Source organism: Marmota monax, unplaced genomic scaffold (assembly GCF_021218885.2).
Source record: "Marmota monax isolate L192 unplaced genomic scaffold, Marmota_monax_Labrador192_F-V1.1 WCK01_AAM20220418_F8-fsc00021, whole genome shotgun sequence".
Classification (NCBI taxonomy): domain Eukaryota; kingdom Metazoa; phylum Chordata; class Mammalia; order Rodentia; family Sciuridae; genus Marmota; species Marmota monax.
The window spans coordinates 24,196,145-24,303,067 of record NW_026695228.1 but is presented as its reverse complement, the minus strand read 5'-3'; the positions used below and the strand labels follow the sequence as shown (position 1 = coordinate 24,303,067).

The 106,923-nt window shown below is 47.0% G+C and overlaps 4 protein-coding genes across 21 annotated transcripts; 1 reads left to right on the top strand and 3 right to left on the bottom strand.

The window, feature by feature from the left end:
* Positions 1-804: 804 nt before the first annotated feature.
* Positions 805-19,425, top strand: Znf333 (zinc finger protein 333). 7 transcript variants are annotated; one of them, XM_046437402.1, is made up of 10 exons: positions 805-920; positions 3,251-3,294; positions 4,634-4,757; positions 8,331-8,413; positions 11,870-11,957; positions 15,203-15,282; positions 16,057-16,183; positions 16,584-16,679; positions 17,226-17,302; positions 17,857-19,425. In XM_046437402.1, exons 2-10 carry the CDS (start codon positions 3,292-3,294, stop codon positions 18,967-18,969), a joined length of 1,791 nt encoding a protein of 596 aa, XP_046293358.1. In that variant the 5' UTR covers positions 805-920; positions 3,251-3,291; the 3' UTR covers positions 18,970-19,425. The 7 variants fall into 7 exon arrangements, with proteins under 7 accessions (XP_046293358.1, XP_046293359.1, XP_046293356.1 ...); XM_046437403.1 differs by having other exon boundaries at positions 16,581-16,679; positions 17,938-19,425; XM_046437400.1 differs by having other exon boundaries at positions 16,581-16,679.
* Positions 19,426-21,736: 2,311 nt separating this feature from the next.
* On the bottom strand, positions 21,737-46,734 carry LOC124088053 (adhesion G protein-coupled receptor E2). 5 transcript variants are annotated; one of them, XM_046437385.2, is made up of 20 exons: positions 46,636-46,734; positions 45,104-45,157; positions 44,810-44,929; positions 44,133-44,288; positions 36,767-36,898; positions 36,138-36,284; positions 35,579-35,725; positions 35,400-35,446; positions 35,209-35,286; positions 34,623-34,800; positions 28,951-29,058; positions 28,403-28,626; positions 28,030-28,206; positions 26,704-26,901; positions 25,099-25,334; positions 24,800-24,866; positions 24,144-24,235; positions 22,950-23,118; positions 22,756-22,866; positions 21,737-22,185 (listed from the first exon to the last, which is right to left on the bottom strand). In XM_046437385.2, exons 1-19 carry the CDS (start codon positions 46,664-46,666, stop codon positions 22,765-22,767), a joined length of 2,463 nt encoding a protein of 820 aa, XP_046293341.1. In that variant the 5' UTR covers positions 46,667-46,734; the 3' UTR covers positions 21,737-22,185; positions 22,756-22,764. The 5 variants fall into 5 exon arrangements, 4 of the variants coding, with proteins under 4 accessions (XP_046293341.1, XP_046293340.1, XP_058432766.1 ...); XM_046437384.2 differs by having other exon boundaries at positions 35,400-35,725; XR_006850256.2 differs by lacking the exons at positions 21,737-22,185; positions 22,756-22,866 and adding an exon at positions 23,682-23,743 and having other exon boundaries at positions 23,011-23,118; positions 35,400-35,725.
* A 19,416-nt stretch (positions 46,735-66,150) lies between these two features.
* LOC124088059 (olfactory receptor 7A17-like) lies at positions 66,151-67,190 on the bottom strand. Its single transcript, XM_046437408.2, has one exon. It carries the CDS (start codon positions 66,830-66,832, stop codon positions 66,458-66,460), a length of 375 nt encoding a protein of 124 aa, XP_046293364.1. The 5' UTR covers positions 66,833-67,190; the 3' UTR covers positions 66,151-66,457.
* Positions 67,191-67,289: 99 nt separating this feature from the next.
* On the bottom strand, positions 67,290-88,720 carry LOC124088054 (adhesion G protein-coupled receptor E2). Of its 8 annotated transcripts, none has more exons than XM_046437387.2 (20): positions 88,598-88,719; positions 87,082-87,135; positions 86,786-86,905; positions 86,114-86,269; positions 83,777-83,950; positions 83,132-83,278; positions 82,541-82,687; positions 82,362-82,408; positions 82,174-82,251; positions 81,592-81,769; positions 78,208-78,315; positions 77,654-77,877; positions 77,286-77,465; positions 73,999-74,196; positions 72,477-72,730; positions 72,178-72,244; positions 71,538-71,629; positions 70,403-70,559; positions 70,209-70,319; positions 67,290-68,423 (listed from the first exon to the last, which is right to left on the bottom strand). In XM_046437387.2, exons 1-19 carry the CDS (start codon positions 88,626-88,628, stop codon positions 70,218-70,220), a joined length of 2,514 nt encoding a protein of 837 aa, XP_046293343.1. In that variant the 5' UTR covers positions 88,629-88,719; the 3' UTR covers positions 67,290-68,423; positions 70,209-70,217. The 8 variants fall into 8 exon arrangements, 7 of the variants coding, with proteins under 7 accessions (XP_046293343.1, XP_046293344.1, XP_046293345.1 ...); XM_046437388.2 differs by having other exon boundaries at positions 67,290-68,355; XM_046437389.2 differs by having other exon boundaries at positions 83,777-83,908.
* Positions 88,721-106,923: the final 18,203 nt, after the last annotated feature.

Sequence of the window (106,923 nt, the reverse complement as noted above, 5' to 3'; positions counted from 1 at the left end):
CTCCCCTCCACTCCTCATTTTGGAGCACGTTTGTACAAAGCAACATCTCACCTTTGTAACCCTGGCACCCAGCATAAAGCAATGAACTGATGCTCTAGAGGTTATTTATTGAAAGAACACACCTATAAACTTCATATATAAAAAATATTAGGGAACTGGTTTTCCGAGGAGGAATGGAGTTAGACACCCTATTGAAACTTTTCCTTCATAGCTACAAAACAAACATATTACCTTTTGTTATATATATATATTTACATAACAAATATGTAATTTTTAAAAACAAGAGCCAGATCTCCCATGTATTGTCTTAGATCACATCTTTTACTAGTGAGAAAAGCAAGATGTAGAAGCAATTAAACATATACTCCTACTTTTAATACAAATTAGAAAATTTTTGTTAGAAACAAAAACTTAGGTACGGGTATGTTTTTGTGGGGCGCCTGATTTAGCCAAAGGAGCAAAGCATTAGGTTAGGAGATAGAAACTTAAGTACTAAACATTCCTGACTTGTCAGCGAGCCCCGCCCCTATCCCCGCCCACCAGTCAAGCCCCGCCCCCACGCCGCTCCTCAAGAGCAGACCCCGCCCTATCCCGGGCAGCCGGGCCTAAGCCCCGCCCAAGCTCCATCCCTCGGATGTAGGCCCGCCCCCAGCCCCACCCTCCCGGCCGTGTCGGACCCTACTCCAGAGTTCTAACGTGGAAGGGAGTTGGAATTTATCCTCCTCTGAGGAGACTGAGGAAGGCGTCAGCCTTTCCGCGGCCTCCTAAAGCGCCTCCGATTTCGAGAGCCGAAGTCCTGAGCACTTCCGTTCCCGGCTGCCCCGAGACCGGAAGCGGAACTGCGCGGCGGCGGCGGGCGGCTGCGGCCGTGCGGGACTGCGCGGCGCGCGGCGGTGGGAGTGTCTCCGGCTGGTCTGCAGGTGCGGCCCGGCCCCTCGGGAGGGCGGGGCGGGAGGGGACTGTTTGGCTGACGTTGGGAGGGGCCGGAGGGCCAAGGACAGCCCCAGACCTGGCTGGAGGCGCTTTGCTCCGCGAGGGCCTGGGAGAGGCCCGCACTGCTCGGGCCTCGCCGCCCCTCGCCCCGTAGCTCGCCCTGGTCTGCTCACGGTCTGGGCAGACAGGGTTGTCATTCTGTCCAAAAGGAATCCCATAGTGCAGTCCAGGTCTGGCAGCTCAGGAATGTGGTGACATCGGCCCTCTCCCTCTCCTGCCCTCTCTGATTTATAGGAAAAGTGCATTAAGAAGACCCTTCTCTGCCTCCCTTATGCAAGATAACTGTATATTGGTAATTCAGGTTTTATCTTATAAGACATTTAATCTGTCTAGCTTTGCAACTACAATGTTAGGTCTGGTGTACGTGTGCAAATTGGTTTGAGCGACTTTATTTAAAAATTGAAGAGATGAACTAGATGACAAGGGATTTATTTTGGTGACTGTCAATTTGTGGTCCCTTAGCTTAATATGTGTTAGCTTCACTTCTCTTGTTTCTTCTTTTCTGTTCTTTTCAAGCGGGCTACAGTCCTTACCCCAAACTTGTGAACTACAAATCTTCCAAACATATTGGACTCCGGAAACAAGATAAATTCTGTTAGTACCAGAAACTGAAACTGAGTTGGGATGTCTTTCTTGATAATGGAATTAAAACTAACTTCTACTGAGACATGAGGAAAGATTAACTCTAGAGGAAAATTAAAGATCAGATTTCAGTTTTATCAATGAAGTATTTGCCAAGGAAATAAATGCCTCTCCTTACCTTTTTAGAAAGAATCATTGTTTCTTAAAGATGCTTGAAATTTAGTGTTGTGATTTATTTTATATTTTAAACAGGCATTTAAAGTCATTCTCCTGTTTGGTTTTTAATATCTTGTTTTATGTGTTTGCGAGCATGTGTGGGCATAAGGCTTGTCAGACTTACTGTACTGAATCATTCTTGAGTAGTGTTGATTTTGGAGCACATTTTCATTGGGGTTCCCTCAATGAATTGGCCCTGTAAAGAGGGAAACAATGTTGTGGTAATACATACAGCGCTTGTTCCCCTGAAGGTTTTATCCTAGACAGGGCAGTTCCCTGAAGGTAATAGTAAATTTTGCACTGTGTTATAAGTCATAGGGAAGCCCCTGAATTCAATTTTTCTTTATTATTATTTTTTTTAACCAGGGATTCAACCCAGGGCCACTTAACCACTGAGCCACATCACCAGCCCTTTTTATATTTTATTTAGAGACAGGGTCTTGTTGAATTGCGAAGTGCCTCGCTAATCTCCTGAGGCTGGCTTTGAACTAGCAATCTTCCTGCCTTAGTCTTCTGAGCCACTGGGATTACAAGCCTGCTCCACCTTGCCTGGCTGAATCCAAGTTTTAAGGAGGGGAGTGACATAATTATGTTTGTGATTTAAACAAAACATTGGCTCCTGGATTGAGTATGGAGTTTGAGATGAACAAGAATGAATACAGTTTATCTAGGAGCCTCAGTAATTTCAGAAGTTACAGGATGATAGAAAGGAGTTGATGACTGTAAAATCAGAAAGGTTGAGATATGTGTAGAAAGTGGGATTGAGAGAATTTGATAGATGATGTTTTTTTTTTGTGTGTGTGTCGCATGATCAGCAATCTATGGCCCATACATAGGTCAAATATGGTCCACTGCTGGCTTATACAAATAAAGTTTTATTGGAACCCATTTGTTGATGTGTTGTCCATGGCTCTTTTTGTGCTACAAGCATATAGTTAAGTAGATATGACAGAGATTACATAGCTCATAATTCCTAAGACAGTTGGTGCGTAGTCCTTTGCAAAAGTTTGCAAACCCATGAACAGTACTTGGTACACATCATGCTCTGTGCTGGTGGCTGGGTGTGGAGTTTTGAAAAGAGTGGGCACAGGTCTATCTAGGCTTATTAGGTTTACATCACAGTTGGAGAGAGACAGGCAAAATCACCTAAAGAAATAAATTTAAAACCACAACTTGAAAAGAGCAGTGAAGGAAAAGTAGAGGCTGTTAGAGGTAACTAGAGAGGAAACATGATTCCTTCATGAGATGAGAGGGCCAGGAGGAATCACCAGGGACTGTTGTCTGGAAGGTGGTCTAGGGCCCTACTCTTGTTATCGTGATAAATTCCCTGTAATGATTCTCAGCTTGGCTGCCTTGCTGGAGGCAAGTGGGATCCCCTGGCTCAAGCCCTGCTTGGTGTTCTGCCTCTGCCACCCTCACACCCCACTTTTTTTTCACCTTAGTATCTCTTTTATTGCAGGGAGGACATCTACTGAGATCTTGAACCTCACTGCTGATGTCATGGTGAGGAGATTGGGGGAATCTGGATGCTTGAGGTGGGGCTGATAACCATGTACTCTGGGCTCTATTTTCTCCCCATCCCAACTGAGGGAGAAAGGGGAGAGGGAGTGTGGAGCACCCTCATTCCTGCCCCAGAGGACCTGGGGACATTTTTTAATGCATGACTTCTAGAGGGAACTGTTATGGGAGGAGGGTCCCTCAACACACCCCAAGGCACTGTTTGCAGCATAGGGACTCCTCTAGGGCCATCTCTGTCATCCTTTGTGAGAATTACTGAGAATACATGTGGCTGTATAAGTTTAACTTGAAGTTAGTTAAGATTCAGTAAAAGTAAAGACCCAGTTTCTTAGTCACCGCAATGATATTCCTCAAGTGCGCTGCAGCTTCACACGCCATCTTGGACACTGCAGGCAGGCGTCCCATGATCACAGAGGGCCCTGATGGACAGCACAGCTCTAGGGAATTTGGAGATCAAGGGGCCATGATGTTTCTCAGATGCAATAGAAGCCTATTTTAACAAGTATAAAGGACTATTAAATCTTACAGTATACCCTTGTATCTGTAGACCCCCTTCAGATACAGGGGGTCTACAGGTCTGTATTTGTGGTTTCAGTTTCACTCATCAACAGGAGGAAGGGTGATTACAGTACATCAAGGTATTTGGGGAGGGGGTGGAAATAGTCACATTTACATAACTTTTGAGGTATAGTGTAATGCCATGCTTGTTCTGTTATTGTTATTGTTGATCTTTCACTGTCCCTAATTTATAAATTAAGCTGTATCAGGGGTATATACGCAAAAGAAAGAACATGTTTTATAGAGGTTTGGTGCTGTCTGTGGTGTTAGTTCTCCATTGGGGGTCTTGGGGTGAATCCCCTGTACATTAAAGGGGTACTATACTCTAAGTATTGGGGGGCATCCTAGGACTTCACCCAAATTAAGAGGTCAAACCCAAATTTGTGATTCCATAAATAAGAAGGTTCAGGAAAAGCCCACAAAGCTGAGATGAACAGGTCCTGCCATCGCCAGTCAGCTGGGTTACCGAGAGAGCAGATTTACACTTGAGGGTTTGTGTAAATGTGAAAGGAAAGTAACCATCTCACCTTGGTGGGCCCTCAGTTCTGCCCCAGCAGCATGGAAGCTGTTGTAGGTATGTCACAGAGGGTGTGTCTGTGTGCCCAAACAGTGCCCTCCTCTGCCACCCAGAGTGATGGGAGGCCATCTTTTCTGCTCCCAGGTGTAGAGAGAGCTCCCTGTTGCATGTCCTTGCATGGGGGTCTCACTTCCTCATCCTTCAGTGGTGGATGGTCTTTGCTGAACCAGAATGTGTGTACTTTTTAAGGAGTCTGTCACCTTTGAGGATGTGGCCGTGGGGCTCTCCCAGGAGTGGGCATTGCTGGACGACGTGCGGAGGGACCTGTGCAGATATGTGTTACTGGACAACTACCAGACCCTGGCCTGCAGAGGTGAGGCTGGCATCGCGCCGTTTCTTGCTGCATATGTGTGCCGGATACTTCCTCAGTGTCTGCCCTGTGGACGAGCATGTGGGTTAGGCTTGTGGGGTTTATTGTCCACTGGAGTCCCGAGATCGACAAAGCCCCATTTATTGCATTGACCTAGTGAGGATGTCTGTGGGCCTCACTGAACTTGGCCCTGGACAAGGGTTAGGGAGCCTCTGCCTCTTAGGCCAGAGAAGAGGGGATTGTGATTTGGGTTACTATTAGGGCATTTTCTGTGCTGTCACAAAACATTGAAGCCTGGCTACTTTGTAAAGAAGAGCGTGTATTTAGCTTACACTTTTGGAGACGGAAAGTTCAAGATCTGGTGGCCCCATTGATTCAGCCTCTGATAGACGGCATCACTGTGGTGGAAGTGCCTGCAGATGCAATCACATGGGGAGACAGGAAGCCAGCGAGATTCAGGGCCAGGCTTGCTCTTTTTATAACCACCCCCTCTTATGGGATGGGAACTAATGGGCATCCTGTGAGAACTATTCACCTTCTCTAAGAGACCCAGCGACCTACCTGCCTTTCACTGGGCTCCAATTTGTATGGTTCCCTGTCCTCCCAACAGCGCCACAGTGAAGATTGAGTGCAGCACATGAACCCTGCGCAGGCACCCACAGACCATGTCCAACCCGCTGCAGGGTGCTGAGGAAAGAGCTCTGCTGAGGGCACTAACAGCTGGGAATAGTCACTCTGTTGCCCATCGTACTTGTCAGCCTCCCCACCTGAAGCCCATGTTGAAGCTGAGCCTGGGTGAATTTATTGCCCTGTGCAAGCTGCCAGCCCTTAGCCATGCGCCTCTCTCTAGGCACAGGGACTCCACTGTGCAGGTCCCACCTGGCCTCCTTGGTGGGGACAGGAGCAGAGCCAAGGCAGTAGAATGAGGGGCTTTCCAGACCTCAGGTGGGGGTCAGTACCAGGCTTCAGAGCTGACCCACCTGGCTAGGGTGAGTGCCCTGGGGAGTGTTAGTCTGAGGGCAATTTTGAAGGCCCTTTATTCCAAGGAGAATTGTGAGAGGTTTTTCAAGTTCATTTAGCTTCTCTTTTGTTTTTACTTTCGAGCCCTTCTCTAATACTTTCCTTAGGTCTCAGAAAAGTATGTCCCAATTTCTCTTTCTTAAAAAATTGAGATAACTTCACATACAATAAAATTTTTTAAAATACATAATTCATTGACTTTTACTGTATTCATAAACTATCTAATTCTAGAACATTTTCATCACCCTAAAAAGAAACTTTGTCTCCATTAGCAATTACCACCCCCCCAGCCCCTGGCAACCATTATCTGCTTTCTATCTCTATGGATGTTCCTATTTTGGACATTTCATATAAATGAAATGATGTAATTCTGTATGTAGCGTTTGTTATCTGTCTTCTTTCATTTAGCATAGATTTAAAGATTCATCCATAATGTAGCAAGAATCAGAACTTTATTCCTTTTTAAGGCAGAATAATATTCCATTGTACAGATATGTTTGTTTTGTTTGTTCATGAATCAGTTGATGGGTACTTTCCTTTTTTTGGCTTGGCCTCGTCCATTTAATTTTGCTGTGACAAAATACTTGATGCTGGGTAATATAAAAAGAAAAGAGGTTTATTTGGCTCACAGTCCCAGTGGCAGGGAAGTACAAAGATGATGGAAGTACAAAGAGCTGTATCCCCAGCACTATGTGTCCTGGTGAGGGCCTCCTTAGCCACATCACAACATGGCAAAGTAGGAAGGGAAACTGCTGTGTGCAGAAGGGACAGGCATATAAGGTGGCCTTGCTTTATAACCATCTGCTCTGGAGAGACCCAGTCTACTCCATAAGACCAGCAATAATATATTCATGAGGATGTGCCGCAGTCCAGCTGCAGCCAAATAACGGGGGGGGGTGGGGGGGGGTGGGGGGGTGACGAACAACTTGTGTAGATTGATACAGCAGGAGTGGGAGCCATTTATTGTAGGACAGGAGCGGTATTTATACATTCCACACAGCTTATCTTAATTAGCATAAACTAGATACATCAGTCAACCAATAAGAAATCTCCACACTTAATGACTTGCTGGTGTTACTTCACAAACCACTCCCTCTGGCATTTTGCCAGGCGCCATCCAGACTTGTTTACAGACTCTAACATTTCTCTGGCAAAATGCCAGGCGCCATCCCTGACTTGTTTAGAGACTCTAACAAGGATGGAGCCTCTATGACCTAAATATCTTCCTCTAGACCCCACCTCTTAAGGTTCTGCCCCCTCAACGTTGCCACACAAGTGACCAGATTGCAAGACCTGAACCCTGGGGACATTCAGAGCACATTCAAACTATGGCATGACTGTTATGCAAAATGCTGTGGTGAGCGTTTCTGCCCCAGATGTTTGTTGTCTTGGGTCTGCACTCAGGAGTGGAATTGCTGGGTCATCTGGGAGGCCCACTTTGGGTGTTTGGAGGAGCTGTCCCACTGCTCTGCTTTCCCACTGTGGTCATGGTGGTTCTGATGTCTCCCGTTCTTAGCCACCACTTTAAACTTAACACTTCCAAGTGTGTCCTTTTTTCTTCAAAACTGGAGATGAACCCAGGACCTTGTGTGTGCCAGGCAAGTGCTCTGCCACTGAGCTGTGCGCCCAGCACAGTGTGTGTTTTTGACTAGTTGCTTCTTACTTGGTTTTCTAGTAACACCCTTCTTTGGAAATATGTCTCAATCCTCATAGAATCTTCAACTGGGGAATCACCCTTCATTTCCCCCTCAGTCCGTTGACTGCTTAAGTTCCTCACATGGCCCTACTTGTGGATGCCTTTTTCTCTTTCAGTATCCTCCCAAGTTTAGGCTCAACATGAAAATAAAAAAACCCCTACAAATATATACATATATATTCTCTCTCTCTCTCTAGCCCTCTTTATCCAAGGATTCTGCATCTGTAAATTTAACGAAACATAAACACAAAATATTTGGAAAAAATTGCATCTGTACTTTGTACACTCATACCTACAGTATATACAGATGTACGTGCAGACTTGTTTCTTGTCATTACTCTCTAGAGGAGAACAACTATTTATGTAGCATGTACATTCTATTGGGTGTTATTATTATTATATTTGGTACCAGGGATTGAGCCCAGGGGCACTCAACCACTGAACCACATCCCTAGGCTTTTTTGTATTTTATTTAGAGACAGGGTCTCACTGAATTGCTTACTTAGGGCCTTGATAAGTTGCTGAGGCTTTGAACTTGTGATTCTTTTGCCTCAGCCTCCTGAACTGCTGGGATTACAGAAGCCCCTTTGTGTGGGGAAGCCCTCAGTTAGTGCACCACCATGTCCGGCCCTATTGGGTATTATAAATTTTCTACACAAATAGTGCACCATTTTGTATAAGGGATTTGATTAACTTTAGATCTTGGTATCTAAGGGTAGACCTGGATACCAACCCTGTATAGATATGGTGTGTGTGTGTGTGTGTGTGTGTGTATGCATAGGTATATATAGGGTTGACTATATTTTTCCATTTATATCACCACTTCTTTCTTAAAGTATTTTTTTCCCAATTCATTTTAGACTGGGGGTCTCAATGCAAATCTAAAGAGTCAGCGTCTCTGCAGGGTATTTTGGAAGACATATCACCCAGTGACACACAGATGGTAAGATTCCTGGATTATCTCTAGCTCCCTTTTACAGCAAAGTTGAGGAATCTATGAACTGGAAAAACAGCACCAGAACCAGGGAGACATTTGAGGCAGGGGCATCTCCTCAAAGGGAAGCAGCATCAGAGGGGAGATATGACTTTTGAATTTGGGCAAATCCCTGCTGTCATTCAATGTTCTTTCTAGAAGTTTCTCTCAAGTGCACATTTCCATCAGTGAGTCAGACATTGAGTGTATAAGATGTGATTACTTCTCTCTTTTTAAAAAAATTTCATTCTTTTTGGTAATACATGACAGGAGAATGTGTTTTGACATTATACATATTATACATGGTATGATCTACTTCTCAACAATGATCAGGAAAATGTGGCCAGGTGTAGAAGCCCCCTAAAAACCATGAGCAGGAGAGAGCCCTTCGGTGGAGCAGACAAGATACTTGGTTGAAAGAACTCAAGCCCTCTGAACCAGGCATGTCTCGAAAATGCTGAAAATGTGCTCCCTACTGGGAGGATCCCCGGTTCTGTCTGGGGTGCTGGCAAACTCTTTGCTGTCACTCACCTCTTGCTGGGAGCAGCCTCCACCTAGAGAGAAGGGACCAGTGAGTTTAACCAGTGCAGGAGGGGGTTCTGGGGGACATGTAACCGGGATTTGATGAGAGACCTGGCGAAGGAGAGGCCACTTTGATTTTAAAGAATGTTGGAAAGTCGTCAGGATCCTTTGGAATCCTTCCTGGAAGGTGCCCCTTTGTGTGGGGAAGCCCTCAGAACTGGCCTACACATTACTGTGCATAGGAAATGCAGAGAGTCCGCTTGTTCCCCACTTGGGCTCTGAGTTCCTCCTTCCTCACACGACAGGCCTCCCCACCCCAAAGCCTGGGTTCCCAGTCTTGGGAGTTGGCAAGAGTTGGGGTTGGGTTGGGGTAGAGTGGAGCCCAGAGCCTGGCCTCGCACCTCAGTATTGTGCACTGCCTGTAGGATGGAAGGGGCTTCTGCTGCGTCAGAGCCCCAACCCAGCTGGGCCTGCTTGTCCCAGAGACAGTGAGGTACCCAGAATCCCTCAATCTGCACCCCGTCTCTTTGCCATGGGTTAGTGTCTGCATCAGGGTCAGAGATGTCCATCCCCATGGACAGGGTGGGATGGCCTGGGTTGTAGAGAACCATGCTCTCTTCCTTTGATGGGGAACCTTCTGGAGCACAGAGAATCCTCCATCCTGGGCAGCCTGGTGTGGGCTGCCGAGCAGCTGAAACCCTTGCTCTGCCTGGCTGTGACAGGTCCCGGTAGTCGACACCTTTCCCTCCCTGCACCCTCTTTGTCCCTGGTTTCTACTTATTTTGGTTGAGAACATCTTCCAGCGGCTGCCTGGGACAGGTACATAGTTTTTGAAAACTTGAGACCCCAAAATGCCTTATTTGAGCTGCTGGATTGAAGGGACCTCTCTGGCTGTGTCATTGCAGTAAGCCCCATTACAGAGGCTTCTGCATGTCATCAGAGTCCCCATTCGTGCTTGTTGCATGAAGAAATGAGTGGACAGGTGCTAGGGAAAAACGGCCTGGGCTCCATCACCACCTTGTCTGTGGTCAGTGGATGGAGCTTGAGAGTGAAGGAGGGAGAGGGAACCCTGACAGCTGGGGGCTCCTCTCTAGGTTCTGTGGATTTTGTCCTTTGAGTACAGAGTTCTAACATCTCCCATGGATCTTTCTGCTTGGCCCAGCCCCACAAGATCCCCAGTATTGAGGGATGGGAGGGGCTTCTGCTGCATCAGAATCCCAGGAAATAGGCGGTTTCAGGATGCTCTGAGAGGGCAGCGGAGGTCCACCCAGGGACACTGAGCAGTGCATCCCTGGAGGTATGCAGCCCATAGGTGGCAGAGTGGCTTTGGAGCTGGGAGTCAAGCCCAGGCCTAACAGCAGGACCGCAGCCTTCTTCACAGCCTGAGGCCACACAACTGCCACTGGCTGATGGTTCTGACCCTTTGACTGGTTCTTCTTGTCTCTTCTGGGCACCACCCAGCCTTCTCCCAGTCATCTGGCAGCTCTGTGGCCATGTCTCCTGGGGAAAAGTGATTCTATCCCTCCTGGGCAGGGATAGAATCCTGGGGGAGGGAAGAGCAGCTGGACCCTGGGCCCTGTCTTGTCTGCTCTAGCCTTTCTTCCTGTGGCCTTTCCTTCCACCCCATCCCCTACCCCTTCCAAGACCTGGTACCTGTAGGAATGTGTGGGTTCCATGGTCTGAGGTTGGTGAAGAGTGCTTGGCTCAGGTCCCTGCGTTTCCTTACTGAAGCAGAGTGAGCAGAGGAGAGGGACACGGTAAGCCACATCCTGAGCACTGCCCCGAGCAAAGGTCTTACTCCCACTTGCCCCTGCCTCACCACCTCTCTTCAGGTCTGTGCTACAAGGGCTTCCCACCTCCCAGCTGCCACCTCATCCTGCCTGCTTTACTGACACAGTATAACCCACCTCCAGTGCTTCACTGCTGTCACCCTGCCTAGGGCCACCATCAGTTCTCCACTGAGGGACCACTCCCAACAGGCTCCTAGACCCTCCCTTGGACACTGAGACCAGAGGGGTCTCTTAGAAATGCAAGTTAGACGGGACATCTTTCTTGCTCCCCTTGAGGGAGCAACTGCCAGTAAAGAAGAGTTCAAATCCTTTCTCCCACACATTCTGTTTCGCCATAACCAAATACTAGGCACTGGGTACTTTGTTAAAAAAAAAGTTTTTTATAGCTTACAGTTGAAGTGGCTGAAAGTCCAAAATTGGGTGGTCCCATCTGTTTGGCCTCTGGGGAGGGTCTTGTGGTAGATGGTGTCAAGGGGGAGATGTGTGCAAGTCGGGGAGATCACATGATGAAACAGACAACCAGAGAGAGATTCAGGGTACACTCTTGCTCTTTTATGATGGTCCATTCTCTTGGGAACTAGCTGGGGACCCGTGAGAACTACATTAATCCCTTCCAGAGGCATCACCCCAGCAACCTAATTACCTTGCACTAAGCCCTACCTCTTAGAGGTCCCAACATCACCACACCGAGGACTGAGCGCCCACCCAGGAAGCCTTGGGGGACAAACTGCATCCAACCACAACACATGTCAGGTCTTCCTTCCAGGAATAACTGCTAACTGCCCTCAGGTCCCCTGCTCTCTGCCCCTCAACCTGTTGGCTGTTCACTGGAGCATTCGCTAGAGCCCCTTCTGTTCTAGTGTTTTCCTCCCTGCAGGAGGCTGCTTCCCTGAGGGGGGTAGCTCTCTCCATATCATTTTGGCATGACATGTTATCACAGTGATTAGCTTTGTATTCAGAGTTAGGTGTATCTTGACAAGGTAAAGGGGTGTCTACCTCTCTTGTCACACATTCCCTGGGGCAGGGCCAACCACACAAGCTCAGTTAGGGTGAATGGGTGTGAGCAGTTCCCCCTGGCTGTGTGACTAATCTCTGACCCTGTCCCTCTGTCCAGGGACTGCAGGTGGCCTTGCAGATTCAGAGGGTGGTGACGCCGGTGCCCACGCTGGGTCTCCCCAACCCATGGGTGGCCAGGGCTTCTGGTGAGTGAGTGATGTATGGTACATGTAGCTGCAGGGCCTCAGTGTTCTGTTTTGTCCAGGAGCTTGTGACCCATTTCACCTCCATTTCTTTTTTTTTTAAAAGAGAGAGAGAGAGAGAGAGAGACAGAGAGAGAGAGAGAGAAATTTTAATATTTATTTTTCAGTTTTCGGCAGACACAACGTCTTTGTTTGTATGTGGTGCTGAGGATCGAACCCGGGCCGCATGCATGCCAGGCGAGCGCGCTACCGCTTGAGCCACATCCCCAGCCCTCCACCTCCATTTCTTGAGTGTAGGCACTGCCATGGTCAGAGGAGAGACCGTGAAGCTGTCTCATTATCTGAGTGTTCCAGGGGGAGTTACTTGCTAAGATTGTGGGCTGGGACCCTTTGTTTTTTTTTCTGTAATGAGATAGCAGGAGCATAATTATGTGAGGCCAAGCATATATTAATCATGTTGATTTAGCCATTCCACAATGTATGCATGTTTCCAAACATCATTACACCATAAACACATATGATTCCTATTTCTCAGTTAAACAACACAACAACAAGAGCAATAACAATAATAACAAAAACAATTTAAAATAAAAGAGAGGGCCCAGATCTGGGAAGCATAAAATTATTCTCCTTGTAACATAAAAAGTAATATTTCTGTATAAGCAATTTATCAAGAGTAGTTTGAACACCATAAATTCTTGACTATACAATTTATGCTAATTTTGAAAATTATGATTGAATTTACTAGAAATGATCTATATTTTATTGATCTGAGCTTTTAAAAAAGAGATTAAAAACCGCATCTTCTGAGAAATGAATAAAGTATATTAATTCAAGTAGACAAATAACATCTTAGCATTAATAGAAAGATATTGGTTTCTTTTTGTCTGCCTACTAGTAAGAAAAATGAAGTTTGTTTCTTACCAATATCATCCCATCTTGTGTTTGGACAGGGTGTAATTCTGTGTTGCTCTTCAGTTTATCTGTGGTTAAGTCTTTTGGGCTGGGCTCTACCTCCTCCCCTCCCTCTCCGGCCCTCTCTCCTCCTCTCCCTTCCTTCATGGTTCTGGGATGGACCCGGGATTTCAAAACACTCTACTACTGAAGGACACCCCAGCCCTCCTTGTTAATTCTTTAAGGGGTATGACTTGGTCCTGTGGTGAGGTGGGAGTCAGGAAATAACTACAAAGAAACATTGACCCTTCACTCCATGGAGCTCACAGCCTAGATGGCTGTAGGGTTTTTTTAAATGAATATCAGAACACAATGGAAGCACAATGCAAGGACTTCATCTTGGGGTGCAGGGAGGAATTCTGGGAAAAGACAGATGTTCAAACTTAAACCAGGGCTGGAGGTGGTGTGTGCACCTGTGGTTGCAGCTCCTGGGGAAGGGGTTTAGGGGAGGTAGGAGCATTGGTTGAGTCTAGGAGTTCAAGATCTGAGAAACATAGTGAGGCCCCATCCCCTTCCAGAATAATATAAAATAAAAATAATAAATCACATAAATAGAATCTTAGAATAGGGCTTCTCAACCACAGTCCTCCTAAGTTTGATGCTTTCAGTCATACATTCAGGTTACCTCCACATGATCCCATCATCCTGAGTTTTAACCAATTCCAACAAGAACCTGAGTGTGAAATCTCATCCAAGTATCACTCAAAAGAGTCCACATCTCATCAGGTACATGCTGTAAGTCAGCTATGAATGGGACTCGAGGTGTGGTTCCTCCATCTGTGACTGTGAAACCAGAAAACAGGTTGCATGCTCCCAAAATATAGAGATGGGCCAGGCACAAGTGACATTCCTATCTCAAAGGTGGGAAACTGGAGGGAACAAAGAGGTCATAGGTCAAGGCCAAATTCAAAGCCCAGCCAGGCAATTCTGGGATTTCCAGGCCTGATGATAGTTGCTCTGGCTTGAGGCCTGTCCTCTGGCCCTCGGTTTGAATGTTTCACTGGAGTTTCCTCAGATAAGTGAGAAGGGTTGAGCTGCTGGCTGGGCGCATAGCCTGGGTAATAGTGAACCTGGTGATGGGATCAACATCCAGAGGATGGGTGAGGCTGCCCCCTGAGCAAAGCTCTGAGGGAGTTGAGAAGAAGGTCTTTAACCTGTGGAAGCCTCCAGCCTGATACAGGAGATCAAGGAGTAAGCTGGGCTGTGGTCACCAGAGCCCTGGAGGGTGGCAGCAAGACAGGGATTGGGTGAGTCCACATGTTAACTGGATCCCCACTGTGTGGAGGCCACCTGTAATTCCTGCTCAGTTAGTCCCTGGTGTGGTGGGAAGTAAACAGGAGGTGAAGAAATGGGTGCAGAAGTGCGATAGCCTATCATGGAGAGTAAAAATTAAAAAGTAGCCAGGGGGAAAAGCGGGGTGTTATGGCTCAATTGTGTCCCCAAAAGAAGATCCATTGAAGTCATAACCTCTAGCACCTGGGCATGTGACCTTACTTGTAAACAGGACCTCTGCAGATGTATTTAAGAGAAGATGAGGTCATGAGGGTGGACCCTGATGCAGTGTGACCAGTGTCCTTGTAAGGAGAGAGAGATGCCAGGTGAAGGCACAGGAGAAGGCTATGTGAGGATGAGGTGGACACTGGAGGGCGCTTGTGTACGCCGGGGAACACCAAGGTGCACAGCTGCCACCAGAGGAGGAAGAGGCAAACATTTCAGGGGGTGTGGCCCTGCTGCGTCCTGGATTTGGACTTTAGCTTCCACAACTGTGAGAGAAGACATTTTGGTGTATTTTTTAGAAAATATTTTTTTAGTTATTCTGGCCACAATATCTTTATTTTGCTTATTTTTATGTGGTGCTAAGGATGGAACCCAGTGTGCCTCACATGTGCGAGGCAAGTGCTCTGCCATTGAGCCACTACCCCAGCCTCATTTTGGTAGCTGTAAGCCACTCAACTTGTGGTATTTTGTTACTGTGATGACACTAATACAGGGATTGGCCATGGCACAGGTTTACACAGTGAGGGGGAAGGTCCCATCAGGAGGGACAGGTGGGGGTGCAGGAGACGAGGGCTGCCTGGAGCTGTCTGCTCATCGTTTGCAGGCCAGAGGGAGGGCTGGTGTCCATGTGAAGGTGGGTGGAAGGGCGCGCCCTCCTCAGCCAGAGTTACAGGGTGGTGGTGGTTTATCATTCCCCTTCCTGGGCTGTCTGGGGGCAGGATTAGCCCCTCAGAGCAGAGGATGGCATAGGGACATGGCCAGGCCCTGACCCTCATGCCTTGGCTATTCTCCCCCAGCTCTGCCTGCTCAGGATCCTGCCTGGCTCCAGGAAGAGGAAGATGCTATGGCTCCTGGGTGGCTGACCACCTATTCCCAGGTGAGTAAGAAAGTCTTTCTTCAAACGAACACTGTGGTGCTGGAGAAGGACTTGCCCCCTTCATGGACCTCCTGGGCCTTCTCCACCCCACAGCCACCGGGAGCCAGGCCTTTGCCCTGGGTAGGGGGCAGCCCAGGAAACAGTTCCACACCCTCATTTAGACCCTCCACAGGCTGCTGAGCACCAGGAGGGAAAAGCCAGAGCTGTCCTTGCTTCACGGCCTTTGTGGTCTCAGTGGACATAGGGTTTAGTCATTTATAAGATATTTCTCTCTGGCCTGCAACATGCTCAGGTCTGCTGGGCCCTGGAGCTGGGAGAGGGTAAATCTGCAAGGCTTCTTGGCTGGTCATGGAGAGAGGCATCCTTTCATGAAGTAGAGGTCTTTGACAAGGGGCATAACCTCATGCTGCTGTTAGTTATGGAGTGGCGAGTAGTTACACAAGAGTTTTAAGTCTCTCTGTGTCTTTCTCTTTCTATCTCTGTCCCTCCCTCCCTCTCTCTTACTCTCTTATTTTTGCTTTTGGGGCTGAGGCTGGAACCCAGGGCCTTGTGCATGCTAAATACATGATGTGCCCCTAAGCTGTACTCTACCCCCTCAGAGTTCTAATTTTGAGGCCTGAGCTGAGGGGCAGATACTGGAGACCTCAGAGCCCGATCTGAAGACCCTATGGTTGTTGTCTCCCATTCCCAGGCCTACCAGCCCCACCATCCTGTTGAGACTGGGTGGGAGAGAGGGATTATTCCTGGCTGAGCTAGAATGGGTGTGTGTTTTAGGAACCAGTGACTTTTGCGGATGTGGCGGTTGTGTTCACAGCAGAAGAGTGGGTTTTCCTGGACTCTTCTCAGAGAAGCTTGTACAGAGATGTGATGCTGGAAAACTATAGGAACCTGGCCTTCTTGGGTAAGTCTGGCTTTGTTGCCTCCTCATGCAGCCACCATGGGTTCTAGAAACAGTGTTTGGGAGATCAGGAGGCAAATAGGCCAGGCCATCCTCATGATGCTTCCAGTGGCCTCCCCATGGAAGAGAATGTCTGTTCTCTTCTTGTCTCTCCATGATCAAAAGATTCCAGGATTTTTAAATATCTCTGAGCCAGGCCCTGGGTTGTGTGGACCAGGGAGCTCTGGTGTCCTCTATGTCCCAGTGTGGAGGGTTAAATTTAACTCCTTAGTGGAAGAACTTTGCTGTGTCCCTCAGGATTCAGGCATGAATCTCTAGAACATTAAGGACTTTGGGATGTCAGTCCTGGGGTCACAGCAGGGCATGGTCATCCCTTACTGGGCATCTTCTTTCCCGCAAGCAGGAGATGAACTAGGAAAACCCAGTATGTTGTCCCCCTGGGAGCAAAGAGAGGAGCTGTGGAGCCCTGAGAGAGGAGTCTTCCCAGAGACCTGTTTAGGTGAGTTCAGGCAGACCTGGTGAGCACCAGCTCTAGGAGGCAAAAGGGGCATAAGAGTTGGAAATTGCCAACAGGCGACATTCTCAGTGCCTTGAATGAGAGGGATGTTAGGTTGAGCTCCTTTAGAAAATCAACCTTTCCTCTTTATCTTTAATACTTTACTCTGATTTGATAGAAATATTTGTCCCTCCTCCTCTTCATATTTACTATTTTTATGCATGTATTTTATCCATACCTCCCCACTGTACATTCTTGCTAATATTTCCCTTCAATGTCAGTCCCAGTCTTCATGGAATCTTTTCTCAGCAAATTGTCTATGATTCTTATCCCTTGTTCTGTGATTACATAACTCTGCACATAGTCAAATGACTTCAGTAATTTTTCTTGGCTCTCTGATACATTCTTCCTCTTTGCAATAGTCTTCCTATGTGTGGGATCAGTATTGAAAAAAAAAACATAACTAGACTTGTTATGCTTTTTGGTTATCTTGATCCCAGAGTTTCTTTCCCTGTGCCTTTAATTTCTTTATTACCTAATTCATTTCAGAACCTCAACTTCAACCCCAAGAATCAATTCCTAGCCAAGATATTTTTGTGGGGATTCCATCCGTTGGCACAAAACAGGTAAGATTCACAAGGGATTACTCTTAGACCTCTATAGAAGGACAAGTCTGTGGTTGTTGCAGTAGGGTAGAAAAGCAGTGGAAGAGCCCAGAGAGATTGGTGGCAAAGGGCACTTTCCCAGGATGTAGTAGTTTTTTTTTTTTTGAGACAGTGAATGTCATGAATTGGGGTAAAACTCTAAATGTATAGTAAAACTTGTGTCTTGGGGCTGGGGTTAGCTCAATGGTAGAACATGGGCTTAGCATTCGAGAGGCCCTGGTTTCCATCTCCAGTACTGTAAAAAACCCTTATATCTTTCCATCAGTAATCATTTTCACAGATTGAATGCAGGTATTGAGTGTTTAAAACTTAATTTTGCTTAAGTAATTCAGAAAACCTCTGATCTAAGAAGCCCCAGGAAAGTAATGAAAAGAGCTCTGGTGGAGAGTGTCCACCCTGTGCCTCTTGAGGGAACTCTGAGTAGATGTAGGACTTTCTCCTGAATTCAGCTTACATGGGGAAGACAATCTCTGAGTGTGATAAAGCTTTGTTTTCACGTTTTCCTTAACCGACAGGAGCAACCACAGCCTGGAGAAGATCTCTATGAATATAATGAGCCAGGGAAACCCTTTAATACTATTGAACCAATATTTCAGGCAATTTCTGCTGGAGAGGCCCCCCATGAATGTCTAGAGAGCAGGAAGTCCTTCTTCCAGAACACTCACCTAATCACACCTGAAAAAATCCGCAGCATGGATAAGACTTATGCATGTGACCAGTGTGAAAAGTCCTTCCGCTACAGCTCTGACCTTCTCAGGCACGAGAAGACTCATACTGCAGAGAAATTCTTCCAGTGCCAAGAATGTGGACAGGCCTTCAAGTATTCCTCGAATCTGCGGAGACACCTGAGAACTCACACTGGAGAGAAGCCCTTTGAATGCAATCAGTGTGGGAAAACCTTCACCAGGAACTTCAACCTGATTCTGCACCAGAGAAACCACACAGGAGAGAAGCCCTATGCATGCAAGGACTGTGGGAAAGCCTTCAACCAGCCCTCATCTCTCCGGAGCCACGTGAGAACTCACACTGGAGAGAAGCCCTTCGCATGCAGCCAGTGTGGGAAAGCCTTCAGGGAACATTCGTCATTGAAGACGCACCTGCGGACCCACACCAGAGAGAAACCCTATGAGTGCACTCAGTGTGGGAAGCCCTTCAGGACCAGCACACACCTGAACGTGCACAAGAGAATCCACACGGGGGAGAAGCTGTATGAGTGTGCAACCTGTGGTCAGGTCTTGAGTCGTCTGTCCACCCTTAAGAGTCACATGCGGACTCACACTGGAGAGAAGCCCTACCAGTGCCAGGAGTGTGGACGAGCCTTTAGTGAGCCCTCGTCCCTCAGGAAACATGCAAGGACTCATAGCGGCAAGAAGCCCTATGCGTGCCAGGAGTGTGGGCGAGCCTTCGGCCAGTCTTCACACCTCATTGTGCATGTGAGAACCCACACCTCGGGGAGACCCTACCAATGCAATCAGTGTGAGAAATCCTTCAGGCACAGCTCCTCACTTGCTGTACACAAAAGGACCCACAGTGGCAGAGAGAACATCAGGAAAGGTGGCTTGCCTTTGTCAGCATCTCACTCCTACAGTGGCCCCTCGTCAGTTAGCTGTGGGTTTGTAGAAGTGTAAACATTTGGGCTGCCATTGTTCTTAGAATACTTGTTAGCATGTATCTCATGTTTTCACGTCCAGCAGATGAAAACAGCCCTGGCCTGTTTATTTCTTCTTACATGAAAAGAATGCTTTCTTACTAACACAAGAAATTGTTTTTGAGGAAAGAATAGGAGTGAATGGGGGTGTGTATGTTTATTTCACCACAATCCCTAACTGACGCATTTAGCATGTCCGTTTATATAAACACTTTGTGGGTGGTTGAAATTAATGTATTAAGTTCTACATTAGCCCACTGGATCAAGCATATTATTTGTGTAAACACACACTTATAAATATTGATTTCTGATTGGTCATTTACTGAGAGAGGTATGTTATACTCCCCACCATGGTGATGGAGAACTGAATAATTCCATCAGTTTTTAAGTGCATGTGTATATTTTGAAGCAATGGAATTAAAGAAATCTTTTCACATTTTGTGCATTTCCTGTGAATCGTTACTTTTATAAACTGGCCCTTTTTCCCTAGTGATGGCTGTTCAGCCCTGTGCCCCGCGAGAGCCACTCACCCTTAGAGCTTGCTGTTAATAGACTGCAGCCTCTGCCGGAGGTGCTGCAGCTCTTGGTCTCCTCAGTGATGCCTTGAGGTGGGTCCTGTGTTCACCCCCATCAAACGTGGAAGCTGGGGCTCAGCAAGTTGAGGGGAGTACTCGAGGCCACCAGGTGAGGGACAGGGAGTGACTTTCTCATGGTGCTCTGATTAGCCTGGCTTTCATTTATACTGTGTTCTTTTATGTTTTAAAATACTCTTATTTGAGGGATGATTTACACCAAAGTTCATAAATCTTAGTGTGAACCTTGATGAGTTTTATGTGTGTCTACACTGACTACTACCCCATCAAAAGTAAATACTTCATCACTGCAGAAGTCTCCCTTGGACACCACCCCAGTCTGTAAGCCCTGTCCCCAGAGGTCACCACTGCTCTGACTTCTACCACCATAAGTTTTCACTTCCTGTTCATGGAAATTGAACCATACAGAGCCCTCTTCAGTTGTTTTTTCCACTGTATGTATCCCATATTCATGTGGCACCCCTCAATAACATGTCAGTGAGGGTGATCCACGTTGCGTGGTAACAGTGGCTGGTGCTGCCTTTTAGGGGCTTGAGCTCCTCTGTCAACAGCGCTTCTCCTGGGCCTGTGCAGCTGTGAACTGCCTCAGCGTCTCTGCCTCCATATCGTGTCCACCCCCTTTGCTGCCCCGACCACTGATGAGACTGTTTCTGCTCCACTCTGCATGTAGGTGAGTCCATCTTTTGAGGAATGTTTCCCCCAAACTAGCAGCACAAATCTTATTTGTCTGAACCCTCCCTAATCTCTCTTCCCCCTTCAAGGCTGATGATACCAAGATAAGCATAACTAAGACATTTTCAGGATTTACAGGAGATCCATGATCAACAGGTGGCCAGCGTGGGGCCATTGGAGAGATGTCTAGAAGTCTGGTCACCTGTCATTTCCTAACCTAACTCCCCTTCTTTCCCCCTTGCCTGAAGATTGAAAGGAGCTCAAGTGTCTGCTGAGTTAAGGCAGTCTTTCAGGTTGCTAGTCCACCATCAGCTCAGTTTTGTTGACTTAGCAAATAAATGATTTTTCCTCACCCCAACAACTGCCCTTGATTCATTGGACCCTTTTCAAGCAGGGGAGTAAACAGACTTGGGTTTGGTGGGAGATGTAAAATTTCCATATTTTATGTCCTTTTCACTGATTACTGTAGCAGTATGATTAAAGAGTTCCAAAGAAACAACTGTAACATTGTATTTATGCCTAACCTGCCTGTGTAATTCCTAACCTTTTTCTTACCCAGTGCTTTGTGATGTTGTGGTGAACAGAGGCATTGATGATCCTTGAGACAGCATTGGATATTTCCTATTGCAAAAGTGATCTATCCCATTGCCTAAAGACTTAAAAAATGTCAAAAGCAAAAATGCAGAAAGCAAAGCTTGTTTGAAAACTTACTATGCAGAGATAAACATGTAGCATATGCAAAAATATGTATTTGCACTTTATTTAGAAAATTTGGAGTATGCAGATATTTAGTGGGTTTTATTTAAGGTAAAAATTCTGATTTAGATTATTTTCATAATGAAAACATGATTATTAATGTAGCACAGAGTGTGGGGTTGGGTTCCTTCTCTCATGAACTTAAAGAATAAAGTCCCTGGACACAAGAATGATAGCAAAGTAATAGGATTTACTAGAGTAATAAGAAGAAAACAGAGCTCCCCAAGAGGAAGGGGTCTCAGAGAGGGACAACAAAGTGTGGCTGTTGTCTAGGGGTTTATCTAGATCTAGAGGTTTAAGGAAGTCAACCCCTGCCCACTCCTGATTGTACTAAAGGCATGCAGTGTCCAAGGAGTGTCCATGCAGCCTTTAGTACAGTCAAAATGTCCATCAGGCCTTTTTCCTGCCTTGGAGGGGCATGGACCAGAGTCACATAGGTCCTGACTTAAAAATAGCCTTTTTGTAAGTTTCTTAGCAAATATCTGCAGGTGCTGTTTGTACTCACTGCCCAGGAAGTGACCCAGGCCCATCTCCCTGTCTTCCCAGTTTCTCTCCTACTCTTTACTTCTTACTTACTAACATGTCTGTCAGGAAATTATCTGGGGATCAAATTTCTTGGCAATTTGGCCACTACTTCATGACTATGAAGATCTTGAGTGGAATATGACATTCTGGGGAATCCTTCCACATCCTCAGAAGCCCAAGTCCCACATAGAGCGTGCCGTCTTCCTTGTAGACACCACAATATTTTATTTCCATGAAATTTTTTTTGTTGTTGTCAAGAAGTTTAAGGCGAGTTCTATTCCTTTTGAATGCTGTGGATGTGAGCATCCTGGGAGGCTGGTTTTCTTGCTTCTAGAATTTTTGCATGGAAGAGGCCTCAAAGGAAGGGAGGGCAGTAGAAGAACGTTTAACAGAGAAACTGAGGAATTGGGCGGCAGATGGCATCTGGATGTTGACTTTGCTCAGCACCATGTCGGGCATGGACAGATTTCAGGTTCTGCAGGAGTTGAATGTCAGTCATGTCCTCCAAGAATCCCTTCACATGGCCAACACCATGGATTTCTTGAAACACACAGCACAGAGTCTTTGTCCTGTCCTAATGGTTCAAAAAATGACTTTTCAGATTTTCCATGGGGAAGGAGGATGTAGCTCCGATGATCTTTCTAATTATTCTGGAATGATTATTGAAAAATTACATTAGATTATTGAAAATAACTCAAGTTCCATTTAAAAAAGGAAAGAAAAGATTTGTTAGATAAAGAGATTTTAGCTGTACAAACAAGAATATGAGATGATAGGTAAGTTAATTTCCTTTATTACAGTAACCATTTTATTTTCTGTATATTCATGTGGCATACCCCAAATATATACAACGAGTTTTTAAATTATAGCTGTTAAGCCATTGTGCCTGGTGGATGACCACTGGAGGGACTTAGCAACCATCTTGCTCCCTAATTTTTAAAATTTTCAATTGACAAATAATTGTCCAGGTGAGCCTAAGGTCATCGTCAGGGTCTTTAGGAGAGTAAGAGGGGCTAGGAGACTCAGGGGTGGGGACACAATGATAATAAGAGGGAAGGAGGTGGGTGGGAGGGAGGGAGGGAGAATAATGTAAGGTCAGTGGACAGGCAGGCATGATGGTGGAGTCCAGGAGGGCAGGGGAAGCATGGTCTGTGGACAGGAGGAGAGAAATCCTGCCAATACCAGGGAACATGAGCTCTGGGAGCAGGGAGTGACCCTACCGGGCTGGGTCAGGAGGTGTTGGACACAGCCTTGCTAGACAGAGTGTAGGCCTCGGGTTCAGTTGTCCATTTCCAGATCTTCTTGAGCCATGTCCTGTACTGCTCCCGGACCTGCAGAGGCAACCCACACTGTGGATCAGCTCACAGAGAGGGGTGCGGGTGGGGAGGCATGGGTGGGAGCTGGGCAGGGGTACCTGTTGGCTGAGGAGGCAGTACACCAGGAAGATGAAGACGCCCTGCAGGCTGTTGACAATGGTGAAGAGGTAGGCTATGATGGGGGCCATGGGGCCCACCTGCAGGACACCCAGACACCAGGTGCAGCCCAAGATGAAGAGATGAGCCATTGCTTTAAATGTCAGCATCCTAGGTTGGGGAAGAATGGAGGCTTATAGTGCACCCTCAACAAAATCAGGGTATTCACTTCTCCACCCTTGGATGCACCTACTCTTCCCTGTAATCGATTTCTTGGACTGAGCTCTGATCTTTACTCTTAATGATACCTCACAATAGAAATGCCATTTTGGGTCCAGGATAGCTTTTTGACTTGGATCCAGGACAGTGATCAATTCATAAGCTTACTTCAAAAAATTTTATGATGTTCCATGAGGATCCCTAATTTCATTAGCCCAGCATTACTGAGGATGCCCTGTGCTAGGGCTTGGACATAAAAAAAACACAAAGAGAATCTGGGGGCAGGGGTGCACACCTGTAGCCCCAGCTACTCAGGAGGCTGAGGCAAGAGGATCACTTGAGCTCAGGGATTGGAGGCCAGCCAGGGAAACACTATCTTAGAAAACAAACACAGGACAAAATTTCTGTTTTCATTAATCATATGCTTTGTTCAAGTGGTAATACAACTAAATAATGATATGCAAAAATTTGAAAGGTTAATCAGAGGAACCCAGAAGAAAGAGTATGAATTTTACACCAGATGCTGAGTGAAGGAACAACCACGCCCCCTGGAGGACTGAACTGGAGTAGCGTTTATCTACAGGGAGGAACAGTTAGTTACAGGGTGGGAAGGATTCTGAGCTGAGGGTGGGGCAGTAAGTGCAGCCTGAGATGTGGCGACTGTCAGGAGAAGAACAATGCTCTTGGCACTTTTGCTGTAGAAGAGCTGAAAAAGAGTCCAAGCATTGCTGATCAGCCAACGCCAATTCCTCCTGAGGCTGAGGGAGTCCCAAGCTGGGATCAGAGATGGAGGCATTTTGGGACATCAGCAGCAGAGCCCTGAGTCTGAGATGGCAGCCGTAGAAGGGCAGCCACATTTGTTAATTCTGGGCCACTCAGAAGCCCCCAAGGAGGGACACGAGGGGCTGCCCAGGCACATGGCTTTGCTCTTGGGCATCATCCACCTGTGTGGGGTTGTGTCCCCTGCTCCATCTCACCTCGTGTTCTGGAGGGTGGACACATCTCTGTTGATGGAGGACAGCTTGGTCTTCACAATCCAGAGGGTCATCAGGAAGAAAACCAAATTGACCTTCAAGAAACCACAAAGGAAAGACAGCAGCATGAATCTGACATAATTTTCCTGTGTACATATATGACAGCATCACAGTGAATCCCACCATCATGTACATTCACGAGAATGGGCTCCTAACTAGATAAGGTATATTCCATGCTTGTGTAATTGTATCAGAATGGATTCTACCGTCACGTATAACTAAAAACGAACCCCCCAAAAGAAACCACAGGAGGTTTATAAATATCTTCTTTTCTCTTTTGCAGTTCTGGGGAGGGAACCCAGACCCTAGTGCATGCCAGGCAAGCTCTCTGCCCTTAAGCTATATCCCCATCAGGGAAAGTTTTATTGAATAAAAATTTAAATCTGTTATCTTTGCATTCTAGCCCTTGCAGCATCATTTACACCAAAGTGGCTTTTAGTATTTGACAATAGCGTTAGAATTTGTAGATGCAGAAGTCTTGGAAAACCCAACCCAACCCATAACAATCCAGGATAGTCCTGTTCTCATCACCATCCTTATAATCCTGCTCTCTAGTGACCCTCATGTGGACAGCAAGGAACTCTGATGACATCACTCACACAAGAGATGGCATAGGCGGGTCCAAGGAAGCCCCACACAAACCCCTGTTCTGGATTGAGCCAGCACCTGAGCAAGAGAGAGAACAACATCACTTTGCTGTGTTCATGTAGGACTCCATGTCCAGAGTCACTCCACACCACACACAACCACAAGGACAGGAAGCCAGACTCCCTGTATGTGTGATATGTCACAGTACACTCTACTGCTTAAGCTCTGAAATACTCAAAATGCTACTTTGGTTCAAGTGATGGCTGTGGACATGCTCGAGAGGAGAAGGACAAATGGGGTCCGCATTTACCGAGCAGGGGTGCCATACAGGTGAGGTCTGGCTGCTGCAGACACGGCCACGATGGCGGCCGGGACTCCGTAGCCCACAGGGAACATGAGCCTCCTCATGAGCCTGTTTCTGCTGGAGGAACTGAGCACAGTCAGGTTCCGTGCCGTGAGGAAGAGGAACAGCCCCTCCAGCAGCATCCAGGTGAAGGAGGCCAGGTAGAGGTAGTGCAGGGCGCCCGCGGTGACCGCGCACAGCACCTGGGGAGGAGAGAGACCCCGGGGCAGTGTCAGGGTCTGGGCTTGGCCCGGGATGCCCCCTGCGCCCTGTGGCGGGGGATTCTGCTGTGCACCAGGCGCTGCACTGTGGTGCTTCAGCCACGGACTGCGTGTGTGCTCCCATAGATCACAGCAGAGCTGGAGAGGGCCTGCTGCCCAGTGATGTCACAGCCTCCCAGTGCTGCCCTGTGATGTCACAGCCTCCCAGTGCTGCCCTGCGGGGTTCTTCATGCAGTAGTGTTGATGTCACAGCCTCCCAATGGTGCCCTGAGGTGTTCCTCATGCACTAGTGGTGACTTCACAGCCTCCCAGCGCTGCCCTGCAGCGTTCCTCATGCAGTAGTGGGGATGCTCTTGTGCACAAACCCGCTGTGCTGCTGGTTACCGAACAGCAGGGCCACACAAGGTTGGGCAGGACCTAATACTTACTAATGGCATCCAATGATCATGTGGCAGCTTATGCACTTACTACACTATGCTTTTCACATTATTTTAGAAGTGACTGTAGTTCACAGGGTTTCGTATCTTCTCTCCAAATGGTGCTGATCCTGGGAACAGCTGAGGACGCACACTGAATGACAGTATCAGTAGCTGGATATTCACCCATCCCTGGGCTCTTAAGAGACAGAAGCTCATTAAGTAATTCCTTGAATCAAAGCAGAGAAGATAATCAACCCAGAAGGTGGGAAGACCTACAAGCAGCAGGAAAGAGCAAGGGAGCAAACCACACAGCCCACAGCACTCCAACAACTGACTCTGTAGGCACAACAGCAGAGGAAATGTTGGAGAAGAATTTAGAAAGCTCCTAGTTAAAATGTTGGAAGAGCTAAAAAAGATGTAAGGAATGAACCTGGAGAAGTTACAGGAAGTGGAGGATGATTTCAATAAAGCCAGATTCTAAAAATGAACGAAATAGGAATTTTGAAAATGAAGGACTTGATAAACCAAATTAAAAATTCAGTAGAACCTCCTGTTTCTCCTCGTAAAAAATGTCTGCTGTAAAACGGGGTGCCCTGTGACGCCAGCCAGTCACCTCCATCTTGTCTCCTGATTGAATCAGGAGGCCACGTCCCGTGATTGACGGATGCCATCTAGTATTTGCGTCAGGGTTCACCCTACCTGGTCCCCTAATGAAGGGATTTCCCCAGGATGCAAGCCCTGTTGCTAAGCAACAAGAGATGTAGGTGATGGAGTTGTAAAGAGGGTTTGTTTTCTCATTGAATCCGTCAACGTGAAATGGGCATCGACCTCCTCTGGATTTCCCCGGGTCCAGGCTGTTTGATTAGGAGCGGGGCAGCCTGGCTCCTGAGTTCAAGCACCCCTGGGCGGGCGGGGCAGGGACACCTGGGTACCTTGGGCTGGGTTCTGTCGATGGCCGTGAGGAACAGCAGGTGGGCCAGCAGGAGGCAGAGCGAGAGCTGCAGGTGCAGGGAGGTGCTGGTGTTCTGGATGGCTCTGCACAGGAGGAAGGTGAGGGCCGCCAGGACCAGGCACAGCAGCGACACGCCCAGCCCCAAGCACGTGATGAAGTCCAGCACAGGGTCGTCGTCCTGGGGCAGAGGGAGGAGCCTTCACAGCCAAGTGCCCTGCTGTGGGGTAGGGACCTTCTGCTATCTGAGTCATTTGGTGCAGCAGATTCAGGAATGGAGGGACCGGGTCCATGTGTGAAGCTGATAGGGGAAGGGCTCCAGGTTCAGAAGGTTGGACTGTAAGGTTTTCTGAAGGGAGCAGGTAAACAGAAGTTGTTTGTGTGGATTTTGTTTTTGCAACATATCTGTAAATTTGAAATTGTTTCCCAAGAAAATGTATATATATATATATATATATATATATATATATATATATATATATATACACACACACACACACACACACACACACACACACACACACACACAAACATACAAAACAGATGTTCGGTTGATATGCCTGAATCAGCCATAGGAGAGTGCAGCCCCTGGTCCCTCATCCCTTGTCCTGACACCCCTTGCCCTCTGTGACCTCCTTATAACCAGATCTTTCTTTTTGCAAACCACTAACCATGACCACTCTAGTCTTACAGATCCTGGTAGTGAACAGAATTCTAATTTATCTTTACATCTCCACTCCTTGCTGTGACACAAACCTTTTTCTAGTTATTCAGTCCTGTGATAAGCTAGGTGTTGGGATTTTGCAGGTGGAATTTAGATTATTGACTTTTAGATTAGGGAGTTTATTCTCCTGGGTCTGGTGTAATCAGGTGATTGCTTTAAAGACCTGGACTCTTCCTGTGAAAACACATTCAAAACTTGAGAGGGATTCCACAAGAGGGACATTTTCATGCTGGTTTTTAGATGGGAACACTGGTTGTTTGTGAGAAGGCCAACAAGAGAGCCATATGAGAAGAAATGTGGGTGGCTCTTAGGAACTGAGTGTGGTCCCCCCTGACAGCTGCTAAGAGAAGGGAACTGGACTCTGCATGCAACCAGGGAGCTGGAGGAGGGCTGCAAGACCCAGGAGAGACTGTGGCCCTGAATGATATGATCTTGTCAGTGTTTTAGAATCTGTACAAGGAACTCATCCCCCTGTGCTGGGTTGCTGACCCACAGAAACTGCAAGGGAACAAATTTGTTTTACTTCAGCAGCGACATTTGCATAAGTGTGTTTTGCAGCAATCAATGCTGAAGGCAGCCTCTCACCTGCACATGGTAGTGGACCATGAGGATGGCAAAGCTGCTGAGGTGGGTACAGTGGCAGGTGGTGCTGCCACCTCCAGTGCCCACTGTTCTGCAGCCTGCAGTGGTCCAGTGACTCCCATTCTGGCTGTGGTCCCAGGAGACACAGAGCACCTCATGCCTTGGTGCAGGTGTCACCAGCTGTAGTAACAGGACAGGGGTGTGAGCTGGTCTTCCTGCGCTCAGAGATGCTCACCCAGGAAGGGCTGGCTTTCCTGTGTGGGGTGCACCTGTGGGGAGTCCTGCTGAACCTCAAGGTTAAGAAGACAACAAGGGTGTGCCTGGGCCTGGGGCTTTTCCCACACTGTGGTCCCCCCCCCCCCACACACACACTCACAGGATGGGAGAAGGTGAAGGTAACTGGCGAGCTGAGGTTCTGGGTGTCCTTTCTGCTCAAAAAGGCTGAGATGATATCCGAGAGCAGAACAGGTGAGATTCTCTGCAGCAAATCCTCGTGTGTCCCATGGGGAGCCACCTGCTTTTCAGGCTCCAGGACCAGGGGAGCCTCGGCCAGCAGCTTGGCCATCCCTGGGGTGGAGACCAAGCCCACCACAGAAGGGCCTGCAGGACGAGGCCATGGGTGAGTCTCAGGGTCTCCGCCAGGGCCTCCTCCTTAGATGGCCTCTGCTCCTTTTGAATTGTTGTATTATAATGATACATAATAGTGGGACTTGCTGCTCCACACGTGCACACAACAGAATGTGGCCTCATCACTCCCCAGAACTGCCCCTTTGGACACTCTTCTAGTGACCTCTTCCCACCCACATCACCCTTTAGTCTTTAATTCTGTATTTTGGGCATGTCTTCCCACCCTGAGGCCTCTTCCAAACAGGATGGTACTGGTGTAAGGTGGACATTCCACCTTCTCCCCATCTCAGATGTTACCTGTGTAACAAGATTCCTGTGCCAGATTCCAGTTCAGCTGCATCTTTGCCTGATTCAGACTCAAGGTGACATTGCCATCTCCTCGCTCCTGTACCTCTAGGGCCAGTTCTATGAGTCATGGGAAGAAGAAGAGTTATGTTCGGAATATATATATGTGTATATGTGGATATTGTATATGTACACGTGTATATCACATTTATCAAGGACCTACGTGTAACCTCCAATTCACTATAACCACACACATGTATATGTGTATATATAAACACAAATATATATACACATACATATATGTGGGGGGCCGTCACACTGAATGGCTAGCATTTTCCTTCCCATGATTGGTAGAGGCTCTGTCAGTCACTTTCGTAGTGGCCCTAGACACTGTCCTGATCCTCAAAGTAGCAGAATGTGTCTTCATGCATAGTTGTGGCCTCCCACAGCCCCAGGGGTCGAGTTACCTTTTCTGTCCTTGTAACCCTGTCCCTCTTGACCTTTTTTGGATGGAACTTTCTAAAGAATGAGGGTCCCTCCAATAAAAATTCACTTGCAAACGTGCTAGCTCTCTCTCACCAGCCTCTCATGACTTTTCCTTGCTCTCCCATTTGGGGGACTTGAGGCTGAGAGTGGAGGAGCTGTCCTGAAGCTTGGTTTAAAGTTAAAATATGTGTCTGTGTTTTATTTAGTATCCCAGTAAATTCACTCAAGCAACCTTTAGTTTAGCTGCCCAAGCTGGTCGGGGGCAGCATATATGTATATAATAATTCTTTGTTTCTTCAGATTTTGTATATATGTGTATTATATGTGTTGTGCATACATGTGTATATACACACACATATACAAAATCTGAAGCTACAAAGAATTATAACAGAGCAAATGTCACCAACTATTTAGATAACTTAGATGAAATAGACAAATTCTTATGGTCACACAAACTACCCAAACTGACTCAAGAATAAGTAAAAAATCTGTAGAGACCTATAATGGATAAAGAGATTGAATCAATAATGAAAAACCTCCCTGATGAACATCCGAGATCAGATGGCTTTGATTGTGAATTTCACCAGCCATTTATGGAAAAATGAACATGATTTCTTTTTAAACTCTTTGAAACAACAGAAGAGGGGACAGCATCTAGTAAGTCCTGGAGGCCAATATGACTCTGAGGCCAAAACCAGATAAAGACATCACAAGAGACCACATTGGCCTCTACAGGGCCCAGGCGCACAACATGCCTTGTACACCCCTCCCCCAGTGGGGCAGAGACCACCAGAGCCTAGCCTTTCATGCAACACCACCCCTTCGGACCAGCAGACTACTGTGGGAGGTCAAGCCCAGCGGCCTAGATCTGCCCACTCCAACTTACACAGGTTCCAGATCTAGGATGCAGTAGCATCCACTGAGGGACACCAGCAGGGTCTGGAAGGCCAACATCAAGGTGAGGTACAGACAATCTGCATGGGTACTACAAGAATATAGGGAAGAAACTGTAATATCTCAGATCCACACTGCAAGAAAGGAAGACACATAGACAACATGAAAAGACAAGGGAGGAAAGTGCCCAAACAAACCAGGACACTGTAATAACAGAACCCACAGACAGCACAGTTGATGAAATGTTGGAGAAGGAGTTCAGAAGGTTCAGAATTAAAATGATCTGTAAATGAAAGAATGACCTAAATGAGCAAATACAAGCAAAAATTGACCACTCCAACAATGAGATAAGAGAGCAAAGACAGGTAGCAAAAGATTACTTTAAGAAAGGGATAGAAACCCTGAAAAAAAAAACCAGTCAGAAATCCTTGAAATGAAGGATACAATGAATCAAATAAAAAACTCAATATAAAGCATAACCAACAGACTAAATCACTTGGAAGAAAGAAAATCAGATAATGAAGACAAAGTTTACAGTCTGGAAAATAAAGTTGATCACCCAGGGAAGAAAGTTAGAAACCATGAACAGATCATCCAAGAATTATGGGACAGCTTCAAAAGACCAAGTCTAAGAGTTATTGGGATAGAGGAAGGCACAGAGTTTATTTAAACCAAAGGAATGCACAATTTCTTCAATGAGATAATATCAGAAAATTTCCCAAGCATGAAGAACGAATTGGAAAACCAAATACAAGAGGTTTTAAATTAAAACTCCTTCTCTCACCATGCACAAAACTCAACTCAAAGTGGATCAAGGACATAGGAATTAAACCAGAGACTCTCCATCTAAGAGAAGAAAAAGTAGGCCCTAATCTTCATCATGTGGGATGAGGCCCCAACTTTCTTAATAAGAACCCTATAGCAAGAATTAACATTTATTGTTTCTTGGTTTTAACAAGAATTAAAACCAAGAAACAATAAATGGGATGAAATCAAATCAAATTGTTCTTTCTCAGCAAAAGAAACAACCGGTGAGGTGAATAGAGAGCCTACATCTTGGGAGCAAATCTTTACCCCTCACACATCAGATAGAGCACTAATCTCTAGAGTATATAGAGAACTCAAAAAGCTAAGCACCAAAACAACCAAATAACCCGATCAACAAATAGTCCAAGGACCTGAAGAGACACTTCTCAGAAGATGATGTACAATCAGTCAACAAACACATGAAAAAATGTTCATCATCACTAGCAATTAGAGAAATGCAAATCAAAACCACTCCAGTCAGAATGGCAGCTATTTTGAAGACAAACAACAATAAGTTGGCGAGGATGTGGAGAAAAAGCTATACTCATACACTGCTGGTGGGACTGCAAATTGGTGCAGCCAATATAGAAAGCAGTATGGAGATTTCTTGGAAAATTGGGAATGGAACCACCATTTGATCCAGCTATCCCTCTCCTCGGTCTATACCCAAAGGACTTAAAAACATTATACTAGAGGGACACAGCTACATCAATGTTTATGGCAGCACATTTCACAATAGCTAAACTTTTGTGGAGCCAACCTGGATGCCTTTCAGTGGATAAATGCATAAAAATGTGGCATATATACACAATGGAATATTCAGCAATAAAAGAGAATAAAATCATGGCATTTGCAGGTAAATGGATAGAGTAAGAGAAGATAATGCTAAGTGAAGTTAGTCAATCCCAAAAAACCAAATTCTGAATGTTTTCTTTGATATAAGGAGGCTGATTCATAGTGGGATAGGGAGAGGGAGCATGGGAGGAATAGATGAACTCTAGATAGGGCAGAGGGGTGGGAGGGGAAAGGAGGGGGCATGGGGTAATTAATGATGGTGGAATGTGATAATCATTTTTATCCAAAGTACATGTACAAAGACATGAATTGGTGTGAATATGCTATGTATACAACCAGAAAAAATAAATAAAATAAAAAAGAAGGTTAAAAAGAGGCACAAAAATACATGTATGAAGACATGAATTGGTGTCAACATACTTTATATACAACCAGAGATATGAAAAATTGTGCTGTATATGTGTAATAAGAATTGTAATGCATTCTGCTGTCATTTATTTTTTTTTAAAATAAAAGAATACAAATAAAAAAAGAAAGAAAACAAGAAACCTATATCTCTTATGAACCATAGACACAACAATCTCTAACAAAATATTAGGAATAAAATTAAGTAAGAGACTCAGGACTTGTACATAGAGAACTACAGAAGGTTTTGAAAGGCATTAAAGACCCCAAATGAAGGCAAGGACACCTTGTGTTCATGGATGGGGAAACTACATTGGTAAGATGGCCACATGCCCCAAAGAGATCTACAAAGGCAATGTCATCCCTATCCATGTCCCAACAGCCATTAATATTATAATTTTCTTAAATAGAAAAACTCCCCTTAAAACTAACACAGCATTGCAAGAGATCCAAGTAGTTAAAGCATGGCTGAAAAGAGCAACAAAGGTGGAGGACTCACACTTCCTGATTTCAGAACTGACTGCAAATGAGCAGAGCCCAAAGCAGCGTGGTACTGGCATGAAGACAGAGGGAAAGGTGAGCCCAGAAATAAACCTACACCTCTGCAGTCAATTGGTTTTCAGCCAGGGTCCAAGACCATTCAATGGGCATAAGAACAGTCTCTTCAATGATTGATGAGGGATTACTGGATATCCAAGAAAAAAGAAGGAAGTGGGACCCCTACCTCACACCACACACACAGATAACTCAAAATCAAACAAAGGCCTCCACCTAAGAACTGAAGCCCATAAGAGACCTTGGATTTGGCAATGGATTGTTAAATATGACACTGAATGTACAGCAATGAAGGAGAAAGTAGATAAAGTAGACTTCCTCAAAATTGAAAACATCTGACATTAAAGTGAAATGATTATCACAGATGTGAAAAGATAATCTATAGGGTGGAGAAATTCGCATTTCCAAGTTGCACATCTCATAATGGTTTTCTGTCAAAATAGATGAAAAGCTCTTACAACTCAGGAACCAAAGGACCAACCCAATCACAAATGCACAAAGGATCTGAACAGATATTTCTCCAAAAAGATACACAAATGGCCCAGAGGCACATGAAAAGATGCTAACCATCACCCGTCAACAGGGAGATGCAACTCAACCAGCAATGAGACATCTCCTCACATGCACTAGAAAGGCCATGATAAAAACCAACTGAATCAGAAGTAACATGTTTTGCCGAGGCCATGGAGAGGGGATCCTTGCACCCCGCTGGTGGTACTATGAAATAGTGTGGCCACTCTGCAAACAGTCTGGTGGTTCCCCCCAAAACTGAACACAGAATTACCATGTTACCTACCAAGTCCAGTCCTTACAGACACACCAAAGCACTGAGAACAGTTTTCAAACAAACACTTATACATCAATATTCTTAGTAGTAAGTCACAATAGCCAAGAAGTGGAACCAACCCAGATGTTCATCAGTGGCTGAGTGGGTGAGCTAACACCCATAGGATGGAATCATATTCAGCCATGAAAAGGGATGGAGTGATGCTATGCCATGCTCAACAGGATTATTCTAGGAGAAAGAAGCTAGAGGGACAGGTCACACTTTGTATGATTGCTTTTTACTAAATGGTGGAATAGGCAGCTCCATTAAGACAGCAAGCAGGTGAGTGGATGCCAGGGTTGGGGGAGGGGAGGAATGAGGGATGAAAGCTGAGGAGGCACTGTGTTTGATTTTGGAGAAAACTGTCTTAGAAATGGAGGTGATGGCTGCATCAGTTTGTGAATGTTCTTGATTCCACTGAAATGTCGAACCCTGGGTTTTAAATGGTGAACTTAATTGGTGAAACTTGTAAAATGAATTTTACCACAATAAAACAATTAATACCTAAATATCAAGCAAGATTAGTTTACATTACTCCAAATTAGCTTTTGGAAGCTGTTTCTATTTTGTTACCTAAAATTCTTAGAAAAAATTTTTTTTTTTTAGTTGCAGATGGACACAATACCTTTGCTTTATTCACTTATTTGTATGTGGTGCTGAGGATCGAACCCTGTGCCTCTAGGCAAGTGCTCTACCACTGAGCTATAACCCCAGCCCCCCTAAAATTCCTTATTGTCATTTTCTGCTGATAATGTATACTATATTGTAAATGTGAACTATTTTTGGTTTTCTGCCTTTTTCACTGTTGTGATTATTTATGTGAGTCACGCTGAGGTACAGTGTGGCCACTCAGCTCTAGTGGGATCAGAAGAGGATGAGTCAAGGAACAGGGGCTGGCGCAGACCCAGGGACTTACGTGTGCCTGCAGAATAATTGAAGGTTGCTGTCCCCTCAGGCAGAACCCTGCTCAGGTGTCTCAGGGCACTCTCCAGGCCTGTCAGCAGGTGAGTGGCCACATTGTGCTTCTGTGAGGGAGGCAGGGTCTCCAGGTCCCCAGGGGTCTCCAGTAGCTCATCCACCTCCTGCATGATCCCCTGCAGGGATCGGGGCACAGAGCAGGTGGACTGGGGCCAGAAGGTCCACATGAAGAACTTGACCACTCAGCCCCAGAGAGCAGACCCAGACACTGTCCAGTTGGAGACAGAGAGAGCATGGTTTGGGACTCCCTGGGTGGTCCATGCTCCTCAGAGGTCAGCCCTGGTTCGTGACTGTCATGGATGACAAAACCCAAAGACCAGGATGAGAGCAAGAGGACAGACAGTGCACGTGGGCGTCCAACAGTGTGTGTGGCTCCCAGTGTCCTCTTCCACCTGCCCTGGGAGAGTGGCCAGCTCAGAGCAGGACCCCACTGTGCTTGGGCCTGTCCCTCTCCCTCCAGTCCAAAGCTGTCCCCCTCACTCTGTGGGAGGTCTCCCCCTACTTCCCCTGGATCCTGCCCTTACCTGGATGGTGTCCTTGGCCACAATTGGCTTGAAATCCCTGTGCAGATTGTTGACTTTGTCAAAGAAGCGGGAGAGACTCTGGGGAGGTGAGATGAAGGGTCACGGGAGGGTGGGAAGCTCAGGGCCCTTAAGGGGTGGACAGGGTGCTGCCCCAGGGATCCCCATCTCCCTGTCCTGGCTGGGGCGCTCACCTGGCTGTGGACTCCAGGGGGAAGAGGCCAGGTGAAGAAGGGCATGACTGCGGGGACAGGACAGTGGTTCATTAGGAGGAGTGCATGTGTGCGTGCGTGGGTGTGTATGAGCATGTGCACGTGGGTGTGCACGTGTGTGTGGTGTGGGGTAGGTTCTGGAGTCAGGGCAGGCCGTGAACCTTTGCAGATGGTGCTGTTCCGGCCATTGACACTCCCAGGAATCAGCTCCCAGCCTGGGCGGCAGTGGCACTGGTACGACCCCAGGGTGTTGGTGCAGATGGTGGACTGGTGGCACTGATGCTGCCCGGATCTGCACTCGTCCACATCTGGGGACACAGACAGAGGGTCAGTCCTGCCTCAGCCAGGACCAGTGCTCTCTGCCGTCCGAGCTCCACCCCCTTCTTCCCGCCATTAGTGCACTGCCAGGCTGCGGTGCTGCCACCTGGAGACCCGCACCCTTGCGAGGTGGGCGCCAGATCAAGGGGTGTGCGAGGCCTGTGCAGGTGCAGACTGTGAGGCTTTGGAAACTCGTCACCCCAGTTAGTCACTAGCTGCTGCCCGGGGCCCTGGGAGCCTCCCGACAGATCCCAGCTCCTCCCCAGGACCCCGTCTTTCCTGTCCAGCCCCTGGAGCTTTAGTTGGCGCAGGCGCAGCAGCCCTGGACGTGGTCGGTTTGCCCGGGACGGTTGCGATCCCCGCTGGACTGCGGGCCTCTGAGTGTGGCCTCTGAGCCCGCACCTTCGCACACGGTGTTCTTCAGGCCGTTGGGGGATCCGCGCACTGGCTTCCAGCCAGGTCTGCAGCGGCACTGGTAGCTACCCAATTGGTTGAGGCAGTGGGCGGATTTGTGGCACGGGTTTTGTCCAGAGGCGCATTCATTCACATCTAGGACAAAGCAGGGGTCAGTCCCCGCCCCTGACCGGCTCCCACGCCCCTACTCACTGCACCCACTTCTCCATCATTTTGCCGTCCCGACCCAAGGACCTCTGCATGTGTCTCACTTGGTGACTTCAACTTCAGAGCACCCTATGGTGGCCTCCTTGCATGAAGGGCACAGCTGTTTACAGGAGGTGGAGCCAGAGGGAAACTGAGGCCAGGGGGTGGAATTTCCTGACCAAGGACTCTGGTCGCCCTCTTTCTGGCCATGGTGGATGCTCCTTGTCAGAACTGAAAGTGACTCTCTTTTACTCTCAGATGAAGACCAGGAAGGGGCTGAGGCCCAGATGGCCCTGCAGCCTCCCTTAGGCTGAGCCTGAGCCCCTTGACCTGTGGGAACCTGCAGGTCTTCTCCCTCCTTGGGCACAGGACCTGCCTCTGCTGCACCCCTGGATCCTGTCCACCCTCAGGGGTTCTCCTGGGGCCTCTACCTGTGCACAGCTTCGGGTCCTCTGGGTTCAGCTCAAAGCCAGGCAGACACTGGCAGGTATAGTTGCCCTGAGTGTTGGTGCAGGTGCTGCGGCCCTTGCAGATTCTGGGGTTCTGCTTACATTCATCCACTTCTGCAAGAGGAAGAAGAGGGACAGGATGTGGGAAGCTGGCAGCTTTAGGTGGCTTGTTGAGTTGGATGCGAGTGTTGTGATCAGAGGGTTTGGCTCTGTCAGCCAAGTCTGGGAGTCGGCCAGATTCCTGGCATGGAGGCATGGGGTGGACCCACTGTGTCCCCAGGTTCCTTTCCTAACCCACAACGAGGCTCTTCATGGGGAGCATGGTCTCCAGACCTCTATTGTCCTCCCAGTGCCCTCTGCCTCCCTGGGAGGCAGGGTCAGGGCCAGCTGGGTCAGGGTGTCATGGCCACATGTGTTCTGGCTTGAGGATTTGGAACAGAGGCCAGATGGGTCCTCCTGGGACCCGAGTGCAGGGGAAGCACTGAGCTCCCGAGTGGGGCCTGTCTTGGCTTCCAGGGTGGCCTTTGGCTTGATTTTGCTAGAGTGACTGCATGATGGCTGAGTTGTCCCTGGGTCACAGTGACCTAGCAGGACAGGTTCTCTCATCCCACTAGCTCTGAGAGCCCAGCTCCAAGGAGAGGAACCAAGATCCGTCCCTGAGCCAGGCCAACTGGGAAAGGACTTAATGAGGGGGACAGGAGTGAGGAACATGCCAGAGAGCCCTGGGTTGACATCCAGCCAGGCAGCCCTAGGACCGTGCAGGTGTCTTCCTGACCCCACGAAGGCATCCTTGTCCTATGGAGACTAACCGTGGGTGGACAGCAGCAGTGAGCAGAGCCATGGGGATGGGGAAGGGTGGCAGGCATTTCTGTCATCTGTCTTTCACCTCCACTGGGACACAGACCTGTGGCCTGCTGCGTGGGACCCAGCATCGTCTCTGTCCCCAGTGGTCAGGCCCCTGGGATCTGGATTGACCTCCTCTGGAGAGGGTTGGGGCTGGGCAGTGGTTCTACCTCATCCTCTCTTACTGTGTGTTCCAACCCGAACATCTTCTTCCACCCGACTCAGTGTCACCCTGCCCACCCCTCTACTGACACACCATCCTTCAGTGTCCTCAAGCGGACCAAAGTCAGGATGGAAAGAGCAGAGTAGAGAAATGAATGAGGCTGAGAGGTGCAGAAGGGCGTGGCTGACGGGGGCGTGGCTGATGAGGGCGTGACTGGTGGGGGCGTGTCCGAGGAGGGCGTGTCTGAGGAGGGCGTGTCTGAGGAGGAGGGCGTGTCAGAGGAGGGCTTCATTGAGAAAAGTGGTGGGGGGGTGGCGGCGGCGTCCTCTCCAGGCCAGAGTATTGGCTGTGGACTGGACCTACCCTTGAGTTTCCTTCCTCCTGAATTTCCCGACTGGGTCCCTGGGTCCATGGTGGCTAGGGCCCCAGGAGTGTTCCAGGTGGCTGAGTCCTTGTGGGCCCTGGAAGGGTCAGGGCTCATCCCAAGAGCCGCTAGCATTGGGAAGAGGTCAGAGTGGCGCTGGAACGAGCTCGCCACAGGCTCCTGGGATATCTTGATCCCTCCCCCTTGCCGTTCATGAAAAACAGGTGCCAGTTAGGCAGCGGGGTGTTCTGAAGGTCCAGAAGTGGCCCTCTGCGGAGGGTTCTGAATTTTGGGGAGTGAACAGATATGGGCAGTCAAGAGTCTTGCATGGCCCTCAGATGCCTGGAGAAGGTGGGACAAGGAGCCCAGGGAGTGGGTACCAAGTCTGCCCATCATTGGCTCCATGGGCTGTGAGGCCAGTGGTCATATCTTCAGGTGCAGTTAAGACCACAGTGTTGAAGGGTGAGGAGGGAACGAGTAGGGCCCAGCTGAACCCTTACTGAGCTGAGCCCACGGGGGCGGGGGTGTCTTCCACCTCACCCCTGCTCACCCTGCCTCTGCCCATCCACCTGAATGAGCTCTGCCCCCTCACCCCACAAGTCCTGGCTTCTTTCTAATCTAGCAACACAGTGTGGGGCACAGAGGGTGTGCCAATAACAATAGCCACCATCTGAGGCCGAGGGCTTGTACTTAGGAGGATCCTGATCCTTAGGTGCAGTTGTCCAGGCTGCTCACTGCATCAGGGTGCCCAGGCACATGGTAAGCAGGGGCTGAAAACCAACCCACTTTCCATTCATCAGATGCAGCTGTGTCCACCTGGAGAGGAGGAGCTTTTTGAAAATTCATAAAAAAAGCTTTTTTCCTTTGGTCTAGGCTTGTACATATGACACAATGTGCATCCACGGGGACCCTGTCTGGTCAGAGTCCCCTTGATCCTCAGTTTAGCCAGGCTGTCTTACAGGCACCTGTAATTTTCATAATCCTCCTGGAAGACACAGGAGGTAGGCACTGTTATGATCACCTTTAGGATACAGATGGGTAGACCAAGTTCAAAGAGAGGTAGTGATTTGACTAATAACATGTAGCTAACAGGTGGCACAGGCAGGTTTTAGCCCCAGGCAGCCAGTCTCAGAGCTGGACCCTGGCATTCATGCTACCCTGCTTCTGTGCTGGGTGACAGGTACATGCACACCTGCCTGTCTCAGACCAGGGCACCACTCCTGTAACCAGGGTTCTGCTCTCTAGATGTCACAGGAAAGGGTCTGGCAACCTCAACCTGATGATGAGGAGGTGGGGGAAGGGCCTACCTTGCAGCTGTTCTCCTCTCATTAATAAAGGATTCTTGGCTCCAGAAATGGGCACACAGCCTGGGGTGCGCGTGCAGCAATTGTGCCCTGTATGACCTGGCCGTCTGCAGATTTCCCACGGGGCACTCTCATGGCCCTCATTTGGTGATGTCTGCAACATGACAGGTCAAAGGCTCACCTCCCAATGTTGTCCTTTCTCTCAGGGAATAGACCCTGGTGCTCAGCCTGACCCTGCTGTGAGATGTGGACAGACCTAAGACCCCAGGTGGACCTCCTGAGGCTGGGCTGCTCTGGAAGTCCCCAGGACCACTCTGCTCTCTGGAGCAGAGCCCAAGGACATGTGGGTTCAGATTCTGTGCCACGGTGGGGCCTGGCAAGGGATCTACATCTCCTCTCCATCCTGCAGTGGCAGAGGGAGGCCCAGCCATTCCCTGGACCCTCCCCTCTGGGAATCTTTGCACCACTGGGGTCCTATAGGTGGTCTACGCTCAGGGAGAAGGTGGCAGTGATGGCCACCCTTGATGCCTAAGCAGTGGGGGATGGGAGATCATGGCCCAGGGCTTCCCAGAGTGACACTCATCATTAACACCTGAGGATAAAGCCAGGTGCTCAGAAACAGAGCAAAGCTAGGCACATCCCATGACTTGACCTCAGAATCTGCTGGGAAGCTGTAGTGACAACACAGTGTGGTTCTGTATGGGGACAGACACACACAGCCACGGAGCAGAACAGACAGCTTAGAATAACCCACGTATTTACAGCTGATTTTTGATGAAGGTGCCAAGAGCGCACAATGGGAAGGACCCTTCAGTAAAAGGTCTGGGACCCTGGACATGCCAACCAGGAGGACATCAGACCCTCCCCTCACACCACATAAAAATCACCTCAGATTAAATAGTGAAGGTCAGATTGGAGCTGCCCAGCTGCTTAGCGGAGAGCACAGGGGAGAGCTGCGTGACGGTGGCCTGTCAGTGATGGTTTGGACGGGACCCAAGGCACAGGCAGCAAAATACGAACGGACCAAGGGGATCGTAGCCAACTAACAGCTTTTGAAAAGCAAAGGAAACAGTGGACAGAGTGAGGGACAACTCAGGGAACGGGAGGCACACTCACAAGCCCCGCATCTTATTAGGTGTCAATATGCAAAGTATCATGAGGAGCTTGATCAAGCAACTCAGCAGTAAGAAACCCGCTCACCCCATCCGCAAATGGGCAAGTGACCTGAACAGACGCTTCTCAAAGGACGACAGGCGAAGGGCCCAGAGACCCAGGAGAAAACCCTTGCCATCGCCAATCCTCAGAGGACTAGAAAGGAACTGTGATGAAAAGTAGCCTCACACCTGTGGGGTGGCTTTTGGGGAAGCTGGATGGGCACAAGGCTGGCCAGCAGTCAGAGAAAAGGACGCTGTGCACACCAGAGCTGGGAACGAAAGTCAGCCCCGCTGTGACGGAAGCCAGTGGGGATGGTCCTCAGATATTAAAAGTAGAACAACCTCTGAGCCCATCCCCATCTCTGCTTATTTTTTATTTTGAGGCAGGGTCTCAGTAAGTTGCTTAGGGCCTTGCTAAGTTGTTGAGGCTGGCCTGAAACTTGTGATCCTCCTGCCTCAGCCTCCAGAGCTGCTGGATCCCAGGTGTGCACCACTGGGTCTGGCCAATGTTCTGTATTCTTGAAATCACCAAGGGATTAGGTTTGGGGTATTCTCAGCATGTGAGCCATCCCAGTGTGCACACATGTTTCAACACATCATTCTGTATATGATGAATGTGTACAATATTTTTATTTGTCAGTTAAAGAAATAAAGGAAAAAAAAAACAAGAAAACACTCGTTGAGAGGGATGAATGAGATGGTTGTGTAACAGGAATGTCCTCAGTGCCACAGAACCAGTATACTGGAATGTGGTTAAAATGATAAGATTTATGGATGCAGATTTCATCACAATTTAAAAACCCTGCCACTGAGCAGCAACAAGGAGAACTAAAGCGAGGTGCTCAAGCAGGTGAGGTGGCACAGGCCTGTAATCCCAGTGACTCAGGAGGCTGTGGCAGGAGGATTGCAAGTTCAAGACCAGCCTCAACAACAGGGAGGTCCTAAGAAATTTAGCAAGACCCTGTCTCCAAATAAATAATGAAAAGGGCTGGGATGTGGTCAGTGGTAAGGCCCCAGGGTTAGATCCCCAGGACCAAAACAAAAAACCAAAAATAAAACAAACCCAGGTGCTCAGGCCCCAGCCTGCTTCCAGGTCCCACCTGCCTTTCCTCACAGTGGCACAAATGCACACTTGATCGTTCCCAGGAATCCCCCAGCTCCTAGTGTGGCACTCAGAACTGTGGGTGGACACTGACAGGCTTTTCCAAGGTGCCCAGCTGGTCTCCGGGGAGTCTTGCTGTCACCACCCCTGGAGGAAGTTCCCCCTTATCAGAGAGGGCCACAGACACGAAATAAGGAAGCTTCTGGAAGCAGCTCCCAGCTGAGGCCCGGGGGTGTTTCCTGGCGTCTTATCTCTCCTGGTCTCTAAACGTGAGGGGAACATGCTTAGGAAGCAGGTCCCTTTTGAGTGCCACAGGGACCCACAGGACAGAGGCACGAGGTGAATGGCCACCCACAGCAGCCTCAGAGAACCCAAGACAGGAGTGAGTGACAGCTCATGGCAGATGGCCCTGGGTGTCCCAGAAAGGGGCCAAAGATTCCCGGAGCCCAGAGGATTCCTGGGGTCAGGATGAGGCAGGGAGGGCTTCTGGTCTCCTGGACCCATTTTTGCATCTGAGGGTACCCTGCTGGGACCCCTCATCTGGGCTGTGTGGATCAACACCAGGACGGGCCAGGACAGGGGCCAATGCACCCTAAGGGCCCCTGTCCAGCCCCCAAGGGGCGATCACAGTCCCCTCCCCTGTTCCCAGCTGGTAGCAATGGCTGCAGAGGTGTGGCATAGGTGGAGGGGACGAGGTGGGGTGTGGTCGTGTGGGGACAGCTGGGAATGAGGTGCAGCAGCACCTCCAGGGGACCTTCCACCAACTCCCACATTTCCCCACATCCTGGGCTCAGCCCCCCCCCTCCCCCAGCTCCCTGGGTTCCCCAGTAATGAGCCACTGAGAGCCACCACCTCATGGGATCTCTGGGGCTCCAGGCTCCTGGGGGCAGGTACAAGGAGGGCTTCAAGAGAGGAAGTGGTTTTGCTGATCCCATGCTGCTCACGGGTGGCCAGTCCAGGCTTCGGACCCAGGGAGCTGATCCCTGCCTCTGACCTTGGCCTTCACACCACCCTCCCTCTCTGTGCTGGGGGGAGAGTGGCCTGGAGTGGGCACCACCTGTGTCAACCAGGGCCTTGGCCCCTGTGTGTCACAGGATACCTCTGTCCCAGTCCTCTGGCTGACACCCCTGGATCTGGACCCAGGGGACAATGCTGAGGTGGGCGTGGAGTGGAAGCTCCTCATCCCCCCAGACCTAAGGGCAGGTGAGCACAACTCCTGGGGCCCAGGCCCTGTTCAGCTCAGAAGCCATTGCTAACAGCACTTTCTGGGAGCCAGGACCTGCTCAGTGCCTTTGAATCTCATTTCCTTCCTTATGACTCTCTCTTCTCCTACTTTGTTCCCTGGTTGCTGAGAGCCACAGCCGAATAGGAATGATGCATGGCATTTGTGCCAGAAGGGAGTGGTTGGGAGCTATTGAGATGATGATGGTTATGTTAAGCTGTGTATTCAATTGTATATTACACCCCTGCTGTCTTCAGGCCTGCTACTTTGGAGTTCTCCTGGGGATTCCTGGAGAGTTCGAATTGGTTGGGGAAGTGCTGGAGGAGGAGGGATTTCTGGTGTGTGGTGTTCCTGGAAGGGCCGCGTGGGTGGCAAATAAAGGAGTTCCTATTTTGAACCCACAAGTGCCTCCGGCTGGCTCGGTTATTTTGTGCCCAGCCAGACTGTGGCACCTGGTGCTGAGGACTGACCCAGGGATTTGCACCTGCTAGACAAGTGCTCTATCACTGAGCTAAGCCCCAGTCTAAGACTCCCCTTCTGCAGATGGACACACTGAAGCACAGAGAGGTGAGGTGACTTGTCTGAAGTCACACAGTGAACAAGAGCAAAGCTACCTCTGGTTTGGTTTTGATTTTCTGCAGTGGTGTGGAGGGAGCCCAGGGCCCTGGTCATGCCAGGCAAGGGCTCTGCCCGGGAGCCGCACCCCAGCCTCTACCTTTGTTTGTAGCTTTAGAAGATAGGGGCTCCTTCCTGTGGCTTTTGTTTTTTCTTTGTCTCTCCCCCACTTTTTTCTCCTTTGGGATGGGGTCTCTCTGTTTCCCAGGCTGTCCTTGGACTCCTGGGCTTGAGTGATCCTCCTGCCTCAGCCTCCCAAGTAGCTGAGACCACAGGCACTGGCCAGTGTGCCTGGATTTTTTTTCTTTTTTTTAAAAAACACAATGATGTCATCACATCACACATGTCCACAGGGTTTCCTGAAGAGCACCCTGGCCATCGTCACAGGCACACTGAGGATGGGGCCAAGCAGCTGGTCCTAGAGTGCCCTGACCCTCTCCCTTCTCTCATGCTGGTGACAGGTGGACGCACAGCTGCCCCATCTCACAGTCCAGGTGCTGAGGCTATAACTGGGCGCTGTCCCCAGATCAGCTGTGGTCCTCTGACCTGCATGTGGGGTTGGGGTGAGGAGTGGGCCTTACCTTGACATGTGTTCTCACTCTCATTAGTGAACTTTTTTGCCCCAGAAAGGAGCCCATAGCCCAGGCTGCACATGCAGTAGTAGCTCCCCTCCATATTGTGGCAGTCTGCAAATTTTCCACAGGACACTTTCATGGGTGGCACACATTCATTGATGTCTGCAACAAAATAGGACCAAGGGTCACCTCCCAAAGGTGTGTGGTCTCTCAGAGAAGAGACTCCTGTCCCCTTCCTAAACCCCCAGCATGGGGTCTGACGTTGAGTTAGTGTCTTCTGGACAGAATCCTGAGCTGTGCTGCTGAGGCTGTGCTGTAGCTGGAGCAAGCCCTTCCTAAAGGCCACATAATCTGCTCTGTTCATCTCAGTCCTCTGGCTGTGTCCACTCCCAGTTTGGACACAGGGGACAATGCCAAGGTGGGAGTTGGGCTAGAAGATCAGCATCGTCCTCTTCAGACCTAAGGGCAGGCTGAGACCAACTCCTGGGGCCCAGGTCCTCTCTGTGCAGGAAGCCATGCAATTCCCTGGTCTCTCTGCCATCTTGCTGTTTCCTTTCTCTTTTCTGTCTTTGATGATGGCCTTGAGGTCAAAGGCTCAGCCTTGACCATTACCCATGACCCCACTGGCACTGGGCACCCGCAGTCTCTGATGTGCTCTGGCCCCCCTCCCCCGTCCTCTTTACCTTCACAGATCTCCAGGGGGTCAGTGAAGATCTCTGTAGATGAAGAGGCAAACCCCGGCTTGCAGCGACAGGCAGTGGCATTGACACATTCCGAGTTAGGAGGGCACCGGGGGTTACAGGCTGTGGGGGCACAGACTGGTCAGAGGCTGGGAGGGGGCAATGTGGTCCCCAGAGGAGGTTCCAGGAGGTGGGGAAATGCCCTGAGCCTCCCTGCCCAGGCCTCTCCTCCCTGGGCTGCGGGTGCAGGGCCCCTCCCAGGCTCAGGCTGTGGACATGCTGCTCCCCCACACTCACCCTGAGAGCCCTGGGCTCCAGCTCTGGAGAGACTCAGCAGGACACACAGCAGCCCTGTGACACAGAGAGGGCAGGTCAGCAGGCCCAGCAGGCAGAGGAGGCTGGAGGTGATGCACTGGAGGGCAGGGGCTGTGGACCCTCCTGGGCTCAGACCTGGTCCACTCCTCAGAGGGAGCCCAGGTGGCACCTCCCAGAGGGTCTGGGGGATGGGAAGGGGGCTGAGCCTGGCAAGCTCTGGGCTCCAGCCGTGGCTCTCCTGGCCTGTGGGTGGGGGACTGGGGCCTGGTGGCCCTGGTTCAGACCCTGGAGCACAGGCAGGCTGCCTCACTGCCCGCCTCAGTTTCCCTTTCTGTGGAGTGGGTACAAGATGACACCCACGTCCTAGGGTCACGTGGGAACAAACCCCAGTGTTTCAGTGTTTACCACCATTGCTGACCTTTAGGTGGGAAGGTAGGGTCAGGGCCAGCTGTTGTCTCAGGTCCCCTGCCTGGTCTCTCAGGTGCTCTGGCCCTGTCCCCTTCCTCAGGGACACACACCACACCAGCCTCCTGGCCTGTAGCTGTGGTTGGAGCACCTGAGAGTCACATCTGCCACCACCACTGTCAGCCCCACGGCCTGTCCTGGGACCCCATGGTGCCCTATTACCCCCCAACAGGAAGGTGCTGTGGGCAGGTGCTGGGCTCAGGCTGGGGGCCTCCTCCTGCTGTTCCTGCCTCTCAGCAGCTGCCCCCTCCCAGGGCACATCCTGGGGACCCTCCTTAAGTCAACGGGGCCTTAGGTACATGAGCCTCTTGCTGTTCAACAGAGAGACAGGCGAGGAGTCAAAGAGAGTCTGGTTCTCAATCCCTAAAATGAAGTCTAGGGGTATTGGTGGTTCCTTCTTGGTCAGTTTATCTAATGCACTGCCTGGACAGCTGCTCAGGCTCTAAACATTGCCGTGAGGCCTTCATCAGAGGAGACCCCACTGAATGTGAAGACTGCAAGGAAAGCAAATCCCCTCCCTTGTGTGGGGCTCATCTAACCCATGGAGGCCCTAAGAGACCAAGACTGGCCCCCTGAGGAGGACGGAGTTCTGGCCCTGACTGCTTCTGGACCTGAGATGGAACATCAGCTCCTCCCTGGTCCCCATCCTGCCACCTCCTCCCTGGTCTCCATCCTGCACTTACCTGGCAGAGTCTGGACTTCTCAGCCTGCACAATTGCATGAGCCATGTCCCTAAAATATCAATCTTCCCCTCTCTCTGTAGCACCCCATTGGTCCCATTTATCCGGAGAGCCCTGCTGCAACAGGGAACAAATGAGAAATCCCTGCTATGTGCTAAAGTTTGCGCTAGGTAGTAACTTTCTAGGAATAACTTTCTCCTTTGAGAACTTAATAATTAAAAAAAAAAAAAGAGCTGACATCCTTTACAAATACCCTCCCTGCTCTCCTTTACAGGGACAGTGAGAAAACCAGCCATAAATGAAGCAAAGGACTTGCTGGTGGCTCCTAGATCCCTTTCTTGCCTGTCACATGGTCATGATTCGACTTACCGTGGAGCAGTCTTAGACATCCGCTCCTCATGGTGCCGAGACCAGCCAGCCTAGTGACGGTGGACTTCTGGTTCTGGTTGGAGTTAAGAATGCTTCCTGTTTAAATATGACTCGTGACGAAGTTGACCACAGAGAGGAAATCATGGTCTGGATGCTTTCTTCCTCTGATCAGTTCCCTGGTGAATTTCTCAGAACTCAGAGGTTTGTTGCCAAATATTTGCTTAGTTTGGGTAATAATTGTGCTGAAGATCTCCTGGGGGTGACTCATGTCTTCTGAGACAAGAAGGTGGGACACTGTGCATTAGAATCTCAAGCATGAAGGATTTTTCTCCTGGTCTTCTTGCCCCGTAAGGACCTTGGTTCAGAATGAATAGACTTATCTATTTATTACCTATCACTAGACTTACTTGTGTAACTTACATGAAAACAAGCTCATGATTAAATATAGAACTCAGGGCTTCAGTAGATGGGGACAGGAGAAGTCAAACAGCTAACACGTGACTCTCCTCTGGGGCAGAAAGAAGGTGAGTCTGTGTAAGTTTGTGTCTTACTGTTTCCTTTCCACCAAAAGCACCGTGTCCTCAACCAGAGACAAGACTTGGCATTCCCAACACTCACACCTGGAAAGTCTGAGAAGGCAGGTCCTGCAGAGCCACCTGGTCCCCATACTACTATTGTTTGTTATAAATTTTAGCATTATTTTTTCTGTATTTATCCTTCATAATCACATTGAAATGAAAATGGGCATTTGCTGTGAAAAATCAGACTATTCTTTTGAATACCCAGAAGACATCTTATTCCTTGCAGTCTTTATTGTTAAGTGTGCTAGTGTGCCGTGCCTACACTGTAGGTTTGAATGTCCCTACCCCCGGGTTACACCAAATTCTGTATTGCTTCCTGATCCAATCTGAGTTCATTTGTAGAAATCTCATCTGTTATGAATATGATGTGTGTTCTCCCTCTTAAGTTCTAAGCTGACGCTTGTAACAACTAAATAATATTAATAAGCATATGCACTATTGAAAAAAATATCATTACTAATGGGGGATGTTATATTTTTAAATCACTGCTCCTAAACCAGGCTCCTCACCTTGCACCTGTAAAAAGATACAATATTATACTGTAAGTATTAACTTGATAAAACCATATGCATTATATTTCGACTTGCCTTTCCCATTCAACTTTGTGTATTGGAGGTTTTTTAAATATCAGCACATGAGCTGTACTATGGACTGATGTGTTCTCTTTTTAAAATTTATACTGACATACCCTATTTATTTTGCTATTCTTTATTGATGGTTGCTTGTATGTTATGAAATTTTTTCACTCTTGCAAATATCCTGCAGCAAACCTTAGAGCTTTCAGTAAACATGGGATTGTTTAATGTGATGTAGATTAAAAGAAGTGTGATTGCTGGGCCTTAGGTATGCACCACTTAAATTTTCATAACTGGTACCAAATTGCTGAATAAAGTGTCTACATAAATTGACTCCAATATCTACCAATAGGAATATCTATTTCACCCCTGGTCTAACAACTATTAAGTATAATCAATTTGGCAGATTTTCCTGAACTAATGCTTGAAATATTAGCTCTCTTTTAAAAATTAATTTCAGTTTCCTTGATTGCTGGGTATTTATTTGCCATTTGTTTTTCTCTTTCAGTTAAGAACATATAAATTTCTCTTTGTCCCAGTGGCTCAGGAGGCTGAGGCAGGAGGATTTCAAGTATAAAGCCAGCCTCAGCAACTCAGCACTAAATAATGCTGCTGTGGTCATTGGTGTGCAAGCATCTGTTTGAGTCCCAGTTTTCTGTTCTTTGGGGTGCACATGGATTGGGTCAAGATGCTGGGTGATGTGATAATTCTATGTTTAACTTTCTGAGGAACTGCCCAACTGTTTTCCACACTGGCTGGACCATTTTCCATTCCCAGGAGTAGTGCATGAAGATTCCAGATTCTTCCCATCCTCACCAATATTATTATTTTCTTTTAAAACATGTTACTTTTTTCTTTTCTCCTTTTTTTAAACAAACTGTACAGTTCTTCATTCTTGGTGAAATTTCTACATTTTTAAAAAACTTTCTTTCCTACATCTATAAGCTTGAACAATTTCAATGTTTTCTTTTTATCTGAGTCATTCATAATTAGAATTGGTTGTCGTGCTTTTTATTTTTTAATTTTTATTGAGTTTTAAAAAATAAGTAATAGTGGAATGCATTACAATTCTTATTACACATATACAGCACAATTTTTCATATATCTGGTTGTATATAAAGTAAGTTGACACCAATTCGTGTCTTCATACATGTACTTTGGATAATAATGTCCATCACATTCCACCATCCTTGCTGATCCCCTGCCCCCTCCCTTTCCCTCCCACCCCTCTGCCCTATCTAGAATTCATTTATTCCTCCCATGCTTCCCTCCCTACCCCACTATGAGTCAGTCTCCTTATATCAAAGAAAACATTCAGAATTTGGTTTTTTGGGATTGACTAACTTCACTTAGCATTATCTTCTCCAATGCCATCCATAACCTGCAAATGCCATGATTTTATTCTCTTTTATTGCTGAGTAATATTCCATTGTGTATATATGCCACAGTTTTTATCCATTCATCCACTGAAGGGCATCCAGTTGGCTCCATAGTTTAGTATTGTGAATTGTGCTGCTATAAACACTGATGTGGCTGTATCCCTGTAGTATGCTGGTTTTTTTATGTCCTTTGGGTATAGACCGAGGAGAGGGAGAGCTGGGTCAAATGGTGGTTCCATTCCCAGTTTTCTAAGGAATCTCCATTCTGCTTTCCATATTGGCTGCACCAATTTGCAGTCCCACCAGCAGTGTATGAGTGTGCCTTTTCCCCCACATCCTCACCAACACTTATTGTTGTTTGTCTTCATAATAGCTGCCATTCTGACTGGAGTGAGTTGACATCATAAGTAGTTTTGATTTGCATTTCTCTAATTGCTAGCGATGATGAACATTTTTTCATATATTTATTGACTGAATGTGTGTCCTCTTCTGAGAAGTGTCTGTTCAGGTCCTTGGCCCATTTGTTGATTGGGTTCTTTGTTTTTTTGGTGCTTAGCTTTTTGAATTCTTTATATACTCTAGAGATTAGTGCTCTATCTGATGTGTGAGGGGTAAAAATTTTCTCCCAGGATGTAGGCTCTCTGTTCACCTCACAGATTGTTTCTTTTGCTGAGTAGAAACTTTTTAGTTTGAATCCATCCTATTTATTGATTCTTGGTTTTAATTCTTGCACTATAGGAGTCTTATTAAGGAAGTTGGGGCCTAATCCCACATGATGAAGATTAGGGCCTAATTTTTCTTCTATTAGACATAGAGTCTCTGATTAAAATGTTGCTTTTTATATTACTTATTCACAACAGAATTGTCAATAATGTGTAATGATCATTTCAGGGCCATTGCCAAATGTGCAACCTAAACACATATCGTTTCTTTGTGCTGAGATCATCCAAAAATCTTCTCTTCTTGACTAAAAAACAATTACATTCTGATTAGCTTTAGTGACTCTAGAATGCAACAGAACACCAGAACGCATTCCTTCTGACTGTGACTTTGTGCTTGTTGACGACCTCTACTACCCTTCTTCTTCCCTGTCCAGCCCTGGTAACCATTAGTCTCCTCTCTGCTCCCCAGACACCAGCAGTTCTGAGTTCCACCTCCAAGGGGGATTCTGCAGTCTTTGCCTCTCTATGTTCATTTTGGGGTGTGAAGTGCATCTCACTGTGGTTTTGCATCAGGTTCAAATTTTGTTCTCCATAAGTAAAGTTTGGTTGGGAGACAGCCACACCCGCTCCTTTGGTGTCTATGATGGCTGCCACCCTCATGGCAGAGGTGAGTCACTGTGAGAGACCATGTGGCCTGTGAAGCCCAAGACATTGACTCTCTGCCCCTTCACAGAAGTTTGCTGGGACCTCCACTCAAGCAAGTAGGCAAGGTGAGAACCATGTTAGTGTGTGTGTGTGTGAGTGTGTGTGTGTGTTGCATGAGCTTCTCTAGGTTAGAGCTGCTGGGTGGGTGGGGGATGTGATGGACAGAAGGACAGTTCCCCATAGCTATCCACGCCTTCCTCTGTGCAACCTGTGATCTGTGGGAGACCAACCTCTAACATGCCTGAGTCACACTCCCTGGGTGGATGCTGAGGCGCTCAGTCACAGAAATGTGGCAGAGCTTTCCCTACCCTTCTTGGGTTCGAGGGACGGTGTCTGGTACATGGGTGTGTCTTGCTACAGCCCCACGGTGGAGCTGTGTTCACCTGTTCCTTTGTAATATAACCCCTTGCCCTGTTTAGGATAGAATCTTCCATGGAAGTGCCTTGAGTGTGTCCCCTTCTCTTACTGTGCCCTTGGGTGTCGCGACCCCTTGCCCGCAAGGAAGACGCAACTCGAGAATCTTCTTTCAACAGTTTATTCAGGCCCTTGATATTTCTTCTTCTCTCTCTCGGATGCCCCTCCCAGCCTTAATAAAGCATCCCAAGCCCCAATGCAAAGCTGCCGCGTGGAACTTTCTCACAGGGTGGTGAAAAATCATGTGCCAACTTTCCCAGATAAGAAGTTGTTTGTCACAGACCACAGCGGAGCCAGCGCCATCTTGTAATGGCGACCATAATCTGCAGAAACGGCAGAAGCGGCTCACCACACTTGGGTGTGGCCTACCTAGGTGTCAGTCAACCTGCTGACAGTGGACATCATGAAGATAGACTCAGCCCCCTGAAACCTGACCCCTTGTCTCATTTCAATAACTTCCTCAATAAAAAGGGTCAGCAGTGCTCTCTCTCTCTCTCTCTCTCTCTCTCTCTCTCTCTCTCTCTCTCTTCCTGTGGACCCTTAAGGTCAGAGGAGCCGTCACAGCGACCCCAAAGAAAAAGGTACTTGTGTCTCTTGTGTGGTTATTTTGTACAGCCCGATTAGCCCAGTTTACCTGGAGTGACCCCTGAGCCGTTTAATTGTGAGAACAGAAACCTGACAGTGATCATTTCACCCCACCTTTTGTATTTATGAATATTGTCTTTAAAATCAGAACAAATATCAAAAACCAACCAACCAAGCAAAGAAACTGGCACTCTATTGCAATCACCCTGAGCTCTGTTCTCTTTAGTTATTGCAAGGGCTAACTATTGCTGCAGAACAAGCAGTCCTCAATGCAAATGGTTTAATAGGGGTTTTATAGGACTACCTGTTGGGGGTTTTCTGTATCTGGCTCAGGAAAAGAATATGCATGTTCACAGGATAGCCTGTGGCCAGAAATCACAGGATGGAAGGAAATTCATCTCCATTGTGAGCCATCCTTGATCTTGAGGACTGAAGTCATTTTGAGCCTGAAGGACACACATAATGGAGGATACAGGTATTGCTCATTTAGTACCCTTCTAGTGCTGTGGCAAAATTCAGAAAGGGGAGGAATATTTCACTTAGATCAATGGAAGGGGGTTAGCAAGGATGGTGGAATGTGATGGACATCATTATCCAAAGTACATGTATGAAGACACAAATTGGTATCAACATACTTTACCTACAACCAGAGATATGAAAAATTGTGCTGTATACGTGTAATAAGAATTATAATGCATTCCTCTGTCATTTATTTTTAAAAAATAAATTAAAAAAACAGGGTTAATATTTCTAGGCAGCACTGCACATTTTCAAGCAGATCAGTGACTCAATAATGCAACCTACAAAATGCTGACCAATCTCATTGAGAGAACCCCCCAACATATGAACACCAACCTCCACACCTCAGTGATTATATTTGCAAGATGAAAAGACATATTTTACGTAGCAATCCAATATGTAATGTTCCACCATGCGACCAGCGCACTGGTTTCATTAAAGAGGTTCTTGGCATAAAAGTTAGCTAGTGAGATTGAAATAAACACACAGACTCAGTTACCTTTTTCTATGACCAGGTCCGAGACGGCTCTCCCTCTGAACTCACATCTCGAACCACCTGGTAGGGCAGCAGGGATCACTCAGGGCTAGCAGGAGAGAGAGAGAGGGAGCACGCCAGGGAGTGGCCTTTTATTGGGGAACAAGAAATTCAGGGGAGAATTCCATCCAATGAAGGTTGAGGGGGGCAGCACTCCAAGGTCAGGGTCAGTGATTGGCCCCAGGGTCAGTGGTCAAGTCACACCCCCACACGGACAGGCTCTCGCACCAGGAGAGGGCCGGGAAAGCTCCGACACAGTTTAGCCAGAGCTCCTCACACCCAAACCGGGAGTTGCCCAATCACGTGTGAGAATGGCTCCCCACAGTAATGTAGATGTTTTTTCTTATCATATTTAAAGACCTCTCTGATTCTGAGGCCAAAGTAACCAAACTTTTAAGTTTTCCTTTCCACGTAGACTTCAAGTGGAGACATGTATTTGAAAATAAGCTTTGCCAGTGATTATGGTAGAGACTGTGGACACCAAGCTGGCCAATAGAAAAGAATCCCAATGGTGAGGAGAAAAGCCAGTGCTCAGCCATGAGGCTCACTGGTCTGTTAGAATCTGACTCATCAGGAAGAGCAGCTGAGATGGGGACACACAGAGGCATGAAAGACCCACAGGGCAAAACCATGCTGTGGGATTCCCTCCAGTATAGGATTATTACACAGGCCATCTTAACTGTCAAATTAAGTACTGGTAATGGTACTCCCCCCACAGGAGTACCATGCACGACTGTGTGTTTTAGTATCAATAAAAGAAAAATTACGCCATATGATCCATCATGGGAGAAGAAATGGTTTTCAGAAATGCATGTCATCCCTTGAGATGAAAGTGAATTTCCAAGATCTCTGATCCAGGATTGAAAAGTCACTTTGAGGGAGTATGCCAATGACAGAGAGGAAGACTGCTTGGATCTCAGAGGGAGCAGAGAGCTTAGCAGGGTGAAGTTGAAATCAAAGGAAGAGAAACTCCAGAGAACAAGGAGAAGGAGCAAGTCTTATTTCTCTCTCTCAGATCAAAGTATTAAAATTTGTTTTCCTCTGAGTCTTTGAGCTCTGTGATCAACAGCAATCAAACTCAGACAGGTCAGAAGGGAAGGGGATGGAGGTGCTGTCCTATGGGGGTCCAGTAGGAGAGGTGAAAGGTGACCCTTGAGCAGAGGCCTGCAGGAGAGGAGGGCGCCCTTAGGTGGTCTGCATAGGCCTGGGTCTCTTGGGAGGGGCGACAGTGCAGGGTCCTGAGGATGGTGCTGGCCTGGCACATCCAAGTTTCAAAGGAGCCCCGGGGGCAGCAAGCGTGAGCTGGTGGGTGCACAGGAGGCCCCGTCTGCTAATGCTGAGGGGAGAGCTGCCTCCTGGCTGCTGTGGAGATGCTGACATCCTCAGGAGGGGCCTTTGTTCCCCTGCCCTCTTGTGACTGTTGCTGGAGGCAGCTTTACTGAGGTGGCTGACCCCTGAGGAGCTGTGCATACTTTATTTGGATGAGAGGATAAATTCAGACACACATGACCCTGGCTGTCCCTTTACCACTTCAGTGTCATAGATGTGCCCATCTCTTCCACGAGTGTCCCCAGATCCCTTGTGCTTCTTATTTTTTTGTGTTTTTTTTCTTTGGCAGGACCTCTTACCCTAAGGTCCACCCCAACAGCGAATTTTCTCCTCTACGATATTATACCATTAGTGCTGGTTCTATGCTGCACAGCAGGTGTCTGGATATTAATCCCATGTACAACTTTAACTTTACACCCATGGACACACAACCCACATGTCCCCCACTCCAGGTCCTGACACCACTGTTCTATTCTGTGTATCTATGAGTCTGACAACTTGAGGTATCTCATGGATGCATAATCACGCATTGTTCTGATGTCAAAGGTGTCCTGTGGACCAGAGTGGGTCCCTTCTCATTTCTCCCTGTTATTTGGGAACAGGGGTCTGTATTATAAAGGTCTCAATTTAGCAGACAGCACCATACAGGAGAGGAAACATTACAGCCCCATATCCTTGATGAACACCGAAGCATAGAATCTGCAATAAAAGAATTGCAAAATGAGTTCAATGGTGTGTTAAAAGGATCATTCCCAATTTGGTGTATATGAGTGAGTGCCCCTGATCTCGACTGATCTCCATAAAAATCTGCACCTCTTTTGACATTCTGTCATCTTCCTAAAGAGGATTTATCCCTGGGAACATTATAACATACATGCATTTATTTTTGTGTATCCTACATTTTCCATTATAAAGTAAGGTCCAAACAAGAAGAGATTCTCCCTGTTCTGTTCATTTTTTTTAATCAAAGGTGGAAATTTATATGGAGAAACATTAAGGAAATTAATTTCTACCCAGAACAACGTACATGGTTTCAAAACAATTTCTTTTAATGAAATAGATTGAAAATCTAAAACAAAATTTCCATCAAAAGAACTAAAACAACAATCATTTAATTCCGTCATCATGAGTAATTTGAGATTGAAAAAGACCTGGATATAAATGATAAAAACATATTTTTTTAGGAGCAGTGAAAGAAGTGGTGTTCAAAGGTGCAATTTCATCCTGTAAAAACCTAAGTGTGTACCACTTAGGACACTGGACATAACGGCAGGAGCAATGGAGTGAGTCACAACCAAGGTTAGAGCGTCACCACCGCTCCCTTCATGAGATCCCACCATGCACGTGGGCCAGGAATGTCACCTGCATCTTCCCACCTATTCCCAGCAGTAGGCCTATGAGGCCAGGTGCCTATTCCAATCTTGCAGAGGGGACATCTCTGCAGATATAACAAAACTCCTGTGTATGAAACATGTGCTCATGAGATGTTCACTTGAATGCAATAGAGTATGTTCTACAAAAGGGCAGAGGGTGATTGATGCTCATAGAATAGAAACAACCCAAAGGCCAAAAAGCAATAGTTCAGAAAAACAGATGAGAAATAAGATGCAAAATGGTATAAGAGGAACTTGACTAGCATGGATCATGCAGAACTTTAAATATAAAAAGCAATGGAGAGGGGTCAGCAAGGGGACCCACTCATAGGTTTGACCACATAAAATTCATAAGCTCACCTGTTCCCCCTCAAACTGTCAAAACATATATAAAGAACTACATGGCAAACAGGACCTTAGTGAAAATCACTTCCAATTCTTTCTTTGAACTCAGAATATAAAGATGCCCATTCTCTAAAAGCAAAGAATTTGCAATATCAAAGACAGAAAAAGGCTCACAATCTAAAAATTGTGTTTAGCCTGTATAGTAAGGAAAGAATTGCAAATAAATCCCTTCAATTTTATACTTTAACCCATCAAATAAAAGTTATTCCATGACCACCCAGAAGAGAGAGGATGCTGTGAGATGTGTGTCCCCTGAAGGATGGTGACAAGGCAGTATTTGTAAGCAGCCCATTAGTCTCACCTCTTTTTAAAAAATATTTTTAAATATTTATTTTCTAGTTGTACACAATACCTTTATTTTGTTTATTTATTTTTATGTGGTTCTGAGGATCGAACCCAGGGCCTTGTGCTAGGCGAGTGCTCACCACTGAGCCACTACCCCAGCCCTAGTCTCCCTTTTGTAATGAATATGGAAATAGCTTGAATACACTCCACACTAAGATTAAAGGAAGAAATGCCCTCACCTCACTGCACAACCTGCCACCCCTGAGACTCATTTTGCCCAACCTGCTACTGGGGAGCTCCCTGGATATGTTCTCATTTTAAGGAAAATACTTGATACAATTGAACTCTGATCCCATTATATGTTGTCAGCAATGATGTAAGCACTGCAGAGTCTGAGAGTCGCTTCTCTTTTAACATGTTAACCAGTGGCAGATGAGTGAGTCAGCACTCAGCTCTCTCAACTCTGGGCTGGGTGGGTCCATGTTGTCAGCTTCTGTTCTTGATGAATGTTTCCTGCAGGACCTGCCTCCAATGATGAACTGAGTGTCATGAGCTTTCCTCCTGGCCCTCCCAATTCTCCTGCTCCAGGGCACTGGTCTTCCACCAGGCAGGATGAGGGCTCCTGGAGATGGGTGGCAATGGCTGAGGAAGTTGGGGTTGTTACAACTTGGATTTGGCACTGTGCCTAGCAGGTTGAGAGTGGAGAGTTTGAGAAACACATTTCCAGACCAGAATCTTTCCAACTTCAGTGAGAATATGAATCACTTGGGGATCTGGTTGAAATGCAGGTTGTGATGTGGCAGGTTGGTGTGGCCAGAGGTTGTGGTTTTGTAAGAGCTCCCAGTTGGCATTGAGTCTGCCAGTCCTGGCTGGTGGACTCTCTTGTTTTTTGATACTACACAGAAAAATTGTGATAATGGCCTATAACAGAATGTTTTCAAGAACACATGCACTGTGGAGTGACTGCTCCAGCTAATCATCATGCGCATCACTTCTTGTGGTTATTATTTCTGTGGTGAGACACTCGATATCCACTCTCCACTGTTAAAGATTCTGTTGCTAACTATGGTCACCAGGTTGTAGGTCTCCTGAACTCTTCCTCCTGTCTAGCTGAACCTCAGATCCTTTGACCAACATCTCTCCCCACAACCCCACAAACCACATCAGTCCCCGGTGACCACCATTTCACTTTTTTATTTCTATGAATTAATGATTTACGATTCTACAAGTGAGTGAGATCATGCAGCATTTATCTTCCTGTCTCACTTTCACTTGCTGGGGACTTCCATTTCCATCTGTGCTGTCATAATTGACAGAAGTTCTTCCATTTTTATGGTTGAACCATACTCCCCTGAGTATACATATGGCCTTCTCTTTATCCATCCATCCATGGATAGACACCTAAGTGGATTCCATATCTGCCTACTCTGGTCAATGCTGCAGAGATATGGAAGTGCAGAAGTCTCTGAGATGTCACCTTCATTTCCTTTGGGTGACCATTTCCAGCGGTGAGACTGTGGGGTCACATGGTGGTTCCATTATTTTGCACTGAGGCTATGGTCCAGCGTCAGAGTTAGGTGCAGGTGTTCTGAGGCCTTCTCCACTGTGAACATCTCCACTACCTCAGTTCTGAATTTAGGTGGTCAGATGTGGACCCTGTTGAGCTCAGCTTCTGCCTAAACAATTTGACATTTGCATCCTGAATGTTTTCCTCATGACAGGTAGTTTAATTTACTGACTTTGGCTCCTTATTTATAAACTGGTCGTTTCTTCTTCTTCACGGAGTTTCCCTCAGAACTAAGCTGTGTGTTAAAGCTCACAGGAAATGACCTGCCTGGATCAGATGCTCCAGAGATAGCAGCCATTGTGACCATCACCTTGTTCCTCATTGGCCCAGGTCACTGTGATGTCACAAGGGTTTCCTGGCACAGAAAGATGAGCCAACATTGAGCTGCTCCTGGGAGACAGGGAGTGGTTGTTGAGGGGATGTCCTCCCAGGACCCAGGTAGGAAGCTCAGAGCCTTGGTCCACCATCCTGTGCTGTGTTAGACTCATGGACATCATCTCTGAACCACTCATGATGGCTCCAAGTTGGCACAGTAAGGGTTTTCAGACTCTTTAATGCTATTTTAGGATGTTCCACTCTTGGGAAAATGTACAAAACTGATGTTTGTTGGCACATCAAATTATTTCTCTGTTGCTTCTCACTATTCCTGGTTCAAATTCATAAAATATCATCCATGCACTTTTTTAAAAAAGGTATTTTTAGGTCCAGTTGGACACAATACCTTTATTTTGTTTATTTAGTTTTTTTAGGTGGTGCAGGGCTTGAACCAGTGCCTCATGTGTGCTAGGCAAGTGCTCTATCCCTGAGCCACAACACCAGTCCCTAATTAGTAAATTTTTGATGTCATCAGAAATATAAACTGTTTTCCTCTCTGATTTTGCCCCACAGAGATCTGGTTACAAATTTTCCAATTAGTCATCACGCCCACATTTTCTCTGCTCTCGGCCTCAGGTTCCCCAAATGGGAGGGCAAGAGGAAGTCATGAGAGAGAGAGTGAGCACGTTCAGAAGTGGGATTGTATTGGGGGGACCCTTGTTCTTAGAATGTTCTATCCCAAAAGGCCAGAAGGGGCAGGGTTACAAGGAACAGGTGAGTGTGATTCAACCCAAGGGGCGTCATCTACATCTGAAGACAGGCCCTCAACTTCCAGAACTGGGACAATGCCCAAGTCACTAGGAAATGTAGTGATGGGTCAGAGCCTGTCACTTCAGGATGGAAGGTGTGAGGCATTCAGAGTTGCTCCCCACAGTTGGGATCCATGTCTATCACCTCCTGAGTTCAAATAGTTCTTGTGATCCGAAATTCTGATCTAAAGGAAGGAAGAGTAATTTAAAAAATGGAGCTGCCACCCCCAACCAGCGTGGGCAGCTAAACTAAGGGTCGCTGGAGTGAATTTCCTAAGGTATCAAATAAACCACAGACACAAAATTTACCTTTAATTCAAGTCCCAGGAAGGCTCCTCTACCCCTGGCCTTTTGCTCCCTAAATGGGACAGCGAGGAATGTCACAAGAGGCTGGCGAGAGAGACCGCGAGCAGGTTCAGGAGTGGTCGTCTATTTGGGAGACTCTCTTAGAAATTTCCATCCAATAACGATCAAGAGGGACAGGTTACAAGGACAGGTATGGTAACTGGATCCCTGGGGTTGTATGAAGACACACTTGGTGACGTTTTTACGACTTTCAAGATCAGGGCCTTGGTCTTTGGCCACTTTGATGTGGCCAGATCACGGGAAGTGACCAACAGAGCCTCACCAATCAGGAATGAAAAATGCTGGTCACATGCTGTGACAGCCTCCTAAATATTTTTCCTTTTTTATTTGAAAAAAGCAGGTGATGGGTCACTTTTTTGAGCCCCCAAACCTTGTTTGAAGGCTGGCCATCCAACAATTACAATACAAAAGAGAATTAATAGCAAGAGAACAATACAAGAATATACCATGCAGAGTGTAAGAATGTTTCCAGGATTAAAGCCATTTAATTCTTTTCATTTTTGATTAGCTAAGGAAGTAGGATCCGAAAATCAATCTTAATTTTTTGTATATCTTGAGTATGAGGATGGAGCTCCAAAAGATCCAAGTTGTTATTATTATTTTGCCAAAGACCCCAAAATGGTTTTTAACCTTCTCCAAATCCCATTGGGAAGCATTGTATTTGGCTGCAGTAACACACACATACTCACAGCTAGCGTGACATTTAAGTCTTTCCTTGAACTTCAAAGCTGAAAGTTCATTACCTATATTGATGACAGTTGCCTCTAAGGCATTTAGCTTAGTCTCAATCTTTTCATCAATATCTATTTGATTATGAGTATCCTTGGGAGTATTCTGAGCCAAATTATTAAGAAAGTTTGCATGTTGAATATTTTGTGATATAGTCACCGAAGCTGTGACTATTGAAGCAATAAAAGAAACCAAGGCAACAACTCCTGCTATTATGAGGCCAAGAGGGTGTTTAGGTCTTGCTCTCTGGCGTGTATTTGTTGTAAGACTTGAAAATCAGCATTAGCGTACCATGGCTCTGAAATCTTAGCTGGTAATAAGACAAATGAGGGCTGATGGAGTGTCAGCGTCCCTTTTCCTTTATTATATCTGGTGACACAATTAGTTAAATTACATTTCCTACATGTTACAAGATATCTTTCATCTTTCCATTTAACTTTTACATTTCCAGAAATTAAAATGCAAGGAGATTGAACTCAGGCTTATAAACCACAACAAGAACCTTCTTTACAGTTCTTTCCTACAAATTCTGGTAAAGGTTTGTCAATAAAATGTAGGGATTCTGAGGCAGCAATTAAGTGACAAACATCTTTCTGAATGCCACCTTTGCTGAAGTTCAGGATGTTGCTAACAAATCCTCCAGGAGCCATGGCAGTTCTCTTGTGTAACTGCCTTTTGTCAGTTTTTGGAGACCAATCCAAAATAGACCCACTCTTTCTAGACACCTTATGAAAGGTGTCAATCTATCCACTTAGGAAAGGTGCCAATTTCTATTGCAGACTGATTAGGACAATGAGATATTCATGGACATTCTGCTGAGATGACTGGTTTGTTATGAGAAAGTCCCATTTTAATAACTGATTTAGTATAAAGTTTTGAGTCTTCATTAACAATATGATTATTTGCTCTGGGTCTCCCAACTGCTGTCTTTTCCTCAAATGACACTTTTAGACAGCCAGCATGTTTATCGTGGGACCAACACAAGGGTAGGTGGGCGCTATAGTCAGAATAACTTATGAGTGTCTGTGAATCTTCCCATCATATATGACTCATGAGTAAATATTGGGATGGACTCTCCAGTCCACTGCTGGATGTACCAGAGGTGGATCTGGAAAATAGGTCCAGTAGGTTTCTCCCTGATTCCCTTTCACCTGACAGCCCAACAGGGCTAATCCTGCAGCAAGCCTCATCACTGGAGTTTTAGCTCTCCCTTGGAGTCGAATCATTGGTGTGGCTCCTAACGTCAATTTCCATAGGTCCCTCCATGCCTGATGGTGCCTTCAGGTACCCAAATAGGACGACAAGCACCTTCTGGAAAAATACAAGCATGACCTCTGCCCCACATAATCACTGGATCTGGTCCTTTCCACTGACCAGTCTGTAAGTCCTTCCCCCAAACTTGGCCTAAAGTCCTGTTGCTGTGAAAGACATATGTCGCTCAACTGCAGTGTGACCTTTTCTATCAGTATCTTCCCTGGGGAAATGTGGAACCCTAAGTAAATAATGAGAGAGAGAGAGAGAGAGAGAGAGAGAGAGAGAGAGAGAGAGAGCAAGCTGCCCCTTTTGTGGAGAAACCCTGTATCCGCTGTGAGCAAGAAAGTTCAGGCTATGACAGACTTTGAGGTTTTTAATGAGGGACTTCAGAGGAGGAGGTCATCAACATATTGTAGGAGGGTTGATTTGGTGCATAGAGGGCAAAAATCCTCAAGATCTCCAGCGAGGACTTGTCCAAAAATATGTGGGCTGTCTTGAAACCCCTGGGGCAGGACAGTCCAGGTTGTCTGTCGGAATGCATAGTTTCTGGATCAGTCCAGGTGAAGGCAAATATGTGTTGAGAAGAGACGGATAGTGGAATAGAAAAGAAGGCATCTTTAAGACCAGTAACTGAAAAACAGATGGAGTTTGCAGGAATGGAGGAAAGGATAGTAGAAGGGTTTGGAACCAGGTGATGTATAGGGCTGGTTGAACAATTTATTAATCTTAATTCCTGCGCCAAATGGTATGTTCTGTTAGGCTTTTTTACTGCTAAAATTGGGGTATTGAATAGAGAGTGTGTGGGATGGAGGAACCCTTTTCTTAATAAGCTCTGAATGATTGGCTTTAGGCCCTTAAGAGTGGCAGTTGGCAGTGTGTATTGGGCCTGGTTTTGGAAGTGGTTAGGGTCTTTAAGATGCACTTCCATGGGAGAGCAATTTGCCGAGGATGGGGTTTCAGTGTCCCACACAATTGGATCTACTCTTTTACAGGGGAGGGGAGAATGTGTGTTCTGGTGGTCGTTGGGGTCTCTACACCAGATACAAAGAGGTAAAGTCTCTTCTTCATCAGGGAGTAAAGCCATGATGAAGATATGAGTAGGGGAGGGCAATAAGGGTAAGGTTTTGGAGGCCTTCAAGATGGATAATATATCCCTTCCCAGCTAGGGGACCAGACACCGAGGCATAACCTAAAAATGGTGTGAAAAGGAGAAGGTGAGGAGTTCTGCGTGGGATGATGATTTTACCCCCTACCCCGACAATTGGAGATTTGGGGGGATAGGTGATTCCTCAAAACTCTATCATAACCGAGACTGTGGCCCTGGTGTCTACCAAAAAGTTTATGGGACGCCCATCCACTCAGATAACCATCCTGGGTTCCTGCTTGGTGATTGAATAGGCTAGGACAGAAGACCCAGGGCCCCATCAATCCTTGGTTGCTAGGCCCAGCAAGTCACTGCCGGGGAACTGACTTCAGCTCCCCTCCGGGAATTGGGGCTGTCCGATCCCCAGTGTCCAGGACGTCGGCATCTGGGGCATGGTCTGGGCAGTGCCCTGGGGTTAGGGCAAGCCGTAGCCAAGTGTCCTTCATTACCACACTTAAAGCAGGGCCCAGGGGTTCCTCGTTGTGGGGGTTGTTGTCTCCCCCTTTCCATAGGTTGGAAGGAGCCCTGGGACACCTGGGCCAACATCTGGCATTTTTGGCGTTTTGCTCCTTCATCTCAGTGGTGATAGGCCTAGAAAGCCGTGGCCAGCACCTCCATCTGAGGAGTCAAGGGAACCTCTCTAATTGTTTTTAGCTTTGCCCATATTTCAGGGGAGCTTTGTGAGAAAAAACAGGTCATACGAAGTTGCTTCCCATCCGGGGATTCAGGGTCCAAGTTAGTGTACTGAAGAGAGCCTTGTCAGTCCATCTAGGAAGGCTGAGGGGTTTTCATTCTTCTCCTGGATAACTTCCTGGAGTTTATCAAAGTTAATAGCCTTTTGTGTCACCTCCTTTAGGCCAGCTGTCAGACAGGCAATGAGATTGTCCCTGCGTCCCAGGTCTTGGGGTCATTATAACCCCAATGGGGTCTTGGTTTGGAACTGCCTGGGCCCCTAGGGGATGGTGGGCATCAGTCTGATGAACCTGGTGTGCATAGGCCCTTTTGTGGTCCCAGACACTTCTCCTTTCCTCAGGGAGGAGAGTATTGGACAGAATCATAGAGATCATGAAAGGTGAGGCTGTAGGCTTGGGCTAATATTGAAACTCTTTAATGTAAGAGACAGTTTGCAGTGTAAGATCAGAAATGTTTTTTTCTAGTTGAGAAAGGTCAAGCATCGAAAAAGGAACGTAAACCCTTAAAAATCCCATCTGGCCTGGTGACCTCTTGAAGTGGGGCCACAACCTGTGAAGTTTGAGTCGGGTGATGAGATGTGGTGACTTGTGGGTTAGGTGCTGCATTAGTGAGTGAATGGGTGGCGGGTGGACTAAACTGAGGTGGAGGGACCTGGGAGGAAGGAACAGAAATTGGAGGAGGTTGTGGGGGAGTGTTGGGAGGAGGAGGAGGAAGAGGAGGAGGAGGGGGAGGAGGAGGAGGAGTGTCCACAGAAGAAGAAGCTGCAGATGTAGAGGATGGGGAAGTGGGAGGGGGTGAAATTGGGGAGAGCAGGGCTGAGGGGGGGAGTGGTATGGAGGGGTTCATCAGCCGGGTGGAAAGTGGAGGTGGAGAGCAGAGAAGAAAATGAAGGGGGGGGGGTGTGGAGGCAGAGAGTGGAGGAGAAGAGGAGGAAGGGGGCTGGAGAGCAAGGAGTAGGTGCTGAGGCTTGCACTGTGTGCAGAGATTTGGGTGAGATCCTAGCAAGGAAAAAGCCGCCACATAGGGAATCTACTTCCACTTCTTTGCTCACAGTAATTAAAAGATCGAGGAGTAAACTGGGATCCAGAGACCCACACGTGGACCAACATTTTGGATGTCCAGGGGGGTGTGCAGGCCTGTCCATGGTACAGAATTTTATGAGCCTTTTAGGTTTAATATCAGGGGCCAGGCTCAGGGTTTTCAAACTATCTAAGAGGCTCGGCAAGGGAGAATCGGTCGGGAGGGACGAGGAATTTCCCATGCTGGAAGGGTGAGATGGGAGAGAGAGAGAGAGAGAGAGAGAGAGAGAGAGCACGCCAGGGCTGGAAAGAACTTTCTGGAAGCTCCCAAGTGGATGGAGGGTCTTGTGGGTGTCTCCAAAATGGCCGACTGCCACGGAGAAATAGAGGGCACTGCCAGGTCGTCAGCAGGGGAGTGCAATCTGTGAGACCCAAATAGAGCTGAGGCCGCAGGAAACCCGACGTCAGGAGAGTTTTTTGAGTGGAATGAAAGAGTCAGAAGGAGAGTGTTTGAAGGATTTCTGGGTGGAATGGAGTCAGAGCTCGGGTGAGATGGGCTGTAGCAACTGCGCTACCCCGTCCATGGGAGCCGAAGCGAGGGGAGATGGAGGAGTCACAAAGGGAGAATTCATCTACATCCCAGGTGGTCGATTCCCAGGGTTGTGCTCGCAGAGTGCCCAGGGTCCACCGCTATCCTGATGGGTGTGGGTGGGGTGCATTCCCCCCTAAATCACCTGGAGGGATTGCCGGACACTCAAGGGCCAATTCCCTGGTTCTGGTGAGTTGGGGTTCAGTAGCTCATGGGAGAGGGGCACTCACCAATATGCAGGCCGGTGGTGGATGTCAGGCAGGTGATCAGAGGAGTGGACTGCAACAGGAATGGTTAGGCTCGGAGTTTGGGAATGGGGTTCTGTCTTTAGCAACGGGGATCCCTATCCTGGGTTTCGGCACCAATATAGGAACTGCGGAAAAGCTCCGTAAACTCAACAAGCCAAACAACCATTTACCTGCCTGAGAGTTTATTAGCGGGACCATAGTGGCCAGTCACAGAAGAGAAGGGGTAGGGGGATGGGGGAGAGAGAGAGGGAGAGGGAGGGGGGAGGGAGAGGGGGAGGGAGACGGAGAGGGGGAAGGAGGGAGGGAGTGGGGGAGAGAGAGAGAGAGAGAGAGAGAGAGAGAATGAACATGGTGTTGATATTTATGGGCTCACCATGGGGGGAGGGGGAGCATGGGGGGAGTGGGATGTTACTTCTTTATTGGCTGAGAGTTGGTGCCACTTCAGGGATTGGAGGTGTGCCATTCATAGGGATTGGAGGGATGGTTTGCCCACCATTCAAAGTTCCCACCATTCAGTACATCACAGACCTAAACTCCTGGAACAGAAGCCCTGGGTGCACCGTCTTTACCAACACCCATGAGAATGGCATCCCGGGGTTGGGGCTGCAGTACCTGCCTCAAACCCATGACGAGTGTAAAACCTTGTCATTGGCTTGGGCCGTTGTCTGCACAAAGGCAAACAAATTCTGAGAGGGTCCCCTTTTCTCTATGAGGCAGGAGGATGTCCTGGCAGGCCTTACCTGAGTTCTCCAATGCTAGCTGCTTACCAACCAACTCACAGGCACCTGAGTCCCCCATGGACCTGTGAGCTGCTTGGCGCAAGCGCACTACAAAGTAGGAGAACGGATCTTCTGAGCCCTGATTTATCTTAGTCAAACCAGATTAGACTGATCCTGGGAAGAAATTGGCTGCCAGGCCTTGTTTGCACGTGAATTAATCTGATCATAAACCTCCAAATCATAGTTGAACTGCCTCTCTAAATCTGCAAATTCACCTGTTCCCATCAATATCTCCAAAGGGGTCTCATGATTCTGTCTCATGTTTCTCTCAAAATGCTCGGTACAAAAATCAGTCCAGTAAGACCCCCAGAGAAGGCAGTCACCGCCATTCAGACAAGCCTTGGCCATGGACACCCAGTCATTGGGCGGAAGGGGTTTTTGGCAAATCGAGTCGAGCAAGCTTTGTATAAATGGAGAATTAGGGTCATAAGTACCACAAGCATTTTTAATTCTTTTAAGGTTTTAAAAGGAATGATAGCATGTACGCAGACACACTGCTTTTGCTCGTTAACCCTATTCAAAAACTGGAAGGAGCTGAAAAGTTGTAAGGTCACCATGGGGGTGACCAGGGTGTACAGGGTGGAGGTCAACACCCCTGTCCAGGAGGCGCGTGTCCCTGTGGAGCTGAGGTAGACCCCCAGGCAGGCTCCATAGAACAGGGAGACAACTGAGAGGTGAGAACCGCAGGTGGAAAAGGCCTTGTACTTCCCTCCTGCTGTGGAGATCCGCAGGACAGAAGCCACAATTTTAGAATAAGAGAAAAGGATCCCAGCAAGAGGGAAAACCCCATGATGCCTGTCACTGTGTACAATATGACACTACTGATGAAAGTATCAGAGCAGGCGAGCTTGAGGACCTCAGGGAATTCACAGAAAGAGTGTGGGATTTCCACGTCTGTGCAGAAGGAGAGCCTCAGTCCACTCACGCTCTCAGGAAGGGCTCCCAGCACACTGATGAGCCAGCTCAGGAGAAGAACTGAGCACAGAGCCTGGGGCTCCTGAGGACCGTGTAGTGCAGGGGCCGGCAGATGGCCACGAAGCAGTCATAAGCCATCACAGTAAGAAGTCCCATGTCCAGCAGTGCAAAAACAGTGAAGAAGCACATCTGGGTGATGCAGCCTGCGTAGGTAATGGCCTTGCTCTGTGTCTGGATGTTCACCAGCATCTTGGGGATGGTGGAGGAGGTGAAGCAGAGGGCAGAAAAGGACAGGATGGACAGGAAGAAGTACATGGGCGTGTGCAGGTGGGAGTCTGAGATGGTGGCCAGGATAATGAGCAGGTGGCCAAAGATGGTCACCAGGTACAAGGACAGGAACAGCCCAGAGAAAACCGACTGCATCCCTGGCTTCTCAGAAAGTCCCTGGAGGAGAAATCCTGGAGTCCCCGTGTGGTTTTCTGGTTCCCTGTAAAGTAAATGTCCCCAGGGGCCAAGCGGCAGCTAGAAGAAGTCCATGGCCACCTCAGGACCCTGGCTGCCTGGGCATGGACCCAGTGCTCTAGGAGGCATTGGCTTGGTGGCCCCTCCTCTGCTGTGGGTCACACTGGGGTTCCTTAGTGCCACTAGTTCCCTTTTGTTGCCACCACCAGCTGGAAATCCCAGTCACCAAACCTAATTTAGTCCCCAAAGCTGACTGGACCTAGGGGACTCCCTGCACCTGGTCAGAGCCTTCCTGATCTCAGGTGTCTTAGGAATGACTTTTGTGCTTCACTTTGAAATGTCCTGGTAATAACCACCATTTAGGTGAAATGTTAAAAGCCAGATCTGTATAATTTCCATCAATGATGAGGAAGCCCCATTTTCTATAGGCTTGGTTAATTTTTAATTAAAAAGAATAATGGACCAATCAATGAAGAAATTGACTCACCCAATTCATCACCCAGAAATATCATCAGTAATTTTGAAATCTCACCTATTTGCAATGCATATGAATTATTGGGAATCACATGAAAATAAATGTGCCAAGTCTATGTTAACCCTGATACCAAACGACAACTGCTTGTTCTGTAGAAGCCCTACAAGACAAAGAAGCCATTACTTGCATTAATTAGCACAATTAGAAAAAGTCACAAAGTATATTCATTCATGCAGTGTCCACGGGGTGTCCATGAAGCCTTTTGTCCAATCAATATGTCCATCAGGCCTTTTTCCTTCCTTGGAAAGGCACGGACCAGAGTCACATAGGTCCTGACTTAAAAATAGCCTTTTTGTAAGTTTCTTAGCAAATATCTGCAGGTGCTGTTTGTACTCACTGCCCAGGAAGTGACCCAGGCCCATCTCCCTGTCTTCCCAGTCTTGTCTCCTACTCTTTACTTCTTACTTACTAACATGTCTGTCAGGCAATTATCTGGGGAACAATTTTCTTGGCAATTTGGCCTCTACATGACTATGGAAGATCTATAGTGGAATATGGCATTCTGGGGAGCCTTCCACATCCTCAGAAGCCCACGTCCCACATAGAGCAAGGTCTCTTCCTTGTAGGCACCACAATATTTTATTTTTATAATTTTTTTCTATTTCTATTTTATTTTTTCACAAAAAGTTTAAGGCGAGTTCTATTCCTTTTGAATGCTGTGGTTGTGAGCATCCTGGGAGACTGGTTTTCTTGCTTCTAGAATTTTTGCATGGAAGAGGCCTCATAGGAAGGGAGGGGGCAGTAGAAGAACGTTTAACAGAGAAACTGAGGAATTGGGCGGCAGATGGCATCTGGATGTTGAGTTTGCCCAGCACCATGTCGGGCATGGACAGATTTCAGGTTCTGCAGGTATTGAATGTCGATCATGTCCTCCAAGAATCCCTTCACATGGCCAACACCATGGGTTTCTTGAAACACACAGCACAGAGTCTTTGTCCTGTCCTAATGGCTAAAAAATGGAGGTTCAGATTTTCCATGGGGAAGGAGGATGTAGCTCCAGCAATCTTTCTAATTAGTCTGGAATGATAATTATTTAAAAATGACATAAGATTATTGAAAAACAACCCACAGCTTCAATTTAAAAAAGGAAAGAAATGATTTGTTAGATAAAGAGATTTCAGCTGCTCATTTACAAACATGAATGTGAGATGATGGGTAAGTTGATTTCCTTTATTACAGTAACCATTTTTTTTTTCTGTATATTCATGGGGCACACCCCAGAAATACACAATGAGTTTGTAAATTATAGCTGTTAAGCCATTGTGCCTGGGGGATGACCAATGGAGGGTCTTAGCAACCATCTTGCTCCCTGATTTTGAAAATTTTCAATTGACAAATAATAATCATCTACCTTTATGGGGTATGATGTTGCACGCATGCACACACACACACACACACACTTCAATCACAATATTTTCTTGCCTGATGGATTTATCAGGGCATGATCAAGAGGCCACATGGGATTTCATTTTGCTGATTTTGTACTTTCTCAGAAGTGAGGCTGATTCACTGGAGCCTTATGAATGCTGTGTTTCAGAAAATTATTCAGAACTGGTTACAGGACAAAATGTTTTGTTTTTATGAAATGAGCCAAGGGAGGGATTCCAAAATGAGAGGAAGAGAGTCCATCAACTGACATCCTGGAGATGCCCCGTTTAAGGAGACACTGGAAGATAAAATGACATCAGGCCACCAACAGAGTGGACCCTCGCAGTCCAGTGCCCAAGATGGTAGAAACACCTGATCATATCACCTGAATTTCAGAAGCCTTCATTCCCCAACTGATGGCTTCCTATTTTCTAGATTAAAAAGTTGACATTTCTCTTCCTGAATGTGTATATCTTTCCTAGGGCTGTGGTGGAGGGAGGGGGTGGTGAATCTATTCAGTTATCTACAACATGAGGCAGGATTTTTTTCAGTTCCATGAGAGAGAAAGCCAACCTATGTAATTGGTGTGATAGACAAAATAATGACCCCACAGACGTCCACATCCTAACCCCATAGCCTGTGAGTGTTACCATGCCTGGAAAAGGAACTTCTCAAGAAGGAGTATGTTAAAGATTTAAAAATCTAATTTTACATTAAATCTACTTAGATGGCACATATTTATGGTATAATGTGATGTTTCCTGCCTGTGTACAGTGTGAGTGTTTTCATCAGGTTAAACAAAACTATCTTCTCCAACATGCATTAGTTACTTGTGGTAAAAACTCTCAAAATCCTTTCTTTGTATTTTATAGAGACTTGGTGCTGGGATAGAGCCCAGGGCCTTGGACGTACCAGTAAAGGGCCTCCCACTGAGTGGCCCCCAGCCCCTCAGAGCTGTTGGAAAGGCATAGTGCACTTTGTGGTCTAGTGACCTACTGTGCGACACACCACAGAGCTTCTTTCTCCTGACTGTAACTTAATACCCACTGATGAAGCTTTTCCCACCCCCTCCTCCCCAGCCTCTGGGAACCATTGTTCTATTCTTTGTTTCTATGAGATCAATGTTTGCATTTCATGGATCACTGGGATCATGCATGTTAAGCATCTTGAGATGAGACAATCATCCTGGATTGTCCAGGTGAGCCTAAGGTCATCACCAGGGTCTTTAGGAGACTCAGATAAGGGTGGGGACACAATGATATTAAGAGGGAAGGAGGTGGATGGGAGGGAGGGAGAGAGAATCATGTAAGGTCAGCGCATAGGGAGGCATGATGGTGGAGTCTAGGAGACAGGGGAAGCATGGTCTGTGGACAGGAGGAGAGAAATCCTGCCAATACCAGGGAACGTGAGCTCTGGGAGCAGGAGTGACCCTACCGTGCTGGGTCAGGAGGCATCGGAAACAGCCTTGCTAGACAGAGTGTAGGACTCAGGTTTAGTTTTCTGTTTCCTGATACTCTTGAGCCATGTCCTGTACTGCTCCCGGACCTGCAGAGGCAACCCACGCTCTGGGTCAGCTCACAGAGAGGGGTGCGGGTGGGGAGGCATGGGTGGGAGCTGGGCAGGGGTACCTGTTGGCTGAGGAGGCAGTACACCAGGAAGATGAAGACGCCCTGCAGGCTGTTGACGATGGTGAAGAGGTAGGCCATGACGGGGGCCTGCAGGACACCCAGACACCAGGTGCAGCCCAAGATGAAGAGATGAGCCATTGCTTTAAATGTCAGCATCCTAGGTTTGGGGAGGATGGAGGCTTATAAAGCATCCACAGCAAAATTAGGCTATTCCCCTCTCCACCCTTGGATGCATCTACTCTCCCCTGTAAGCGATTTCTTGGACTGAGCTCTGATCTTTACTCTCAATGATACCTGAGAATAGAAATGCCATTTGGGGTCCAGGAGAGTGATACTTTATAAGGTTAGTTCCAAAACTCATTTTCCATGAAGATCCCTAATTTCATTAACCAGTGTTACTGAGGATGCCCTGTGCTAGGGCTTGGACATAAATCACCAAGAGGCTGTGGGCACAGGTGCACGCCTGTAGCCCCAGCTCCTCAGGAGGCTGAGGCAAGAGGATCACTTGGCCTGGGAAACACAGTGAGGCCCTATCTTAGAAAACAAACAAAGGCCAAATTTCTGTTTTCACTAATCGTATGCTCTGTTCAAGTGTCTAATACAACTAAATAATGATATGCAAAAATTTGAAAGGTTAATCAGAGGAACCCAGAATAAAGAGCAAGAATTTTACCCAAGATGCTGAGTGAAGGAACAACCCCGCCCCCTGGAGGACTGAAGTGGAGTAGCGTTTATCTACAGGGAGGAACAGTTAGTTACAGGGTGGGAAGGATTCTGAGCTGAGGGTGGGGCAGTAAGTGCAGCCTGAGATGTGGCGACTGTCAGGAGAAGAACAATGCTCTTGGCACTTTTGCTGTAGAAGAGCTGAAAAAGAGTCCAAGCATTGCTGATCAGCCAACGCCAATTCCTCCTGAGACTGAGGGAGTCACAAGCTGGGATCAGAATTGGAGGCATTTTGGGACATCAGCAGCAGAGCCCTGAGTCTGAGATGGCAGCCGTAGAAGGGCAGCCACATTTGTTAATTCTGGGCCACTCAGAAGCCCCCAAGGAGGGACACGAGGGGCTGCCCAGGCACATGGCTTTGCTCTTGGGCATCATCCACCTGTGTGGGGTTGTGTCCCCTGCTCCATCTCACCTCGTGTTCTGGAGGGTGGACACATCTCTGTTGATGGAGGACAGCTTGGTCTTCACAATCCAGAGGGTCATCAGGAAGAAAACCAAATTGACCTTCAAGAAACCACAAAGGAAAGACAGCAGCATGAATCTGACATAATTTTCCTGTGTACATATATGACAGCATCACAGTGAATCCCACCATCATGTACATTCACGAGAATGGGCTCCTAACTAGATAAGGTATATTCCATGCTTGTGTAATTGTATCAGAATGGATTCTACCGTCACGTATAACTAAAAACGAACCAGGAGGTTTATAAATATCTTCTTTTCTCTTTTGCAGTTCTGGGGAGGGAACCCAGACCCTAGTGCATGCCAGGCAAGCTCTCTGCCCTTAAGCTATATCCCCATCAGGGAAAGTTTTATTGAATAAAAATTTAAATCTGTTATCTTTGCATTCTAGCCCTTGCAGCATCATTTACACCAAAGTGGCTTTTAGTATTTGACAATAGCGTTAAAATTTGTAGATGCAGAAGTCTTGGAAAACCCAACCCAACCCTTAACAATCCAGGATAGTCCTGTTCTCATCACCATCCTTATAATCCTGCTCTTTAGTGACCCTCATGTGGACAGCAAGGAACTCTGATGACATCACTCACACAAGAGATGGCATAGGCGGGTCCAAGGAAGCCCCACACAAACCCCTGTTCTGGATTGAGCCAGCACCTGAGCAAGAGAGAGAACAACATCACTTTGCTGTGTTCATGTAGGACTCCATGACCAGAGTCACTCCACACCACACACAACCACAAGGACAGGAAGCCAGACTCCCTGTATGTGTGATATGTCACAGTACACTCTACTGCTTAAGCTCTGAAATACTCAAAATGCTACTTTGGTTCAAGTGATGGCTGTGGACATGCTCGGGAGGAGAAGGACAAGTGGGGTCCGCATTTACCGAGCAGGGGTGCCATACAGGTGAGGTCTGGCTGCTGCAGACACGGCCACGATGGCGGCTGGGACTCCGTAGCCCACAGGGAACATGAGCCTCCTCATGAGCCTGTTTCTGCTGGAGGAACTGAGCACAGTCAGGTTCCGTGCCGTGAGGAAGAGGAACAGCCCCTCCAGCAGCATCCAGGTGAAGGAGGCCAGGTAGAGGTAGTGCAGGGCGCCCGCGGTGACCGCGCACAGCACCTGGGGAGGAGAGAGACCCTGGGGCAGCGTCAGGGTGTGCCGTGGCCCAGCAGGCCTCCTGCGCCCTGTGGCGGGGAATTCTGCTGTGCACCAGGCGCTGCACTGTGGTGCTTCAGCCATGGGCTGCGTGTGTGCTCCCATAGATCACAGCAGAGCTGGAAAGGGCCTCCTGCCTAGTGACTTCACAACCTTCCAGCACTGCCCTGCTGAGTTCCTCATGCAGTAGTGGTGACGTCACAGCTTCCCAGCGCCGCCTTGTGGCATTCCTCATGCAGTAGTGGGGATGCTCTTGTGAACCAACCCCTGCACTGCTGGTTATGGAACAGCAGGGTTACACAAGGAGGACACGCAGGACCTACTACTTACAAATGGCATCCAATGGTCATGTGACAGCTTATGCATTTACTGCACTATGCTTTTCACATTATTTTAGAAGTGACTGTAGTTCACAGGGCTTAGTATCTTGTCTCCAAATGGTGCTGATCCTGGGAACAGCTAAGGGCGCACATTGAATGACAGTATCAGTAGCTGGATATTCTCCCATCCCTGGGCTCTTAAGAGACAGAAGGTCACTAAAGAATACTGTGCATCAAAGCAGAGAAGATAATCAACCCAGAAGGTGGTCAGACCTACAAGCAGCAGGAAAGAGCAAGGAGCACACCCCACAGCCCACAGCACTCCAACAACCGACTCTGTAGGCACGACAGCAGAGCAAATGTTGGAGAAGAATTTAGAAAGCTCCTAGTTACAATGTTGAACGAGCTGAAAGAAGACGTAAGGGATGAACCTGGAGAAGATACAGGAAGTGGAGGATCATTTCAATGAAGCCAGATTCTAAAAACGAATAAAATAGAAATTCTGAAAACAAAGGACTCGATTAACCAAATTAAAAATTAAAAACCTCCTGTTTCTCCTGGTAAAAAGTGTCTGGTGTAAAACGGGGTGCCGCGTGACACCTGCCCAGTTGCCTCCTTCGTGTCTCCTGATTGAATCAGGAGGCCACGTATGGTGATTGACGGATGCCATCTATAGTTTGTGTCAGTTCACCCTACATGGTCCCCTAATGAAGGGACTTCCCCAGAATGCAAGCCCTGTTGCTAAGCAACAAGAGATGTAGGTGATGGGGTTGTAAGGAGGGTTCATTTTCTCGTTGAATCCATCAACGTGAAATGGGCATCGACCTCCTATGGACTTCCCTGGGACCCAGGCTGTTTGATTAGGAGCCCGGCAGCCTGGCTCCTGAGTTCAAGCACCCCTGGGAGGGCGGGGCGGGGACACCTGGGTACCTTGGGCTGGGTTCTGTTGATGGCCGTGAGGAAGAGCAGGTGGGCCAGCAGGAGGCAGAGCGAGAGCTGCAGGTGCAGGGAGGTGCTGGTGTTCTGGATGGCTCTGCACAGGAGGAAGGTGAGGGCCGCCAGGAGCAGGCACAGCAGCGACACGCCCAGCCCCACGCAGGTGATGACGCTCAGCACGGGGTCGTCGTCCTGGGGTAGAGGGAGGAGCCTTCACAGCTACGTGCCCTGCTGTGGGGTAGGAACCCCTCCGCTATCTGTGTCATTTGGTGCAGCAGATTCAGGAATGCAGGGACCGGGTCCAGGTGTGAAGCTGATGGGGGAGGGGCTCCAGGTTCAGAAGGTTGGACTGTAAGTTTTTCTGAATGGAGCAGCTAAGTGGCTAGAAGGGCCCGGATGTGTAGAATCCTTACTGAGGGAGGAGACCCGGGATTCCTGACTTTGGGGCACAGTAAGGTGTCTGTTGATATGTAAGTGGGTGTGTGTGAAGCCCATGCTGAGGGTCCCTCTGTCCTGTCCCATGAGGCCACAGGGCACAACATGAACCTCAGGGTCCAGGTGTTAACCTCCCATCCCAGACACCACTGGCCTCAGTCCAGCTCTGCCTGTGCCTTACTGGCCACAAGTCCCTGTGAAGTTAGAATTAGATTCTTGCTTAAAAATTAAAATTAATGATAACAGTAACTTAAAATTCACCTTTCCCCCACTTCTTTCTGAAAATCATCTTAAAGCCTTGAGGATATTTAAAAGCCCACCATCAATTCTATTTCAATGTAATTGAGGGGAAGAGGAGTAAAGAGGAAAGAGGGAGGGGAAATGTTCAAATGATAAACAATGAAGGTAAAATTTCAAAGCAGGTGCATCTGGATCAAGTGCACACAGATGTTGTTTGTGTGGATTTTGTTTTTGCAACATATCTGTCAATTTGAAATGGTTTCCCAAGAAAATGTTTGAAAACAAAGTACAAACCCTGCAGGTGACATTTGTGCATGCTACATTTGAGACCTTGGTGCAAAGACAAAATTGGGAAATTAGGAGGCAGGCAGGGGAGGAGCAGAGGGAAAGAATGACACCTGATAAATGAAATGGAGGCAAAACTTTCAAAATAGATGGCTCTGGGTAAAGAGTAATGGGGTGGTGGGTTTTCTTTTCATTTCCTTATGGTTTTAAGAGGACCTGGAGAAATAGGTGGGAAAGTGTAAATTTTAAGTTATCATTAACTTCCTTCCTTTAACCAAGTATCTGATCTGTTTATTCTATTTTTGTTCTTGAAACATATCTAAAAAAATGAAATTGCTTCCTAAGAAAGCATTTAAAAATAAACAGTCCTTCAGGTGATATTAACATGTGTTGAATTTTGAGATCATCTGATATAAAGACAAAATCTAATTTCCGTAATATATAAAAAGCTCCTGAAAATCAACAGCACATATTTCAATAAGCCAATAGGAAGATGGACCAAGGATATGCAAAAATTGTTTACAGAGGCAGAAATAGAAATGGTTCTTAAAGAAGATGTTCCATTCCACTCCTGCTAAAAGGACACAAGTATTTCCCTAGATATATTGACCTCTCACATAGACAAGGACCCCCAAAACTTGATAGTTAACCCTGCAGTGAGGTGTAAGTCATCACCCACCTTCATGTAATCCTGGTGGGATTGTTACCAGATTCAGCCTCTCTTTGTTGAAATGTGGCAGTGTCTATTTATGTGCAGTCATGAATTAGAACAAATAGACATTCTGCATGCACACTCAAATAGGAGATAAATGAAGCATGTGGACATTTTTGCAATATTCTTTGTGTTAACAAATGATAAGAATTTGACAGTCTATTTACAGTCGATTCACACAATGGAATGCAATGTGTCCTTAGAAGTAATGGTGAAGCCGTTAGTACACAGCGTTTGAAGAATCTCCAACATGTAAAGAAAAAAAAAATGTAAACCACATGAGCAAATATAGCTGCCAACATTATGAGGATGAAAAGAACCAAAGAATAAACTCAGGGGGGCTGGGGTTACAGCGGTAGAGCGCTTGCCTGGCACTTGTGAGGTTCTGGGTATGATGCTCAGCACTACATTAAAAAATAAATCAAATAAAGATATTGTGTCCATCTTTAAAAATAATCTAAAAAAGAATAAACACAGGTGTTTTGTGGATATGCCTGAGACAGCCCTAGGAGAGTGCAGGGGACACTGAGAGCCCTGGTTGTCTGAGGCTGGAGGAACTCGATGCCTAAGGGTGGGGGTGGGAGACCCAGCCATGTTTCCTCTCTCATCCAGTCTGAAATTTGAAGCGTAAACACATGCCTCTTGCATGAATAAAGAAGCAGTTGACACATGAGCGTGTGCTACTGGGTGAGGTGGCAGCGAGGTCTTGGAATATGCAGACTCCTGGGGCGGAGGCACTTGGCTGAGATTTTTGTCATGCTCACAGTCACAGGGTGTTCACAGTAAATACCCATAATGTGAGCTCACCTAAGAGTCTGAACCTGGGGAAGCAGAATTGCCTACTCACCTGGCTAGAGGAGGAGGTAAACAGCCCCCGGTCCAGCCATCCTCCCTGACTCTTCTGACCCCCTCTGACCTCAACTTCACCAGACCTTCCTTTTTTGTAAACCTGAAACCCCAATTACCGTTGTCTTACAGACCCTGGTGGTAAGTAGAATTCTAACTTGGTCTTTGTATGTCCACCCCCTGCTGTTACACAAACCTTCTTCTAATTCTTCAATTCTCTGATAAACTAGGTGTTGCTGTAGAGGGATTTTGCAGGTGGAATTTGGGTCTCTATCTGTTGACTTTTAGATTAGGGAGTTTATTCTCCTGGATCTGGTCTGATCAGGCAATTGCTTTAAAGATCTGGACTCTTCTTGGGAAAACAGTTTCAAAACTTGAGATGGATTCCATACGATGGACATTTTCATGCTGGTTTTCAGATGGGAACACTGGTTTTTGTGAGAAAATCTACAAGAGGGCCATAGGAGAGGAAATGTGGGTGGCTCTTAGGAACTGAGTGTGGTCCCCCCTGACAGCTGCTAAGAGAAGGGAACTGAACTCTTCCTGCAACCAGGGAGCTGGAGGAGGGCTGCAAGACCCAGGAGAGACTGCGGCCCTGGCTGATGTGGTCTTGTCAGTCTTTTAGAATCTGTACAAGGAACTCATCCCCCTGTGCTGGGTTGCTGACCCACAGAAACCGCAAGGGAACAAATTGATTTCACTTCAGCAACAACATTTGCATAAGTGTGTTTTGCAGCAATCAATGCTGAAGGCAGCCTCTCACCTGCACGTGGTAGTGGGCCATGAGGACGGCAAAGCTGCTGAGGTGGGTACAGTGGCAGGTGGTGCTGCCATCTCCAGTGCCCACTGTTCTGCAGCCTGCAGTGGCCCAGTGACCACATCCATTCTGGCTGTGGTCCCAGAAGACACAGAGCACCTCATGCCTTGGTGCAGGTGTCACCAGCTGTAGTAACAGGACAGGGGTGTGAGCTGGTCTTCCTGTGCTCAGAGATGCTGACCCAGGAAGGGCTGGCTTTCCTGTGTGGGGTGCACCTGTGGGGAGTCCTGCTGAACCTCAAGGTTAAGAGGACAACAAGGGTGTGCCTGGGCCTGGGGCTCTTCCCACACCTTGGTCCTCACCCCCCCACTCACATTGTGGGAGAAGGTGAAGGTAACTGATGAGCTGAGGTTCTGGGTGTTGTTGCTGCTCAAAAAGGCTGAGATGACATCTGAGAGCAGGACAGAGGAGACTCTCGGCAGCAAGTCCTTGTGTGTCCCATGGGGAGCCACCTGCTTCTCAGGCTCCAGGACTAGGGGAGCCTCGGCCAGCAGCTTGGCCATCCCTGGGGTGGAGACCAAGCCCACCACAGAAGGGCCTGTAGGACGAGGCCACGGGTGAGTCTCAGGGTCTCCTCCAGGGCCTCCCCCTTAGATGGCCTCTCCTCCTTTTGAATTGTTGTATTATAATGATACATAATAGTGGGACTTGCTGCTCCACATTCACACGTGCACACAACAGAATGTGGCCTCATCCCTCCCCAGAACCTCCCCTTTGGATGCTCTTCTAGTGACCTCTTCCCACCCACATCACCCTTTAGTCTTTAATTCTGTATTTTGGGCATCTTTTTCCATCCTGAGGCCTCTTCCAAACAGGATGGTACTGGTGTAAGGTGGATATCCCACCTTTTCCCCATCTCAGATGTTACCTCTGTGAGCAGATTCCTGTGCCAGATTCCAGTTCAGCTGCATCTTTGCCTGATTCTGACTCAAGGTGACATTGCCATCTCCTCGCTCCTGCACCTCTAGGGACAGTTCTATGATTTGTGGGAATAAGAAGAGTTATGTTAGGAATATATATGTGTATATGTGAATATTGTATATGTACATGGGTATGTCCATATATCAAGGACCTACGTGTAAGTTCCAATTCACTATAACCACATACATGCATATATGTACATAATAATTCTTTGTTTCTTCAGATTTTATGTATATGTGTATATATGTGTTATGCATACATGTGTATAAACATATACATATATGAAATCTGAAGTTACAAAAAATTATAACAGTAAGAGCAAAATGTGCACCAACAAATTATATAACCTATATGAAATGGATAAATTCTTATGGACACACAAACTACCAAACTGACTCAAGAATAAGTAGAAAATCTGAAGAGACATTAATGGATAAGAATATTGAATCAATAATGAAAAACCTCCCTGATGAACATCCCAGATCAGATGGCTTTGATTGTGAATTTTACCAGCCTTTTATGTTAAACTGAACAGAAATTCTTTGAATTCTTTCTAAACTCTTTCAAACAATAGAAGAGGGGAGAGCATCTAGTAATTCCTGGAGGCCAATATTAGTCTGATGCCAAAACCAGATAAAGATATCCCGAGAAAAGAAAACAAGAGACCTATATCTCTCATGAACATAGACACAACAATCTCTTACAAAATATTAGGAATAAATTTAACTTAGAGACTCAGGACTTGTACATAGAGAACTACAGGGATTTGAAAGGCATTAAAGACCCCAAATGAATACAAGGACACCTTGTGTTCATGGATGGGGAAACTATATTGGTAAGACGGCCACATGCCCCAAAGAGATCTACAGGGTCAATGTCATCCCTATCCATGTCCCAACAGCCATTAATATTATAATTTGCTTAAATAGAAAAACTCACCTTAAAACTAACATAGCATTTCAAGAGATCCAAGTAGTTAAAGCATGGCTGAAAAGAGCAACAAAGGGGGAGAACTCACACTTCTTTATTTCAGAACTGACGGCAAATGAGCAGAGCCCAAAGCAGCGTGGTACTGGCATGAAGACAGAGGGAAAGGTGAACCCAGAAATAAACCTACACCTCTGTGGTCAATTGCCTTTCAGCCAGGGGACCAAGACTATTCAATGGGCATAAGAACAGTCTCTTCAATGATTGATGAGGGATTACTGGATATCCAAGGAAAAAGAAGGAAGTGGGACCCCTACCTCACACCACACACACAGATTAACTCAAAATAGAACAAAGTCTAAGAACTGAAGCCCATAGGAAGAAATATAGTGGTGTATTTCTGACCCTGGATTTAGCAATTGATTGTTAGATATGACACTGAATGTACAAGCCATGAAGGAGAAAGTAGATAAATTAGACGTCCTCAAAATTCAAAACATCTGACATTAAAGTGACATGGTACCAAAGATATTAAAACATGTGGCAGCCACTCTGAATGATTCACATTGTCCTTCCCTGAGTGGAGAGGCTTTGACTGGTCACTACATCTCACAGTGACCTGGACATTGTCCTGGTCTGGAGTTTGAGGACATGTCTTCAGACGTAGGCATGTCACCCCATGGATTGAGCTATGCTCATCTGTACCTTTGTGATACTATCTCTTTGCCCTGTTTTAGATGAAATATTTCATGGAAACACCCTTTGTGTGCCCCTTTTCTTGCTCTGCCTTTGGGAGTGGCCCTCCTAGATGTCAGTCAACTTGCTGACAGCAGACATCAGGAAGCTAGACTCAACCTCCTGAAACCTGTCCCCTTGACTCATTTAAATGGCTTCTCCTCAATAAAAGGGGTCAGCACCTGATCCCTCTCTTTCCATGGACCCCTAAGGTCAGAGGAGCTATCACAGGACCCCAAAGAAAAAGGTATGTCTGTCTCTTGTGTGATTATTTCTTGCAGCCCAGTTCATCTGGAGCGACCCTGAGTGTTTTAGTTGTGAGGAACACGACCAAGAGATAATCCATAGGATGGAGAAAGCATTTCCAAGGTGCACATCTCATCTCCTGTCAAAATAGATGAAAAGCTCTTACAACTCAACAACCAAAGGACCAACCCAATCACAAATGCACAAAGGATCTGAACAGACATTTCTATAAAAAGATCCACAAATGGCCCAGAGGCTCATGAAAAGATGCTAACCATCACCCGTCACCAGGGAGATGCAACTCAACCAGTAATGAGACATCACCTCACATGCACTAGAACAGCCGTGATAAAAACCAAATGAATCAGAAGTAACATGTTTAGCTGAGGCCATGGAGAGGCCACTCTTGCAACCCTCTGGTGGTGCTATGAAATAGTGTGGCCACTCTGCAAACTGTCTGGTGGTTCCCCCAAAACTACACATGGAATTACCATGTTACCTACCAAATCCAGTCCTTACAGATACACCAAAGCACTGAGAAGAGTTATTCAAACAAACACTTATACATCAATATTCACAATAGCCAAGAAGTGGAACCAACCCAGATGTTCATCAGTGGCTGAGTGGGTCAGCTCAACACCCATAGGATGCAATCATATTCAGCCATGAAAAGGGATGGAGTGATGCTATGCCATGCTCAACAGGATCATTCTAGGAGAAAGAAGCTAGAGGGACAGGTCACACTTTGTATGATTGCTTTTTACTAAATGGTGGAATAGGCAGCCCCATTAAGACAGCAAGCAGGTGAGTGGATGCCAGGGTTGGGGGAGGGGAGGAATGAGGGATGAAAGCCGAGGAGGCACTGTGTTTGATTTTGGAGAAAACTGTCTTAGAAATGGAGGTGATGGCTGCATCAGTTTGTGAATGTTCTTGATTCCACTGAAATGTCAAACTGGTGGATTTTAAATGGTGAACTTAATTGGTGAAATTGTTAAGTGAATTTTACCACAAACAGTGAATACCTTATCAAGCAAGATTAATTTATATTACTCCAAAATAGTTTTTTGAAGCTGTTTCTATTTTGTAACATAAAATTCTTTAAATGTTTTTTTTTAGTTGTAGATGGACACAATACCTTTGCTTTATTCACTTATTTGTATGTGGTGCTGAGGATCAAACCCTGTGCCTCTAGGCAAGTGCTCTACCACTGAGCTACAACCCCAGCCCCCTAAAATCCCTTATTGTCATTTTCTGCTGATAATGTATACTATACTGTAAATGTGTACTATTTTTGGTTTTCTGCCTTTTTCACTGTTGTGATTATTTATGTGAGTCACTGAGGTACAGTGTTGCCACTCAGCTCTAGTGGGATCAGAAGAGGATGAGGCTAGGAACAGGGGCTGGTGCAGACCCAGGGACTTACGTGTGCCTGCAGAATAATTGAAGGTTGCTGTCCCCTCAGGCAGACCCCTGCTCAGGTGTCTCAGGTCACTCTCCAGGTCTGCCAGCAGGTGAGTGGCCACACAGTGCTTCTGTGAGGGGGGCAGGTTCTCCAGGTCCCCAGGGGTCTCCAACAGCTCATCCACATCCTGCATGATCCTCTGGAGGGATGGGGGCACAGAGCAGGTGGACTTGGGCCAGAAGGTCCACATGAAGAGCTTGAGTACTCAGCCCCAGAGAGCAGACCCAGACACTGTCCAGTTGGGGATAGAGAGAGCATGGTTTGGGACTCCCTGTGTCGTCCTTGCTCCTCAGAGGTCAGCCCTGGTTTGTGATTGTCAAGGATGACAAAACCCAAGACCAGGATGAGAGCAAGAGGACAGACAGTGCACGTGGGCGTCCAACAGTGTGTGTGGCTCCCAGTGTCCTATTCCACCTGCCCTGGGAGAGTGGCCAGCTCAGAGCAGGACCCCACTGTGCTTGGGCCTGTTCCCTTTCCCCCAGACCACAGCTGCCCCCCCTCTATGGGAGGTCTCCCCCTACTTCCCCTGGATCCTGCCCTTACCTGGATGGTGTCCTTGGCCTCGACTGGCTTGAAATCCCTGTGCAGATTGTTGACTTTGTCAAAGAAGCGGGAGAGACTCTGGGGAGGTGAGATGAGGGGTCACTGGTGGGTGGGAAGCTCAGGGTCAAGGGGTGGACAGGGTGCTGCCCTAGTGATTCCCACCTCCCTGTCCTGGCTGAGGCGCTCACCTGGCTGTGGACTCCAGGGGGCAGAGGCCAGGTGAAGAACGGCATGACTGCAGGGACAGGACAGTGGTTCATTAGGAGGTGTGCACGTGTGCGTGTGTGGGTGTGTTTGAGCATGTGCACGTGGGTGTGCACGTGTGTGTGGGGTGGGGGAGGTTCTGGGGTCAGGGCAGGCTGGGTACCTTTGCAGATGGTGCTGTTCCGGCCATTGATTCTCCGAGGAATCAGCTCCCAGCCTGGGCGGCAGTGGCACTGGTATGATCCCAGGGTGTTGGTGCAGATGGTGGACTGGTGGCACTGATGCTGCCCGGAGCTGCACTCATCCACATCTGGGGACACAGACAGAGAGTTTGGTCCCCACCTGAGCCACGACCAGTGCTCTCTGCCATCTGAACTCCATTCCCTTCTTCCCGCCATCAGTGCCCTGCCTGGACTGTGGTGCGGCCACCTGGAGACCCACACCCTTGTGAGGTGGGCGCCAGATCAAGGGGTGTGCGAGGCCCTGTGCGCTCCAAGTCTGCCCTTTGCAGGTTCAGGTTGTGAGGCTGTGGAAACTCGTCACCCAGTTAGTCACTAGCTGTAGCCCGGGGCCCCGGGAACCTCCTGTCAGACCCTAGCTCCTCCCCCCAGGACCCCATCTGTCTGTGTCCAGCCCCTGGAGCATTAGCTGGAGCAGGCGCAGGTGTCGCAGCACTGGACGTGGTCAGTTTGCCCGGGAGGGCTGCGATCCCGGCTGGTCTGCGGGCCTCTGAGTGTGGCCTCTGAGCCCGCACCTTCGCACACGGTGTTGTTGGGGCCGTTGGGGAATCCGGGGACCGGCTTCCAGCCAGGTCGGCAGCGGCACTGGTAGCCGCCCACTTGGTTGAGGCAGTGGGTGGATTTGTGGCACGGGTTTTGTCCAGAGGTGCATTCATTCACATCTAGGACAAAGCAGGGGTCAGTCCCCGCCCCTGACCCGCTCCCACACCCCCGCTCACTGCACCCACTTCTCCATCTTGTTGCCGCCACAAACCAAGGACCTCAACATGTACCTAACTAGCGACCTTCAGCTTCACCTTCAGAGCACCTCAGGTGGCCTCCCTGCATGAAGGACACAGTGATGACCCTGGTCTCCAGTTTACAGGTGCCAGGAGGGAAACTGAGCCAGGGGGTGGGACCTCCTGACCAAGGACTCTGGTCGCCCTCTTTCTGGCCATGATGGAGGCTCCTTGTCAGAACTGAAAGTGACTCTCTTCTATTCTCAGTTGACAGACCAGGGAAGAGCTGAGGCCCAGATGGCCCTGCAGCCTCCCTTAGGCTGAGCCTGAGCCCCTTGACCTGTGGGAACCTGCAGGTCTTCTACTTCCTTGGGCACAGGACCTGCCTCTGCTGCACCCCCGGCTCCTGTCCACCCTCAGGGGTCCTCCTGGGGCCCCTACCTGTGCACAGCTTCGGGTCCTCTGGGTTGATCTCAAAGCCAGGCAGACACTGGCAGGTGTAGCTGCCCTGAGTGTTGGTGCAGGTGCTGCGGCCCTTGCAGATTCTGGGGTTCTGCTTACATTCGTCCACGTCTGCAAGAGGAAGAAGAGGGGCAGGATGCGGGCAGCCGGCAGCTGCCAGGGATGTGGTTAGTGATAAGGCCCCAGGGTTAGGTCCCCAGGACAAAAACAAACAACTAGAAAACCAAAAGCCCCAGGTGCCCAGGCCCCAGCAGGTCCCACCTGCCCCCTTGATCGTCCCCAGGAATCCCCCAGCTCCTAGTGTGGCACTCAGAACTGTGGGTGGACACTGACAGGCCTTTCCAAGGTGCCCAGCTTGTCTCTGGGGAGTCTTGCTGTCACCACCCCTGGAGGAAGTTCCCCCTTATCAGAGATGGCCACAGACAGGAAATGAGGAAGCTTCTGGAAGCAGCTCCCAGCTGAGGCCCGGGGGTGTTTCCTGGCGTCTTATCTCTCCTGGTCTCTAAACGTGAGGGGAACATGCTCAGGAAGCAGGTCCCCTTTGAGTGCCACAGGGACCCACAGGACAGAGGCCTGAGGTGAATGGCCAACACAGCAGCCTCAGAGAACCCAAGACAGGAGTGAGTGACAGCTCATGGCAGACAGCCCTGGGTGTCCCAGAAATGGGCCAAAGATTCCCTGAGCCCAGAGGATTCCTGGGGTCAGGATGAGGCAGGGAGGGCTTCTGGTCTCCTGGACCCATTTTTGCACCTGAGGGTACCCTGCTGGGACCCCTCATCCAGGCTGTGTGGATCAATAGCAGGACGGGCCAGGACAGGGGCTGACGCCTAAGGGCCCCTTCCAGCCCCCAGGGTGTGATCACAGTCCCCTCCCCTGTTCCCACCTGGTAGCAATAGCTGCATATGTGTGCCATAGGTGGAGGGGATAAGGTGGTGGGTGTCGCATGGGGACAGCTGGGAATGAGGTGCAGCAGCACCCACAGGGGACCTTCCACCAACTCCCACATTTCCCCCACATCCTGGGCACAGCCTCCCCCCCTAGGTCCCTGGGTTCCCCAGTAATGAGCCACTGAGAGCCCCCACCTCAGGGATCTCTGGGGCTCCAGGCTCCTGGGGGCAGATGCAAGGAGGGCTCCAAGAGAGGAAATGGTTTTGCTGCTCCCATGCTCCTCACAGATGGCCAGTCCAGGCTTTGGACCCAGGGAGCTTATCCCTGCCTCTGACCTTGGCCTTCATACCACCCTCCCTCTCTGTGCTGGTGGGACAGTGGCCTGGAGTGGGCACCACCTGTGTCAACCAGGGCCTTGGCCCCTGGATGCCACAGGATACCTCTGTCCCAGTCCTCTGGCTGACACCCCTGGATCCAGGGGACAATGCTGAAGTGGGCGTGGAGTGGAAGCTCCTCATCCCCCCAGACCTAAGGGCAGGTGAGCACAACTCCTGTGGCCCAGGCCCTGTTCAGCTCAGAAGCCATTGCTAACAGCCCTTTCTGGGAGTCAGAACCTGCTCAGTGCCTTTGAATCTCAATCCCCTCCTTATGACTACCCCCTCTCCCCCTTTCTTCCCCTGGTGCTGGGGACTGAGCCAGGGACTCGCACCTGCTAGACAAGTGCTCTACCACTGACATATGCTCGAGTCCATGACTCCCCTTCTGCAGATGGACACACTGAAGCATAGAGAGGTGAGGTGACTTGTCTGAAGTCACGCAGTGAACCAAGAGCAAAGCTACCTCTGGTTTTGGTTTTGATTTTCTGCAGTGCTGGGGAGGGAGCCCAGGGCCCTGCTCATGCCAGGAAAGTTGTCTGCCCAGGAGCCACACCCCAGCCTCTACCTTTGTTTGTAGCTTTAGAAGATAGGGGCTCCTTCCTGTGGTTTTCTTTTTCTTTTCTCTCTCTCCCTCACTTCCCCCCACCCCAGACATGGGGTGTTTCTGTTTCCCAGGCTGGGTTGGACTCCTGGGCTCCAGTGATCCTCCTGCCTCAGCCTCCCAAGTAGCTGAGACCATAGGCACAGGCCACTGTGCCTGGCTTTTTTTTTTTTTTAACAGAAAACACCAATGATGTTGTGACATCTCACATGCCCACAGGGTTTCCTGATAAGCACCCTGGCCATCATCATGGGAAGAGATATCAGATTGGGGCCAAGCAGCTGGTCCTAGAGTGCCCTGACCCTCCCCTGCCTCTGGTGCTGGTGACACGTGCACGCACAGCTGCCCCATCTCACAGTCCAGGCGCTGAGGCTATAACTGAGTGCTGTCCCCAGATCAGCTCTGGTGCCCTGAACTGCATGTGGGGTCGGGGTGAGGGTCAGGCCTTACCTTGACATGTGTTCTCTCTCTCATTAGTGAACTTTTTTGCCCCAGAAAGGAGCCCATAGCCTGGGCTGCACATGCAGTAGTAGCTCCCCTCCACATTCTGGCAGTCAGAATAATTTCCACAGGACACTTTCATGGGTGGCACACATTCATTGATGTCTGCAACATAACAGGAACAAGGGTCACCTCCCAAAGGTGTGTGGTCTCTCAGGCAAGAGACTCCTGTTCCCTAGCTGGCCACCCAGCATGGGGTTTCATGTGGAGTTAGTATCTATTGGAGAGAATCTTGGGATTCACTGCTGAGACTGTGCTTTGCCTGGAGCAAGCCTTTCCTGAAGACCACACAGTCTGCTCTGTTCAACTCAGTCCTCTGGCTGACACTCCCAGTTTGGACACAGGGGACAATGCCAAGGTTGGGGGTGGGTTATAAGCTGAGAGTCACCTTCCCCAGACCTAAGGGCAGGCTGAGACCAACTCCTGGGGCCCAGGTCCTCTCTGAGCAGGAAGCCATGTGATTTCCTGGTCTCTCTGCCATCTTACTCTTTCCTTTATCTTTTTTGTCTTTGATGATGGCCTTGAGGTCAAAAGCTCAGCCCTTGAACTTTACCCATGACCACAGTTGCACTGGGCACCCGCAGTCTCTGATGTGCCCTGCCCCTCCCCCATCCTCTTTACCATCACAGATCTCCAGGGGGTCAGTGAAGATCTCTGTAGATGAAGAGGCAAACCCTGGCTTGCAGCGACAGGCAGTGGCATTGACACATTCCGAGTTAGGAGGGCACCGGGGGTTACAGGCTGTGGGGGCACAGACTGGTTAGAGGCTGGGAAGGGGCAATGTGGTCCCCAGAGGAGGGTCCTAGGAGGTGGGGAGATGCCCTGAGCCTCCCTGCCCAGGCCTCTCCTCCCTGGGCTGCGGGTGCAGGGCCCCTCCCAGGCTCAGGCTGTGGACAGGCTGCTCCCCCCACACTCACCCTGAGAGCCCTGGGCTCTGGCTCTGGAGAGACTCAGCAGGACACACAGCAGCCCTGTGACACAGAGAGGGCAGGTCAGCGGCCCAGCAGGCAGAGGAGGCTGGAGGTGATGCACTGGAGGGCAGGGGCTGTGGACCCTCCTGGGCTCAGACCTGGTCCACTCCTCAGAGGGAGCCCAGGTGGCGCCTCCCAGAGGGTCTGGGGGATGGGAAGGGGGCTGAGCCTGGCAAGCTCTGGGCTCCAGCCGTGGCTCTCCTGGCCTGTGGGTGGGGGACTGGAGCCTGGTGGCCCTGGTTCAGACCCTGGAGCACAGGCAGGCTGCCTCACTGCCCTGCCTCAGTTTCCCTTTCTGTAGAGTGGGGACAAGATGACACCCACGTCCTAGGGTCATGGGAACAAACCCCAGTGTGTCAGGGTGTTTACTACCATCGCTGACCTTTAGGTGGGAAGGGAGGGTCAGGGCCAGCTGTTCTCTCAGGTCCCCTACCTGGTTTCTCAGGTGCTCTGGCCCTGTCCCCTTCCTCAGGGACACACACCACACCAGCCACCTGGCCTGCAGCTGTGGTTGGAGCACCTGAGAGCCACATCTGACACCACCACTGTCAGCCCCATGGCCTGTCCTGGGACCCCGTGGTGCCCTATTACCCCCCAACAGGAAGGTGCTGTGGGCAGGTGCTGGGCTCAGGCTGGGGGCCTCCTCCTGCTGTTCCTGCCTCTCAGCAGCTGCCCCCTCCCAGGGCACATCCTGGGGACCCTCCTCAATCAATGGGGCCTTAGGTACATGAGCCTCTTGCTCTTTAACAGAGAGACAGGCGAGGAGTCAAAGAGAGTCTGGTTCTCAATCCCTAAAATAAAGTCTAGGGGTATTGGTGGTTCCTTCTTGGTCAGTTTATCTAATGCGCTGCCTGGACAGCTGCTCAGGCTCTAAACATTGCCGTGAGGCCTTCATCAGAGGAGACCCCACTGAATGTGAAGACTGCAAGGAAAGCAGGATCCCCTCTCCTGTGGGGGGCTCATCTAACCCATGGAGGCCCTAAGAGACCAAGACTGGCCCCCTGAGGAGGACGGAGTTCTGGCCCAGACTGCTTCTGGACCTGAGATGGAACATCAGCTCCTCCCTGGTCTCCATCCTGCCACCTCCTCCCTGGTCTCCATCCTGCACCTACTTGGCAGAGTCTGGACTTCTCAGCCTGCACAATTGCATGAGCCATGTCCAAAAAATAACCATCTTACCCTCTCTCTGTAGTGCCCCATTGGTCCTGTTTATCCAGAGAGCCCAATGGACAAATGCCCACTATGTCCTAAAGTTTGAGCTAGGGAGGAACTTTGTAATAACAACTTTCTTCTTTGAGAACTTAATAATTAAAAAAAAAAGAGCTGAGATTCTTTACAAATACCCTGCCTGCTCTCCCTAACAGGGACAGTGAGAAAACCAGGCAGAAATGAAGCAAAGGACTTTCTGGTGGCTCCTAGCTCCCTTTCTTGCTTGTCACACACATTTCAGGATCCCACTTACCGTGGACCAGTCTTAGACATCCGCTCCTCATGGTGCCGAGACCAGCCAGCCCAGTGATGGAGGACTTCTGGTTCTGGTTGGAGTTAAGAATGCTTCCTGTTTAAATATGACTTGTGACGAAGTTGACCACAGAGAGGAAATCATGGTCTGGGTGCTTTCTTTCTCCGATCAGTTCCCTGGTGAATTTCTCAGTTCTCAGAGGTTTGTTGCCAAATGTTTGCTTAGTTTGGGTAATAATTGTGCTGAAGATCTCCTGGGGGTGACTCCCATCTTTCAAGACAGGAAGGTGGGACATTGTGTATTAGAAGCCTCAAGCATGAAGGATCATTCTCCTGGTCTTCTTGCCCTGTAAGGACCATGGTTCAGAATGAATAGACTTATCTAGTTATTACCTATCACTAGACTTACTTGTGTAACTTACATGAAAACAAGGCTCATGATTAAATATAGAACTCAAGGCTTCAGTAGATGGGACAGGAGAAGTCAAACAGCCCAACACATGACTCTCCTCTGGGGCAGGGAGAAGGTGCATCTGTGTAAGTTTGTGTCTTACTGTTTCATTTCCACCAAAAGCACCGTGTCCCCAACCAGAGGCAAGACTTGGCATTCCCAACACTCACACCTGGAAAGTCTGAGAAGGCAGGCCCTGCAGAGCCACCTGGTCCCCATACTACTATTGTGTGTTACAAATTTTAGCATTATTTTTTCTGTATTTATCTTTTCATAATCACATTGAAATAAAATGGGTAATTGCTGTGAAAAATCAAACTATTCTTTTGAATACCCGGAAGACACCATATTCTTTGCAGTCTTTATTTTTAAGTGTACTAGTGTTCCATGCATACAATGTAGGTTTGAATGTCCCTACTACCCCCAGGTTACACCAAATTCTGTATTGCTTCCTGGCCCAATCTGCATTCACTTGCAGAAATCTCATCTGTTATGAATATGATATGTGTTCTCCCTCATAAGCCCTAAGCTGATGTTTGTAACAAATTATATTAAAAAATCTATTGAAAAAAATCTCATTACTAATGGGGTTGTTATATTTTTAAATCACTGCTCCTAAACTCAGGCTCTTCACCTTGCACCTGTAAAAGATACAATATTATACTAGAAGTATTAACTTGACAAAACCATATGCATTGTATTTCGACTTGCCTTTCCCATTCAACTTTGTGTACTGGAGGTTTTTTAAATAGCAGCATACAAGCTGTACTAGAGACAGGTGTGTCCCCTTTTTAAAATTTATACCGACATACCCTATTTATTTTGCTAGTCTTTATTGATGGTTGCTTATATGTTTCGAAATTTTTCACTCTTGCAAATATACTGCCCCAAACATAATACTTTCTGTTAACATGGGATTTTTTTTATTAGTTGCTCAAGACAATGCAATGATCTTGACATATCATACATTTGATTCAAATAGGGTATGAATTCTCGTTTTTCCACGTGTACAGATTGCAGGATCACATTGGTTATACATCCATGTGAATACATACAGCAATCCTAGTGTTCAGTTGTATTCTGCTGCCCTCTCTATCCCCCCCCCCTCCCATCAATATTCTCTACCCATTCTACTGTGACACTTATCTCTCTCTCTCTCTCTCCCTCCCTCTCTTTTTTTCTTCCCTTCACACCATCGTATATGTATTTTGTGAACCCATGAGGGTCTCCTTCTCTCTCCTGTGCAATTCCCCTTTTCCCTTTCTTTTTCACCCTCCTCTTTTCCTTGTTTCATGGTAATCTTCTTCTCACGCTCTTCCTTCCTACTCTGATTTGAGTCACCTCTCTTATATCAGAGAAGACATTTGGCATTTGTTTTTTAGGGATTGGCTAACTTCGCTTAGCATAATTTGCTCTAGTGCCATCTATTTCCCTGAAAATGCCATGATTTTGTTATTTTTTAATGCTGAGTAATACTCCATTGTGTATAAATGCCACATTTTTTAAATCCATTCATCTGTTGAAGGTCATTTGGGTTGGTTCCACAGTCTAGCTATTGTGAATTGTGCTGCTATGAACATTGATGTAGCTGTGTTCCTGTAGTACGCTCTTTATAGGTCTTTCAGGTATAGTCCGAGAAGGGGAATAGCTGGGTCAAATGGTGGTTCCATTTCCAGCTTTCCAAGGAATCTCCATACTGCCCTCCAAATTGGCTGCACCAGTTTGCAGTCCCACCAGCAATGAACAAGTGTACCTTTTCCCCCACATCCTCGCCAGCCCTTGTTATTGTTTGACTTCATAATAACTGCCATTCTTATTGGAGTGAGATGGTGTCTTAGAGTGGTTTTAATTTGCATGTCTCTGATAGCGAGAGATGGTGAGCATTTTTTGGCGTACTTATTGATTGATTGTATGTCCTCCTCTGTGAAGTGTCTGTTCAGGTCCTTTGTCCATTTGTTGATTGGGTTATTTGTTTTTTTGTTGTTTAACTTTTTGAGTTCTTTGTATACTCTGGAGATTATCGCTCTATCTGAAGTGTGAGGGGTAAAAATTTGTTCCCAGGATGTAGGCTCCCTATTTACCTCACTTATTATTTCTCTTGCTGAGAAAAAACTTTTTAGTTTGAATATGTCCCATTTGTTGATTCTTGATTTTTACTCTTGTGCTATAGGTATCCTATTAAGGAATTTGGAGCCCGACCCCACGAGATGGAGATTAGGGCCAACTTTTTTCTTCTATTAGATGCAGAGTCTATGGTGTGAATCCTAGCTCCTTGATCCATTTTGAGTTAACTTTTGTGCATGGTGAGAGAAAGGGATTCAATTTCATTTTGTTGCATATGGATTTCCAATTTTCCTAGCACCATTTGTTGAAGATGCTACCCTTTCTCCATTGCATGCTTTTAGCACCTTTGTCTAATATAAGGTAGTTGTAATTTTGTGGATTGGTCTATGTGTCCTGCATTCTGTACCATTGGTCTACCCGCCTGTTTTGGTACCAGTACCATGCTGTTTTTGTTACTATTGCTCTGTAGTATAGTTTGAAACCTGGTATCGGTATACCACCTCTTTTGCTCTTCTTGCTTAGAATTGCTTAAGCTATTCTGGGTCTTTTATTTCTCCAGATGAATTTCATTATTGCTTTTTCTATTTCTGAGAGGAATGTCATTGGGATTTTGATTGGCATTGCATTAAACCTATAGAGTACTTTTAATAGTATGGCCATTTTAATGATATTAATTCTGCCTATCCATGAACAAGGTATATCTTTCCATCTTCTAAGGTCTTCTTCTATTTCCCTCTTTAGTTTTCTGTAGTTTTCGCTGTAAAGGTCTTTCACCTCTTTTGTTAGGTTGATTCCCAAATATTTTATTTTTTTTGAAGATATTGTGAATGGGGTGGTTGTCCTGATTTCCCTTTCAGAGGGTTTGTCACTGATATACAGGAATGCCTTAGACTTATGAGTGTTAATTTTATATCCTGCCACTTTGCTGAATTCATTTACTGGTTCTAAAACTTTTTTGGTAGAACATTTTGGGTCTGTTAGGTATAGGATTATGTCACTGCAAATAGTGCTAATTTCAGTTCTTCTTTTCCTATTTTTATGCCTTTAATTTCTATCATCTGTCTTATTGATATGGCCAGGGTTTCAAGAACTATGTTGAATAGAAGTGGTGAGAGAGGGCATCCCTGTCTTGTTCCAGATTTTAGAGGGAATGCCTTCAATTTTTCTCTATTTAGAATGATGCTAGCCTGAGGCTTAGCATAAATAGCTTTTACAATGTTGAGGTAAGTTCCTGTTATCCCTAGTTTTTCTAATGTTTTGAACATAAAGCGATGTTGTATTTTGTCTAAAGCTGTTTCTGCATCTATCGAGATGATCATATGGTTTTATCTTTAAGTCTATTGATGTGGTGAATAACATTTATTCATTTCCATATATTGAACCAGCCTTGCATCCCAGGGATAAATCCTACTTGATCATGGTGCACAATCTTTTTGATATATTTTTGTATCAGATTTGTCAGAATTTTATTGAGGATTTTTGCATCTATATTCATCAGAGATATTGGTCTGTAGTTTTCTTTCTTTGAAGTGTCATTGTCTGGTTTAGGAATCAGGGTGATGTTGGCCTTGAAGAATGAATTTGGAAGTATTCCCTTTTTTTTCTATTTTGCGAAATAGCTTTAGAAGTATTGGTATTAGTTCTTCTTTAAAGGTATTGTAAAATTCTGCTGTATACCCATCCGGTCCTGGGCTTTTCTTGTTTGGTAGTCTTTTAATGGCTTCTTCTATTTCCTCAATTGATATTGATCTGTTTAAGTTGTGTATATCCTCTTGACTCAATCTGGGCATATCATATGACTTAAGAAATTTATCGATGCCTTCACTATCATATATTTTATTGGTGTATAAAGTTTTGAAATAATTTCTAATTATCTTCTGTATTTCTGTAGTGTCTGTTGTGATATTGCCTTTTTCATCCTGTATGCTAATAATTTGAGTTCTCTCTCTTAAACTCTTCGTTAGAATAGCTAAGGGTCTGTCGATCTTATTTATTTTTTCGAAGAACCGACTTTTAGTTTTGTCAATTTTTTCAATTGTTTCTCTTATTTCAATTTCATTGATTTCAGCTCTGATTTTAATTATTTCTTGCCTTCTACTACATTTGCAGTTGTTTTGCTCTTCTATTTCAATGGCTTTGAAATGAAGTGTGAGATCATTTATTTGTTGGTTTTTACTTTTTTTGAGTAATGAGCTCCAAGTAATGAATTTCCTCTTAGAACAGCTTTCATTGTGTCCCATAGATTCTGATATGTTGTGTCTGTGTTTTCATTTATCTCAATAAATTTTTAAATTTCCTCCTTGATGTCTTCTGTAACCCATTGATTGTTCAGTAACATATTGTTCATTCTCCAAGTCATGTAGGGTTTTTCCCTTCTTGTTTTATTGATGATTTCCAGTTTCATTCCATTATGATCAGATAAGATGCATAGTAGTATCTCTACTCCTTTATAATTGCTTAGAGTTGCCCTATGGCATAATATATGGTCTATTTTTGAGAAGGATCCATGTGCTGCTGTGGTGAGCCGCTTCTGCCGTTTCTGCAGACTATGGTCGCCATTACAAGATGGCGCTGGCTCCGCTGTGGTCTGTGACAAACAACTCCTTATTTGGGAGAGTTGGCGCATGGTTTTTCACCACCCTATGAGAAAGCTCCACGTGGCAGCTTCGCATTGGGGCTTGAGATGCTTTATTAAGGCTGGGAGGGGCATCCGAGAGGGAGAAGAAAAAATATCAAGGGCCTGAATAAACTGCTGAAAGAAGATTCCTAAGTTGCGTCTTCCTTGCGGGCAAGGCGTCGCGACAAGTGGTGCCGAAACCTGGGAACCAGAACTTTCAGCAGTCAGAGGTGGTGCACCGGTTAGTCCCAGGTAAGTGGGATCCGCGACCAAAGCGGGGTTAGTCCCAATAAGTGGGATCCACGATCAAAGCGGGGTTAGTCCCAGGTAAGTGGGATCCGCGACCAAAGCGGGGCAGCTCCTCTGTAAAGAAAGAGAGAGCATTACATTTTATTGCAGCTGCACTGTGTACTTTCGCTTCTACTTTTGCTTTTGTTTTCTGTGTTTCTTTTGTTGTGTCATTTCGATTTTGTTTTTTGTGCTTCTTTTGTTGTTGTGTCATGGGTGCCGCATCTTCAAGTCTGCTTCTCCTGGCCCTAGATGGCCTGTTACGTTCCAAGGGCCTGGAAGTGAAACATAGTACTTTACAGAGATTTTTACAGAAGATAGATATCGCTGCACCGTGGTTTGCATTTTCGGGCAGCCTTACTGTACCTTGTTGGGATAAATTAGGCAAAGATCTTGACTTTGCTTCTGAGCAGGGCATATTAGAGGGTGGGGTGATACCCCTTTGGAAAATGGTCCTGGTTTCAATGGCTGATTTCCAATGAGAAGGGGGCTTCAGCCGATATTTCTGCATTGGCTCAATTGCTGGGAGCCAAAAGCTGGCTGGCTAATGTTTCTGGCACTGTTAGGGAGAGTGAACGAGGTAATAGACTTACATCTGTTTGGTTCAACTCTCTGCTATATAATGCCACATTGCCCCCTGCAATGGTCTGTGTCCAATCCCCGTTCTTGCTCCTTTTGGCTAATGACACCTCGTCGGGGATGCTGGATTGTTCTAATGTTACCTGTCTCTTATCTGAGTGTTGGAATGGTTCTTGGACTGTAGCAGTGGTTATGAAAATTCCAACTTTTGTCCCAATCCCAGTCACTGCGGACCCAGATAAATTCCCCATTGTTGAGCTACTTAGAGTCCGCAGGGATTTTGGAATTACGGCAGCTATAGTGACAGCTGTGGCAGTGTCTGCTGCTGCAGCGGTTACGGCCGGAGTGGACATGGCCAGTCAAGTACAAACTGCTGCCACCATTAATCAAGTTGTTCAACAAACTTCCACCATACTTGAATCCCAAAATACAATTAATCAACATATTTTGTCAGGGATTTTAGCTGCCAACCAAAGAATAGATTTACTCCAAGCTCAGGTAGAAGAATTGGCTGACTTGGTGCTTTTGGGTTGTGTTGACCAACGTGCACATTTATGCATAACCTCTGTCAGATTTAATGATTCCAGGAATGCCTCCCGCATCATTGGCGAATATTTGGCCGGAAATTGGTCCATGGCAGCGGAAGACATGATCCAGTCTCAACTAACCCAGATAGCTGTCTTGAACAGTACTCGTGTCGATCCTGTGACTTTGGGTCAATTCACCGATTGGATATCTTCTGCTTTTTCCTTCTTCAAAGAGTGGGTGGGGGTAGGCATTTTTGGTGCAATGTGTTGCTTCGGTATGTTCCTTTGTTTGTGGTTTCTCTGCCACCTTAAGGCCCGCAGTGCTCACGATAAGGCTATGATCATACAAGCTCTTGCAGCTTTAGAAAATGGCAACTCACCTCAAGTCTGGCTTGCGCATCTTAAATGTTAAACCTTTGACATGGTCGTTACACCCCAAGTTATTATAACATTGCACTGGGATCGACATGACTTTCCTTGTTATTCTCTTAGTGTTGGAAAGCCCTTACACTCTGCCGGTCTTACTGCCATTGCATGCAGATGGGTTTCCACACTAGTACTTTTCTATCGCCTTAAAGTCCGTGCCTTTCTTTCAGGGTGCTGTCAACTTGTTTGTCGTTATAAACAGCCACAGTTCAGCCTCAGCTATCCCCCTTCGTCCACCATCGTCACGATACAGGATGCGAGGCAAGGCACTGCACTTGAGTGATCCTTGATGTGGACCTCAAGGAGAGCATGTCCTATTGCATGCGGGTTTGACGTCCATGCCCCGCCCTACGAAAAAAGGCGTCGGCTGATATGGCCTCAGATCTGGGGAAGGGCCCTCCTTAGGACTGAGCCATACTATGCAGCCACTTCTGCACAGTGGGATAGGACCTCTACTCTCGCCTGTATTGTTTTAAGAAAACAGAAAGGGGGAACTGTGGTGAGCCGCTTCTGCCGTTTCTGCAGACTATGGTCGCCATTACAAGATGGCGCTGGCTCCGCTGTGGTCTGTGACAAACAACTCCTTATTTGGGAGAGTTGGCGCATGGTTTTTCACCACCCTATGAGAAAGCTCCACGTGGCAGCTTCGCATTGGGGCTTGAGATGCTTTATTAAGGCTGGGAGGGGCATCCGAGAGGGAGAAGAAAAAATATCAAGGGCCTGAATAAACTGCTGAAAGAAGATTCCTAAGTTGCGTCTTCCTTGCGGGCAAGGGGTCGTGACATACTGCTGAGAAAAAAGGATGTCTGCTTGCTGATGGTTGATATATCCTGTATGTCATTTAAGTCTAGATTATTAATTGTGTTATTGAATTCTATAGTTTCTTTATTTAACTTTTGTTTGGAAGATCTGTCCAGTGGTGAGAGAGGTGTATTGAAGTCACCCGTAAGTATTGTGTTGTGGTCAATTTGTCCCTTGAACTTGATGAGAGTTTGTTTTATGAACATAGCAGCACCATTGTTTGGGGCATATAAATTGATAATTGTTATGTCTTGTTGGTGAATGGTTCCCTTGAACAGTATATAGTGTCCTTCTTTGTCCCTTTTGATTAACTTAGGCTTGAAGTCGATTTTATTTGATATGAGTATAGCCACCCCTGCTTGCATCCAAGGTGCATGTGCGTGGTATGATTTTTCCCAGCCTTTCACCTTCAGCCTGTGTGTATTTTTTCCTATCAGATGTTCCTCATGAAGGCAGAATATTGTTGGATCTGCTTTTTTAATCCAGGTTGTAGTCTATATGGTTTAATTGGTGAGTTTAAGCCATTAACATTTAAGGTTACTATTGATATATGGTTGTACTTCCAGTCATGTTTATTTATTTATTTAATTATTTTAAAATTTGGTTTGTTTTTCCTCTTCGATTAGTTTTTCATCCCCCATCACTTTACTGAGGTACTTCCCACTGTTGTTTTTTGTTGTTGTTTTTCATTTCCTCTTTGTGTAGTGTTTTGCCCATAATGCTTTGCAGTGCTGGTTTTCTGGCTGCGAATTCCTTTAACTTATGTTTATCATGGAAGATTTTTATTTCATTGTCAAACATGAAGCTTAGTTTTGCTGGATACAAAATTCTTGGTTGGCACCCATTTTCTTTCAGCGTTTGAAATACGTTGTTCCAGGATCTTCTCGCTTTCAGTGTCTGTGATGAGAAATCCGCCATTAACCTAATTGGTTTACCCCTGAATGTAATCTGCCTCCTTTCTCTTGTAGCTTTTATATTCTCTATTCATTCTGCATGTTGGATATCTTCATAACAACGTGTCTTCGAGTTCATCTATCATGATTCTGTATGTTTGGTGTCCTGTAGGCCTCTAGGATTTGTAAATCCGATTCATTTTTCCTGTCTGGAAAGTTTTCTAAAATTATTTCATTTAACAGATTCCTCATTCCTTTGGTTTGGACCTCTATACCTTCCTCTATCCCAATGACTTTTAAATTTGGGTTTTTTTTTTGATATCCCATACCTCTTGTATATTTTGCTCATGATTTCTTACCAATCTTCCTGAGTTGACTAGAATCTTTTTGAGATGATACATTTTGTCTTCATTGTCTGATGTTCTGACTTCTCCTTGTTCTACTCTACTGGTGATACTTTCATTTGATTTTTTAATTTGGTTTATACTTTCCTTCATTTCTATGATTTTTGTTTGTTTTTTATAACCTCTATATCCCTGTAGAGTTGTTCATTTGCTTTTTGAATTTGTTTGTGTAATTCATTGTTGAAGTGTTCTTTCATTGCTTGCATTTGCTGTCTAATGATCTCTTTAAGATTCCATTCCATCTGAGTCAGGTAGGCCTTGAGTTCTTTATTTGACTTTTTTTCTGATGCATCTAGCATCTCCTATAAATTTAAGCTGGCCTGCATTGTTTGTGTATCTTTTCTTCCTTTTTTCATGGTGCCCATGTTTCTTTCCAGCTCTGTTTGACTGCTGTGTTATTATTTTCTTCTATAAATTTGTTTTGGTTTTGTATAGCTCCAATATCTCTCCTTTGTGTTGGGAGACAATGTTTAGAGATGTTGGATTTAATTATGATTTAAAGTAAATTCATTAGTTTCATTAAGGCCTACAGATTTGGATGGCATATAGAGAACTGAGGTTTGAACTTAGGATTTTATGTTAAGGTCGGGAGATTTGATGGTATGGAGGTTAGTATATATTAGCTTCTCTGGGGGAGTGCTCAAATGCAGGCAGATATTACCAAGAGAATAGACAGGAGTACTTGGGGATAGTTAAGGGCTTAGGCAGACTATAGACCATCTCGTAACATTCATCTATTTGCATTTAGTAAATCACACGTAATTGGAGTGGTCATGCTTGGGAGGAAAGATAGGGAAAAGGTAAGACAGAAAACCAGGAAAGAGAGAGGGAGATAAGAAAGAAAGAGAAAAAAATAGAAAAGAAAAAGGAAAAAATGATTAAAAATAATAGTAAAATAAAGTAAAATAAAAATTACAATTAAAAAATGCACTGTTAGGCTTCTATTTTCTTCGCTTCCACTAGGTGGAACTGTGCTTTCTGGACCAAGACTTTGCCCTCGGGCTGTAGGAAACAATCCATAAGAGGTGGCTTCCCCCTCCCCCACCTGGTGTCTCTCCAATCCTGTTAACTTAGGGTTGTTCCTGGCTTCTAGTCTCCTCACTTCTCCTGCCAGCCAGGCTTTCCCCAGTGTGGTACCTCTCCACAGTTCAAGCTACACCCTGGGCCTGCAGTTTCCTGGATGTGGAGCGTGGGAATTGGGAACCGGCCCCCTATTCCCTCTGATAGCCACTCTCTGGAGAGCTGGTGAGACAGGTTTCCTTTTCGCCTCTGGTGGGAGGAGGAGTTGGAGGTCAGGTGTCTTTAACTTTCCCCAGCCTCTGATATTCACGCCCACGGAAAGCCGGCGAGAGATTTTATGCGATTTCCCCGATGTATGGGAGAGGGGCTGAGTGTCACAACCTGTTCTATCACTGAACTTGCTGCAATGGGGTGTGATCTGTCGGAAGATGGCGATGGTGACGACAGCTCCCCAATATGGTGGCTGCTGGCTTCCTCGGTGGGGTGTCCAGTGTGGAGGGCAGATCTGGACCGTTTCTCTCCCCTGTTTCAATATCAGAACTCAGCCTGGAGCACTGTTAGGGCACAGTTGGCAGGACCCCACATAAACCATAGCACCGTTTCTCTGCGTTGCTGGCACATTGGTGCACAGGCTCCAGCATTGGGGCGGGCCAAGTGCACGGTTCACTCGCACTTGAGCCATGATCACTGATCCTCGGGTGTTGAAATTCTTCCTCTAGGTTTCAGGGCACCCCAATTTTGCTGGACATTCCTAACTAGATAGCTTCCGGCCATTCTAAACTTGCTAAACACCTGTGCAGTGACGCGGTACACGGGGGTGTCACACTCCATCTGCCGCCATCTTATCCCCAGATCGAGACAGATTTTGCTAGTTTGCCCAGGCAGCACTCAAAGTTGTGATCCTCCTGCTGGACCCCAGTGATGTGCAAAAGGGCCAACCCCAAGGCCAGAGTTCCTTTGAGTGAATGGTCCTGAGAAACTATGGGGATTTTTTAATGAGATGTTGATTAAAAGAAGCATGCTTGCTGGGCCTTAGGTATGCACCACTTAAATTATCATAACTGGTACCAAGTTGCTGAATAAAGTGTCTGCATAAATTGGCTCTAATATCTACCATATAAGAATATCCATTTCACCCTTGGTCTAACAATTTCTCTCTGTCAGACCCAAATATTGTAATTATTTTTCCTCTGAGGCTTTGAGCTCTGTGATCAAGCACAATCAAACTCAGACAGGTCAGAAGGGAAGGAGATGGAGGTGCTGTTCCTATGGGGGTCCAGAAGGAGAGGTGAAAGGTGACCCTTTATCAGAGGCCTGCAGGAGAGGATGGCGCCCTCAGGTGGTTTGCATAGGCCTGGGTCTGGTAGGAGGGGCGAGAAGTGCAGGGTCCTGAGGATGGTGCTGGCTGGCACATCCAAGTTTCAAAGGAGCCCTGGGGGCAGCAAGCGTGAGCTGGTTGGTGCAGGAGATGCCCCGTCCATGAATGCTGAGGAGGGAGCTGCCTCCTGGCTGCTGCAGAGAAACTGAGATCCTCAGGAGGGGCCCTTGTTCTCCTGCCCTGTTGTGACTGTTGCTGGAGGCACGTTTACTGACATGGCTGACTCCTGAGGAACTGCACAAACCTTTTGTGGATGAGAGGATAAATTCAGACACATGTGACCCTGGCTGTCCCTTTACAACTTCAGTGTCATAGATGTGCCCATTTCCTCCATGATGACCCCAGATCCCTTGTGTTTCTTGTTTTGTGGATTTTTCTTTGACAAGACCTCTTACCCTAAGGTCTACCCCAACAGTGAATTTTCACCTACATGATATTATACCATTACAATCATTGTGCTGGTTGTATGCTGCACAGCAGGTGTCTGGAAATTAATCCCATGTACAACTTTAACTTTACACCCATGGACACAAAGCCCACATATCCCCTACTCCAGGCTCTGACACCACTATTCTATTCTGTGTATCTATGAGTCTGACAACTTGAGGTATCCCATGGATGCATAATCACGCATTATTCTGATGTCAAAGGAGACCAGAGTGGATCCCTCCTCATTTCTCCCTGTTAGTTTGGAGTCTGTATTATCAAGGTCTCATTTTGGCAGACAAGCACCATACAGGAGAAGAAACATTACAGCCCAATCAATATCCTTGATGAACACCAAAGCATAGAATCTGCAACAAAAGAATTACAAAATGAGTTTGACGGTATGTTAAAAGGATCATTCTCAATTTGGAATGTATGAGCTGAAGTGCCCCTGATCTAGTCTGATCTTCATAAAATCCTGCATCTCTTTTGACATTCTGTCATCTTTCTATAGAGGATTTATCCCTGGGGACATCATACCATACATGCATTTATTTTTGTGTATCCTACATTTTCCATTATAATGGAATGTCCAAACAAGAAGAGACTCTCCCTGTTTTGTTCATTTTGTGTTTTCAAAGGTGGAATTTATAGAGAGAAAAATTAAATAAATTTAGTGTTTCTACACAGATCAACACATGGTTTCAAAATAATTTCTTTAAACAAAATCAATTGAAAATCTAAAATAAAATTTCGATCAATAGAACAAAACAACAATCATTTAATTCCATCATCATGAGTAATTTGAGATTGAAAAAGACCTGGATATAAAATTATAAAAACATACTTTTTTAGGAGAAGTGAAAGAAGTGGTGTCCAAAGGTACAATTTCATCCTGTAGAAACATAAGTGTGTACAAATGTGTTAAGACATTGGACATAGCAGAAGGAGTGATGGAGTGAGTAAAAACCAAGGTTAGAGCGTCACCACCACTCCCTTCATGAGATCCCACCATGGACGTGGTCCAGGAGTGTAACCTGCATCTTCCCACCTATTCCCAGCAGGAAGCCCATGAGGCCAGGTGCCTATTCCAACTGTGCCGAGAGGACATCTGCAGATGTAATGAAACTCCTGTGTATGAAACATGTGCTCATGAGAAGGACATGGGAGATGTTCACTTGAATGCAATAGAGTATGTTCTACAAAAGGGAAGAGGGTGATTGCTGCTCATGAAAACAGAACAAACCCAAAGGCCAAAAGGCAATAGTTCAGAAAAACAGATGAGAAATAAGATGCAAAATGGTATAAGAGGAACTTGATCAGCATGGATCATGCAGAACTTTAAATATAAAAAGCAATGGACGGGGGTCAGCAAGGGGACCCACTCATAGGTTTGGCCACATAAAATTCATATGCTCACAAGTTCCCCCTCAAACTGCCAAACATAAATAAAGAACTACAAGGCAAACTGGACCTTAGTGAAATAACTTCCAATTCTATCTTTGAACTCAGAATACAAAGATGCCTGTTCCCATAAAAGCAAAGAATTTGCAATCCCAAAGAGAGAAAAAGGCTAAAAATCTAAAAATTGTGTGCAGCCTGTACAGTAGGAAAGAATTGCAAATAAAGCCCTTCAATTTGCTACTTTAACCCATCATATAAAACTTATTTCATGACCACCCAGCATGAGAGGATGCTGAGAGAAGTGTGTCACCTGAAGGAGAGTGGCAAGGCAGTTTTTGTAAGCAGCCCATTAGTCTCCCCTTTGTGATGAATATGGAAATGGTTTGAATACACTCCAGGCTGAAATTAAAGAAGAAATGCCCTCACCTCACTGCACAACCCACCACCCCTGAGACTCATTTTGCCCAATCTGCTACTGGGGAGCTCCCTGGATATGTTCTCATTTTAAGGAAAATACTTGATACACTTTCCCAGTCTTATCCAATGGGACTCTGATCCCATTATATACTTGTCAGCAATGATCTAAGCACTGCAGAGTCTGAGAGTCGCTTCTCTTTTAACATGTTAACCAGTGGCAGATGAGTGAGTCAGCACTCAGCTCTCTCAGCTCTGGGCTGGCTGGGTCCATGTTGTCAGCTTCTGTTCTTGATGAATGTTTCCTGCAGGGCCTGCCTCCAATGATGAACTGAGTGTCATGAGCTTTCCTCCTGGCCCTCCCAATTCTCCTGCTCCAGGGCACTGGTCTTCCACCAGGCAGGATGAGGGCTCCTGGAGATGGGTGGCAATGGCTGAGGAAGTTGGGGTTGTTACAACTTGGATTTGGCACTGTGCCTAGCAGGTTGAGAGTGGAGAGTTTGAGAAACACATTTCCAGACCAGAATCTTTCCAACTTCAGTGAGAATATGAATCACTTGGGGATCTGGTTGAAATGCAGGTTGTGATGTGGCAGGTTGGTGTGGCCAGAGGTTGTGGTTTTGTAAGAGCTCCCAGTTGGCATTGAGTCTGCCAGTCCTGGCTGGTGGACTCTCTTGTTTTTTGATACTACACAGAAAAATTGTGATAATGGCCTATAACAGAATGTTTTCAAGAACACATGCACTGTGGAGTGACTGCTCCAGCTAATCATCATGCGCATCACTTCCTGTGGTTATTATTTCTGTGGTGAGACACTCGATATCCACTCTCCACTGTTAAAGATTCTGTTGCTAACTATGGTCACCAGGTTGTAGGTCTCCTGAACTCTTCCTCCTGTCTGGCTGAACCTCAGATCCTTTGACCAACATCTCTCCCCACAACCGCACAAACCACATCAGTCCCTGGTGACCACCATTTCGCTCTTTTTATGTCTATGAATTAACATTTTATGATCCCACATGTGAGTGAGATCATGCAGCATTTGTCTTCCTGACTCACTTTCACTTTGCCGGGGCCTTCCATTTTTTATCTTTGTTGTCACAATTGACAGAAGTTCTTCCATTTTTATGCTTGAATCATACTGCCCTGAGTATACATATGACGTTCTCTGTATCCATCCATCCATGGATAGACACTTAAGTGGATTCCATATCTACCCACTCTGCGGAATTCTGCAGTGATATGGGGTTCCAGTAGTCTCTGAGATGTCACCTTCATTTCCTTTGGATGATCATTTCCAGTGGTGGGACTTCGGGGTCACATGCTGGTTCCATTATTTTGCACTGAGGCTGTGGTCCAGCGTCAGAGTTAGATACAGGTGTTTTGATGCCTTCTCCACCATGAACATGTCCACTACCTCAGTTCTGAATTTAGGTGGTCAGATGTGGGCCCTGTTGAGCTCAGCTTGTGCCTAAACAATTTTACACTTGCATCCTGAATGTTTTCCTCACGACACGAAGTCCAATTTACTGACCTTGGCTCCTTATTTACAAACTGGATTGTTTCCCCTTCTTCATGCAGTTTCCCTGTGAACTAAGCTGTAGGTAAAAGATCACAGGAAATGACCTTCCCAGATCAGATGCTCCACAGATAGCAGCCATTGTGACCATCACCTTGTTCCTCATTGGCCCAGGTCACTGTGATGTCACAAGGGTTTCCTGGCACAGAAAGATGAGCCAGCATTGAGCTGCTCCTGGGAGACAGGGAGTGGTGTTTGAGGGGATGTCCTCCCAGGACCCAGGCAGGAAGCTCAGAGCCTTGGTCCACCACCCTGTGCTGTGTTAGACTCATGGACATCATCTCTGAACCACTCATGATGGCTCCAAGTTGGCACAGTAAGGGTTTTCATACTCTTTAATGCTATTTTAGGATGTTGCACTCTTGGGAAAATGTACAAAACTGATGTTTGTTGGCACATCAAATTATTTCTCTGTTGCTTCTCACTATTCCTGGTTCAAATCATGAAATATCATTTATACCTTTTTTTAAGAAAAGATATTTTTAGTTCCAGTTGGATACAATACCTTTATTTTGTATATTTAGTTTTTTTATGTGGTTCAGGGCTTGAACCAGTGCCTCATGCATGCTAGGCAAGTGCTTTATCACTGAGCTACAATGCCATCCAATAATTAGTAAATTTTTGATGTCACCAGGAATATAAACTGTTTTCCTGTCCAATTCTGCACCACAGAGAACTGGTTACAAATTTTACAATTAGTCATCACACCCACATTTTCTCCACTCTTGGCCTCAGGCTTCCCAATGGGAGAGCAAGAGAAAGTCACAAACGAGAGAGAGTGAGCACGTTCAGAAGTGGGATTGTATTGGGGGGACCCTTGTTCTTAGAATATTCTATCCCAGAAGGCCAGAAGGGGTAGGGTTACAAGGGACAGGTGAGTGTAATTGAACCCAAGGGGTAACACCTACATCTGAAGGCAGGCCCTCAACTTCCTGAATTGGGACGATGCCCAAGTCACCAGGAAATGTAGTGATGGGTCAGAGCCTGTCACTTCAGGATGGAAGGTGCAAGGCATTCAGAGTGGCTCCCCACATGGGGGTCCATGTCTATCACATCCTGAGCTCAAATAGTTCTTGTGATCTGAAATTCTGATCTAAAAGAAGGAAGAGTAATTTTAAAAATGGAGCTGCCACCGCGACCAGCCTGGGCAGCTAAACTAAGGGTCGCTGGAGTGAATTTCCTAAGGTATCAAATAAACCACAGACACACAATTTACCTTTAATTCAAGTCCCGGGAAGGCTCCTGTTCCCTTGGCCTCAAGCTCCCCAAATGGACAGCGAGGAATGTCACAAGAGGCTGGTGAGAGAAACAGCGAGCAGGTTCAGGAGTGGTCCTCTATTTGGGAGACTCTCTTAGAAACTTCCATCCAATAAAGATCAAGAGGGCCTGGTTACAAGGACAGGTAAGGTAACTTGATCCCTGGGGATGTAGGAAGGCATGCCCAGGCACGAATACACATTTGGTGACGTTTTTATGACTTTCAAGATTGGAGCCTTGGTCTATGTCCACTTTGATGTGGCCAGATTACGGGAAGTGACCAACAGAACCTCACCAATCAGGAAAGAAAAATGCTGGTCACATGCTGTGACAGCCTCCCACATATTTCCCCTTTTTTACTTAAAAAAAAGGAGGTGAGGGGTCACTTTTTGGAGTCCCTGAATCCTTATTTGAAGGCTGGCCACCCTACAATTACAATACAAAAGAGAATTAACTGTTAGAGAACAATACACGGGTATACTATGCAGAGTGTAAGAATGTTCCCAGGGCTAAAGCCATTTAATTCTTTTAATTTTTGATTAGCTAAGTTAGTAGGATCTGAAAATCAATCTTACTTTTTGTATGTTTTGAACTTGATGATCCAAGTTATTATTATTATTTTGCCAAAGACCCCAAAAATGGTTTTTAACCTTCTCCAAATCCCATTGAGAAGCATTGTATTTGGCTGCAATAACACACACATACTCAGAGCTAGTGTGACATTGAAGTCTTTCCTTAAACTTCAAAGCTGAAAGTTCATTACCTATATTCATGATAGTTGCCTCTAAGGCATTTAGCTTACTCTCAATCCTTTCATCAATATTTATTTTATGCTCACCATCTCTAGCAGTCAGAGAAATGCAAATCAAACCACCCTAAGATACCATTTCACTCCAGTAAGATTGGCAGCCATTATGAAATCAAACAACAACGAGTGTTGGCGAGGATGTGGGGAAAAGGGTACACTTGTACATTGCTGGTGGGACTGCAAATTGGTGCGGCCAATTTGGAAAGCAGTATAGAGATTCCTGGGAAAGCTGGGAATGGAACCACCATTTGACCCAGCTATTGCCCTTCTCGGACTATTCCCTGAAGACCTTAAAAGAGCGTACTATAGGGATACTGCCACATCGTTGTTCATAGCAGCACAATTCACAATAGCTAGACTGTGGAACCAACTTAGATGCCCTTCAATAGATGAATGGATAAAAAATGTGGCATTTATACACAATGAAGTATTACACAGCATGAAAAAATGACAAAATCATGGCATTTGCAGGGAAATGGATGGCATTAGAGCAGATTATGCTTAGTGAAGCTAGCCAATCCCTAAAAAACAAATGCCAAATGTCTTCTTTGATATAAGGAGAGCAACTAAGAATGGAGCAGGGAGGAAGAGCATGAGAAAAAGATTAACATTAAACAGGGATGAGAGGTGGGAGGGAAAGGGAGAGAGAAGGGAAATTGCATGGAAATGGAAGGAGACCCTCATTGTTATACAAAATTACATATAAGAGGAAGTGAGGGGAAAGGGAAAAAAAACAAGGGAGAGAATTAAATTACAGCAGATGGGGTAGAGAGAGAAGATGGGAGGGGAGGGGAGGGGGGATAGTAGAGGATAGAAAAGGTAGCAGAATACAACAGTCACTAGTATGGCATTATGTAAAAATGTGGATGTGTAACTGATGTAATTCTGCAATCTGTACATGGGGTAAAAATGGGAGCTCATAACCCACTTGAATCAAATGTATAAATATGATATGTCAAGAGCTTTGTAATGTTTTGAACAACCAAAAAAA

Coding starts and splice junctions, on each gene's coding strand:
- Znf333 (XM_046437400.1), top strand. Junction 16,680..17,225: donor CTTCCCAGAGACCTGTTTAG/GTGAGTTCAGGC, acceptor AATTCATTTCAG/AACCTCAACTTCAACCCCAA. Junction 17,303..17,856: donor CATCCGTTGGCACAAAACAG/GTAAGATTCACA, acceptor CTTAACCGACAG/GAGCAACCACAGCCTGGAGA.
- LOC124088053 (XM_046437384.2), bottom strand. CDS start 46,666: ATGAGGAGCGGATGTCTAAGACTGCTCCACG. Junction 36,899..44,132: donor GAGTGAGAACACATGTCAAG/GTAAGGCCCACT, acceptor TTCCTCTTGCAG/AAGTGGATGAATGTAAGCAG. Junction 23,119..24,143: donor TCCACCCTCCAGAACACGAG/GTGAGATGGAGC, acceptor TCCCCAACCTAG/GATGCTGACATTTAAAGCAA.
- LOC124088059 (XM_046437408.2), bottom strand. CDS start 66,832: ATGCAGTCGGTTTTCTCTGGGCTGTTCCTGTCCTTGTACCTGGTGACC.
- LOC124088054 (XM_046437387.2), bottom strand. CDS start 88,628: ATGAGGAGCGGATGTCTAAGACTGGTCCACG. Junction 83,951..86,113: donor GAGAGAGAACACATGTCAAG/GTAAGGCCTGAC, acceptor CATCCCTGGCAG/CTGCCGGCTGCCCGCATCCT. Junction 71,630..72,177: donor CCGCCTATGCCATCTCTTGT/GTGAGTGATGTC, acceptor GGTTTCTTGAAG/GTCAATTTGGTTTTCTTCCT.